The sequence below is a fragment of the Camelus dromedarius genome, chromosome 8 (genome assembly GCF_036321535.1).
Source record: "Camelus dromedarius isolate mCamDro1 chromosome 8, mCamDro1.pat, whole genome shotgun sequence".
NCBI lineage: Eukaryota > Metazoa > Chordata > Mammalia > Artiodactyla > Camelidae > Camelus > Camelus dromedarius.
Genome location: NC_087443.1, coordinates 48893405 through 49037583, shown reverse-complemented (window position 1 = coordinate 49037583; position 144179 = coordinate 48893405). Strand labels below are relative to the sequence as shown.

At 35.0% G+C, this 144179-nt stretch overlaps 1 protein-coding gene and 1 pseudogene across 3 annotated transcripts; both read right to left on the bottom strand.

Moving 5' to 3' along the window:
* Positions 1–31407: 31407 nt before the first annotated feature.
* Positions 31408–31506, bottom strand: LOC116156102 (U6 spliceosomal RNA; annotated as a pseudogene).
* A 9237-nt stretch (positions 31507–40743) lies between these two features.
* On the bottom strand, positions 40744–129398 carry PTEN (phosphatase and tensin homolog). 3 transcript variants are annotated; one of them, XM_010979934.3, is made up of 9 exons: positions 128466–129398; positions 104589–104673; positions 76535–76579; positions 70524–70567; positions 68510–68748; positions 54826–54967; positions 49515–49681; positions 46817–47041; positions 40744–44221 (listed from the first exon to the last, which is right to left on the bottom strand). In XM_010979934.3, exons 1-9 carry the CDS (start codon positions 128542–128544, stop codon positions 44036–44038), a joined length of 1212 nt encoding a protein of 403 aa, XP_010978236.1. In that variant the 5' UTR covers positions 128545–129398; the 3' UTR covers positions 40744–44035. The 3 variants fall into 3 exon arrangements, with proteins under 3 accessions (XP_010978236.1, XP_064344256.1, XP_064344255.1); XM_064488186.1 differs by lacking the exons at positions 40744–44221; positions 46817–47041; positions 49515–49681; positions 54826–54967 and adding an exon at positions 62901–63092 and having other exon boundaries at positions 128466–129133; XM_064488185.1 differs by lacking the exons at positions 40744–44221; positions 46817–47041; positions 49515–49681; positions 54826–54967 and adding an exon at positions 67962–68043 and having other exon boundaries at positions 128466–129139.
* Between the last annotated feature and the right edge of the window lie 14781 nt (positions 129399–144179).

Sequence of the window (144179 nt, the reverse complement as noted above, 5' to 3'; positions counted from 1 at the left end):
CACTCTATCCTCGTGGATGCATTCATTTCACCAACAAAAAATCCTTCTCTGAAATGTAGGTGGATGTAGAAGATGATCTGGAAATAATTGAGCATGATAAAAAAAAAAAAAGGAAAGCCTTCTGCTTAAGAACAACTGATGTTCTTAATGCCTCACAGAAGACGAGGAAATAGATTACTTGTTCTTTACCGTGAGTCTGATTAAGGATTTGGATTCTTCATTGTTGACAGTGGTAAAATAAAATAAAGCCCTCATACCCTGCTGATGGAAGGGCTCACTGCTTCTGGAAAGCAATCTGGCAATTCTTATCATGAGATTTAAAATAAGTCAAGCCCTTTAACTCAGGATTATCCTTCTAAGGATATAAATTTAGGAAAATCACCAGAAAAGTAGACTGAGAGCAGTACAGTGTATTGCCTAATCTCCGGATGTATAGCGTCTGTATTCTAATGCTCACCAGTCATGGAGTTTTGGACAAGCTACTTAGACTGTCTGTGCCCTGGGTTCCTCAAAAATGGAGATGATAATGGTCTCTGCATCATGGAGTTGTTAAAGGGATTAAGTGAGTTATTAAACGTAACACTTTTTATGTACATTTTCTCATTTATTCCTCATCAAACTCCACAAGGAAGGCAAGAAAAATGTTTGCCTAACCTGGTTAGTAATAAGCACTCAACTAAATGTAGTCTTTTTTTTTTTTTATTACCATGGACATTACAAAGGCACAAAGATGATCATCATAATATTATTCACTCTAGGGAAAATTTGTCAAAAATTAAATGTTCAATAATAAGAGAATGGTTAAATAAATATTTCCATGTGATAAAATAGGCAGCTATTTTAAATGTTTTCCAAAACAGCATGGTATTGGCACATAAACGGACACACAGATCAATGGAACAGGATAGAGTCCAGAAATAAACCCACACATTTATGGTCAATTTAATCTACAACAAAGAAGGCAAGAATATACAATGGAGAAAAGACAGTCTCTTCAATAAGTGGTGCTGGGAAAACTGGACAGTTACATGTAAAAGAATCAAATTAGAACATTCTTTAACACCATATATAAAAATAAACTCAAAATGGATTAAAGACCTAAATGTAAGAAAGGATACTATAAAACTCCTAGAGGAAAACATAGGCAGGACACTCTGACATAAATTGCAGCAATATTTTTTGGATCCATCTCTTATAGCGATGGAAACAAAAGCAAAAATAAACAATGGGACCTAATTAGACTTAAAAGCTTTTGCACAGCAAAGGAAACCATAAACAGAACAAAAAGACAACGTACAGAATGAGAGAAAACATTTGCAAACCATGCAACCAAAAAGGGATTAATTTCCAAAATATACAAACAGCTCATACAGCTCAATATCAAAAAAACAAACGATGAAAAAATGGGCAGAAGACCTAAATAGACACTGCTCCAAAGAGGACACACAGATGGCCAACAGGTCCATAAAAAAATGCTCTACATCACTTATTATTAAAGAAATACAACTCAAAATCACAATGAGGTATCACTTCACACCAGTCAGAACGGCTGTCATCAAAAAGTCTACAAAAAGTAAACACTGGAGAGGGTGTGGTGAAAAGGGAGCCCTCCTACACTGTTGGTGGGAATGTAATTGGTAAATTACCATGGAAGACAGTATGGCGATTCCTTTAAAAACTAAAAATAGACTTACCATATGATCCAGCAATCCCACTCCTGGGCATTTACCTGGAGAAAATGTTAAGTTGAAAAAATACACGCATCCCAGTGTTCATAGCAGCACTATTTACAATAGCCAAGACATAGAAGCAACCTAAGTGTCCATGAACAGATGACTGGATAAAGAAAATGTGGTATATATATACAAGGGAATACTACTCAGCCATAAAAAAGAATGAAATAAAGCCATCTGCAGCAACATGGATGGACCTAGAGATTATCATACTAAATGAAGTAAGTCAAAGACAAATATCATATGATGCCACTTATATGTGGTATCTTAAAAAAGTGACACAAATGAGCTTATCTACAAAACATAAAGAGACTCACAGACATAGGAAACAAACCTATGGCTACCTAAGGGGAAAGGGACGGGATGGGGGATAAATTTGGGATTTGGGATTAACAGATAGACGCTACTATATATAAAACAGATAAACAACAAAGACCTACTGTATAGCACAGGGATTTTCAGTATCTTGTAATAATTTATAATGGAAAAGGATCTGAAAATGAATACATTATGTATATATATAGATAGATAACTGAATCAGTTTACTGTACAACTGAAACACTGTAAATTAACTATACCTCAATAAAAAAATGAAAATTAAAAAAAAAATGCTTTCCAAAGAAGTAATTGAAATGGGAAAAATTTCGGCAAATAATGTTAGGTGGAAAAGTAGGCTATGACATTGTATGTACCATATGATCCCAATTTCGACATGACATTGTAGTGAATAAGGCCGTCTTCACCCAAATCCTTTCTTTGGAGCACGTAGCCCTCCCCAGCTGCTGCAGATATCACTGTTGATAGCTCACAGCTGCATCCCTCCCTGGGCATTGTTCTTGGCCCTAGGAAATAGACTCATCCAAAATTAGCCCCCTTCAGGGGGCCAATGACTTGCTGATGCAGGGAGACAAAAGGCCCACCCACTTACCTCAATTTGGAACCGCTCTGAAAGGCCTTCCCAGCTCTGGCTCCCCCATGCAATCAGCGGAGCCTCAGTGGCAATCGCATTTGGAGTCAGAATCTCCCTCTGCAGGGTTCTCCCTCACTTTCTTACAGGGGTGTCTCCTGAGACCACCCACTCAATAAACATTTATGCAACTTTGTCCTCTGTTTCCAGGGAACCCAATCGAAGATATTTTACATCAAAATATCATGAGGGAATACCTCTCTGATGACATTCCTGAATCTTCCAAATTCTCTACAATGAGTCTATATTAGTCACTATAAATGACTAAAATGACATTGTTTTAAAAGAGGCAGGCTCCTCCCTGCAGTGTTGAAATTAATTAAGCCCATGAATTTCAATGCATAGATTTTCTTTTTTCTTCTTCATCTCAGACTTGGCTCATCTTTACAGACAGGTAAATATTTTAACTTAAGTAACAGCACTAGTAAGTGATGAGTCTAGGTTAGACACACAGGCACACACTTTGGAGTATACAGTGCCTCAACCTGGGCAACAACGTGGTTGATCCATACGTCCCAACAATGCTTCCATGGCTTAAAATGTAACTCCTTTGCCTTGTAGAACCACCTTCATACATGGTGCTAATTACTAATCACGTGGGAAAACCAGCCCCCTTGCCGTGTAACAGTACATCGGTGTTTTATTTTTATTAATCTCATCCATCTGTCCACTCACACCACTGTCCACTCAGATTTGGTTCTGAACACCACTGAAAGGCCAAAAAGACACAATTCTTCCTCAAAGGATTAAGTTTTTCTCTTCATTGGAGATATTCAAAAACATGTGCCAGAGACTATGAAGGCAGCTTCAAAAGAAGAGGCCTTAAAAATCTTGAGTGATGATACATCCTTGGAATAAGGGCTCAGCCGAACAGAGTAGCTCCTTGGAGAGGACAAGGAGCTTGCCTGTATCGGCTTTGGGTGTCTGTTTAAAACAAAATCCACTACGTAACTTTTAGAGTCACTTTTATGGTCAACGTAATCGTCTATTTCTAATATCACAAATTGTCTATCAACAGCTTGGGTTAACAAGTAATAATAAAATTTTAGAAGTAACTGTTTGAGTCAGACTTTGTACTTGTAGGTACAGTACATCTCCGCCTATGGATAAATGCCAAATGAGGCCACAAAAGGCCCTCAAGATCCACAGAAGCTGGAGGTGAAGGAAAGCAGCTTGTCGAAAACTTCCAGTCAAACAGTATAAATTATCCTCAGATAAGCGTTAATGTAACAGCTGATAACTGGGGAAAGAAAAGCTTTTAGCTTTACATTTTTTGTATCATCAGTTTTACTATCATGAAAATATACAATGTTCTTCATCAGTAGCAATCAGACATTTGTTTTTCCCACCAGAAACGTCAAATTCAGCCTGATGTAGGTTCTCTAGGCAAAAGACTCTCCATATTTTGAGAGGAGACCCTATGTGGAGTCTAGGAAAACCACTTGTTTTTAAAATGGCAGTCTTCCTAGTGGTCCCAATTCTGGGAGTCTATCTCAAGAATGCAATCAGAAATGTAGGAAAATCTTCAAACACAAAGATGTTATCACAGTGCTATTATTTCTTTATAATAACACTGGAAATAAGCTAAATACTTAATACTAGGGAAATGGTTGAGTCAATTGCTATATTTAATGTTTCTGAAGACTTTAGAAAAATAAGGAAAAAATATAGAAATAAGTCATAGTGTTCAATGAATGAAGCAGAGTATAAAATGTAAACTATATGAAAACAATACACAAGATAAGTAGGAGGGAATAACCGACTTGAAGGAGAAACAACAAAATGCCATCCATGAGTGGATGTCTTAGAATAGTGAGGTTACACATGATTTTTTTCCTTCCTCTCACTAATCTGCATGTTACAGACTCTCTTTAATGGGACACAAATTATAAACTTTATAACAACAGAAAGAAGAAGGGGAGGAAGGAGGGGAGAGAGCAGTTACCCCTTCATTCTGGTTTCTGAGGTGATTAGGGAAACAAAATCTGAGGCATCACTGAAATCGGGCACCAGGCTAGGAAGATAGAAGGCAGAAAAATCAGCAATGGAATAAACCTAAAAGAATACATTAAAATAAAGGTGAAAGGGTAACTACAGTGAGAATTTGCATTAGGATAGCATTTTGAAATGTTAGCCGGTATGATTTTTCTTGCATTGCTTTTCACTAGACCTTTTTTTTTTTTAACACCCCCACCTCTCACTTTTTTTTTAATTTGTTTTTTCACCAGACCTTTCTTTCATTCAGTCAGCTGTGCGTTCTGAGACACTTGTTCAGAAAGGAGGGAAAACCACACATCTGTTCTTGGCTTGGGTTTTAGAGTCCCAAGCCCCTAAGAAGCTGGAAGAATTTGGGGCATGGAGTAAGAGAGGCTTGCTGAGCATCAAGACTAGAAAGCACTGCCCAGACTAGGATGAAAGGGAGAGCTGGAGCAGAAGCCAAGAGAGTTTCAACACTGGTGGGTCCCCAATAGTGGGTCCCAGAACCCAGTTGCACAGGAATGGGTAGGGAGAGGCCACAAACCCTACACAGTCTTGGGGGTGTTTAATGCCCTTTTCCCAGGTAGAGCCAGGGAAGCTGCAAGATGCCAGAACAGAAAAGGTGACATGGCAGAGATGAGCCACCCAAAGTAGCTACGGGATATCCCCATTCCAAAGTGATGCAGAGGAGAAGCTGGATTCCTGCATGTCCAAGAGTAGCTCAGGAGAAGTAAAGTTGACCCAGTACCCAGCCACTCGGCAGGACATGCAGAGGTAGAGGACGCTTCATGCTCCAGAAAGCCCAATGAGTGGCCCAGGACCTTACCAGCCTCAAAGAGTTTCTGTGTCCAGCAAGGTGTAGCTGAAGCCTTCTTGATCCAGCAGAAAGAGCCATCTAGATCTTAAAGGGCACTGAGACGAGAATGAAAAGGACCAGAAATGATCTGCGTGGCCTGATGACCAGGATGAGACAGAATGGCTGCAGGCACAGATAGAAGAGCATGCTCAACAAATGCCCTGCCCCCAGTCAAGATGGTGGCCATACATAAGCCCCCAGAAGATGCAACGTAATCATGGGGTAGGTGGTGCTGGACTGAATGAAATTTAATTTCTAATACCCAAAGGAGTGAGAGCTCAAATGAGATAGTAGCTATTATTTCATTGATACCAAGAAGCCATCGATTGTAAAATGCATCATTAATTTCTGTACCACTAAGAAAGATGCCAATTAATCTCTGAAAGAATGCTCTTTTATCACTTAGAATCTTTATTTTATAACTTGCTGAAAAAGCTCTTCTAGATTTGTTGGGACATAGATTTTTTACTATGTGTCACTCTTTTGTATATATAAAAAAGAAAATTGGTCAAGAAATTCTTGAAATTAGCTTCACATTCAGAGTCTAACTCTTCTGAATCAATGTTTGTATTTTTCTGCACAATACTGTCTTCTGTGTTGATGATGAAACATTTCTTACAATAGCCCCCACTACTGGCTCCAGGTTTTCTCCCACGATGTTGCCACCCATTCTGAAATGTTTAATGTAGGTACATTCTTGCTTGGCGTGTACTAACAGGCAATGCCTTTTTATATAACTCAGGAACAAAATATCTCAGAGTTTCATAAACTTGCAGTAATCTGCCTCTACTACCCTGTAAGAGGTTGTCTGCTTTACAGTGATTCCTTAAAAATATATATTTGCTTTACTGATATCATATTTACTCCCCTGCTCTGCTTCCAAACCTTTCTGTTAACTACAACTTTTCATTTCAATACAGAAACTTAGGGTGATCTTTTTGAAAACATTTCAAAGAGCAGCTAAACTCCACTTGGGTAATACTAACGATGCATATAATTCAACAGACGGGACAGTAATATAAACCCCTACGACCACGTTCAGACATGAACAGGCAACAGCAATCACATCAGCACTGTCAATAGAGATTCAAAGATGCCATCAATTATAAAATCCTGATTTCAGAGATGTCAGTGTATGAAAAGACGTGTATTAGGATTAATAAAGTACGGTAATATGAATTAAAGAAACAGTTTAAAGTACATATCGTGCACACCTGAGCTTGTAAAACCAAGGTCTGCCTATTGCCCAGGTGCAAGGCTCTCCCGTCACAGCAATGGGAAACCACGGTTGCAGTTTAAAGGTGTCCAGCTCAGAGCACACAAGCAGGCTGGCCATAGGATAAGGTCCAAAGTCCTTAAACCAGTGTGGCCTTGTGACATCTGGCAGGAATTGGTTAAGCAGAAATAGCACCCCTGAACTGCTGACATGAACAGGGAGGTTTTATGGTTTCCCAGAGGAAGTGTCACAGCAACCATTTTTCAGTAGCTTCAGATAATCATTTTTCAGCCTGGCCCTTAACCAGGCAGTGAGTCTTCCTGACAAAAGCAGATTATAACCTTCCCTTTACGGTATGGCTGTAGCGCAGTACACAAATGAAACAAAACAAACTGATGAGCAAAAGGGAGTAACAGAGAGCATGGACATGTGGTTAACAGCTTGGCCTTGGAGTTCAAACGACGTGGGTTTGAGTCCCAGAGCTGCTCCTATTTACTGTACTGTAAGTCACTTAACCTCTGCGTAGCAGGGATTATCTGGATAATTCACTAAAGCCATTTCTTCTTCCCCAGCAGATAACAAGAAAATGCAGCCCAGCCCCTTGCACTTAATTGGAGCCATGTAATTGATTTCTGGCCAGTGGAATTTGAGCAAAAGGACTACACCCCTTCTAGGCCTGCAGTCAAAGTCCTTCTGTTTGATCCTTTACACCCTCTCTCCTTTCTCTTATCAATGCCACCAGACTCGGGGACCTAAGAGAGGATTCTGACACACTAAAGGATGTTGGCACCTTCATATGGAAGGAGCCTGAATCCCTGAATAACTGTGTGGACAAGACACCCTTGGCCACCAAACTCCATGGACAGTAATGTGAGCAAAAAAACAGGCTTTGCCTGTTACAATAGTTATCCCACTCTGTTTAATACATGCTGTATTTCTTCAGGGTCCTCCTCTACGGCAAAGATTAAATTGGTCACTTAAGGGACTCAGCGCAATGCCCAGCACACAGCAAGTACTAAGTGGTGACTATGTTATCATTACTATTGATTTTGTCACTGTTATTGCTGGGGCCAGGACTGCAGCTAGAGGATTCTAACAGGCAGGAGGCTTTTTGCAGCATATAATAGAGGGAAGTAAAACTTCTATAAATATCAACTGATGCAGGCTGTATTTAAAGTGAAATTTGAACAATCACCTTTTCAGAGACTGAGGAGAATCTGCAAATAGTAATAAAGACCCTGAAACAAGGAAGTGACGGATTCCGAGCAGGGGGAGCAGGTCAGGGACCAGTGTCAGACTCAGAAGGAGGTCAGCAGGAGCTGGGAGAAGAGGAATCTGGATCAAGCCAGAACAGAAACTGCTCCCTGCGCCACACTGGGCAATGGTTCTCAGCAGTTCCTCAGGAAGGAGGAAGTGGCCATTGTCACCAAAATTCTACCCCCTGAATACATAATAGTTCAGTTACTATAGATTATTAAGTAGCTTTTTCTTAATCACATGATTTCATCATCCTCATCTGGCTCCTTTATGTTTCCACACTTCCTCAGTCAGCAGACCCCTCCGGGCACGGCGACCAGGACACACCTCCACTGCAGTTTGGAGTCAATTCTGGTAAGTAAGCGGCTCCTCCGATTCAAACTCAGCTTTAACAAGCTATATTTCTAGCTGTGTATGCCATGCATTCTGTTAGCATTTGAGACTTTCCCCAGTCTTGTCATTTGTTCATTCACTCATTCATTTAAGAAACATTGACTGAGCACCTACCATGTGGCAGGTACTACGTCAGCTACTAGATACACAGCAATAGCAAAACAAATAAATGTCTAATTGTGTATGTGGAAAAAGTGCTCTGAATGTGAAAAAAAAAAAAAGGAAATTACGATGTTCTGATGGGGAAGAACAAAAAGGACTCCATTTAGAGAGATCCTCCAGGAAAACCTGCCTGAGGACAGGATAATTAAATCATTTCATACATATGCCTTGTTTCTTCAATAGACTGTCAACGCCCTTGAGACAGGGATTCCCACAGCACTTGGCCATGTCCCCACACATAATAGAGGCTCATTAAATTTATAAATGAGCCTTCTCCTCTTCTAGACAGCAGCAGCCCGATTCTGAGTTTTGACCTTGCCTTTACTCCTCTCCTCCGTCCATCTATTGCTCTCCATTCATCAGCAGAGCAAGCTTCAAGGAGATGCCCACATTTTTCTACAGCCTTATTCTTTTGTTAGATGTGCCCCCCTGGCCTCTCAGGCAAGCCTAGTCTTTGTGGTACCCATAAAGCTTGAGGATGTTGAGAATAGTCTTTTTTTGGGGGGAGGGGGGAGGAAATATTTCATATCATGTATTTAATGATGGATTTCTATCCAGAAAAAAAAGAACTCTTACAACTCAAAAATAAAAAGATAGCTAATTCATTTTTAATTGACCAAAGGAAATGAACAGACATTTTCCAAATGGCCGATAAGTATATTAAAAGCTATATATCACTAACCATCAGGGAAATGCAAGTCAAAACCGTAAGACATCACTTCACACCTACCAGGATATCATTTTTAAAATGCACAAATAACAAGTGTAGGCAAAGATGTGGAGAAATCCAACCCCACCACATTGCCGTTGGAAATGTACCACTTCTGAAAGCTTGGCAATTCTCAAAACGTTAAGCATAGTAGTTACCATATATTTCAGCCATTCCACCTGCATGTACCCAAGAGAAATAAAAACTTAAATCCACACAAAAACTTGTACATAAATGTTCACAGCAGCATTATTTATAATAGCCAAAAGGTGGAAACAACCCTAATGTCCATCAACTGATGGACAGATAAAATGTAGTACATCCAAATAATACAATATTAGTCAGCAATAAAAAGGAACTAAGTATAGCTGACCCTTGAACAATGACCCTCCAAGCATTCAAAAATTCACGCACAATTTTACAGTCCGCCCTTCAAACCCGGTTCCCATCTGCAGATTCTACCACCTGCAGGTCACGTGGTACGTGTGTAAGTGGCTGCACACGTCAAACCCCTGCTGTCCAACGTCAGACAGCAGATACTTCCCACAAAAGAAGCATCTGGAGTGTGGACGGCTGCACAATGATGTGAACACACTGAACGCCACTGCGCTATATGGCTCAAATGGGAACTTCTATACCACAGATACTTTACCACAGGAAAACACGTTTTAAAATACTAATTTCAATACATCATTTGGGGGCATTTGAGTCTTACCGGTACGCTGCTGCCCACCCGAACCCCGGGTCACGGGGCACCGACCGGGGGGAGCACGTCTGAAGCAACCCGGCCCCACCACCGCCACTCACGCCGCGGAGGAACAGCCGCGGCCACCCGCCCCGGGCGCCCGCACGCTGCGGACACGCGCACGCGCACGCTGGCGCCCACGCACTCGGGACCAGGCCTGACAGGTGCCATCCCTCGGACATCAGCCTTAGACGCAGGCGCAGGGACGCCAGGGTGGTTTACAGAACCATCGCATCTTTAGGAGGACTGTCTATGGCCTAGTCTCTCTTAATCCACTGTCTTAAAATACAGAAACCCAACAGTCAGTCATGATTAAAGGGAAAAATCAAACAGTAATAATGCTCCGGAGACACCAAGAGTATTATGAAAAGGAAGTGTTTAAGTGGAAAATACTCAGCTTTGGAACTAAAACTACAGGCATCTGAACTCAAGTATGAAACCCAGTTAAGGGATGTGAGAAATGGTAAGAAGCTCTTTTGCCATTGAATCAAGTCTCTGGCAAAATATCCTTGATGAATCCAAATTCGCACTGGGATTTGAAACTTTCCATGCTCTTGTATTTCATCAGCTGCTTTGAGTTACTTTTAAAGAAACACATTTTTAATGAGAAATTTTTGACAGAGAATGCGGTGCAGATGTAATTCTTTGGAACAATTATTTCCTTTGTCGATGCCCTTCTTTTTTCCACAGTACCCACTTGCAAGTAAATGAAACAGCAATTAAAACTCTAAATTCACTCAGAATTACTGTCCCATCGATCACCTTCAGAGATCCTCCAAATGTCATTGTGGAAAGAAATGTCTTAGCAGAAATGCAAAGTGATGTACAGAAGGCCTTAGATTTTTCTAACTGAGAGTCATAAATTGATAATATACAGGAAACATTTAAGTGATTCGACAATTTTCACAATGGAATTAAAATCTAAGGCTATAGACCATAGGATAACTTAATTCTCTTCGGGGAAAAAAAAGACTGGGGTGTTGTTTGGTTTTTGGGTTTGTTGTTGTTGTTTGTTTGTTTGTTTGTTTTTTGACATTTTTATACATATAACAAGTACACTGAAGAATTTAGTGACATATATGTTACTGCCATAGACCAATACACTTCCCCCAGTGCAGACATGAAACAGTCAGTCTAATTTAGCCATGACATAAGTGATCCTTCTCAGTCTTCCCCTGAGACAGGCTGTGTTTAAATATGATGTGAACTCATCAATTGAATCTCTGAAGCTTCTTACAGTGATTCAAGAATGGCCTTCCCTCCCCATCACTTCTTCCTCCTCCTCCTACCACCTCCCCACTTTCCTAAAAGGCACCATCATCCTTCCAGCAACACACACAAGCAACTTCCAAGAGCAACTCAGACTGCTTCTTTTCATGGCCCATTTGAGCCATTTATTTGTCTTTTTTTTTTCCCCTCATCGGCTCCCTTCTTGTTCTCTTTTTATTAAAACTGCATTATTCTCTTATTGTCTTTCACCAGGTCTCTGGACTTCCACTTCCTCCTCACACCAATCCTCACAACACATTGCTTCAAAGTTAATATTCCTAAGGGCAGCTGACGAATGACTCCCCTGTTAATGAAGCTCAGCTGCTCACTTTGCCTGCCTTGGATGCAGCACAGGATTTCATGTCCAGTTACCTTTCTGGTGCAATGTGCATCGTCCCTTGTCGCGTCCTCTTAGCACCCCAGGCGAATGGAATTGTTCTTAGTTTTCTGTAAACACAGCCTACTTGACCCTCTCCACATCTTCAGTCATGCTGTTTTCTCCACAGAAGGGTATTCCTCTTGTGTCCGCATGTCCAAATCCTATCCACCCTTCCAGTCCCAATTTGAGAAAAACTGCTCCATGAATTGGGCCTTGAAAGATAGGCTCCGTAGGAATCCTAGAATGTCCAGAAAATTCCTGGCTCTGACTTCTACCACGTTCAAGCCGTCTCCTCCTCCACTAAGCTGAAATTAGAAATAGCTGCCTAATACGCCCACTCCATACAACTCATTCTCACCTTTTGTTCTTTTGTTCTGTTTACCAAAGAACTGAGTGGCATTGTCACCATGAGCAGTTCTGGAGGTGTAAGTGGTGGAGGTGGGTAAACAGTCCACCCAGCATCATTTGTCAACAGTCCCTCGTGACATGGAAGCATTAGATGAAACCTCCTTGGGAGGACAGAAGATGGCCAGGCCTCATGGGTAGGAGTGTGGAGAGATCTCAACCTGGGCATTAAACTGTAAATCCTCAAGTTCTGGGCATTCACAGCCTGCACCAAGAAATTCATTCTCCCATCCTACAGGTTTCCTGGAAGGTGGACTGATGAGGAGCAACTGTTTAAGGATAAAGATAGTGTTTTAAATTTTCTAATGCCTCCCAAAGGTAGACTTCCCATATTGTCAGTGTTTGGGGTCAGGTCTTTGGATTGCGAGAATTCTCCAACTAATGCATATAAAGGGTGGGCATTATGAGACTACATAAGGATCTCGCTGAAGCCCAAGAACAGGAAACTATATAACACATCCTGGTGCCTCTGAGAAGCACTGCTGGGAACCACCAGGAACCAAGGTCAGTTTGTTTCTTAGGACTTACCTGCTTTTCTCAGGATATCTGTTCTCTTTATGATCCATTGTCCTCTGTTTCTTCCGAGTCTTTCTTCTCTTACAATTTTACATTTTATGTGGCTCCTTAAGACTTCTCTTGTCCAACTTGACCTACAATCTCCATGTTTGTTCCCTAACCAACTCAGTCTCTCAGTTCCCCAATCCCACCTGACTGAGAGGGCAATGTGACCCATCCAAAAACACTTTGAGCAAGGTCACTGGCTAGCCTAAGTCAGATCGCTCCCAGCCTGCTAGTGTTTATGTGATGGGGTGGTGTTAAAGAAATATGCATATGGGAAAGGAAGAGCTAAATAATCATTATTTGCAGATAATATGATTGTCTACATAAAACCCAAGCAAATAAACCAAGGAATTTCCAGGACACATATGAGAGGAGATATGACTAGTACAAGATCAACACACACAATTTAACAGAATCTGTAATCATCTGTAGTAATCAGTTAGAAAGTTAAAAGAAAAAAGACACTATTCATAATAGCCACTGAAAAACCCAGTAAGAAACATTCAAGAACTATATGAATAAGATAAAAGAAAACCTAAATAAATGGAGCTATGCCATTGTTTTAAGTGCAAATACACAATTTTTTAAAGTTACTTAAAATGCCAACAAAAACTTTTCTGGAACTTGAAAAACTGATTCCAGATTTTGCATGAAGGAAAATGAATGAGAGAAGCCAAGACCTTTTAAAAATAACAGCCTCGAGTAACGACAAATCCTAAAAAGCTAAGGTAAGATGTTAGCATTAGCTAATGAATAGAGAGATGGTTTACTGAAGCAAAATATTCAAAAACACTGTATATGTGGGAATTTAAAATGTTATAAAGGTGACATTTCAGATCAGTAGGGAAAAGATAGTCATGACATTGTGACAAATGGATATTCACTAGGTCACTACCCCATGCCACGCTAAAAATAAATTCCAGATAGATTATAAAAAATGAAATACTTAAAAATAAAATTCAAGTTTAAAAAACAGAAAGTATCTTTTTCTAATATTATGACAGAAAACTCAGAAGCCAAAAATAATGGCATTTGATTGTATAAAAAGGTTAAACATGTATATAATAATAGCATAAAAATGTTAAAAGACATTCAGAAGACTGAGGGACCATACAACCAACAATGAATTACTACTTACAATTCAAAAGAAGCGATTACAAATAAGTAGGGGAAAGACAGATCACTCACTTGAAAGTAAGCAAAAGATTAAAACACGCAGTCACGTAAGAAATAAAACGGACGACCAACATGAGATTTGCTCAAACACGCTAGGCATCATGACAATGAACTTAAAACAGCAAAAAGGTATTTATTTTCTCTCAGATAAAAAGAATTTAAAAGATTAATAACATCCAATATCAGCAAAGCCATTTTTTTTAAAAACCTTACTATTGGAAGTAAAATTTAAAAAACATGACAAAACCCTTTTGTGGAACAATTTGGAAACGTATGATTAGGATTTCCACAACTGGTGAAAACACAAAGAAGCTTGAATAAAAATATGAATTGAAGTAATTTTTTTAATTTTAGTACATCAGTTCAATAGACTCAAGCACACTGATTTCAAAGGCACTGTTCTTTTCCATTCCTCACTGCTGAAAATGGCTAGAGTTCATCCCAGAACGGGGGGGGGGGGGGGGGGGGGGGGGATTTTCAGCTTTTGTTGCTTAGAGTCCAGGATCTAAGAGGTAGAGAAAACAGTAAGAGCAGAACTCATTGCCCCATTGCCCAGACTCAGTAGCGGCTTAGATATTCCAAGGTCAGATCGGAGAGCCAGTGCCAACCAGATGGCCTCAGCATAAACACTACTCTAACAATCCTGCTTCCAGTGGATGGAAAGAAATTGTACAATTTAATGAAACTCCTGGCTATGGGTACAACTCAATTTAACAAGCATTTACATAGACACTGCAGGGGGTTAGGCACTGGGGACACAGGGATGAGTCAGAGGCAATGTGTGACCTCTAGGAATTGACATCTTTGTTTTCGTTTTCTACTCCAGATTCTTAGTGATAATTATGATTCCCTGGGCAAAAGCTAATTACTCTAAACCAGTGATTCTCACAGTGAGGTCCTGGGAACAGCAGCATCAGCATCTCCTAAGAAACTTGTTAGAAATGCAGATTCTCAGGCCCCACTCCACACCTACTGAATCAAAATCTCTGGGAGTGGGGTCCAGCCAGCGAGCCTGATATACACTGAAGTTTGAGAACCATTACCCTATATTAAACACTAAACAATGCCTAGAAAGTTTTCTTTATAAAAATTTTGCTTAAGATCCTAGTGAGTACAGAAGCAACCACTGTATAATTTGTATAGACTATTTAATTATAAAATGGTGGGACACATTTTGCACATATGACTTCTGGAAATATCCCATTGTCATAGACCTATCCTGTATGGAATGTTCCTCTGGCAGAAACATGTATTCATTCACTGCTAGATCAATGCATGATTATTTCTTGGGCTCCTATTATTTTTCTGACACTACCAGATAATGTTGCAATGAGCAGCATTATACATACAGCTTTCTTTTTCCTGATTAATTCCATGGGATAAATTTCCAGGCATAGGATAATTATGTTGGGGGTGGGGAGAACAGGAACATCTTTATAGTTCTTAATGCCTGTTGCCATGCTGCCTTCCAAATGGGTTTGTCCTCAGATGATGCCAGCTGTCCTGTGAATGTAAGTTTCATCGCCAACTTCCCCACACAGGGCATAATCATTCCATTTTCATGTGTTTGAAATGTTGCCTCAAGGCTGCTCTATTCTACTTTCTTTGTTTTCTAATGAGGTCGTAGATTTTTCCCATGTGTTTCTTTAATATTCACATTGCCTCTTGTGTGACTCATCTGTGGATGATTTCTTGGTTATCAGAGATGCTGCTTTAAAAAATATTCACTTAAGAAGTTCCTACTGGACCCAGGAGACAGAATCGCGTTCCAGGTATGTTCCAAGTGTGTGAGCATGTGGAATTAAGCATCTAAAAGTAAGGAATCCCTCATCTGAGCCATTGGTAGAGCTTCTATAAAAGCATCTTTTTGAATTTTTTTCAGGGCTGCTGTTTCCCATATGGAGTCTGTGTAACTAGAAAAAAAAAAAAGTTGTCTCTTCTTGGGGTTGCAGTCCAATTCCCTGTCCCCGGGCATGAGACGTGGTGAACAGAGGGTTTCAGTCCTCATTCACTCCCTGACGCAGGCGCCCTTGAGCAGTGAACAATCTGCTTGACCTTATCCTACCGCTCCTGAGCCTGTCACTTCAAGTTCCTATGTGAAACCCCAGATTTTCTGAAAACCAGAACGAGGCAGGAGGGAGCCTGCCATTTCCTCATTTCTATGGCCTAAGCTTCTTCTTGGTGGCTTCAGGCTTGAGAAGTGGCTCCACCACTTCTACTTGTCTTTTCTGTGGTTTAGACGGAAGCTCTGGCTTAAGCAGACAGGCCACATTAGTAAGGACCCAGGAGCTGGAGGGCACCTCCTGCCACGGCTCTTCCAAGTGCTGTGTGTGGCACCGTTTCCATCGGTGAGAAGGGGGGGACAGACTGCCAAGTCAAAGGAGTTCCCTTCCCATCAGCTTTGGTATGTTCAGGGAACTTTCCTTCCCTACCTAACCTGGATTTATGACCCACTGAAACAATGTACAATAATAAAAATATTTATTGTCTTAAAGTTGCTAAATTTGGGGGTAATTTGTTATATAGAAGAGACAACTAGTAGAAATTATTGAAGTGTGGTGTTGGGTGCACAAGGAGTTCATTACAGTCATTGCTCGGTGTCTGTGGAGGATTGGTTCCAAGACCGCCTGTGGATACCAAACTCCATGGATGCTCAAGTCCCTTATATAAAATCGAGCTCAGACAATGTCTTTTTCTGAAGCCGTCCCCCCACACAGAGGTTCGTACCACCTGTTCCACAGGGTTTGCTGTAGAGAGCTACGTCAGCACTGATACCATAATCATTGTTTACGCATCTCTCTCCCAGCGGCCATCAGTGACCTCACTAGCCCCCTGCTCTACTCTGTGCTGCAGAGATCTATTTCTCCAGGCTCCTTTCCCTCTAGTTCTGGATAGGACTAGAATGGAAGTCTTCTAGTGGAAGACGCTGGTGAAAGATTAGAAAGTTGGAAGCTGGGGGAGTTGGGATATTTTTCCCTCCTCCTCCTCCAGTTTCTCTGATGTTCCTAAAAATGTCCCTAGATGCTACCCTCTAAACCCACTTCCACAGTCAGGCCCCACCATGGTTCTAGCCATGGTTCCAGACCCCTCCACACTGCCCTCCTGGGTTCTGGCAACACTGCCTCCCTCCAACATGCCTCACCGCCCACCCCACCCCCATGCTTCTGCCCTAAGGCAGTAGCAGTTTTCTGCTCTTACTATTCCGTCACCATCGCCTTTGCCATCTCAGTTTTTCCCTGATTGTGTAACCATACCCCTGTATTAAATTCCCTCTAAACTATAGAGTGATTCAGTTTTACAGAGCAGATCTGACTCATATATATACCCCCTTCTAAATCAAGATCCTTAAAGTAGGAATCATGTATGTAATCACTGTTTAACAACTGTTCATTTAAAGAATGAATAGCCCTATTAGGTAAGCTATGTCTTAAGCAACAGTCATACACCTATAAATCTATGTATTAGAGGAAAAGAAGGCACCATGTCCCTAGACATTCTAATCAGACAGGCCAAGAAAGAAAGGCCCTATGTAGGGACCCCTACAGGATCAGGGAGAAAATTCATCCAAACAGACCCTGACCCCTGGACCTTCTTCTCTAAGATCAACTAGTATTCCATTAAAAAGTCTCAGCCACAAAATGAGGCATTCTTTCCTTGTGATTCACATTACCCAGAAGCCTCTGTTTTCCTGGAATTAGTGTTAAGTAGTAGCTTTCAAAGATGATAATATTTGCCAACAATCCCTGGGGCACTACTTTACATTTTCCTGAAACAAAAAGGGGATTATGTTGTCCCTATTTCTCATTTCTACAGGCTTTTGCATATATTAGTCCTTCTTCCTCGGGCATTAAATAGCAGTGTGTTCCCATTAAATCATAAGAATTACGTTATTGTCTTTTAAACATCAGTTGTCAATTAAGGTTGACAAACAAGCTCCCTGACATTCTCGTGAACATCTTACTCAGCATGTGGGTACTAATTTCTCACTCATTTTGAGAAACATTGGTCACAGGCAGGCAGACAGGCAGAAATAAATACTGGAGAATTTGATTTTTACTAACGTCCTATAATTACCTACTCAATTCTATATGCCTGCATTGTCATCGCAACAAATAATCTTTAAAGCTATGTAGAAAAAAAAAAAAAGATGCTGTGATTACTGTTGAGCCAGTCAAATCAATTTACTCACCATTGACTTGTCCTTCTCTGGCCTTTTTTCATCCTTTTTTGTATCCTAGGAGTGTGCTTTATCATAATTTCTCCTGTCCATGGATTAGCATGTCCAGATTCTTTCTAGCTTTCCTGGAACATTTCCAAGTGCCAGTATCTTCTCTATGAAGTTTACATGAGTTTATCCTGCCCAACATAATCTTTCTGTCCTCAATGCAGTCCCTTCTCTAACATCTGATATTGCATTTGTAGATATTACTATATATGCCTTAACTCCCCTACTGCATTACAAGGTCCTTAAGAATAAAAGACACATTTTCTGACTATTTTACCTTTACAGGACCTATCAGATTATTGGGTTTTAGAAGGTTTTCATTAAGCATTTTTTGAACAAATATATTTTTCCTGGATATAAATTGCTATCCTAGATAATTGTTGCTTAAAAGTTTTTGTGAATAATTAAGATGGATTTGGAACAAGGTTTTTGTAATTATTTGTAAAGTATTTGACGTATATAATGTAATCCAAGTTCTACTCTTCTTTAGCTCAGAGATTCACCTTCTTTGCTTAGAAAACTCTTTAAGGTTCTTGAGGACAGAGATGGGGATCTCTAATGTTTCCCTGTGTCCCTGTGCCTAGTATGTAGTAAATACTCAATACATGTATACCAAATTAACCCTTCAAGATTCAGCTCAATTTCTTTCAAAACCTTTTCTAACCAACTCTGGATTCATTAACGTCTGATCCTACACATACATATATTCATACATACCTACATACACAGATTTGTATTTATGTATACAGACATGTATACATGCCTTCTTTGGATAAGTCAATATAACAATCATCCAAAGAAAGCATTATTATCCCTTTTAGATGACAAAACTCAAAGTCAGAGACCTTTAAATAATCAGGTTACAAAGTGATTGAGTGGCACACCTTGATTCCAATTCAAGTATGCCTAATTCCACATGGTTCTTTTTACAAACCACAGTGTCTCTTATCATTTTATGAGGCTTGAAATTTTCTTCACATTCCAAAATCAACAGTATAGCAACATAATCCTTCCAGAGTTAGCATTAATTTTAATATCTACATTCCTATGGGATCTCTTTCTCTCTCTGTTCTTTATTTTGTGGTATACTCTGCTTGGGAAAGCGTTCCGCTGTGATCAGAGCTCTCATTCTAGTTTTGTACTGCCTTGGCTTTCTTTTCCATATATGAACCAAATATGTCTCTTTCTTGGATTTCCCTCAATTCTTATAGTTTAATAAAACTTCCCAAAACACTAAAGTCCCCCACCCTTCCCCACTCTGGGCATACTTCCTCCTTCCTACTGATCACTTCTTTCTTATTATGGCCCACCTCTTTTCTAACAGTACATATTTCATTTAGCATAAATTGGGCTAGCTCTCCCCTTCCCTTTTCTGATTAATCAAGCAATACATATTCATTGTAGAGAAGCTGGAAAGTGCATATAAATGAAAGGAAAATATTGACAACTAGACATTTCACCACCCAGAGAAGAACACTATTACCGTTGCAGTCTTCATCTTGCTTTATTTTTATCTATATAAATGTATTTGTATAAATCTGTATACAGATTTTTTTTAATAAATTATATTATACATGTCATTTTTAATTAACAAATTGTCATTTAGTGTTCCATGGACGTTAAAAATAAGAGGTTTTTTGTAAAGAAATTTGTTATATATTTAAATAATATTACTAATTTATATTATTTAATTTTTTATAATCATATCTACTTTAGTTTCTTTGCTTAGGTAAAGGCTCAAAGGAATATGCTAATGTTTCCCTCTGTTATTGTTCTAATCCTTTTCTTCACACCTTACAAATAGATTTAGCATTATGTATTTTGTCATTATGTTGTTTAGTGCACGTAATTTTACTACAAGTAAGTATTTATTGAGGATCCCCAATTATCCACATGTTACAGCTTTATTATTTATCTCCCATGTCGATTCCTTCTAATTCTCTAATCTCTTTGTCCTTTTCCTCTGTGTTCTTAGAGAGCTTCTTACACTCACCCTGCATTTAATTGACTTGACTCTCTGCAGTGTTGATCCTGCTCTTTACTACTTTTAATGCCATCATAATTTCCGTTATGCTCTTACTTGTTCCCTCCCATTTGAGTCTCACATTTCCCTTTTATTCTCATTTTGTTGTCTCATCATAATATCTTTTATCTCTTATTCAAATAATTCACAGTTTCTTTAAGTACTCTGAAAATGCTAGGCAAATATTCCCTAAAATTTAACTGTCCTTCCTAAAGTATGCTCATCCCTTCAGTTTTGAAATGCTATAGTAATCCTCTAGTTTAGTGGCAGAATTTTTTCATATATCTCCCTTTTTTATTTCAGTGCTGTTTAATTCTTTTTGAAACCATTCATTTCATTTAAAAAATGTGTTAATTGAAGATCTCCACAGGGCTGGCACTGGAAGGATAAAGGTGAAAAGGGAAAAAAAAAATCCTAGCACTAGCTTACAGTTTCATTCTCTAGTGTGAAAGATGACTTTAAGCAAATAAGAAAATCAATATCCAATATGAATGGGGGCAAGTTATCAAAGAAAAAGAAGGGACTCCTATGAGAGAAAACCTGGGGGAACCTACCTTACACTGGGTGATTCAACAGACCTCTTGAGAAGTGACATTTAAGGTGAGATTTGGTGGATGAAAATGAGCAATCCACATGAAGAAAATAGGTAAGCGTGAACAAGGTAAAAAAAAAAAAAAAAAGAAAAAAAAAAAGCACGTGCAAAGGCCTTGAGGCCAGAGACACTGTTGCTCCTCTCTACCGTAGTCACTCTGTAGGAGATAAAGTTAAGGAGGTTGGCGAAAACCATGTCATTCCCAGTCTTCTACAAGCTTGGATGTTCTTGGAAATGCCATGAGAAGTTACTAGGATCTTTAAGGAAAAGGACTGCATGATCTGATTGATATTTTGAATTCACTGAGGCTGCTGTCTGAGGCGTGGGGTGGGAAGACTAGAGTAGGAGCTGGAGACCAGTTAGGAGGCTAGGTCAGTAATCCAAATTAGAAATGGTAGTGGTTGGGATCATGGCAGAAGGATTCAAATTCTATTTCAGAATTAGAATCTTGGACTAAATGGACTGAATTAAATGCGGTGAGGAAGGGGCTGTAAAACAAGAGGAAGAAATTATAAGGCTTTAGGCTTGAACAACTGGGTGGACAGTGCTGCTGTTTACCAAGATGTGAAAGACCAGTGGAGGAACAGGTTTAAGGCTGAGGGCTGACTATCGAGAGTTTGGGACATGTTAAGTTTGTGATGCATTTGAAAAACAGACAAGATTGAGACTCTAAGGGAGAGAATTTGGGATAGAAATATAAGTGTGGGAGTTAGGACACAGAGGCATTTAGTATCCCATGAATGGATTAGAGCACCCTGGGTAAAGTGTAGATATGAGTAGGCGGTTATGCACCAGAGCCTGAGGGACTCCAAGATTCAGATGTATTACAGAGAAGAAAGAGGTGAGAGCAGAACCTGAGGACTGTAGAGTCACAGTAGCCAAGAAAGGAAAGAGACTGGTTGGCTTCTATTTAAAATTGCACAGTAGAAATACTTCTACACCCTTTCTTCCCAGAACTTCCCTCCAAACAAGGAGAGTGAGAATGGAGACACAAGTTCAATTTTAATGAATCCCGGAGACATCTGCAAACCATAAAAATATGAAGAATGGAAAAGATAGGGAAGAATGGTAACCACCTATCAGACCACTAGAAAGTGAAACTTGCATGCCTGCAATGAGAAATATGGACAAGAAGAAAGTCAATTTATTCTGCCAACCTGCCAAAAGATGTAGGAAGCAGACTTGTCCAGTGTAGTAGGAAGAGGGGTAATAATGAAAACAGAGCTTTGGGATTTTGGATCTCTTGCTCCTCAATACGAATGGACAACCAAGCAATGTCTGAAAAGATATTTCATTAATAGGAACAAAGATTTCCAAATGAACAAACTGTAAAAAGGAATTTGAACAAGAAAAAAAATGCAAAAGAGGTTAAAACTTAAAATTTCAAAAACTAATTACTCCCCTCGGAATGATGAGAACACGTTTATGTCTATAAATCAACAACAGGAAACTACAAGAAAGAAAAATTCAGAGAACAGGAAAGAGATCTCAGAAATGAGAATAAAACTTAAATTCTTTTTTAAAAATCTATAGGAGGACTGGAAGATAAAGTCAAGAAAATTCCCTAGAAAGTAGAACAAGGAGAGAAAAGATGTTTAAAAATTAAAATATCAATCCAGAAGTTAACATATGGCAAAGAGGAGTTCCAAAAAGGAAGAAAAGAGAAAACCGTGGGAGGGAAATTATCAAACACACACACACACTCACACACACACTTTACAGCATTAAAGGAAATGAAATTGTAAATTAAAAGGGTCTACTATTACACAAGATGAATTTTTTTAAATCCCTTGGGCACATGATTATGAAACTTTAGAACACCAAAAATAAAAAGATTGTTAAAGTTTCCAGAGGGAAAAACTGGGTCCCCTAAAAGAAACAGAAATCCAAATGTGATTAGATTTTACATTAGAGGTGGCAACGTAGAGCAAAAGTTGGGAATGTGGCTGCCTGGGTTTGAATCCTGATTCTGCTTTCTACTAGCAACGTAACTTTGCACAGTTAATTAATATTTCTGTGCCTCAGTCTCCTCATCTGAGAAATGGCATTAATAATCATATATACCTCACAGCATTGTTATCAGGATTAGATGAGTTAACATTTGTAAAGTGCTCAGAATAGTGTCTGGCACTTAATATTTGCAATTTAAGTATTTTCTAAGTAAATTTAAAGACAAAGAATTGAATAGGACTTCAAACTTCTAAGGGTAATGAGTTGCTACCTAGAAGTCAATATCCAACTAAAACTCCTAAACAAGTATGAAAATAGAAAACACATCTTTTCAGACATGCAAAATCTCAAAAAAAATTTATTTTCTCTGAACCTTTTCATGGGAAGTTCAAGAATTATAAGCATCACTAAAACAGGAATTAAACCAAGAAAGAGGAAGATATGGTATTCTGTAAATGATTGGAAGACAAAGGGAAACAGGGAATATAACACAAGAGAAAAGGAAAGTCCCAGGATCACATCAGCATAGCAGGCGAAGAGGGCAACCAGTAAAACTCTGAATTAATTAATTAGAAAATGAATGAAATAGAAATGACTGGGAAGGGACAGCCTGGGAGTTCGAGATTTGTAGATACTGATAGGTATATATAGAATAGATAAACAAGTTTATACTGTATAGCACAGGGATGACTATATACAAGATCTTGTGGTAGCTCATGGTGAAAAAGAATATGAAAATGAATACATGTATGTTCATGTATGACTGAAAAATTGTGCTGTACACCAGAAATTGACACAACATTGTAAACTGACTATAACTCAATAAATTTTTTAAAAATGGAATAGAAATTTCCAGGAAAATAAATGGAATAGATAAGTTACAGCCAGATTTGCCCTTGTGGAACATTACATTAAATGAAAGGGGAAAAAATTAGCAAAGGATACAAGGCACAAGGAAATGCATACATGAAAACAAATCAGGCAATTACTAACTACAGGAAAACCAAAAGTTGTATAAGAAACGATCAAGACAGTGCTTGGCAAAGAGAGTAATATTTATTTACTCCAGTGATGCAAACATGTAATAGTGATTTAACTAAAAATTGTGATATAACTAAACCAGAAGAATTGAACATGGATAAGAGTTGGGGGTTGGGGAACATGAGTGCTAAATGGCATCTACCAAATAGGAAGTCAGCATAATGTCCAAAAAGCAAAGAGACTGAGGACTGGCTTATTACTGAGAAACATAGAGGTAAATACCAGGCAGGATATTTGCCCCAAATAGTGTGCATGGATTCTCCTTGAGTCTCCTCACTGCTCCTGAGCACCCCTTACAACCTCCACTGCCTTGATTTGAAGCTCAAAGTTACTGAGAAGATGAATCAAAGAAAATTCCCAATTTGCTCTCTGTTGCTGTAAGCTGTGTATCATATTATTATAGCCACATCTCCTACTCTCTCTCTTAACTTTGATCATTTCAAATTAAGGAGTGCCAATAGGGTTTCCAGGATTTACTTTCTTCTCCCTCATTTCAGTCTGGTCTCATTGCACCATACCTAATACAAATTCTTTGAATTTTGTGGAATGTGGTTGGCACCATTCCCTGGTTTCAAAACAGATTAGTTGAGAGTATTTTGGTTTTGTTTCTTTAATGTCTCTTAGCCATTTCTAATTCTGAGAAAATCTTCAGAATTTTATACATAAGCTACCATCCTTTCCAGAAGTCTGTGGCAATTGGCAAAACTTCTTGATGCTCCTAAACGTGTTTAACTCTTATCTAAATATTCTTGTAAAATGTATTAAAAATAGACCTTTTCAAATTCACAACCTAAAAAGGACTTATGGTTCAATGTACATCACACCACTTGGTCCTTTACTGATTCAATTATATGTTGTTAACAAGGATGTTTAAAATTCTAATGCAGACAAAAGGTGGTATATCCACACAATGGAGTATTATTTAACCACAAAAGGAATTAAGTTTAACATGGATGAAACTTGAAAAAGTCAGATAGTGCTCGCTTCAGCAGCACGTATACTAAAATGGAAAAACTCAGATACAAGAGGCCATGTATTGTGTGATTTTATTTATATGGAATATCCAAACTAGACAAATCTAGAGAGACATAAAGTAGATTCGTGGTTGCCAGGAGATATGGGGAAGGTAAACAAGGAAGTAAACAAGATATGGATACCAGTGATGAAAATGTTTTGGAATTAAAAAGTGGTGATGTTTGCACAACTTTTTGAATATACTAAAACTACTGAAGTGTATGCTTTAAAAGTGCAAATTTTATGGTATGTGAATTACATCTCAATTAAAAAAAATTCTCTTGCAATCTCCCTGAGGGCTTAAGACCTGTTGAAAAATTTCAAGGCATGGCATGCACAATTGAATACAAAAAATAATCCACAGAACTATTGAGAAAGTGCCAAGCCCTAAAGCTCACCTCGTATAGAGTTTTATGTACCAATAATGGAATCAGAAATATTATTAGGTGTTAAAACAAAATGGAGTTCTGAAGTGTGTACAGGGTGCTACCATTTGTATAAAAAATAGAGGATATATAAATGTTTTATATATGCATAAAATATCTTTAGGCAATACATAAAAACTGGTTACAGTGATTGCCTCCAAAAAGACCCGGCTAAGGAATGTATATAACAAGGTGGTGAGACTTTTCACTATATTCTTTATGCTGTTTATTCCGTATACTTTTTAAACCATGTGAGTGGAGTAACCATTCAAAATAAATTAAAATTAAATTATTTAGCCTAATTATGCTTTACTTCATGTGTACAAATGCCATCTTCAACTATAGCTGTGGACCTTTCTATTTCTCCTTTTAGTTGTATTAGCTTTTCTTTCATATATTTGAAGCTCTGTTATTAGATGCACACATTTAAAAGTGGTTATGGCTTCGTAATGACTTGACCCCTTTTACATTAAGGAATGTCCCTCTCTAACCTTTGTCATATTCCTTGTTCTTAAATTTATATTGTCTGATATTAACACAGCCACTGTAGTTTCTTTTATTAGTATTTGCATTTATTTATTTCCCTATTCTTTCACTTTTAACCTATGTCTTTATATGAAAAATGAGTTATCCAATTTGACAATCTTGTTTTCTTTAACATGATTTCTTTAACATCTTTAACATATTGTAACGTTTATAATAACTATTTTAAGATTATTTTCTACTAATTTCATCTCTATTATTCCTGGGTCTTTTTTATTGGTCAGGTTTTTTGGATAACAGACTTTTTAAAAAAGCAGTTTTAGGTTCACAGCAAAACTGAGTGGAAAGTTCTCATGTACCTCCTCCCCCAGTAAATGCACAGTCTTCCCACTGTCAGCATTCCACACCAGCGTGGAAAATTTGTTACATTCAGTGAACACTGACACATCATTATCACCCAAAGTCCATAGTTTACATCAGGGTTCAGTCTTTATGTTGCACAGTGTATGGATTTTGACAACTATATAATCACGTGTCTGCCATTACAGTTCATACAAAGTAGTTTCACGGCCCTAAAATTCTTTGTTGCACCTGTTCATTCCTCCCTCCCCTCAGCCCCTGGCAACCACTGATCTTTCAACTGCTTCCATCATTTTGCCTTTTCCAGATTGTCATATAATTGGAATCGCACAATACATAGCCTTTTCAGATTGGATTCTTTCACTTAGTAATACGCATTTAAGGTTCTCTCATGTCTTTTCAAGACTTGATAGCTCATTTCTTCCTAGTGCTGAATAATACTCTATTGTCTGGATATACCACGGTTTATCTATTCACCTACTGAAGACATCTTGGTTTCAAATTTTGGCAATTATGAATAAAGCTGCTATAAGCATCTGTATGCAGGTCTTTGTATGAATGTAAGTTTTCAACACCTTTGGGTAAATACCAAGGAACACAATTGTTGGATCGTATTGTTTGGTTATTAATTATTGTATTTTCATATACTTAGTTTTTAAGAAACTGCCAAAATGTCTTCCAGAGTGGCTGTTCCATTTTCCACTTTTTCCCCTGGAGATCTTTTTCCCTGAAGACTCCATGTTTCTGCTTCAGACTGAACTGTTTTCCTCTAGTCCTGCTACACAGCTTTTATTTTTAGGACTTCTCTTTGCTGCTGTCCCTCCCCTTTTCCAGATCCCATGTCTTCCTCTTTCTTGGTTTACTTCTGCATTTTGTTGGAACATATTCCCCCATATGTTCCTAAGAAAAGTTGCATGGGAGATGAAGTTTCTGAATCCCTAAATACCTGAAAATTTGTATATTCTACTTTTATATTTGATTAATAATCTGATGAGGTCTAGAGTATTTCTAAATTCCTATATTATTTTACATAAATGATTTTTGAAATGTGCATTTGTAACTAAACTAATATATTAAATATTACAAATAGAAAAATGAGTGAATGAGACGTGAGGAAGTAAAGACAAGGGCAGATGTTCTTTTTGAGCTTGCTTTTAAAAAGAGAGAGGAGAGTGATAACTAAATAGAAAGCAAGATACAAGAGAGAGAAAGCCTTTTTTCCCCCTTCCCTTCGCTTAAAGAGGAATTTAAGAATATTTGTAGACTCCAAAAGAGACTAGAATGTTGAAAAGAGAAAGAGAAAGAGGTAATTCAATAAACATGATCTTTCTCCCAGGAAAGAGAAGAATAAAAGCACAGTAGGAAAGTTAGCCTTAACAAGAATGAAAATTTTTTTTCCTCTAAAATTAGAGGAAGACAGATTGAGGGAGGTCGTAGGTTGGTTGATGATGGAGTAAGAACAGGAGCATGAGGCAGTCCACGCAGTACGATAGCCTTAATTTACTCTGCTCAGTACGAGGCAAGCACAGGTTCTAAGAGAGAGAGAGGAGAGGAGATGGGAGGAATAGACTGAGCAGGGTAGCAAAGTTCTGGGGATGGGACTAAGCTGGAGAGCGGAGCATACTAGGATTGCCAAGTAGTCCTGGGTTACAAAACTAATTGTTACTCACCATCCTGCCCTAGACTTTAGAATCCTAACAGTCAGATAGAAGGTGTATGAGATAAGCACTTTATTGTTCTCTTTCCATGTTGCCAGGACATTGAGGGTCAGCTTTGAATGGGAAAGGCAGAAGGAGAGAGAGAAGACCTTGGATCTCTTTGCACCTAACTGGTCTTTACTGAACAGGAAGTTCTCACTTCCTCACAAATGGCTCTCCCACCATAAGATCAAGTTGCTAAGGGTGTCCAGGCAGTGTACAAATCTGCTTTAATCAGAAGCACTGTGGAATTGCTTCAAAAGCATGCTGCACAGGTGGTGACCGAGGCAAGGAAGTGAGAACATGCTTCACAACTTGTTTACTGGCTTTTTTGTTGTTATGTGTCGTTTTCTCTTGCAAGACGTGATTTATGCAATAACATTGCCAAATATGTTTAGTAGCACGCCCTGTTTCCAGGGAGACCTACTGCACTCTGTTCAAAATTGTACATGCAAACCCTGCATTTTATACTGAAGAAACTGAGGCACAGGGTGGGTGAGCAAGGTCAGAGAGCTAGTAAGCAGTGGCACTGAGAATCAAACTTGGTGACTTGACCTGGCCCAGAGCCTGAACTTAAACCATCACCACTTAACTGAAATATACACATAAATGTGTACACTCATTCATTTACTCACTTCATACATATTGAACAGTTCTCTTCTTGGATAGAAGAAAGGAGGAAAGTCTCCTGTGCTCACCACTGACAAACCCTGGGAGCAGGGCTGGTAGAGCCCCAGCATCCATCTGAGAACAGACTGTGAACACAGTATAGACCAAATGCACAGTAAATGGAGTCTTTTTTGAGGCTCTCTTGTCAAAACTGTGACCCAGTCTCTGCTTGTGTACCTCAAAAGGTAAAGTCAAAAGTAAAATGAAGGATGAGTGTGGGAGCACTCCCTCCCCTTCAGTCTTTTGGAGGAGCTGGAGAAGGATGGGTATGAGTTCTTCTTTGTATGTTTGGTAGAAGTCCCCAGTGAAGCCATCTGGTCCTGCACTTTTGCTGGTAGGGAGGTTCTTCATTGCAGATTCTATTTCATTTCTAGTGACTGGTCTGTAACATGGATGGACCTAGAGCTTGTCATTCTAAGTGAAGTAAGCCAGAAAGAGAAAGAAAAATACCATATCATATCACTCATATGTGGAATCTAAAAAGAGAAAAAAAGAGGACACGAGAACTCATCTACAAAACAGAAACAGACTCATAGGCATAGTAAACAATCATGGTTACCGGGGAAAGGGGGTGGGAAGGGATAAATTTGGGAGTTTGAGATTTGCAAATGTTAGCCACTATATATAAAAATAGATTTAAAATTTTTTCTTCTGTACAGCACAGGGAACTATATTCAATATCTTGTAATAACCTTTAATTAAAAATAATATGAAAATGAATATATGTATGTATAGGCATGACTGGTAAATTGTGCTGTACACCAGAAATTGACACATTATAACTGACTGTACTTCAATAAAAGAAAAGAAAAGAAAAAAATTAAGTTCTTCTTCAAGTTATTATTCTTTTGTTGGAAACTGTTAGCAAGAATGGCACCATCTGATAGAAATATAATACAAGACATATATGTAATTTTAAGTTCTCCAGTAGCCATGTATTTTAAAAAATATAAATAAATAGTAAAATTAATTTAGTAATAGATTACTATCCAAGTATTATATTTTATATATTATATAATAACAGTATATTATTAATAATATAATGTTATATACTATATTTATACATAGTATAGAATGTTATAATATAGTATAAATTAATATCCAAATATTATATATTTATATATAATAAATAACATCCAAAATTATCATTTCAACATGTAATCAATATAAAAATGATTGATGAGATATTTTACATTCTATATTTCACACTAAGTCTTCAAAATCTGGTGTGTAATTTATGCTTACAGCAAATCTCAATTTGGACTAGTCACATTCCAAATGCTCAGTAGCCACATGTGGTGAGTAGCTACAGGATTTGAACAGCACAGAGCTGAAAGTTACTTATGGTGAGGCAAACCTGGCCTCTTGAATATTCCATTCATAAATTCTGATTGCATGCCATGGAGTAAGAGAATACAACTCACCCTTTTCAGGGATCTTAGCCTTTTCAGTATTACAGATATAGAAAGAATATTGGTCTAGAATTGAACTAACTTGCCCAAGGTCTTCCACTGAGTTGGTGGTAAAGCCAGGATGCGCACTAAGACGTTCTAACTCCCGGGGCTATGCTCTTCCCAAAACACCAAGCTACTTTCTCTCACAGGGCAGACTTCAAATATTTTACAACATTTGAAAATACTCTTGGGCTTCTGTTCTCAAAGAAAATTCTTTTAGTTGTCCTTCATATGTGCTTCTCAGACCTGTCTTTTGCCTAACATGATATTTTGCATGTGGCAGGTGCTCTATAAATTGTTTTTAATCAAATGAGATTTGTGCATTGTACAAGCAGCACCTATACAAATTATTATTCAACTGCCTTTATGTCGTTATTCAAACATTTTCACATGTTCACCACATAAAGCATTGTGTCAGAGATCATAAAGGAAAAATGAAATTTCAGATGAACTATCTAACCCTCATGACATCTGGTTATCACTGTATTATTTTTTAATGTTCTTAAGTTACCTGCTACAGAATATAGTATAATCTTTTTCTGGGAATCAATATTAAACATACTGACCTTCATTACTCTGAATACATCCCTCTGGAAAGTTAAGGCAATCTTTTCTCTTTTCTGTGTATCTGAACTCTCTCCCATTTTCCCTAATTTATCATAGATTACTGCTAGTGATTCTGAAACCTCATTTTCAAGTTCCTTCAGTAGTCTGAAAATTAATTTGTTTGGATCTTTCAGGTAAATATTCTCTTCCTTGCCTCTTCTCATTCAAAGCTCTTGCATCAGTGATCCTCAAAGTGTGGCCTGCAGCCCCTGCGGAATATTGAGACCCTTTGAGAAAACAACTAACAGCATTTGTTGTCAGTAATAAAATTCAAGCTTTGGGGTAAAAAAAAAATTTTTTTTAAATCTATATCTGCCACCAGGAACTTGACAGTTTCCCAATATTTAAAGACTTTTTTGATAAGCCCAGAGTGATATAACAAATGTGATTTTTTTTCTTACATTGTGTAAGGAAATGTGTCAACATTTGGAAGACCTACACAACTCAGTGAACCAATATTTTCCCAATAACCCATGAACGATGTTACAGAATCGTGCATGGGTAAAAGATCCATTCAAAGAACAAGATAAACCAATGTGTTTGCATTAAACAGAGTACAAAAAGTTCACTGAGGGTTTCCAATTCCACATTGCAACTTGATGGGTTTGGTAGTATCAAATAAAAATATCTACACTCATCTGAAAAGGCTGTTAACATACTTCTCCCTTTTCTAACTATATATGTATGTGAGGCCATATTTTCTTCATATATTACAACCAAAACAACATATCACAATGGATTCAATGCAGAAGTATGTATGAAAATCCAACTGTTTTCTATTAAGACAAGTAATAAAGAGATTTGAAAAAAAAAAAAAACGCTTTTTAAAAAAAGCCACCCTTATCACTAAATTTTTGTTTTGGAATGCATAGTCATCTTCATTAAAAATGTTATCTATGTTAACATGTAATGAGTTTATCGTTATTTTTGAAATTAATAAGTATATGTCAGATAATAATGTGTCAGTTTTAATTTCTTTTTTCTAACTATAAAATTTCTTTCTTTTTTTTTTTTTGTATTGACGTATAATTAACCTACAACACTATGTTAGTTTCATGACGTGTTTCAGCTGGAACACGTCATGAATTTGCATGTCACCCTTGTGCAGGGGCCATGCTCTGTGCCATTTCAATTTTAATATTTGTGCTGCCGAAGCTAGTCCTCAGTTTTAGTTTTTAATGTGGTAAATATCAATAGGTTTAATCACACAAACAAAAGCATTTTGAGGTCCTCAATAAATTTTAAGAGTGTAAATGAATCCTGAGATGAAGAAACTTGAAAAGTGCTCCTTATACCACTGTCTGACCCATTCCAGTTTGAAGACTATGCTCTCTTAAAGAAAATTAAAGGTTTTAAGTTTTTATGGAAAGTAACATATACAGCATGGTAGTTAATGGCCCAGGCTTGGCAATCAGATTGACCTGGATTTAAGTCCTAGCCCTACCACTTACTAGTTTTGCTATGTTCAAGTTATTGAATCTTTCTGTACCTCAATTCCTCATCTATCAGATGGATATAATCGTACTTCCTACCTTATGAGAATTAAATAGCAAAGCTTGTTGCACTCTTAAATCCAGAATAACCATCACCATTACAAAAATTAGTACTACATTTTGAGAGTAATATGGTGCTAATGTAGCAATGGGAGGTATTGTAAAGCCTTGAAATTCTCTTCCTTCATCAGGAAGTCATTTTTCCAAATGAACTGCAACACTAGTTCAGTTCCTCTCCAAGCCAACCTAGAAATCCATTACGATTTCTGGGTACTATAAACCTTAATCATCGAATATTTTTCTGTTGTAAAGCTGAAAAGCATGTATTGTGCTTACACGATGGGTCAATTTTCTTACATCTCTGTAATAACATCCATATTTGGGAAAAGGCCCAATTGCAAAGGCTGACTCAAAGAGTTAACATAAGCAGGTGAGCAAAGTGATTACCAAGCACTGACTCAGGATGAGCTTAGCTCTCCCATCACTAGACTGCTTTTACTGCAAGTACACAACTTACTAGACCCACTCAGAGAACTTTTCTTTGTCAATGCCACTTTGGACATTGTAAGTCACAAAGCATTTGAAACCTGTTAATTTTTACATATTAACCCTGTATAAAACACTGTGGTAGAATATTCACATAATCATCATGGTTGGACCTATGATAATGCTAATTCTTTGTTCAATATAATTGACAACAGCAGGAACGTCTTCATATATATCTGAGGGAGCCAAATGAATGTATTTGCATTAATATCTTATTAAGGAACCTATAGCTAATTATAATCAAATACATTTTGTTTTTCAAACACTCATCCACTTTTAAGACTTTGAAGTCGTCATTAAAACTGGACATTTATTAATTTAAGTTTGCTGACTCCTATCATTTCCATTTTTTCTGTTGCCCATTTAGTGGTTTTCATTTTTAATATCAGTGTACTTTTTGCTATAAAATTTCCATGTGGTTATTTTTATAAATTCTGTTTCTCTGCTGAGAACTTTTATGTTTCCATTCAATTCAAGGGTGTTTATGTTTATCTAATGGAGCATAATTATAATAGTGGCTTTTACATCTGACAATTCCAACATCTTGGTTATCTCAAGGTTGGAGCCTTGATTTTTTTTTTCCATAGTAATTGGTCACATTTTCCTGGTTCTTCCTAGCTAAGTAATTTTGGAGACTGAGTTATATTAACTCTGAGTCTTGTTGGACTTTTCCAGAAAATATTTTGTTTGTTAAGCAATCAACCCAGTTAGGCTCACACTGTAAATTCTGTCTCACCTTCTGTGAGTGGTGGTTCTGACCTGAGTTTCATTTTCGAAGACTTTGCTATGGTGCCTTGGGTCCATCCCATGCATGCCAGCTCAGGACTGAGCCCAGGACATGTGGAAGTTTATACATAGAATTAGAGGATCCCCTTTTCCAGCTCTCAGGATTTTCGTCAGCATCTCTTCAAGATTTTCCCACTCTCCCCAACCCCATGCTCTCTGGCCCAAATGAGATTCTTTTTTCTGTTTCTTCTTGCCAGAAAGCTAGACTTGTCTGAGTTTTAGCTACTCATACCTCCAACGCTATGCAGCTCTGCAAGAGGGGCCCACCGTTAAGGCAAAGCTGTAAGAGAAAAGAGGAAAAAGTGGGAAACATCCTCATATACGTTGCTTTTCCAAGCTTCGACTCTCCTTTACAATCTGCCTGCCTCTGTTTACTTTTCAGAGTTCTTAGGTATGTGTTTTTTTTACATTTGCTCCAGAGGTTTTTAGTTTGACGTCATTAATAGGAAAGATGGACTTGAGTGGGTTGAGTCCACCTTGGCTGGAGCCAGACGTTCCCCTGACTACTTCTCTCAAATGTCACCTTCCACCACTCTACCCTGTCACTTAGTCCAATCCGCCGTCCTTCTTACAGTTTCCTAAATGGCCAAGTTCGTTTCTACAACAAGCCATTGCACTTGCTCTTCCCTCTATGGGAAGTCTGTTTCCTCACTCCAAAACAGCCCGTTCTGACGTCTACACTACTGTAATTCCAAATGGACACAGAAGGCCTGCAACACATATTTGCTGGATGGCCAGTTGGCCTGCTTAACTGACAACCATTTACTTTGAACTGTCTGGGTATTCCAGTCCAAGCAAAAATAAGGTGCGAGTTTATTTAGTCGATTTAATACTAAACTAGCAAATACAAGGGCTCTCATTCTGAGTCTTGATTTAAAAAAAAAATGCATGCCAACATCTTACCATCTTACCTGTAAAGAACTTTGCAAGAGAGTTGTTTTCTCTTCTATGGCTCAAACAATTGTGAAAGACTTCTCTTAGCTATTCATTCTGCAGGACTTAGAGCTTGTACTGAAGCCTGCTTTTCTTCCGTCAGTAATAAAGAGTATCCGCTCGACTCCATTACCCACTGGTTGTTTAGGCTTTTGGGTTTTCATTCGCTTTGTAAATTTGACTGTTTAACAGGTAGCAGACTGCCATGTTCAAACCCAGTTCCACTTAACAGTTGTCAGACTTAGGAAATTTAAATACTCTGACCTTCAGTTTTTGTGCATAGAATGAGATAAGATTACCTACCTTGAAGAGTGGGGAAAGCATGTGAAACACCTCCCACAGCATCTGGCACATACTTCAGGCTCAAGAGAATGATGCTTCTTATTTTCCTGTCCCTCTACCAGCCCTCCAGTGCTAAGAATTAGTTTGCGCTCCCCCTTGCTTCTTTTCTTTCTGCTTCCCTTCTTCTCTTTCTTCAGCTTCCTCTCTCTCTCTGTGCTCTTTTATTTTGGTCTCTAGTTAGCTGACTTATCACAGAATTTCCATTAATTTTAAATATATGTCTTCAGGTTTTCTGAGGTAGAACTGTGTTTAACTTCCTTGAGAAATACTCGAGTTGGTTCAGGCTTTCAAGTACCTCCTCGCCAAGAATTTACTCCAGTAAATCATGTTCAGAGTGATATTTTTGTTTTAACACCATTGGATCTTTTATAGAAACAATGGCTTTGGTCTTCTCCAAGAACAGCTAAATACATTAAATGATGTCTGCTGAGTCTGGCAAAGGGAAATTTTACCTTATACGTACTCTTTTACCAAAGACTAAAACTTATTTTCCCTTTTGAACATTCATTTAATACATGGTACCAATAATCATAACAAGCCCATGCGTTAAGCATGTGAATTGTAATGGCTGTATACAGTAAACGCAGTATTAGCTAATCAATTACTTAAAGAACACGTATAGTTCCCTTGTTGAGGATAACCATGTAAAGTGCTGGGCTTTCCTGCCAAAGATATCTTCATGGAAGTATCAAATAAAACTAAGAAGTTGCTGATTTTCACATCCTCTTGTGAAATTTAAATACATTTCTCTTCCTTATAGATAATAAGGATTAGAAAACTAGGAAATCTCTAATTTCAAAAACATGGTTATAACGGAAAAGGGAAGCATAAACATAGATGCTTAGAGAATATTTTTACAGATTATATTTTTGGTGAGTTTCACAATATCTAAAGGTCACATTTACCTGTGAATATGTTAAATAGAAAAATGCAACTACATTTACCCCAGGTCTCAGGTATTCCAAGAAGAGTAAATACTACAGTAAAAACATGGCTTCTTTCCTTGAAAATTAGGAGGCTTATTTATCAATGTTTGAAGGAGCAATTCACAACACTATTGGAATACATGGAACTTCCACATTCCAATGAAGTAGGCTCAGGAGATGTTCCCACTAAGTGAAGTTTAACCCTTAGGCCAAGACCGAAGGATATATGCAATATATTTTTTAATTTATGTGACAGTTAATCTCACTTTGGGGAAACCCATTCAGCTACCTTAAATTCTTTCTAAAGCAAAGTAAAATGCATCCCCCCCAAAAAGCTTTAGATGTAGAATAAAAACAAAATGCAAAATTGCCAAGGAAGTGTCTTTAAAAACACTTAAAATCCTATTTTAAAATGAAGCATTAAAAGAAAAAAGGCTAATAGTTAATGTTTTCTTTCAAAATTTCATGTGCAATTACACATACCTGCCCTGATGGGAGGAAGAAGCTGGTAACTAGCAAATACCAGTTAAAAATGTGCTGATAAATAGTTGCAAATTTCTACTGTATCAATTTTTTCCCTTGATCACAAAGTTAAACTACTTGGATCTTGAAATGGGGTAGGAGGAGAGGTGGGGGTTCCCTTTTTGTGAAAAAATATTTCTTTCACTATTTAGATATTTATATGTTTCCAGAGGTTTTTGCTTATAACTTAATATACAGCACTAGGCCATAAATTTCACCTTTTGTTTCTCAAGTAACTCAAAATTTACAACTTGTTTCCCATCAATAAATCATAAGTGACATTTCCTTTCAGCTTTCCAGAAATGTTTAAAGCCATAACAGAACTTTAACTTCTACTGAAAAGTGGTATCAAGTATTTCCAAAACACACATATTAAGAGCTTAAGAAAAATTTTAAAATGAGCTCAACTCTGAGAATAAAGAGAAACAGATTGTTTACACAGATTTTGCCAAACCAATTTAGAAAACAAAGTAACTTGGAGCATTATGACTATTTGGGATGGTATTGTTAAAAATATTCTCCATAGACACACCAATAATCATCTTAAAAACTCAGGAATTAATAAGAGTTGTAAAAGGTGAGAAACTTTATAGAGGATAATCATCCTTTATGGAGGATTTCATCTTGCTAATTGAAAGGATGAAAAAATTCTAACTACTGTTTCAAGGGTCTGTTCATCAATTCTTACATTCCCAGTGAGGCCTATTCTAGACTTAACCTATTTGACACTGCAGTCTCTTTACTCTGCATACCTGGTCTTCCTTACCGTGTTCCATTTTCCCCCCATAGCACTTATGACCTTATCTGTGGTATGTTTATTGTTCATCATCTATTACCCCTTGCTAAAATGTAAGATCCATGAAGACAGGAATGTGCTGTTCATCCATTTGTATCCCAAGCATCTAGAACAGTGCCTGACATAAATCAGGGGCTCAGTAACTACTGAGTGATCTGCAATTTAGTTTCTTTACTGCACCATGTTGTTTAGAGATGCCACTTTTCATTCTGCTTCATTCTTAGCTCTCTTTTTCTTGCTCAAGAAAGCTTTCCCTGATCCTTCCAAAGCATTAGTCAGATAATTATGCTATGGTAACAAATTGCCCCCAAATCTCAGTGTAAATGAATGTTTCTTGCTCATGCTAATTTCTAATACACTCAATGTGGGGGAAGGAAGAATATGAGGAAGTTCTGCTCCATATGGTCACTCAAGCCCCTGGGTGGACAGAGCTGCGCCTTCTAGAACATGTCATGTTCTTGGTCACTGTTCAAAGAGAAACTAAAAGATTGTACAAGGGATTTTATTTTCAGTGCCTTTCCTCTGAAGTGTCACATAACTTTCACTGCTATTTTGTTGGAATAAACTAGTTACAATGGTCCCATCTAACCTTAAGGGGGTAGAAATTTAGAGGAGCATATGGAATGTTTGGCAATCATTACAGTATCACATATTATAATTATTTTAATAAAGTCTATTTCCTCTAGAATTGAAACACCTCAAAGGCAAGAAAGGGTGTCTGTTTTGATCTCTAATGTATTCCAAACATCTGTTATACATAGCAGGGGCTTGATAAACATTCATTGAATAAAAAGTTTAAAACCAAATACTGAAAATAATTAATCTTTTTAATTTTTTAAAGAAAAAATACTCTCCATAGGAAAGCATTTCTTTTTTACGTCCATCAGTAGCCAAATGGAATTTGATATAAACATTTCAAATATACCAACTTTGGTTAAATGCACAACTTAGAAAATAACTCATTAATGCGCACATCAAGATGCTACCAATAAATTCATTAATATCCAAGATTCATTACTATATGTCAAAAGTCATCCAGGGTTAACCTTATTTTCATTACAGTGAACTGTAAAATTCCAGTGAGCACTGTTTGCCTGAATCAAACTATTTAATCTCTAAAATTGGAGTCTGGCACTCTCAAGACACCTAATTTACCCACCCACCTACCCACACCCCACTACACACACACACACATGCACACACACACACATATAAATTGCCCATGAGGGCATTTGAGCAATTTAATGGAAAAACAAAATAGAAATTGAAAAAGCATCTGTAAACGTGAGATATCATTTAGACCACTGTATAGAGTAGGCAGAAAATCCTAAAAGTATACATAAATAAAAGTCTGTAAATGATAACCTGCAAAAAGCACATCTAAACATTTTAAGAATTTCACTACAGTAAACAGATTGGACTCACTGAAACACTAGAGCCACGACTACAAGCCTTGCTCCAAGACAAACAAAATCTCTAACCATTTTAAGGACAGATGACAATCCACATGCAACAAAGGAGATATAAATTACTTTTAATTTAAAAATGAAAAATATAAATCCTTGTTAAACATTTCATTTAAAAATATGCAGCTTTATTTTAAAATGTGGTAATGCTCAAAGATGGCAGTTGACTTCACTTATATACGTAAAAGTGTTCTTAAAGTATCAATATATCAGTTTATGTTATGCACTGCCCTCCAACTAAATTTTTTTTCCATCAAAATTCTCAAACAACTGTCAAAAAGAGTTGCATATTCTAAGCCCATCGTTATACTAAACAAGGTTAAGTTCCAGAGCTGAAGGTGAACCACTCATGAAATACCGTTTTTGACGTGATAAAAGTCTCATGGGCACACAGATTTAGAAACAACTAAATGATAAACCAGCAGGACCTTTTTTTCTTTTTGCAGGTGTTAAACTAATTCACTCTAAATTGAGCGACTGTTTGGGAACTGTAAAAAGTGAAAAGCTCATTCTTCTTTTCCAATCTATAAGGGAAATAGAAAGGTGATGACCATAACTACTAACATAGTGTTTCACACACTGTTTAACTATTTAACACAATTCTAAGATGCAAATGTTTGAAACGGTTTTTGAAGAGAAATATCTACAATGTTAAGCTTGGCTATACTAAATAAATGTAACTGTTTTATTTACTTAGACACGTATTATTCTGATGCCAGTAATATTTAAACATCCATGATTGACCCACTGAATTGGAAAGGGCTCCCAATAACTGCACATGATCTGCATCTGCAGCATTAGAAATAACCCAATCACTGTCCGTTTTCTGAAGTAATTCAATATTCTACAAGTCCATGATAGAAATACTAAGCTTAAAGACTTAGAGAGTATAAACAGTACAAATTTCATTTTTCAAAGAAAATATATACATGAATATACAGAAAAAAACGATTGTATAATCACTAAAGTATTAACAATGGCTATGTTTCCAGGTGGTGGGATTATACGTGATAATTTTGTTGCTGTTATGAGAAAGTATTCTCAAAATAGCTAACTTAAGAACCAAAGGGCATTACCACCAATGAAATTATTTTGTCCTTTCTGACTTCACATTATAAACTTTTAAAGCTACCAACAAATATGAATTTGTCAGAGTGACTACATATATTCTGATATACTTGTAAGAAGGAAGATCTCTTATAATATGAAAAAATAGAAAGATCATAGTCATAAAATAATAGATATGCTCTAAAATTAAAAACTGATAAGCAGCCTAATCTTTAGGCTCCCTATAGATACATAATTCTACAGGAAAATCAGTCTCCAACACCTCATCTTTCAAAGTTTTAAAATATTTTTCTCTATTATCTTTTTTGCTAGCTTTTTAGGTACTGTCCTTATACCAGTCTGGACTGAGTATTATTGTTTCCATTCACAAACATTTCTCTCTGCACTAGCAACAGTACTGCTAATCAAAACTTATACTCAAGCCATTTAATACTTAGTTTTATATGTGTGGCTAATTATCTGGCAAGAAGAAGGGAACAAAAAGAGTTTCAAATTAGCAGCAAATTAACTAGATTTAAGGGTCTTGATTTTTTGGAAGCCTTTGGAAGCCTGCATGTTAAACACTGGTGATTTTTAAATTCTCAATGGAAATGGTGATGGCATTCATTTAACCAAGTCAGCTCAAATTACAAGGTATGAGAACATGCAATAAAAACAAAATTGCCAGTAAATTCCTATTTTTCAGACATCACCAAGATCATCTTATAAATCAGAATAATTTTAGACTCCAGTATAGTTTTCAACCATACTTAAGATACCTAAGAAGAAAAAATAAAATGTGTGTACACACACTTTTCATACTTCTTTACATTATATTCACATTTACTATTCAAAAGTCACATAGAGAAAATTGAAATAACATTAAACTTGAAGTAACATTAAATTCTGTTACATAAATGGTCTGTTTTATTTTCAAAACATTTGTGCAAGCTACACTTTCACTTATTTCCTTACTATGCTTTGTTGAAAGGATATGCCTCACTTAGTCTTTAAGCTTTTAATATTAGGTATAACAAGATTAAGTTCAAGTACACAAAATCCTTTAGACTATTCTGGAATATCAATTTTTAATGGCACAAGTCACAATGAGCAGATGAAACTTCCCATACACTGATCTACAGAATCGTAAAAGATGGGAAAGCCACAAAATTGGTGTCTGAGATATCAAATCCATCCTGGGGAATTATGTTCAGGTATCTTAGTAAAAAAAATATATATGCACAATTTTTCAAGAATTGTGAACTTTTAAAGGATTAGCATATTATTTAATGTGCTTGAAACAATTCAAGTGTTAACTAAGGCCCTTAAAAATTAAGTGCCTTTCTCAAGACATGAGTAGACTGATAGTCTACTCCCAAACTGACAAAGGCCCATATTTTTATAATTGTAGGCTCTGAAGGACAGCAGGAAAAAAAAAAAAAACTTACAGAAAACTTATCACACTTGGCTGCCCATTATTTAAAATGTCAATGAATTTATGCAATGTAAATTATACTCTCATTTAATAAAACGCCCACACAATGACAAGAATGAGACTTTAATCAGTTTTAAGTGGAGTTTATAACACTAAGAGATAAAGGGTTGTTAACAAACACAATAACAAATGGACATCTGATTGGTATGAGGCATTATCCTGTACACATCGTATTTTTTTGTGTATCCTCAGTGCATAGCATTTACACACAGAGCCACTGCTGCACAGCACAAGAGTATCTGAAGAGGCTGAATCAGAGTAAGGCTGTTTAACAGACTGAATTTTTTTAGTATATATATTCTATATGAAAACAGGTTGAACTTTTGAACTGGCAGGGTAGAAGGCAACTCCGCCAAACACTGCAGTTAAAGCCCCACTTTAGTGCACACTTCCACCCCTTCCATCTGCATGCATGACACATTAACAGTATTTAAAGGTAAACGAGGCACTTTGTGGCAACCACAGCCATCGTTATGAACATATTGCACAAATTTTCTAGAACTAAACAGTAACTTGTACCCTACTTTTATTTTTTAAAGCTGAAACATTTGATGCTGCCGGTAAACTCCACTTAAGTTTATAACCTGTGCCACAGCAAAGAATGGTGATGCTATTTATTCAACTACCCTTTTATAATTATGGCAAAAAATGTTCAAGAGGAGCTACAGAGGACTTGGGATGGTACAGGGCCCAATTGTAAGCTTTCTTAAAAGTGATGCCTTCAAGTAACTTCAGACATGTAAGCGGCTGCACATCCAAAAAGTCTAAGAAAACATTCCAGAAACTCAAAGAGATTACCTACAGAATGCATTTCAGGCTAATTATGAATACTGTCATAAATAAAGGTTTAATTAGGACTTGAAAACCTTTCAGTCATAGCAATTCTTGTCAAATTCTATGGGGATGGTAACTGAAATAAAGGAGAGTAGTATGTATAATATATATTTATATATATATAATATATATAATGCCATTTTTCCATTTCCAATGACTACACCATAAAATGTAAGCAAGGCTTCTCAAAAACATTGAAACATTCAAAATCAAAACCCTCATTCAGACCTTCACATTCCAAAGGAAAAATAATAACAGTGCAAAAGCCCATTATAATGTCATTACTTATGACCTGGCCCTCCATGTTACATATTGGAACAATACAAGTTATGTTTTAATATACTGTGCCCAAAACTGTAACAAATAACAGTATTAAACATGAATAGTTGATTTTCATCTTAGTCAATAGTTTTCAGCTTTTATGAAAGACAAGGTGGCATATAAATTTCAATGATGAGATCTTAAGAATAGGTGTCTCTAACTTTACCAATTTAACTTATGAGCAGTCAATCCTCTATATATCAATGTTTAAATATAAATGTGTAAATCCTAACAGCTTTGTTAAAAATTTTAAAATTTTATTTGTTGAATGAAACTGATGAGGTATGGAAAACATGTCAACATTATTTACTAAGAATATTTTAGATGAAGTTCTGCCTAATCTATTTACCATCAAACTCTATAAATGCTGCTCTAGTAGGTCCTATGCAATCTGTATTTGTAAATTATCTAGGTCAGACCACAGCGAGTGAACAATTTCAGCACCAATAAGTTATTGAAAATGAGATTTTTATACCATTAAGAAATAAATTGGCTGGATATTCAAATGTTTCAAGATCAAGGTATAATTTGAAAGATACCAAATTCCTGGGAAAAAAAATTCTTTTTAATAATATCTTCACATTAGCTTACAATAGTAGTTGTACTCTGCTTAAAATCATATGCAGTCTGGGCATATCAAATATATGATATTTAAGAAGTGAAATTGAAGCCCTAGTCCTAACTACCACTATGAAGAAATGACTCAACACTGCACATTAAAAAAAAAAAAAAATCCATTCTTTCAATAGCAAATTGATAAAAGCATTATGTGGGACAATTTCTACTGAGAAAAGTAAATGACTTATTATGTGTGCAGTGTTGAAAATTTACTGCAGCTCTAATTTCCTTTTTAACACAAATAACGTCCTTTTAAATATAAACATTATATGTACTCAGTATTCAAGTAAAATTCCCTAACAGTTAATGACATTTAAAAAATGTGCAAAACTGCAAAACTCATTGTAATAGAATGTGTAAGGTCAAAAGGGTGGAACAGCTGACATCTATTGGACTGAATAAGTGCATCATAAATCTCTAAAGAAAAAAAAACCGCTTACTGTAGAATCTCAAATTGAAATTTCCTGTGCAGCATTACAAAATATTTTATATTTAATGAGAAAAAAGAAGCTTGCAGGCAGCACATGAAGCATCCACAGCAGGTATATGATTGAAAACTAATAAAATAAGTGTAAGTTGTTGACTGATGTAGGTACTAATAGCATCTGACTTTTAGCACTGGCCTTGATTACACAGGAGATGGAGCAGTCATTACAATTGAGAAAACATATTTAATAAATCATTGTCAATTTTTTTAACGTTTCAAGCCCATTCTTTGTTGATAGCCTCCACATTTATATGGTTAAGTCATTGTTGCTGTGTTTCTTATCTATGACCACATTATTTTTATACCCCTTCATTTGTGGATTCTTAAGATGTTGTGGAAGGTTCGTTCCTGTACCCCAATACAGATTCACTCCCTCTAGCTGCCTTTTCTAGCACCAATATGCTTTAAAAAAAATAATAAAATGCACAAATAACAAGCAGTGACAGCGGCCAATTCCTCAAATGTCCAGATTAATAACTGTAGCATGCTAAAGAAAGGTGCTTGTAAATAGCTGGAGATGGTATATGGTCCAGAGTCCAGCATAAAACATATTCCTTTCTGAGCATTCCCTCTATTCCCCTAACCCGAATACATGCATTAGAATGTAGCAAAACCCTTTTGAAACTCCTCTTAGCCAACTGCAAACTTATCTGTTGCCACAAGTGCAAAGGGGCAGGATGTGAACCTGTGTACCACAAAGCTCTTTAGCCACTTCAGTTGGTGACAGAACACAAAATGAGAAATTCCTACGTATACACATCAGTCTGTCTCCACTTTTTATAAAACTGGAATAAAATGGGAAAGTGCCATCTTTATTTATCCTAATTGAATTTTAAATGTCCTTTTGACACAAAAAGGTATATACATAACACAGCTACAAGACCTTTTTTCAACTGGACAACAAGTGTCAAAACCCTGTGGATGTATAGGGTAAAACAAGATTGGTCAGGAAAAGAGAATTGTTCCTATAACTGGTAATCTGACACAATGTTCTATTGCCATTAAAAAAAAAAAAAGGTCCATTTTCAGTTTATTCAAGTTTGTTTTCATGGTGTTTTATCCCTCTTGATAAAAAAAAATCAGACTTTTGTAATTTGTGTATGCTGATCTTCATCAAAAGGTTCATTCTCTGGATCAGAGTCAGTGGTGTCAGAATATCTATAATGATCAGGTTCATTGTCACTAACATCTGGTGTTACAGAAGTTGAACTGCTAGCCTCAGGATTTGATGGCTCCTCTACTGTTTTTGTGAAGTACAGCTTCACCTAGAGAAAGAAGAGAAAGTTTAAGTGGAAAAACCATAAATCTGACTAATCTTAAATTACTTAAAGATATATATTTTTGCAGATTCATTTTTAAGTACTGTGACACATACGATCTTTAAAAGGCAGCTGCTTTTTAATGACCCTCTTCTTAAGACTTCCTACATTTTCTTTCTTGTTATATATTGAAGAGAAACTGGAATGTTAATATACTGTATTTTTTAATAAGCATAAGCTACAAGCATTAACTGAATAATTCTACAAAAGAAATGTACCGAGTTCTTTAAGTTCATCCTTAGTCCACATAGTTCCAATCACAAAATTCAATTCACAAAAGGTTGCATTCCAAAAGAATGTTTACTTAGTACCTGTCTGAAACTCAATGTATTTTCTGATACAAACAATACTAAACAAATACAAATACTATATAAAATACTGATCAACAGTGATGTTTAGGATCCCATTTCGCCTAAGAACCTCACTGAAAGGGAGGGAGAAGAAAGCTGACATTATACAGTGGTCTAAACAGTGAAACAAGGGCCTTTACAGGCAGAACTGAAATAATTGTCCAAACATCTCTACAAGGCAGGTATATCCATTTTAAAGGAGAGAAAGCTACAGCTCAGAAAAGTTTGAAAACTTGCTAAAGGCCACATTACCTAGTGGGTAGTGGATGTGGGATTTAAATTAGATCTGACTCAAATCCTTCCTAATTCTATGATATCTACAGTCCCTCCCCCATGATCCTTCTCTTTCTTTTACATCCAACATTCCACTCCATCAGTGAATTCTTCTAGTTCTACCTTCAGCTAATCTCCTAGCTTCCACCCCTGCTACCTCTCCCTACTTACCTCTCCAGTCTAGTGGACAGAGTAGACTTTTAAAGACAAAATTCAGATTACATCTTTCTTGTGTGGAAAACACTCTAATGTCCTCACACTCAGACTGATGTGCTTTAGTCAAAATGACTTCTTGTCTACTGCTCCTCAAATACACCAAGCTCACACCTGTCTCAGGACTTTTGCACCTGCTCTTTGCTCTTTTCCCAGATATCTGTATAGCTCACTCATTTCATTTAGGCCTCTAATTAATAATGTCACCTGCTTAGAGAGGCCTCTTCTAACCATTCAGCTAAAAAACACACCAAGGCATTCTCTATTTTATCTCTGCTTTATTTTTTCATAGCAATTAACATTATATGGTATTATATTTGCTTACTAATAAATGAAATATTTTTATTTATAATCACAAATATAAAACTTCTTGTAATACTAAAATAAAAAACAAAATTAGAGGAAGTCACATTTTAAAAGCTAACAATTGAGGAAACTTTATTTTAACAGAATTATAGTCTTTATTCAAGTTATTTTTTCAAATTTATGTCTCCTAATATTAAAAGTTGCTTCTTATTTTCTTTTTAGAGAAATAAAAGCAAATGGAAACATGAATTCTAAAGGACACTTATAAATACTTAAACATAAGATCTAAAGGCACTTAATTCTGGATCTATTTTCACTTAAAACAGGTAGCCTCTCCTTTATTTTTCTTATTACTAGCAATATTCTTATACTTATAAGCTATGATTAAGTTTGTTATATGTTATAAAAATGGAATGAAGAAAGAATTTTAAAAGAGAGAAAAGAGGAGGGTATGGTGAAAGGAAGAGGGGAAAATCAAGTAGAATAAGAGAGAAAAGGGGAAAAAAACGGCAAACCACCATTTGGGAAAGTTTTACAAGTCAGATTTTCACCTGGAAAATTCTTGTCTATAACTATAAATATACACTTACATATCTCACATCTAAGTACAAGTAAAATGAGCCAAATAATTCTGTAATAAGAGGAAGTAGACAGTTTTTAAAAGCGAAGAAGGAGAGAGGGTGATTAGAGAAGGCCTTTGGGAGCTCATGGGACTGAAGCTAAGGTTAGAGTGTGAGGAGGACGGCCGGTGAAAGGCAGGGCAAGGCTGAGGGTGCAGGGGCACAGGGAGAAGGAAAAGAACCAGAAAGACCTGAGGCAGAGAAGCTTAGCATTGTGAAAAACGGAAGAGAGACCAGTCTGGATGAATTGCAGGGAGAGAACATGGCTAGAGTTGATGCAGGTAGAAGGCAGTCAGTCTTGTGCTAAATTACGCAGGCCCCTGCAGGTCATATCAAAAAACCACAAGATTTTTAAAAAAGTCTAAGCAGGAGTGACACAATAAAAGTCATTTTTAAGATCACTCTGAAGAGCTGAGAATAAACTGGAGGGGGACAAAAGTAGAAGCAGTGAGAACATTCTATACAAATCATTCCCAAGGGGCTGAGTGCCTTTCCACTTCCTTCTTGCCCTATTCCTACTTCATATTCCACTTACTCCTCTCCCCAACCCCTGCCCCAGATTTCACCAAGTAACAAAGAACTGGGTAAGGAAAATGCAGCCTTTTGACTCTCTGTGCATCCTGGATTTCATTAGAAACTTTCAGGTTACTGCTAGATAAAAATTGATTCTGAATATACTTAATTTAAAAATTAGTCAAGCAAGTCTTTCATCAACAAAACATCTAGAATAAAACAAACACGCAGACACTCACCAACTCCTCAAAATGTTTTTAACTGACCTTAAAATTTGGAGAAAAGTATCTGTTGGCCTTGTCTTTATTTGCTTTGTCAAGATCATTTTTTGTTAACGTGAGTACTAGATATTCCTTGTCATTATCTGCACGCTCTATACTGCAAATACTATCGATTTCTTGATCACATAGACTTCCATTTTCTACTTTTTCTGAGGTTTCCTCTGGTCCTGGTATGAAGAATGTATTTACCCAAAAGTGAAACATTTTGTCCTTAAAAAAAAAAAAAAAAAAAAGACATATTTAAAAAAAATTTTTTTAAGATGTTTACCTACATCCATCATTTGCCCTAAAAAGTTAATAAAATATGCCATATGTCATTTGATATTTTGAATAAAGGTAAAGACAAAGACTAATGCTTGGCAATCTGTGGGTTATCTGTTGCATCTAATTCACATGATTTTTCTTTCATTCAAATTCTAGACCAAAAAATATAATTCTACAAATTCTAAAATAACTTACTTTAATACCTTAAGTAAAATATCTCCTTTTCTAGTCTAATACTAGCTTTTTAAAAGTTGAGTTTATATGTATATATTTTAAAAACTCAGAAATGGACTTAATCTTCTCCATCTTGCAACAAGCTATTACAAAATTTACTTTAACAAAAAAGCTCTTGAAATGTCAGTAAAACTTCCCAATGAAGCAAGGCGGACACATTTTTACATCTCCAGCAAAACAAACATTAATTGGCTCCAGTTTCTTGCATGGCAATGTATGTCTGAAAAGTTTCAATAATAAAATATGGGGGTAGGGAGTAAGTAGTTCAATTTTTTAGTTGTTATAAAACGTCTATTTTTAAAAAATCACTTCTTACAAATAATACGAGGTCTTATAAATCAAAAACCACACCAGAAGTTTATCACTTCAAACCTTTCTTGATCAACAGAAAATGCTCTCTCTTCTCTTACTTAGCAGAATTTGGCCTGTATGCTCATTTGACAATTAACAATGCACAATCCTGTGACATCTTATTCTGGTGCCTTAAACTGCCATTTAAAACTTTTATTCTAATTTATCTTCTAGTTCATTTTCCCAGGAAGATGGTAAGATCCTTAAGTATCTTATATCTTAAATGTCTTTGTATCTTTTAACAGTACCTAATTTGATACATGGTATAAGTCTTTTAAAAATATTTTATTAATTTCAATTATTTTCACAAAGTTGGAAAGTTAGTAACTATATGCACATTTTAGAGTCAGAAGAAAATAAGCTAGTAAAATTTAAATTTTCAAAAATGTGGATTCTGTTAATGTACTATTTATAGTAAAACTATTTTTGTTTAAATAAGAGCAAAACAAACATTTATAACAGGCAGGGAAAATCACATAAAATGGAAAGAAACGTAAAGTAATTCAAGATATGCAAATATAAATATTTAACCTAATCTTCAATTTTACATGTGTTAATGTAAGGTATATAAGTGACAAAAACTGGAAGAAGATAAGAATTAGTGTAACTCCTAAAAGTATGGGGGAAAAAGTGTGATACAGGTGCCTATATTTTAAAGCAAAATATAAAATCTTATGTGCAAAAGTCTTACAGTGAATAAAGAAAAAAACTACTTACCTTTATTTTAAAAATTTGTTAACACTTCTTGGATTATTGAAAAATAAACTTTCAAAGTTACTGAGACATAATTAACTTTTATTTATACAGAACACACAGTAAAAGGTTTCTGGTGAAAGAAAATCAGTTTTACATTTTGTGATTTTCCAGCTACTTGGATTCTGGATAAAGGAAATTATATTTCTTTTGATAAATCAAAATAGATAAATTCTGATAAATTAAAATTTTTGTGAATGAAGTAAATGAAGAAGCTTTCTTCTATTTTCTCTCAAAAAAGAAAAAGCTAAAACTCAGGAAAACAAAATCAATCCTGTCACAGAGACTGTCTACAGATTAGCAATGTGCTATCTGATATGTTTAATAAGGCAGTAACAATATACAAAGCTAATATTTTTGCTCATTACTACCTAAAAATTTTGCACCTTTAGCTGACCTTAAATGTTCACACTTAATATTTTAAACCAAGTTAGTTTGTTTTAAAATGTGCTTTTGCATTCTCTAAACAATAGTAAGATGCAAACCTCACTAACTTTCTAAACTTGCATATTTAAATACATTTTTTTCATTCCTAGCTAAAAATCAAAATACTCAGTAACTTTGAGGAAGCTAAATATAAAATGACCCAGTCTCAAGAAACATAAACCAAAATGGGGGAAAGGTGATTTGTGTCATTACAGAAGACTACAAAACAGGTTTTATATATACATAAAGATCAATTTTTTTTTTCAAATTCATGGTTCCATTCTAACGTCTTATCAGTTAATTTATCACTCTTCCTAAGAGGATTATAACTGACTGAATGGGGTATGTATGTGATCTTTAATATTTTTACAAAATTTCTTTGCATAGTCCAAGTTAAGGAAAATTCACCTCAAATGACAATGCCACATGGCCTTTTCCTATGGCTCACCAGTGCCATTGTAAGCAAAGCATGTGCAGATCTGATAGAAGGTCATTTATGATTTATTAGATGTCAGTCATAAAATAAAATACATCTTTTAATCTCTCCTTACAGAATGATTTCTGTCTAACCAAATGGTTTAAGCAAAAGATCTGAGGTTACTATTTAAGGTATGGCTATTTCGGATACTTTTCCCAATAAAAGTAAAGTGCAAACCTTTTTCAGCATCTTGTTCTGTTTGTGGAAGAATTCAACTTTGATGTCACCACACACAGGCAACGGCTGAGGGAACTCAAAGTACATGAACTTGTCTTCCCGTCGTGTGGGTCCTGAATTGGAGGAATATATCTTCACCTTTAGCTGGCAGACTACAAACTGAGGATCTGTGTGGTCAAATACATACTAGTATCATTTCACAGCAAATGACAGTTTAACTGTCAAACTGTCAAAAGCTATTCTGATGATTAATATTAGCAATATATATAAAATAGTAATTCTGCATCTGTAACCCCTTAAAACAAAGCAATGGATAGAAATAATTAGTAAATTAAATATGTAAGTAAATAAATGAAACAAAGAAAATAAATTAGGTCACAAATATAATCAATATAAGATTTTTCTTAATTTGAACCTTCAACATAAGGTTCTATTACTGGTATAAGTCAATTCTATTTCATAAATAGTTAAGTCCCAAGATTGGACTTCTAGTACTATACAGAAACATCAAAACTTCAACATTAACAAACAAACAAAAAAACAAAGCGTAAATACAGGACAGAAATAGACTCATAGACATAGAATACAGACTTGTGGCTGCCAGGGGGGCGGAGGGTGGGAAGGGATAGACTGGGATTTCAAAATTGTAGAATAGATAAACAAGATTATACTGTATAGCACAGGGAATCACAGAGGAAAAAAATGTGATAATGAGTGTGTATATGTCCATGTATGACTGAAAAATTGTGCTGAACACTACAATTTGACACATTGTAAAATGATTATAAATTAATAAAAAATGTTTAAAAAAACTTCAACATTAAAATGATGTTAAAAATCTAATATAAATTATTTTAAGAACTAAAATGAATTGTATAAAAGATAATTTTTAAAACAGGTATTTGCTGCAGTATTCTAAAGTCTCTATCATGGAATAAAAACCACAAAATACCAATCATTACACCTTCATAAGAAGAAAGAGAATATAATCTGTAACAAAGTTAATAATACATTCCATAAACACAAGTCCCAGTATTTATAAAAAATATGAACAATAATTAATGTTACCTAGCTCATATTTTATTTTTAAAGCTATGTAAAGCTACCACCATGAGAAACAGGAGGAAAGAGATCTGAAATGTCTGCAAAGAAATGCAACAGACATCAAGTATAAATTATAGCATAATCCTCTCCCTCCAAAACACACTCCACTTTCATTAATAAGCATTTTGGCTTTGGCACATGCCTATTTTAAAATAACTGGTAAAATACAACCTCTCAAAATGTATCATTGCTTGTATCAGCAATTCAACTAATAGGTCATTAAGTGTGGAAAGAGAAGGATTATGGGTTTTATTTTTTAAATCTGTTCATAAATGTATCTATACCTAGTGACATTAATGATAGAATTTAAAATCATGAATGTTAAGATCCTAGAACTTTAAAAACTTTGTTATCTAAACAATCTGACAATGTATAATTCATTTATAGTATACTAAGTTCAAAAATAAGAGTTCATTAGAAAGAAAGTAATTAACCTGAGGAAGTAAGAAGTGGGTCTTGAAGTTTTGAAACATGCCAAGACAATCAAGAAATATAAACATAAGCCTGCACAAAGTGCATGAGGAATAAATAAAAAAAAATATGTATATACACACACACACACATACATACATATATATGGGTGGGGAGGCATAAAGTTCTCAGTACCAAAAGATAATCGTCTTTAAAAATGAAAAAAAAAAAAAATCACATTCTTTATCAATGTGACCAACAACTGAGAACAAGGCAGAAAATTTATGTAAGCTAAATACATTTTCCAGTGTAATAAATACCTACTGGCTCATCTATACAATATCTAAAGAAATATCATCAATCATATAATAAAGAGTAGGTTTGATAAAAGTCATGTGGGATTATTCCAATATGGATTTGTGAGACATTTATCATGAGAAAAAGGAACTCTAAAAAAAGGAAAACATTACACTAACAATCTGTCGATAATTTTCACTTACTTGACTAAAGATTAAAAGTACAATGAGCCATGTTACAAGACTTTATGTGATACTAAAAGTTTTCCTGGGAAGTCTAGCTTGAAGAAGCAAACAACAAGGTATAATTTCAAAGCCGTGATAAAAATCAACCAGGAAGAAAATGCCTTGTAATCTTATTAATTCAAACTCCACTATTTCAGAATCTGATAATCCTGATCTTAGGACTTTAAAAAGCAAATTAACTGTGTAAGCCAGATTTCATTAAACTACATCTAAAATGTGTACCTTCAAGAATTTTAGAATTATATAAACAATTGATAATCTAATTAGAAACCAGATCTCCTCAAAAAACTAAGCTAAAAGTTTTAATAAAAATAAGTGAAAAAGATTTCCTCAAATCACTAAGAAAAAATTTTCTTTACAATATGAATTTTATATTTTAGGTAGATAAGACCAAACTTAACAAAATTCCAACATTAGTATGGTTCTGTTAACTTCTAAGACACAATTCTAATATATATCTTTGGATATGATCGACTGTGTTCTTAAAAAAAAGACTGATACTGAGAGTAAACAAATATCAGAACTAAAAGAATTGAACTTTCTTGGATATATGCATATTAATATATATAGTATGAGAGAAAAATCACACTGACCATCTTTTATTAACTTTTTAAAATCCTTTTAGATATATAGAATATAATAACTTCCATTATTTAGAAATATTAAGACAATAATCAAATAAGAAAAAGGCTGTTAGCCCCTGACAACTTTGCAGAAGATATTTTATTTTCAAATGTTGTTTCCTTCACTGATTCCTCTTCCTCCTCCTGAACCCAAATTGTTGCAATTTCTGTTTGTCTCAGTCCTCACTCTGTTTCCCTCTGAGAATTCATATTTTCAAGTACTCACTAAATATCTTCATGTAACAGCTCACCTTTACCTGATTTAAAACATGTTTAAAACCAAAATATCAACATTGATGTCTCCAAGTCTCAGATTCACTTTTATTTCTTCCCTGTACTGTGAATTATTCACTTGACCAGGGTGAAAATTCTGACAAAATCTTTAGATATAAATGGCAAAAGAAAAACTAATCACATCTCATTTGATTACCTAGCAAAGCACATCTGGCTTAAAAAGCAAGTCATGTTTAACTGCTTTCCTTTCCACTACTTTTTTCCTCTTGCAATAACCACTTTCTATACAACTGAACCTAAAATACAGCTTAAGCCTCTAGTATTATCATTGACACCATGGTATTTATCAAATCAAGTCTGATATGCCTATTCAGAGTCCTCTAACAGTCAGCCACATGTTCCATTCCTATTCTGTTCTACATCTCTACATTTCTTGTCCAGCTCATTTCCTTCTGCTGTGCTTCAATTCAACCTACTTCCTATTGCCGGTAATAGTTTCTTTGGTTTTAAGGCCAACCTTAACTGTATCTTTCTTCAACGTTCAATAAAGAGCTGGACTTCCTTCATGAAACTATTTGACAACTCCCACCCTCCAAACTTTCTATTTCTGAATATACCATTTATAATTTATACAACCTCTCATTTAGTTATTACTTATAACACAGCTTTACTACATAGTATTAAATCACAGTGCATAACAGAGAACTAGAAAATCAGTGAAGATTAGAAAGATTTCAGTAGTCAGTAAATTTAGAAGTTTAAATGTAATACTGAGGTCAAAAAAAAAAAAAAACCCACATAAACACACACACATTTAAATGTAAGCAGGCAGAGCTGAATTGACAGATGTTTGCTAGAGAGACCAACATGAAAAAATAGTAAGTAAGGTGACTGAGCTGAATGTTCTCTCTCCCTTATTATTTCTCTAATATTTTATACCTTTCATTTGGCTTTTACACTGATATCTACACTATAGGAAGAACATGAACTTTTTCCTTCTTTTTTCCTTCTCCCCTATAAATCTAAGTTCCTGTGTCAATCACCTCTGACATCCTTGTGCCTTACACTCAGCAGTTTTTTTACACTGTACTCAGATGACAAAAGCATCAATGAGGCCTTTTAGAAGCCTTTAACATGCCATATTACTAGATCTGTGGTCTTTAATAAAGAAGCTTGCTCTCAGAGCACAGGAAAGATCTAATGAAAGTGATTACACCCATGTGACAAAGATAAACAACATCAATAAATTAATTTCCTAGGTATAAATTAATTTAGAGATAGAGAAATTTTTAATTACTTAAATATTTTCAAGAAGCAAACTTAAAGCTGAGAGCTAAAACCACAACAAATTGCAAAATATCACTGAAATATTATTAGAAGTATTAAAAATATATATATAGTGGTATTTTACTTAGAAACCATAAAATTGCACTCTAAATAAATAAAACAAGTTTCTTAAACATGAAAACATAGCTGATCACTTCCAAGGTAGAAACTAATAAAAACAACTCTGCTACAGAAAAAAGCAGCAACAGTCTGGTCTTTTACAGGGTTGGATAATTCTTCCTTCCAAGAGCTCTCCCTTGACTACTTGGTTTGGGTCAAGGTATTAAGGTTCCTATTAGTCTAGCTAAGAACTCTGGCCTAGAATGGCAGAGCAGCAGAGCAGGACCAGGATGACTGAGGTAGGCTTACAGAGATTAGGGTAAGAGAGAAATAGAGGCAGACATCAGTTGCATGATCTTTAGTACTTCCCTAGGAAGTTTCAGATTTTAAAATATCTTCATTTTACTGATGAACAAAGACAAGGAGAGGTAGATGATGTGCCCTGGGTTACACAGCACACTAATAGCAAATCGAGCACTGGAACTCACCTAAATCCAGGTTTTCTCTAATACTCCACACCCCCTGAATCAACCCTACTCATTCAGTATAGTTCAGGTTGTTGCCATGTCTCACCATTTTTCCCTCTTCTTTTTATTGTCCCTATCACCATTATCCCTATCAGCATGTCTTCCCAAGATATGAGGAACTAGTCCCTGCCCCAACACCAGTAATGTGATGAGTCCCATTGCTGCTCTCATGCTGAATCTCTGATGGGTCAGGTTTTTTCAGTCATCTAGTCAGAATATAAGCTGCATTTGGTAGCTGCAGCACAGAATATTCCTCTCATAAATATAATTTGGCTTCAAAGACATTAAACCCACTGGTCTTGGCTTCCTTGGCCCCATGTGCTAAACAACTGAGCTAATTAATTAGTTTGGATACTTCAGAAAATATACACTCCTGCATAAATTTTAAGTATGGTAAATTTCTTTCTAGGTTTTTATATAAACTTCTAGATATGTTAAGAAAAGTGTTCTAGTACATGGAAGGATGAGGATTTAGAGCACTTACTGCAAGTTCCGCCACTGAACATTGGAATAGTTTCAAACATCATCTTGTGAAACAACAGTGCCACTGGTCTATAATCCAGATGATTCTTTAACAGGTAGCTATAATAATACACATAGCGCCTCTGACTGGGAATAGTTACTCCCTGGTGGACAGAAAAAAAAAAAAAAAAAAGAAAAGCCAAATTCAAAAGAAAAGTTCCATTACAGTTACACACTAAATGGTTATGGTAACTGGGTTGTACCCATTGAAAACATATATACATTAGAATTTTGACCTTAAATGATTAATATTTAAATCCAGTTTAATAATAGAATAAATCAAACATCAATACAAAGGAAAATACCAGAATAATTTTTCTCCCTTAAAATACAATTATAACACCCCGACTTATTCAATGGTCACAACAATCTCTAACCCATACCCAATAAGCAAAGGCCACTGGATAACCAAAATAACTGTCAAAGGCCTCTGCACTACAGCCGTGCTCTTTACATGGAGGGCTCCACACAGGATTTACGGATTCTTATTAAACGTACAATACCTCACAAACCTGGATACCTATTTTCCTGACAAAAGCATATCAGAATCAGCAAACTACATAAAAGCATACTGCCTTTAGGAGGCAGAAATAGTAGCAGCAAACAGTGATGCTGGCGTTAGAATCCAACAAAAACATGAGTATGTAGCTGACGTAAATGTATGCAATAGTCTGATTAACAAAGGTGCTTAGAGATGCTCCTAAGCTACATACATCTCTTTGTTGAAGAAACCAGGGAAATACATAATGTTTTAGAAAAGTTATGTATTACAAATGCCACAAATATATATCTATATACACACACACACATATATGGTTCATGTGGTATTTAAAAGGGGACCCTGACTCACCTCAAGAAAAAAAAATCTCACATATGCAGCAATGCATTCTCTAATGATGCTGAATAAATGAAGTATTACAGCACTTTTCTAAGGATTCTTTTCCTATTGCATGATATGACTTCAAACAAAATTCAAGCATTTAACTTAGAATTTACAGTATTTCTCTCTAAGTTATTATTTGCATCTAAATCTCCCAAGGTGTTAAAAACTTTGGACATAAAAATTTTTCTTCCCTCTAATGAAAAGTAGAAAGTATATTTACGTGAGTTTAAAGACAGGCATGTTGAATGTAGATATTAACTGTAGTATTCTTGGTTTTTTAAAGGGTAGTGTGATTTTATTACAATTTTAAAAAATACACAAAGTGTCAAATAATGGATAAAAGCCATTTTAAATCAGGACAAATGATTTAAGATTCTGGCTACAGTGCAAAAATCATACAATCAAAAGACTTAGATTTGAATGCTGACAGTCAAAATACAAACTGGTTTGTTTCTTCAGGAAAATGAAGACAGTAACATCTTCACAGGATTCTCATGAAGATTAAACACTAAAGGCAGTTACACAAAAGCATGATAAAACTACAAATGTTACAGAAATCCTAATTAGCAGTTTTAGAAATTCTACCTGTATTTAAGGTATAATTTTGTAAGTGATGGAGTTTTAGTTCTATATATTTTCTTAAAGAAATAGTACTAAAGTAGTAGTACTTTGAAAAGCTGCTACAGAAATTAATGTTAAAAGCTGTCATTAAAATTTTTAAAGTGTTTAAACTTAAAATTATTTCTCTACCACATTATGTAATGCCATTTGAGAGAGAGAAAAAAAAACTTGTCATTCATATTTACCAAGATAAAATACAGAACCACAAAGCAGGTTGAAAATAGTAGATAGACGATGGATGGGATGAAGGGAAAATTTTTTGAACCATGTAAATTTATTACCTACTCTAAAAATTAAATAAAATTTAATAAGGTTTTTTAAAAATTAAATCAATGGCAGTTTGTAAGTTGTCAAGTTATTTTTCTGAGGTTTAGTGGAATGAGAGATGATGTATTTTTTCTTTATCTCCATTCTGGTATAAGTTCGCATGCAATAATTAAAAGGCTTTCAAAGTTTATTTTTTCTCAAGTATCAAGTTATTGGGAATGTATCTGTAATGCAGGTGTTTATATACCCAGTTAAATTCTTATCACAAAGGCAACTGTGTAGAGAAAGAATGTTAGGAATCTACTAGTTGTCACCAGTGGATTAATAATTAATGTGTAAATACAAGTAAGATGAACCAAAATTATTAATATAGTTCAAAGAAAAAGGCTGAAAAACAATTGTAAACTTATTATTTTACTATCAAATTATGTATAATTAGTCTTCTGTATCATAACTTTGCGATTCTTACCTACCTGTTAGATTACCAGCATCTCAAATTCTGTGTCCAAATTAACAAACATTAAAAAGCTGGAAGACCCAGATGTGTATGGACCACAGGCATTAATGTGTCCGCTGCACTATTCTCTCTCTTATGGTCATAATGCACTTTCTAAAATTTAATTAACAATGCAATGAATCATACTGTACTTTAGAATTTGAAACAAAATGAGTAAAACTTCTGCATTAAATTGACAGTGCAATTTATGACACTTCAAATATCCTGTTTCCTGAATGCATACTGAAAACAATGATTCATGTGCATGTTTTACCTATAGTATCTTGAATACTAAGATTAAATTTAAGTATGTATTTATCTTTTTAGAAACCTAAGAAATGTACTTTTTACTGATCTTCAAAAATTTTACACATATGAAGAGCACTGACCTTTATAAATTCTTGAAGATTAAAAGTTATGTTTTAAAATTTTCCATTTAAATTAAGACTAATAAAAATCAGTTTATTCCTGAATCAAGAATTTTTAAGCTAAATTGGTCTATAACTATATTCAAAAAGTATAGTGCTATTCTCTACCACTAATTTCTCTCCTTTCCCACTCTGTGAAGAAAATTACTTACATTCTTAACCTTTTCTCTTCCAGTAAAACTTTCAAAACATTCTAATTTTAGTTAAACTTAGCATTCTTCAGGTTGACTTAGCATCATTCCTGGTCATCATCTCAAAAGGCATCCACTGTTTCTTCAATTCCCTTATGTTCACAGACCAGGAGGACAGTTGGAGTTCCTCTCACTATTCCTTCCAGCCCACTTTTCTTTTCCACAGCCTTTACTCAGTCTCAGCTATTCTAAATCTCTATTATTCAATAACTCTTTCTTTTGGTACGCACTACTACCTCCGGACTACAATGATTTCAGCATTTTGTTCATCCCACTTCTCTTTCTATCCTGCCCCAATCATCCTCCTCAGTGAACTAAGCTTCCATTTTCCTGGGAGCCGTAAGGTGACCCAATGTGAGCACCCCCAAAATTCCTTTCTCCCATCTTAAAACCTTTTTACTCCCAATATCTTATAAAAGTGTCTTCATGTTCACCTCAGTTCTATTTTTGCAAATGTTCTATTAATTACCTCCTCTATGATATTTGCCTTTATTCTCTCTACTTGTCTCCTTAAAAAGTTCGGATAACACTTATCCTTTACCCAAAACAACCATACAATTCAAAGACAAAAAACACCCATACTCTCTCAAGATTCTGTATGTATCTCTCTCAAACTTTCGTCTTCCCTCCCTATATAAACTCTTGAGGAGAAGTCTCTACTCCTTAAATCCTGGAAATCTGTTATTTTGAGGCTGATTTCTTAGAGGTCATTAGCCATGGCTCAGTTTTGGGCTGCCATTTTATACACCTTACATTAACACATGTAAAACTGAAGATTAGGTTAAATATTTATATTTGTATATCTTGAATTATTTTACATTTCTTTCCATTTTATGTGATTTTCCCCACCATTTTCAAAATTCCCTACTTCTTGTCATAGGATACACTCTCAAAGGTTTTCTCCTGTCTTTACTGACTGTCTCTTGTCTGCTTGTCCCTAAATGTAGGCATATCTCAAAAATTTGATCTCAGCTCTTTCCTCTACAATGTCAATTCTATCTACTTCAGTAGTTTAATTATCACTCTTATACACTAACTCTAAAACCTGTGTCTCTCAATATGACTTTATTCCCAACTCCCAGTCCAGAACTTCTTACACTTAGCTGGAAATTTCTAGCTTGAAATCTCAGATGCACTTAGAACACATCATATCCCAAAACTGAACTTTCATATTCTTGCGTAGACCAACCTCTGATATTTCTGTCGTTATACTCAACTCACTATTTTCTCCAGCACCTGAGCCCAAAACCTCTTCCAATACCATCCCCATTGTACATGAAGGAAATAAACTGAGGGACAGCAGTAATGTACACAGGGTTATTTTAGTAAAGAGAAGTGAGGAATCCCAGCACTAAGCTAAAGGTCCAGGCAGAGAATGCTTAATCAGTCAGCATGTCAACTCCCTGGCATATATACACAGATATAAACACATATGCCTGTGCATGTGTGCACACGTGTGTGCACACACACACACACACACACACACAAAACCCACACAAAATGGAAAGCAAACCAGAGGTCAATAAGCTCATTTAGAATACTAATATTTGACTCCTACACAAAATACAGATTTTGACTTTAAAATGCCTCTCAAAATATCAGTCCTGGTTTTCTGTGGCCATTCTAGTTCAGTCACCTCCTGAAATTTTTGAATAGCCAACTGATTATCAGCCTTTATCTAGTTTCCAATCTGTTTTTTATGCCATTTTTGAATTAATTTTATAAAAATATAAGATTAATCACATTACTGATTAATTCAAATTGTTAAATGGTTTCCCACTGTCTACCCAAATAAGAACAAATTTGTCATGCACTATATATAATTCCTTAACAACATACAGTCCAACCTCTTTTTCCACTCTTATCTTTCACAACTCCCTTCTATGTACTCTTACTTTGGCCAAACTATTTAATTTCCCCTGTATTATACTTTTCGGTTTTTAAATGTGTTATCTTTATTAGATTGAAGTAGAAGGGGTATGCAAGCAGTCATCTGGGAAGTTTTACATATTCTCTAACATCTGGTCCAATTTAGAAAACATAATTATTTGATGCTTCAAGGTTTGACAGCAGCCACCCAAAATGCAATTCAGATCAGATACTTCTTGAGGGCTCCTACACATTTCATTCTGGTCTATTCAGACTTTGTATTTCATCCGGAAGCATTTATGATAACCTGTTCACTGAAAATTGCCCATTTCCCAATGAAATTTTCTAATTCATTAGCATAGACCAGAATATAATTTTTATTATCACTTCCATAATGTAGTTTTATTTCCTTCCTCAAACTTCACATCTGAATTTTGTTTTCCTTTCTTTCCTTTTTCCTTTGATTGGCTTTAAAAGAGATGTATTGGTTTTATTGTTATTTTCATACAATCAGTGTTTGGATTTAGTAGTTCAAATATCTTATTGTTTGCTAATTCATAAACTTATATTTTCTTATTAATTCATCTATTTGTTATCATCTTAATACCTCACATGGATTTGTATTTCCTAAATGACCCAGAATTATTTAAGTGGTTTTAAATTTCCAAATGGTTGAATTGGCCTGATTAAACTTTTTCTTAAAAAAAAGAAATCTCTAATTCTATTGAACTGTAACCAAGGAGTGGGGTTTATATATTTCTACATGGAGATGAGATTTTTATGGTTGGTGTAATAAGTTATTAATACTGGTAAGTGTTTTGTGGGTGACAAAAATATGTTTTATGGGCTATTGTTATTATGTTAATCAAGCCATTGATGTATCTTCTTATTTTATACCTTCTTGATCTTAAAGTATATTTAAAGAAGAATCTTACTATCATTGCCTTCTATCAATTTTTCTTCAGTTCCTGCAGTTTTCACTTAATGTATCGTGATGTTATGTTTAGCACTTAAGAGTCTGTAACTGCTAAGTCTCCGTTATGGAGTGTACCCTGTGTTAATATGACATTCTTGATCCACTTTTACACATTTTGTTGCAGATGTACTCTGATACTGATATCCTCTCATCTGCTTCTGAAATTTACATTTGCCTGGTATATCTTAATAAACCATTCATTTTTTAACCTGAGTTGTTTTATGTAAATCTCCTGTATAATTAACCTCTTAAAAAACAGAGATTTTAAAGTATAAGCTACACACACCTCTCAAATCTAGAATATTGCCATAACACTACCAGACCAGAATACCACCTGGATACCATAACACAAAATATGTGGTATTCTGTTCATATTCTGTGCATTAATACTCTCAAATCATCTTCTTTAAGACGGAACCACAATCTTAGTTAAGAGAGTAATTTTCTACCTCAGTAAACTTTTCACTAGCATTTCTAAACTCAGAAATCATTTATTTGTTTTAACATAGTGTTGCTTGAAGCTTGGAAATCTGTTTCAGAATGATCACAATAAGATCATTACAGGAAAGTAAATTTGACAAAGGAAGAAATAAGGCTCTTAGAAATGGTGAGTACTACAATGACAACATATAACAGTAGTTATTGTATATTAAGCAACATGCCATTTGTTTTACATATATCACTAACACTACACCACTTTATAAGACAGATACTATTTCCTCTATTTTAAGGATAAGAAAACTGTTCCAGCGCATGTAATCATCTTGTTCAAAACCAAGATCTGAACCTAAAAATTATGAGTCTGATTTAAAATTTTTTTTACTCCTGTGTCCTGGATTTTACTAATAGCACACATACTATGTTATGAAAACACAGAAGTCACAACTTCTTTGAAAACAAAGAAGTCACAATCTCTTTGGGCTCTTATTTTTCCCATCTACGAAGAATCTCTAAAGTTTAGAGTGCTACAGTTCTATGAAACTAATTCTAAATATTAAATAGTGGTACATGAACCACAGAATCCTTGAGAGTAATATGAAGCAAAAACTGATATTTTTCTCTCTGTGTAGCATCCTTTCCCCTTTGGGAGCCTATCTCTTCCCCTGCGGTTTGGGGCGGGGCGGGGGGAGGGTTGGAAAGGAGGGGGTTGGGCCCTATTCTTCAACTTCAGATATATGACCCAAGTCTCTGGCCAGCAGGTTTGGTTCAGGGATGGGTACATGCCCTAATCCAGGTAAGTCAGAACCTAATCTAGGAATTTTTGCTCAAATTGTAGGTCTCTTCCCATTGCAGCTGCTGAAGTAGACAGTGTGTAAACCTGGGGCTACTGTTTTGCCATTACTTGCAGAAAGTCTGCCTAAAAATAAAGTGCATAAAGACGAAAGAAGAGAACTGAGAGAGAGGGATTTCAGACATCTGTTAAGCATCTAGATCCAGGCCAGAGCTTTTAGGGTTATATAAGCCAATAAACGTCTCCTTATGTTTAAGCTATTTTGAATTGGGTTTCTGTGACTCAAAACTGAAAGAGTTCTAATCCATTATAATACAGCCGCTTCTTTTTTAAGTTTCTATTTCTACTCCGAGAATCAAAATAATAAAGAAAACTAATTTGGACAAGAGAACACAGTACAGTAAAGAGAATACTGGATTTGAGGTTAAGAGAGACAGTTTTGAGTTATTACACAGAGAGATTAAATGACCTAGGATAGACTGATCTGTTTTATCATTTATATTAAAATGAGTCTGAGTTAAGTAATTGCTAAGGTCCTTCAAGGTATAAAAATCTTACAATTTTATGAATATACAGAGAATGGATAATAGGCTTAAATACCATGTATTAGAAGAACACAGTTTAGCCCAAGATAATTAATGTGTTAGAAAAAAATTTAAATGTTATATTAGGAGGTTTTTTTTTTTTTAAGCCAAAAGAGGATAATTACAGCTTATTTTGTTTTAAATGAAGAGAAAAATGAGAAAATTTCATTAGATTACTACATGGGGAAATTCAGTAAATAGACTAGAAAAAAACAACCTGATTGTATTGGGACATAAATTCATTCCTCAGAGAAACTGGAAAATTTCCTCTTCTTTGGATCACTTAGAGTGAAAATATTTATTATTTCTAGAAGATTTAAGTCTTCATTAAAGATAAGCTAATGAACTCATGTACAGAGATCATAACATACAGGAACTTTAATAATTACTTTGAAATCAAACAAAAAAAATCAAAACCTCAAATGTTTTTTCTTAGAAGTTTAATCAAACAAAGTAACTATTAATGCTTACTTTACCTGCCACCATTCTAGAAGGGGGAAGGGAAGGGAAAGAGACAGGAGTAGCAGAGATTCCAGGTAAGCCTGTCATATAATAGAAGTTTGTCTCTTTAAATTCAGATATTTTGGAAATCTTTCCGAAATATATACTTACCAGCATTGGTAGGATGTTTTAATTCTTTATTCATGGTTTATAGTAAATATTGTGAGCTATCTACTATACTTCTGAAATATAAGCACAAATGCAGATAGTGTGAGGCTTAGGACTAGATGGAAGTAACCCTAGGAGCTTCCTTTGGGGGTGTAAGGGGAGGGAACCACGACAGCTTGCTTTAGAATTTGCCACATGCTTATAAAGCAAAAGGATCAACTATGCAAAGCAACGATCCCTAGGGAAGTGTAACATAATTGCCTTCTTGTAAATTACTGAATAAAAGATAGAGGAGTCTTCCTGCCCTCAAGCAGTTATCCCACTCTCAGAACTAACTCTTTATAGGAGGTATCAGTTGTACTGACTTCTCTGCAACATTCAAACCCTGAAGTACTATTTGGGTATCACTAACACAACTGCACATTTTATGGTCAGCTGGCAACCACCACTCTGCCATCCAATTTGCACCAAGTCTGCTGAGAAAAATGTCAAGATGCTGCACCAGATTAATTTGAGGAGAGTCTCTGCAAAGTCTATAAATTCTTCACCAAAAACATGACAACTGGCTCCTCTTTCTCCAAACCAAGGGGGAAAAGAGGGGAGAGAGGCAGAGGGAGAGGGAGAAAGAAAAGGAGGGAGGGGGAGGGGAAGAGGCAGGAGGAGAAAAAGAAGAAACATTCTGCTCCTATATAAATGTCATCAGAACACAATTTTCTTCAGCTTCTTAATTTTTCTCTATAATTAAAAACAAGGATACAAGCAAAACAACATTAAAGACAGTTCAAATAAAATTAATCCTAAACAAATTGAAAAACTGATAAAAGATATGTATCTCCTGAAATAGTGGTTCACAATTACAAAAATGCAAATCTACAGATGCAACCTAAAAAAAAAAAAAAAATACTGACCAGAGGATAAATCTCTTAGCAGAGGTTCCAAGAATAAAACTACTTTGGATAATCAATTACATTTATTATAAGATACTTATTTCTCTGGAAGAATTCCACAGTTGGGTAACAGCAGCTTTACCATGGTCAGCTAAGTTTTCTTATGATGAAATTAGTTATACTCTTCAAAGGTTAAAAATACTTTATTTCACTAGCATTCTGCTCGGTAAACATCTGATATATTTGAAAGTTTTAAGACAAATTCAAAAGATTTAAAGGGAGCCTGCAGCATTATATTTATAAGAACAACAACTTCAGGCAGTCCTTATTCTACTTAAATCAGGCGTCTTTTATGCTCCAGCATCTATTAAAAAAAAAAAAAAGTATAAACCGAGAAGCCTTGTCAAAATAAGCCAACTTCATCATTTTGTGACTTTTAAGGAGAGCCTGACGCTGCACAGAGATTAATACTGAACATTTTCAAACTTCTTTTACAATTCCAGGATTTATGGACTTGCTAATATAGAAAGAAGTTCACCAGTATGTCAGAGGATTCAAATTTTACTCTAAATGCTGTCATTAATTGTTTGAATAATCTTGTTCAAAGCAGTGTAAAATAAGAAATATTCCTGTAAAAAAAAAAAAAGCTCATAATCATATGACATGTATCTACTATGTCCAGCTTTCTAATGCTGTTTCAACCTAAAATGCAAACAATACCATTTTGAAAATACAGCTTTGTCAACAGCATCTGCTCATAAATGTCTTTTTGCCTTTTGAAATATACAGAGATAAAGGTAGGAGCACTTTAGGATACTCCTTTAGAGCCTGTGAATAATTCATACAAAAAGTGGTCTAGGTATATTAATTAATCATGAGCTAGTAAAATAAGCCTAGCAGATCTCAATGATTTGACTTGAAGATGCTAAAGTGATCAATTTTGGCCTAATTACTTAACTTCAAGCCTTGATATCATGCAACAGCTAAACATAATCTTACTGAGTACATCCTTAATAGCATGTACAGAACCTCATTTTCTACTAGCCCATCACCTTTCACTTGGGTGGAATTTCAACATATAAGAGGAGGAAGAATATGCTGTGCCTAGAGCAGTTCTGTTGCTGATGTAGCTACCATTATATTCTACCACATGACACTGAAGGCTTTACATCTTATTTTCATAAATACTTATCATGCTATCTTTTCACTCTGGCCCCTGTATCACAACAATATCCCATTGGGCTTGTCATTTCATCAAATCTCCTCTCCTTACCTCTATAGAGAAACAGAACTGACACTATTACCAGATTGCAATAACTAGAATATCTTTCCACTGACAAACTAAAATATGTCCTCACTTTTTGATTATGGAGACTTCTCTTAGATCTAACTTAAACTGGAAGCAGAGGAAAAAAATACATATAATAAAGTTTAAGTAACCTTGGGTTTTCCTTTAATCCCTGAATATGATGGGATGAAACATCCCAAGTGCTTTTTATATGACTAGTTCTCACTATCAGAAGCATTCAGCCAACTACCCTGATGGAGCACCTACATCAGGGTATGTATTCTTATGTGTAAGGGTGGATGTGCATAAGAGGGTAAGAGGTAGGGAAGGAGGGAGTATAATAAAAACATGTGACACAGTAGTTTAGCCAGAAAGACGAGATCATTACAAAAACCTTACTTGCCCCCTGACTCAAAATCCTTGATTAAAGTACCCTACAAGGCTTTTGGCTATAATGCCAAAGAAATCACACAGGGAACAAGGTGAGGGCAAATGCCTTGGAAATAAATGGTCACCTTTCTGGTGCAAACTACAAATATAAGACTGTTGTAGTAACTCTATCTAACAATTTTATCCATTCCAAAAAAACACAGTTTTTTCTAAAACTTTGCAGCAGGTCATGAATGACTTGGAGAGACCACATCTCTTCAGCAAATGACTTCTCAGTTTGGCTAGCTACTAGTTTTCATCAAATACACGCATGGTGGCACAAAGAATAATTCCTATTTTGGCATCCTTTTTGGACACTTCAGGGGATATTAACATTTTTAAAATGGTTACGTTTCTTTGCCCCCCAAAAAAACTTCTCCTGAAGAAATCTCAGTATTCTGTAGACAGATAGTATACCTTAATGCCTAGCAAAACACCTGGTTTTGCTGCTTCGGTGAAGACAGAAGCTCTACCTGTCACTGTGACTCCATCTTTGTTCATTAGTATGCACTGGTGTCTAAGACTCTACCATCAATCCTGAGAGAAATCTTATCTCTTGTAAAAGTATGCTACTGCTTCACAAATGCCAAGTCTTGAATCATAGACTGTGCAAGAGGATTTGTCAAGAAAAATCTGCTGTTGCTCAAGTTGCCAAATTCATGAAAGCCAAGACTTTCAATCAAGGACTTCTCAAGAGGTTTTGTCAAGAAGTGGGAGCAACTATGAAATTCTCTGCTACGCATAAGTTCATTGGCTTGCAGAAGACAAATCCTACAGCTAGAATTTTAACTGCATAAAATACAAACTCGTTAACAGTTTAACCCATCAACATTAAAACTAAAATGTGGAGTCATAATCCTTTCCTTCCTAACACAGCATCATGCCAGAATCTTGCCAAAAATGATCTCAACAACTAGAAGGCAAAGAAAATGATGCAACGTGAATTTATCTGAAGAGCCTTAGAGAATTATTTCTTGACACAAGCCTACTTTCATCTCATAAAAGAATCTTGGTTCCATTTGCTCTTTCATTCGTTCACGAGACAGGGTTTTGAGCACTTGTTTTCATCAAAAACAAAGTTAAAATGGATTGGTTATCAAAAATGACATAAAAGTTGCCAAGTCAAAGATAATGGTATATTTTTAACATGTTATTTAAAAGCTAAATAACAGCAGCCCTTTCATTAAAATTTATTACTGAGCAAAACTAAAGCTTAATTTTGGTTAATTTGTACCACTTTTATTCATCAATCTCAAGTAGTGGCCACTGATTTCAGCATAAAAAAGAAAATGAAACATAATTCTTATGAAGGTTTCTCTTGTATTCTTTGTTTAAAAAATAAGTTTCAGTGCAATTAAAAACTATAAGCAAAATTTTATATTCATGTACACCATGCACATTTTTCTGTGGGAGGATATTTATAGCCTTCAGCATATTTTTAAAGTATATAACATAAACAGTTTAAGAGCCCCTAACTTAAATCTAATTCTGGCTTCACGCTACACAACTTTTCTATTTTAATTTTAAACTCTTTTTACCTGTTTTCTTTCCCACTATTGAAATGTCTGCCAATCATCTACCCTGTTTTAAATTTCTACCACTGCTTCTGCGACTGTATTTTAATTTGATCCATTTCTCTATGGTTTTCTTCCCACTCAGTCTTTTTCCCCTGTGCTGCCCTGTATTTATTCACTTAAGTGTAGAAAAATTTGCCTTCTATATTTTTAATAGGTAAAAGCAATTGTTTCTAAGTAAAGAAAGGATGAACCAAAGTAAACATCTCAGGTTCTCTGCTCTGGAATTCATTCTAGTACTACCACCCCAGCGTGCACACAGTATACAGAAATGTGACGGCAAGCTATCCATAATCAACATTCAATAAAATCATGCATTAGTATTAAGGTTCAATTTTGTAAACTATCATAAATAAAAATAGCACTTTGGCATCCTTAGATATAATTCAAAAAAGTCACAAAGACAAATAAAACAAGAAATGAGGAAGAAGTAAAGAAACCAGGAATCAATGCAACTATCCTGCTCAAAGTGATGGATTATGATCACTTATATTTATTCTGAAACTGAATTAAAATGAAATTAGTCTAAACTGGAAGAGAGCCTTCCTGATTGTAAAAATTATTAAAACTAGGATAAATTTTTCACAAAAGTTATGATGTCTCCCTCAATAGAGCTCGCTGAGTTCTTCTATCTGTCTGGAGAAGTTTGGATTTTTTCTTCTTAGAGACAGAGAAATATACAAATTCTCTTTGTAAGAAATGTAAACATGTTTTGCCATACTTACCATCCAAAGAAATAAATCTCTTGAAAATCACTGTAACAATTCTCCCAAGAGTTCACTTTTTGCTTTCAAACGTGTTACACAAATTAAATTTGTCACTGATTTTCAACAGTCTTTATTTTAGTCTTCCAAATAAGAGAAAAATCATTAACTAATCTTAGTTATAACTATGTTTATGAGTATTCATATCAAAGAATAATCTTTAAGTATTATAAAAGTAAAGATCACACTTTACTAGGTAATGGCATCCAAGATAGTATCCAAAGACATTTTATTCTCAAGCAAGCTTCATGAATATCAAGCTTACTGTTGATTAATGTGCTGCTTTTTTAAATGCTTTGTAAAGAGTTCATGGGACCAAATATGCAACACAGATATTGGGTAAGATTTGCTAGCATGAAATGAAAATGCTACATGAACAGAAAAACTGAATGAATTAATCATTTGCTCATATGAAACTTAAGGTAGTACAATGATTTAAATGTTCAGAAGAAAGAAATAAGGGTTACCAACTATCTTTTAAAAAATCTGTTTTCCAATAAGTTCTCAGATTTAGGAAGAAGAAAGAAAAAAATATCAAATATAACTTACCTTTTTGTCCCTGGTCCTTACTTCTCCATAGAAATCTAGGGCCTCTTGTGCCTTTAAAAATTTGCCCCGATGTAACAAATATGCACAAATCATTACACCAGTTCGTCCCTTTCCAGCTTTACAGTGAATTGCTGCAACATGATTGTCATCTTCACTTAGCCATTGGTCAAGATCTTCACAAAAGGGTTTGATAAGTTCTAGCTGTGGTGGATTATGGTCTTCAAAAGGATACTGTGCAACTGTGGTTAAAAAAAAAGAAAAGAAAAAAAGAACCTCAGAATAAGAAAAAAAATCTCCCCTGAACTGCTTATTAAAAGCAAGTTAACTTTGGAAATGTTGCATATAACCTTAACAGACGTTTTAAAAGAAAACCTGAACTCCAGAGAAAAATAATTTATTGTCTGATAATTTTCTAATTTTTGAATAGCAAACAGTCTCATTAAGTCAAACTTATCCATTAGACAGGGATACCAAGTATTGTTTTCCCCACTTTATGAAGGAGGAAACTTTGTAATGGAGTAACAACATTAACAACATATCCTAGGTGATAACACATCAGAAGTAGAGGTAAATCCAAAACGAAATGTCACATGAGCCTCTTGTCAGGACTCTCAATGCATTTTCTAACACAAGGGGGTGTAATACTTAAATATTGCAGTATCACAAAACGTATATTCCAAAGAAAGTACGGATTACTAATAAATTAAGTGGAAAAGATTGCATTTTACATTTCATATAATAAAAATGCCAAGCATGTTATTTTAAAGATGGTCTTGCAAATGTTAATGTTGTAGACACACTTCAAAGTCATTTACAAAAGAAACTGAAAAAAAAAAACAACTACTTATAAAATATACACAGTTATAGTAAAGTTTATCAAATGAAGTTTAAGGTCTTTTCACATGAATTACAAGAACCCAAAACTTCTCGGTTCCCTATAGTTAAGAGTTGAGTTTTTTAAAATTTTCTAGAAATAAGACTTTAAATATATCACTATTAAATTTTATCTTACTGGTCTCTGCCTCAGTTCCACTCTATTAAGATCCTTAAAATTCCTGACTGACATTCAATGTACTTAATTATCTTCTGTGTCATCTAAATACGTGAAAAGTCTTGCACATTTTCAACTTCATAATGTGGTACAAGATACAATCAATTAAGCCCTTGGGGTGACAGGACAGCTCTTCAAACAGACAATGACTACCATTACAGGGAGTCGTCAGGACAGCTTTCACTTAGCCAGCTGTCTAGCTGTACCATCATTCCATCTTCATTGCCCCAAGGGCATACAAAACACCCAGGAAACCTGTGAAACGTCTACTTAAAGTTAGATAAACCTTGATTAAAATACTCTTTGCCTAGTCAACAGTGGCCTAAATTCACTAAAAATGAAACATTCCTAGTGAACCTATTCTGGCTGTCAGCCATTAGCACTTCTGAATTCTCAAACCAACTGTGTGAAAAGTCCATTCTAGATTTTTCAGGAGAGAGCAATGGAAAATATATCGATCTGTAGCGGATGGCAGCATCTCCTTTTGACTTTCATGGCAGCATCTTGCCAAGCTTCTCAACCCTCCAGGTCTCTTATGGTTCAAAGGGCTCCACAAAAACAAGTGAAAGTTTTTGTGTGCTCCAAGACAGAATTTACTACACCTGGAGAAGACTCATTTCGACAGAGTTAAGTTGTACTGCTTTCTCCCTGTAATTTCTTATTGTTACACTAAATGCCTTAATAGTAGATATAACCCTCTCTTTATTCTACTGTTAGTCTAGGAATTTCTCCTAATTCTTAGTCTATTCTACAATTTAGTCTTCCTAGTTCTACTGACAGGTTTATTTGATACTTGCTTCCAAAAGCACAATAGCAAAATTAAATTTATTTTTCAAATGTTCTAAGACCATCTTTAAGATAATATCTCACTTGATAATTGAGATTACCCATTACTGTCATGACAGTAAAATTTAGTCTTTTGGTTTCAAGTTATCTAACATAATTCAGTGTATTTATACCTACCTCTGCAGTTAAATTTGGCGGTATCATAATGTCTTTCAGCACATCTAAAAGAAAAGTTTAAATGTTATATATATAAAGTTATCTTTTGCACTTGAGAAAAAAGTATAATAGTAACATTTCCTGAACTTTATAATGTACCAGGCGTAGTGTTAAATGTTTTATATTAACTATTTCTTTTAATCCTAAAAGTCCTATGAAATAGGTACTGTTATTGTACCTTAATTGTAAAGTGTATATCCACACTTCACAGTTAAGGAAATTGAAGCTTAAAATGTTAAATGTATACAATTAGAGCTGATACATTTGCTTACAAAACTTGTGATGCCACAAATATACAACACTGCAAATTCAGCTGCATCTATACCTTCAAATTTCCTTTATGAAAATTGTGTCTGCTAATGGATTTATTTTTGATTTCACAAGTATGTGTAAGCTAGTTTCAATTTTATCTTTGCCTCAGAAGTCAGCATCCATAGCTTTCTCAAACTACTATTTTTTAAAGATATATATTAAAAATAGTAAAATTATAAGGACTAAAGAAACTGATGCTTATCTACTCAGACACAACACTTATAAAATTTTTTTAAACCAGACCTTTCTCTCCTTAGATAAACCATAGGTCATCTTTTTTCAATACTCCCTCAGGTTTTAAGTTTTAATTAAAGTCTGAGAGTAATGAAAAAGTAATAAGTAAAATCAATACAGAATAGTAAAATGATGACTTAGCATTATTTATAGCATGCTAAAATTCATCTCTGTAATAGTAGTGACACATTTGTTATCATGCATTGGTTGACTCATGATTAATAGGCCATGTTTATAAACATTAACAGGCTCAGAAAGGGAGTCCATACATTAGTTTCTGGTCAGCATCATCCTGGAAACTCCAACTACTATTCAAACCAGATATTTTTTTAAAGTATTTAAAATAAAAACTTAGCATATTAAAACAAATAAAGGTTCATAGCCTCTTAATCCACAATTTCAAAATTCCAAAATTATGAAACATCTAAAATTTTCTCTTACATTTATGGCAAACTCAATTGTGGCAGAAATTTATGTTCTCATAAACACAAATGTAGTCCTTAATTAACAGGAATACACTTAAGAGTGAAGAGTCAGATATTTTATTCTAGGTATTGTTCCAAACCCCACTGGGATGTTATGTAAAACAAAATACATGCTTTCATGTTACCTTTCTGAAAACTGAAAAATTCTGAATATTGAAACACAACTAGTCCAAAGAGTTTCAGATAAGCCATTGTGGACCTGTATTTTACATTCAGAAATCCTGAAAATACCTGTAAAGTTCCTCTATTTTAAATAGTTTTTAAACTCAAATCCATATGAAGGTTGAACTAATTATAAACAAATTGCAATCTACTGATTTCTAACTAGTCAGATCTGAAACAAATCAACTTTCATATTACTAAAAACAAATCTTTTCTGTTTTAGTATACTATAACTTAGCATACTGAGTTTTGCTAGAAAGAAAATTTATTTAATAATGACAAATGGACATATGCGCATCCTTGATAAATAATTTTACACTCACTCATATTGAAAAAAAAATGACAGGTAGGAAAAAGAGGATTGATCAAGAAAATAGTGACATTTTATACTTTCTTTGGTACAGATTAAAGAGGAGACCTGGTAAACAGTGAAGAATCCATAATAGAATATTTCATAAGGAATCACGTAAAGATGGGGCTTAGGAGGTGAGGGGGGAAGTGTAGAACAGGAAACAATTCTAAGAAACTGGTCTCATGACAGTACAACAAAAAATAAACATTTTGAGTTTCATGCAGCTGTAGTTCTCTAAAATTCCCATACTTTTTTAGCAGCTCAAAAGGTTTGGCTTGACAAACACTGCTTAAGAACTACCTTCATACACTGATTCTCAAATATTATTGTTAGGAGGAAAAGTGAAAATAATGAGCTCCTTAATGTCTACCAGATGTGCACACACCTCACAAAGGAGTTTCCATGTTTTTAAATTCATCCTTACAATCATATAATAGTTAATATTATCTCTGTTTCATCTATGAGAAAGATATAGAAGAAGATTTAAGATTTAGAAAAGCATTACAAAACTCACCCCTAACCACAATATATAAATGGAAGAGCCAGGACTCAAGCCCTGCACCTCTGATCACAAAAGTCAAACTTTTTCCACTATTATTCCATACATACACATGTAATAAAAAAGAGAAAATGGTTTTAAAAACAAAACAATAGGGTGGAGGGTATAGCTCAGTGATAAAGCATGTGCTTGGCACGCATGAGGTCCTAGGTTCAATCCCCAGTGCCTCTGTTAAGGGGAAAGAGAATAAAATAAATTTTAAAAAAAACCCAACAAAACGATAACAAGTTATAGTCAAAGTCAGCCTTCCTACAAGAGCACCATTTGGCATAAAAGATAGAACCAACATGTTGATAATAACAACATGAAAAAGTTGTGAAAGTCTCTCCAGGTATGAATAGGGAGTATGTGAGAATATACACTGGGCCTAGTAGTGATGAAAGTGATCTGGGGAGGGGTTGTTTGGGTAAGAATGAAGACTCTCTTCATTAAAACCCTCTCTGATAACCATGTGCACACACACACAGTTTCTTATAAATTTTTTGTGGTATGTTAGTGATAAGACAAGTCTCTCAACAAACTGAAACTAAAGATACATGAATGACAAATGGGATTAGACTAAGGCAAGTGTTAGGAAGATCTAGCCATTTATACTTCATTATAACTAAAACTCAAAGATACCTTTTTTTTTTTATCATCACCTCATATTGGCTTATATGAGACAAGAGAAGTGAAGATGCACTGAGAGTTTTTAATGAAGCAGTAGATAGAAGGTGAAGAAAGGGATAAGATTAATAGGAAAAGCTTCCAGAAAAGTAAGACTTCCATAGAATCAGCTAAGTGTGTACGTCTCTTCTTTCCTCTTCAATGGAGCTACCCCTATCTTACAAGAGAAACCTTAATAGATAAAAATTAACAACAGCTAAAGGTTTATCACAAAATGATAGAGAATTGTATGTCAAACAGAATATACAATGAAATTCGGTAAACCTTTTAAATTAGTATCCAGTGAACATTTAAGTTTCTCAAAGGCAAGAACTATATAATGTGTCTTTATCCCCTAATTTTCCCCTCTTCCCCTTACCTCCACCAGTATACAGATTATACAGAGGAACATACAAAAATGAAATATACACATCTGCACAAAACAGATTTATGTACTAAGCAGTTTACCAAGTATACTCGAATTTGATTAATAATATGAGGCTAATTTTGTCCTTTCTTAAAATAACTTACTGGATGCCTGATAACACAGAGATAAAAACAGATACAGCCAGTTATTAGAAAGCCCACATTAAGAACTCTTCTTCATCTACATGTCATAATTGCCATAAACAGTTTAATAACCTATTAATTACAGGTATGTCTAGTGCAAATATTTTAAGATCTTTCCTTCAATTTACATGTTTTTAAAGACATACACACATGTGATTAATACTCTAAAATTAAAAGAAATAAAATACAAAAATCTATTACTTGTCAGACTCACTTACCCAGAGCCAGAAATATAAACAGGGGTAGAAAGGGAAAAAAAGAAAAAAAAAAAAAAACTGAAAAGTGACATCAGAACTAAACACGCTACAACTTGGTAGTTGTAAAAACTCCTGAAGTAAGTAAAATTTGGAGGGGGTTAAAACAAAGAAACAAATAAACAAAAACTAGGAAGGGAATACTGACATCAACAGTGGATGGTCTGCTACTGTATGTACCTGTGTGACCTTGTTCAACTCACTTAACTCCTCTAGGCCTCAGACTCCCCATCTGTAAAATGAGAAGGTTGGACTAAATGATCTCTTTCAGGTACTTTCCAGTTCTGAAAGTCTATGATTCCATTAAATTGATGCGGGGGGGGGGGGGGGGGTAAAGGAGTTAAAATATATGTACCAAAAGCTACTCTCAACTAATAATGAGACTGTTCATTAACTTGGGAGTCCAATGTCTGGATATATAAAAACAAACAGGCAGTCAAGTTTCCAGGCTAGATCCCAATGCCAACTTTAACCATAATAACACAAATGACCCACAATACTGACAGTATAAACCTAAGTCCTAAATTCTAGAAGCAGGAAGCCACTGCAAACAGGAATGAAAAGAATTTCCTTTCCTTTCTTTGCTTATAATGTTAAACCTGAATAAAGTTTTGAAAAAGGCAGAATCTGTCTTTAGCATCTTTCTACCTTCCTTCTGGGACCCTCTAAATGCCCAATCATGAGAGTCTAAGCCTGAAGTGACTCATGTAATGGACTCTAGTTGTTGACAGTTCAAGTCCTGTTTTGTTTTGTTTTTTAACTTAACTTCTGAATCCAGTTGTTCAAAAACTACAAAGCTTTGGGGATTTTATTTTCCTCCACAGAAACACTCTGGCACCTGCAATGTTGTAGAAAATGTTAATCCAGAAAAGAGGAAGATACATCTACAGATCATGTGTAAACTGAGGCCCACCTAAATTTAAGTTTCTACAGCACCAGCACCTTTTACCTTCTTTCATCTTGTTACATATTAGCATTACACTCTCCACATACACACACTCCATAATCTGACTGTAATGGATTATCTGCCATATTCTGAACACTAATATGCCAACAACCTTCTTACATGCCATGCTCTCTGCTTGCAATGCCATTTCCCCTCCCCCTAAGCCTGCACATCAACCTCTATATTCTTTTTACCGCAACTCAAACATGGCTTTCTTGATGTAATCTTCCCTGTGAGGTACAATTACTGTTTCCACTGTTCTCCATATAGCCCTCTTCTATAAAAGAGTTACCTCTTCTATAATACTTTCGCTACCTTTCACATTAGATGATAATTACCTGAAGGCTGGAACTACATCTTATTCATGTTCGTACTAACAAAATGTTTTAAAATGTCTAACATATAGCAAGCACTCAATAAATGTTTGCTTTTTTGTGAATCTTAGGCAATCAGTGAAAACTCACTAGGAAAAACAGTAATAGTGTCTACTTCACTCTCATGTCTTCTGAAGTCTTATCAGAGCAGAAAGACCACTAAATTAAAGTTAAAAAAGCAACATCCCACAAGCCAATAAGGCAGAGATATTATTTCATCCTTTTTGGTGAAGATTTGAAAGCCCACTGAGGGCAGAAAAGAATCTTGTTCTTACATTTGATAAATAGACTCTACAGAAATTATAACAGTAAATTAGTATACATAACTTTAGATTAAAAAATCTCCCCTTGCATAATTTATACATATCACATCAGAAAAATAAAAGTCAGGTAGAAATATAACACATTTTATATACCATTTTTTAAAATTAGAAAACGGTCAATACTTTGGGAAGGGAAAATAGTCAAGAGCAAAAAATGGTAAAGTATTTTCTTCACATTTTTCTTTCCTTCTTTTTTCTTTTTCACATCTCTACTCACAAAGTCAAAAGAAAAAAGGAAAGGTTAAAGATAAGGTCAGCTACCTGTACCAAGTGGCAATCTTTACATCAGACAAGAGAAACCACCCCATTCAACAATTTTAGGTAACTTACTTATTTATGTTATATACAGTTAGAGAATACCCTAATAGACGTTTCAATCAATTGACCTAAAGACACGGAATAAACAAAATTACATCCATTCTGGAAGCATCCCTTCATAGAAGATGGTATTAATGCATTAACAGAAGCTCTGCTGTAAATTACACTTTAAGTTATCACATGGTTATGGGCTCAAAGATGGGCTAGATGCCAAGTCATTTAAGGCAGATCAAGTAACATGAATCTGTGCCAACACTGTGTACCTCATCACTACACTTTCTAAATGACCTAACAATGCTCTCAATCAAACTTCTTGAACTAATTGTTTCAGGAATACAGTTCTGTTAAAATATATCTTTACTTCATTCTAACATGGAAATAAATTTCACTTAATAGTTATAAGATATTTGCAAGCAACAAACAAGAAAACATACTTACAGATTGTATATCTTGTAATGGTTTTTATGCTTTGAATCCAAAAACCTTAAAACAAAACAAACAAACAAAAAGCCACCATTAACAAAAATGAGCTAACATTTTAAATTACATTAATACCATTGAGGAAAACCAAAAGACAGATTCTCTTTTTCCTAATCTCAAACACCATTTAAGAAAAATAATTAAATTCTATTAAATATTCCCTCCATGGGTTTGAACGAGTAATCATGTCTTTCTCAAACAATTATTACATTACATAGATTTATACAATCTGAAGTAAAGCCATAGTTTTTCACAGGATGAATATTTTCATAATCTCTCTTCAGCCTAACATAATGAGCTTGAATATTAAGAAATAACTTCTTTAAAAAGCAGCATTAGTATTTAGCTCAAGTTCACCTAGCTTATACAGTTTTGTGAGAAACAGTCACATGCAAGTCTTAAAAATAATCTTGAAAATTCAGCCAATATTTTCTTTCAAACTAAAAATTTGATACTAGAAAGATGCCAAGTAATAACTATTAGCTGTATACAACGGTTATTAAGAATTTTCACATATATATTCTCATTTGACTCTCACAAACATCTGGTAGTTAGAGCTTATTCACATTTTACAGATGAGGGAAGCAGGTGTCAAAGAAATTACAGGACTTGCCCAAGGTCATACAGCTAAATTAAAGAATCAAGGCCAAAGACCTCTCCCTCAACAATTAATTAAGAAACTAAACAACCACAACATTACAGCCAACACAAACACTTACTATATGCCAGGCACTTTTTAAAAGTATTTTATACTCTATACATATAAATTTGTTTAATCCTGTGAGGTAGGCAACCGAGAGGTTAGAAAAATATAAGGCTGAGGAAATAGAAGAATAAATAGAAAACAGAAGAGAAGATTTTAAAAGATTTAAAGTCCAGGAGATTTAACATATCAATAGGCATTCCACAGAAAAGAATAGAAAAACAGGAGAGGAAATTCACGATATAATTCAAGAAAAATACTCAAAATTGAAGGCTATGAATTTCTAAACTGAAAGGACACAATGAGCATTCTGCAAAAATTATTAACATAGGCCTCAATAAAGGCATACATATCTTAGTGAAATTTCTTAATGTTAAAGAGATAAACATAAAACCCTAGAAGCTGCCTGAGAGAAAACAGGTTTCAAAAAAGCAATCTGGAAACAGAATGACATCAACCTTTTCAATGGCAACACTAGGAGTAAGAAAACAACTGGGTAAAACCTTCTGGCTTAGAAGAAAAATTACTCCCAGCCTAGAATTCCATATCAAGAGAGACTATAAAACAAGTGTGAATATGTAACAAAAGCCTTATTAAGTATTAGCAAAGTCTCAAATAATTTTGCTTTCCATACATTCTCTCTCTTAGGAGGTTACTAGAAGATGTGTTCCACCAAAACAAGGGTGGGAAACCATGAAAGACAATGACAAGTTCCAGAAACTGATGAATCCAACTCACAAGAAGGAAAAAAAAATCCCTGTAATGAATGGTGAAGGTACATCTCAAGTAGACAGCCACACAGCAAGACTAGAGAACTAATCCAGATTAGGGCAGATGGAGAAGGTTCCTGAGGAAGATGAAATTGATATAATACCGAATGTGTTCAAACGTGCCCAGAGATTTATACAACTAGGGGCAAGTTTAGAGATGACTTAATTAAGAATGTACAAACTAAACAAGTTAGAAAGAGAGAGAGAGAGAGAGAAAGGGAGGCGGGAAGGAGGGAGAATTGTAAATCCACAGAAAACAAACTGTGCAGGAAAAACCAGTTATAATACACTACATCACTTAACTTTGAATGGCATTTATCTAGTCATGACACAAAAGTCCAATATTGATATAATCAAAACTGTAATTTAACTATTTGAAGAAGGGAAGAATGAAAATATGTGTGTGCTGAGGGGGTGGGGAGGACAGTCCATAAGCTTGAATGTGAAAAATTATGTGACACAGTGATACAAGCAGTACTTGTAACTTTGTCACTAACTGAAATGTCACACTACAGTTGTTGAAGATATCAAAGTACTACTTACAATCCCAACACTTCAAAATTAACATAGTCATTATACCTGCCAATAGATTTAATGTGTTAATAACTATTATTATATAGATATTTTAAAATATTTTATAACACTTATAACCAAAACTAATAGGCATATTATAATCCTATGAATTCTATCTTGTGGGCTTAAAATCATTCTAAGACAGGGTTCATAAGCTTCACTAGACTGTCAAAAAGGTACAAGGCATAAGATTAAGAATTCTTGCCACAGGGCAAAGGGATATAAAGGAAAATAACTATTTTGTTGCTATTGTGGTAGATGTTGTTAATAAGCCCTATGGAACTATTTGATTCTAATATTTTATGTCTACAACTTTTTAAAGTAAATATTTAAGGTATGTGTAACTTTCTATGATTCCTTGTTTTAACCCACTACTTCAACCAACCCAGGAAGCACTGATTCTGCTTAGAAAACTTCTACTGAACTATAAATATTCTATAGGAAAACATGGTATGTTACACACCCTTTCACTCCAGTCTATTTTGCCCCCTATCTTCTACATTCCTTTATCTTTCTCAATTTGTACTTTTGGATTTTTCTTTAAATTGAGGTAAAATTTACATAAAGTAAAATACACAGATTTGGGGGGTACAATTCTGAGTTTTGTAACAACCACCTCAATCAAGATATAGAATACTTCCACCACCTCAGAAAATTCCCTCATGCCCATTTGCAGTCAAGCCCCACCAAGCTCTTAGGTAGCTACTATGATTACCATAATATTAGTTTGGCCTTGTTCTTTAATTTCATATAAATGCAATAATATAATATACAGTCTTTTTTAACTGGCTTCTTTCCCTTAATATAATGTTTTCCAGACTTATCCATGTATCCAGATTTATCCACCGTTAACATGTATCAATAGTTCATTCTTTTTATTCTGAGTATTATGGTATTATATTACCATAATACCATTTGTTTGTCCGTTCTCCTTTGATGGGCATTTGGGATGTTTATAGTTTGGGGTTATTATGAATGAAGTGTATAAACATCTTGTGCAAGTCTCTTTGGGGACATATGCCTCATTTCTGACACCGAGTAGAAGTGCTCGGTCATAAGTAGATAGGTGGGTGTATATTAAGCTTTATAAGAAACTACTGAACAGCTTTCCAAAGCAGTTGTACCATTTTATAGTCTTATCAACATTTTAAAAGAGTTCCAGTTGCTCCATAGTCTCATCAACATTTGGTATTGTCAGTTTTTTAAAATTCTAGTCCTTCTAATGGGTGTGAAATATCTTGTGTTTTTTTCTTTTCTTTGATGACTAATGATGTTCAGCATATTTTCATTTGTTTATTAGCCATTTTTATACTTTCTTCTGTTCAAGTCACTGACTCATTCCCCACCCCCAATTGGATTACTTGTCTTTTTTCTTACTGATTTATAGGAGTCTTTCTGGGTATTCTGGGTACAAGTCCTTTGTCAGATATTTGCTCCTTGTGTATGACCTGCCTTTTCATTTCCTTAATAATGTGCTTTGATAGATAATCAACAACTTCAATTTTTTGTAAAATCCAATATATCAAAATTTTTTGTTTTTTAGAACTTTGTACCCTCTGAGAAATCTTTCCCTATCCTTAGAGTTCATAAAGATATTCTCTATGCTTTCTTCTAGAAGATTTATACATACTTTTAGACTTTTCTACTTTTCTCAATTTCTATTTTAATTTGGCTGGAAATTTAGAATTGCTTAGAGTAATCAGAATAACTGAAACATGGACCAATGATTTGAAGGACAGTGATTACAAAATTTAGAAAACAATTCATTGCTACCTGCCATATCTTTTACCATAGTTTTTTTTTTTCTTTTGAGGGAAAATAAATAAGCAAAAAATAATCTGCAAAATACAATTTCTCACAGAAAGCCTGCAATATAAATGTGAGCAGGGGAAAAAGTGTTTTGAAGGATCAATAGTGCATTTTTAGTTTATTTTGACTCTAGTAATTTTCTGTTTTGAATCTAAATACATAAACCAATACTAAATTAATAGGAATATACACATCCCACTGCCCATCTCCAATGAATGAACACTCTACACATGTGGCAGCCCTGAATACACTTAAACTGGAGTCCAAAAGAGTGATAGAATACATAGCAAAATGGTCGCAGTGGTTATCCTAGGTTTTCAGGGAGAGATCGAGGTTTTCATAATTTATTTTAAACATTTCTACAATTTTGTTGTTAAAACATAAGCATATCCTACTTAAAAAAAAGTTCTGTCCTAGTCTATCTTCCCAAAAAAGTAACAGTTGATGAAGTTATATCACATTATTTTTCATTTCCAAAAAGTGGGCTTAATGAAAATCCATGTTTTTTTGAACAATATGCTTTAGAGTTTACATGAAATTAATATTTTCATGTACTTTTTGAAGTAGAAAAAAAGAATCAAATTTTTTACGTGACAATAATCCTCCTTGAGAAATAATTAAGTTTTAATGAGATTCACACAATTTGTTCATAAATACTCCTGAAGTTTTTCTTAATTATATCTTCATTCATAATGAGCCTGTTGAGGATATTAAAAAAAAAAAATTAATGACACACACTGTGTGAGAAATGATAACTGAACAACAAAACACAAACAATTCATTAAAATGTTAGTAACATGTTATGTCTTTAAATTCTTCCTAGACTCTAGTGAGGGAAAGCCCATTCTTTAATTTCATCAAGACATCTCTTATGTAACTTTAGCTAGGTGTCTGTAACGTATGTTCAAAGCTGATTTTTATTCTCTTTAAATTTCAAGTATTATTTATAAAGGGCACAACTGCTAAGAATTTCTGCTTTCCAATCTTTCACTTTCTATGTTCCATTCAGGTAGTACTAAAGGCTTATTAAATGAACAGTCTCATTGACTCCTCATAATATACATTTAAAAATAAAATGACTTCAGTTATAGAAAAGAAAATTATCTGTTAGGGCAAACTTTCATTAAAGTAACTATCCCACAAAAGAATACTGACTGAGCTAGTAAAATGAAAATACATTAGGGACAGACGTCAAATAGATGGTGGTCTGTTGAGGTGCAATATTAAGGCTATTAAAACAATGTCCAGGTTGGAGATGGGGAAAGAATATCTTAATTGATTACCAATGTCTGCCATTAGTGAGGGAGAGAGCAATATAAAAATCTTCATTCTATTTGCCATTTCTAGAGAACATCAATGTACATTATGGGTAAAATTCAATTATAAGTAAAATTTGAACATTACAAATGATTATATAATAGCAAAGTTATTGCAACCAGTAGATTAAAGTTCTACTATGACTAGGCCTTAAATAACTTTGTCCTAAAAATCTTTTTTTATATTGGTATTTGATATAAAGGGGCCATCTCTTAAAAGTTTTCTGACAGTAGCATTTATATATTTTTAACCATTATAAAGTATCTGGTACTGGAGTTTTCCTCTTGTAAACAACTGTAAAACTGGGCAAAATGTATGAGGCAACCATTTTTGGGTACTGAACAAAAGGCAGTACAGGAGCTCCTTAAGGAAAAAGAAACATGAGGTAACCCCCATGGTTGCCTTGCTTTCAGCTGGGAGGCTTTTTTCTGACACAGCAGAAGGAAATGGAGCAAATGGAACAAAGGTTTCGGTGAAGCAAACACGCAGAGATTGGTTCTGGGTGGTAAGGCAGCTACAGTTTGTGGAATAGGGTAGCAGAGAAGGAAGGATGAACAGAAGGAGGGACTTCAAAGTCTTTATGGAAATTCACTTCAAGTCATTGGCCAAGGGTTGGGCGGCACATGTGCAGAATCTGAAAACATAATGGAGATGACATCAGAGAGAGAATAGCACTGGGAGAAGTTCCAGAGTGTTGAAACCTCATTGACGACCCCAGGTATTATTCAGCTGAGAACTCAGAAAGGCCATGCTTTAGGAGTAAGGACCATGTCCTGAGACAAAAGACAAAACTGAAATAGGCTTGCCTTAATAAAGAAAACCAAGCCTGACAATACCAGAAGAGTAACCATTAATTTAAATGCCTGCCAAAATGAAACTAGGCACGTTTACAGAAAGTAACAATCCAGACACCCTACAACATATCACCTGCAACATTCATCATTCAATTAAAACTTACTAAGCATGCAAAGCAGGAAAACATGACCTATGACCAAGAAAAGAAAAGCAGTCAATAGAAACCAGCTATAAGACAAACCAGATGCTGGAATTAGCAGATATCAACTTTAAAGCAGCTATTATAAATACATTCAAGAATGTATAGCAAAATGATTACAATAAGTGAAAAGATAAAAAATCTGAGCAAAGACACAGAAACTATAAAAGACAGAAATCCTAGGTCTGAAAAGTACAATGTCTGAAAGTAAAAATCTACTTGCATGATCTTAACATAAGACTGGAGACTGCAAAAGAAAGATGTGACAGATTGTATTTTCCAAGAATGACTGCATCTCCCATCACACGTGTTCTTTATACAACATAACCTTAACACTTCTCCCAGCAAGTGGTGGAGTCTATGTACGGTCCCTCCCTCTTGAACCTGGCCGTATCTTTGTGACTGCCTCAACATTAAGTAGAATGTATATTCCACATTATTTATGTTTCGGAGTGGTTTGTTATGCATAAATATTAACTGAAACATAAAGATAATGAACTTGACAACAGATTAGTAGTAATTATCTAACCTGACAAACAGAAGAAAGAAATTGAAAAAACCCTTACACCACCCATGGTGTAAATATCAACTTAGAGATACTAGAAGCACAATAAATTTGAAGGAAGACAAATACAAAAAGAAACACAATCTGTATATCATAATCAAAACCACTAAAAACCAAAAATAAAGTGGGAAAAAACAAAAGGAGTCAAAGAAAACAAGACATTAAAAATAGGAGAATACCAGCAGGCATAATGGCTGACTTCGCATCAGATCTAATGAAATGACATCTTTAAAGAGCTGAAAAGGAAAAAAAAAAAAAAAAAGTCATCCCACAAGTCTATATCCACCAAAAATGCCCTTCAAAAACAATTAACAAAAGCTGAGAGAATTTGTCACTAACAGACTTGCCCTCAGGCTGAAGGGAACTCACTCCAGATGAAAACTTTTGAGTATATAGAAAGAAACAAAAAGCATCAGAAATAGTAAATATAGGAGTAAATAAAAAAGGACATCTTTTTCTTCTCTTGATTTCTCTGAAAGACAAGTGACTGTTCAAGGCAAATAAAAAATATTCTGGGGTTTATACATATATAGATATCAAATATATGACAAAAATCATACAAAAGAAACAGAGGAAAATAGAATTTTAGTGCTGTAGGGTTCTTACATTTTAACGCTCACAATATTAACTTTAAGAGAACTATAAAATAAGCTAAGAATCCATTCTATAATCCCTAGAGCAAACTTTATACATGTATACATGTATGTATAAAATCAAATATATTTATACACATACATACACATATATATATGAAGAGATACGGCTAAAAAGTCAGTAGAAGAATTAAAATGGTACACCTACAAATATTCTTTTAATCCCCAAAGGGACAGGAAAAAAGGAATGAGAGAGAATGAAATTTAAATAGGAGTGAATGAGTATCAGACAACTAAACCTGGTAGACTTAAATGGTGAACTTAAATAAAACATATTAATCATTATATTAAATATAAAGACTAAACACTCCCAATAAGTCAGTGACTATAAAGCAAGTTCAAAATTGACCGTCATAATATTTCTTTATGAAATATAGTACATATAAATAAATTTTTACCTATACTTGCTATACAGGCTGGCACACTCTACCAGCAAATTAATATACTATGCAATGTCCAACTTGAAAGAAGCAAGACAAGACTACATAAATCAAATGCAAAACTCAATCTAGATGCTTTATACATTAACATTATGCTACTGAACTCTTTCCAACAGAGGAAAAAGAATCTAGGTTGCAAGATAAGCTTTATATTGACTCTCAGAAGGCATCATAAATTCAGTTATTGCTTTGGTAAAGTTACTAGTGGTCCTTCCACCTGTAAGGGTTGGACTTGATACTGTCAGTACACTGAGTGGTGATTTTATTTTCAGGGACAAATCCAAATCCATATCATATGACTGATATACAAGTATCATAATGACAATAATGGCAATATACTAATTTACTTGGAAAAATCCAACTGCCATAAGAACTAAATAATTCATTTATTTATGACCATATCTCATCATAAGCAGACCTAAAAAGTGAAATCAGAATCAGTAAAGGTGGAATCAAACAAGAGGAGCTAGTAAAACGAAGCAATTTTTAATAGACTAAGATATTCTAATGTTTCTATCTCCACAAAAGGAACAGTCTTGCCAAAAATATCTTAAGTTCGTCAGCTAAGGATTCCTTTCCCTTGGCAGTGTTTTCTTCATGTTTCAATAGCTAACCAATCCTTCTTTTCACTGAAAGGCTTTATATAAACCAACTAAATATATTCTACTGAATTAAATCAAGGCCCAAGAGTAATTCTGCTTCTTAAAAGTGAACTGGTGTATCTCTGCTTGGCGCCAATACTTAAGTCTATATTATTAGAGCATTTTAATCATTTTCAAATGCTTGGGAAACTAATAAAAATTCATCTAACAAATATTTACTGAACTCTTGCAATGTGACAAGCACTACCGTTGATACAATGGTTTAAAAAACAAAACTCTACGGACTAACAACCACAGTCATAATAACAATTGCTCCTAGTGGCTTGAAAGAAATCCAGTAGCAAATCCCCTTTCAAGGTATACCATACAGAAAACAGCCTAAGAACACTGGACAGTTCCTACTAATCCAAAAATAGGTTAAAAAAAATAAGAAAGAAAAGAAAAAGAATTAACATCTGAAAAGAAAAAATTACTTATTTGCTACATTTTTCTGTAGGTAAGCCACTATTTGGTAACTATTTATTTCCTCTGCTGTATTTCCATTGAATCAACATTTGCTCTTAAAACTCTAATATATATCTACAGTTGTTACTGCTACTTACTGCTAAAACGTGAAACTGGGTTGTTTGGGTTTCTTTTTTTTTGGACATAAATCATCTCTGCCTTAATCCTCTTAAAACAGGTAAGCTCCAAACATTCCAGTCCTTAACTATTTTCTCCTAGTCATCTCCAGGTTGTCAGAATTAAAATCAGTTATTTATCCAATACAAGAAAAGAATCTTATCTTCCAGACAGAAAATAAATAAGGAACAGAGAAATTAAATGATACAACAGAAAAATTAGAGTTGGTGGATATTTTCAGAGCATTACACCTCCCCCCCAAAACAGGATATACATTCTTTTCAAGTGCACACGAAACATTTTCTAGGATTGATCATATACTTGGGCACAAAAGAAGCCTCAACAATTTTAAGACAGAAATTATCTCAAGCATCTTTACTGACCACAATGCCATGAAACTAGAAATCAACTTCAGAGAAACAAAGGAGAAAAAAAGAAAAGCATGGAGATTAAACAACATGCTATTAAAAAAAAACCAATGGGTCAATGATGAAACCAAAGTTGAAATTAAAAAATACCTTGAGACAAACGAAAATGAAAACACAACCACACAATATTCATGAGATGCAGTAAAGGCAGTGCTAAAAGTGAAGTTTATAGCAATACAGGCCTTCCTCAAAAAAGAACAATCTCAAATAAACAATCTAACCCAACAGCTGAAAGAATTAGAAAAAGAAGAGCAAAAACAAAGTCAGCAGAAGGAAGGAAATAATAAAGATCAGAGAGGAAATAAATAAAATAGAGATCAAAAAAATAGAAAAAAATCAATCAAACCAAAAAATCTGGTTTTTTGAAAGAGTAAGTAAAATCAACAAACCTCTGGCCAAACTCATAAAGAAAAAAGAGCACAAATATGCAAAATAAGAAAGGAAAATGGAGAAATTACAACAAATAAAATAGAAATACAGAATATCATACAAGAATATTATGAAAAACTATATGGAACCAAAATGGATAACCTAGAGATGGACAAGTTTCTGGAAACATACAGTCCACCAAGACTGAATCAAGAAGAAACTGACCACTTGAACAAACCAATCACTAGAAATGAAATCAAATTAGCAATAAAAAACCTCCCTACAAATAAAAGTCCAGGACTAGACGGCTTCACTGGGGAATTCTACCAAACATACAAAGAACTCATACCAGTCCTTCTCAAACTCTTCCAGAAGATTGAAAAAGAGGGAATACTCCCAAACTCATTCTATGAAGCCACCATCACCCCGATACCAAAACCAGGCAAAGACACCACCAAAAAAGAGAATTACAGATCAATATCACTGATGAACATAGATGCAAAAATCCATACCAAAATACTAGCAAATAGAAGCCAACAGCACATAAAAAAGATTATATGTCATGATCAAGTGGGGTTCATCCCAGGGACACAAGGATGGTTCAACATACGCAAATCAATCAATGTAATACATCACATCAACAAGAGAAAGGACAAAAACCAGATGATCATCTCAATAGATGCAGAAAACTTTTGATAAAATTCAACACCCATTTATGATAAAAACTCTCACCAAAGTGGGTATAAAGGGAACATATCTCAACATCATAAAAGCTATATATGACAAACCTACAGCCAGCATAGTACTCAACAGTGAAAAACTCAAAAGCTTCCCACTAAAATCTGGGACAAGACAAGGCTGCCCACTATCACCACTCCTACTCAACATAGGCTTGGAAGTCCTAGCCACAGCAATCAGGCAAGAGAGAGAAATAAAAGGAATCCAAATTGGAAAACAAGAGGTAAAAGTGTCACTATATGCAGATGACATGATACTATATATAGAAAACCCTAAAAGGTCACACAAAAACTACTAGAAATAATCTAAGAATTCAGCAAGGTAGCAGGTTACAAGATTAACATTCAAAAATCAGTTGCATTTCTTTACACTAATGATCAATCAACAGAAAAAGAAAGTAAAGAAACAAAACCCTTTAAAATAGCACCCAAAGTAATAAAATACCTAGGAGTAAATCTAACGAAGGAGGTGAAAGAATTATACACGGAAAACTATAAAACACTGATGAAGGAAATAAAGAACACTTAAAAAAATGGAAAGATATCCCATGCTCTGGATTGGAAGAATCAATATTGTTAAAATGGCCATACTGCCCAAGGCAATCTACGGATATAATGCAATCCCTATCAAATTACCCAAGACATATTTCACAGAACTAGAACAAATCATAATAAAATTTATATGGAACCACAAAAGACCTAGAATTGCCAAGCATTACTGAAGAAAAAGAAAGGGGCTGGAGGAATAACTCTCCCAGACTTCAGACAATACTACAGAGCTACAGTAATCAAAACAGCATGGTATTGGTACAAAAACAGACATATGGACCAATGGAACAGAATAGAGAGCCCAGAAATGAACCCACAAACTTTTGGTCAACTAATCTTCAACAAAGGAGGCAAGAATATACAATGGAACAAAGACAGTCTCTTCAGCAAATGGTGTTGGGAAAACTGGACAGCAGCACGTAAATCAATGAATCTAGAACACTCCCTTACACCATACACAAAAATAAACTCAAAATGGATCAAAGACTTAAACATAAGACGAGATACAATAAACCTCCTAGAAGAAAATATAGGCAAAACAGTATCTGACATAAATCTCAAAAATGCTCTCCTAGGGCAGTCTACCCAAGAAATAGAAATAAAAGCAAGAATAAATAAATGGGACCTAATGAAACTTACAAGCTTCTGCCCAGCAAAGGAAACCATAAGTAAAACAAAAAGACAATCTGCAGAATGGGAGAAAATTTTTGCAAATGAAACCGACAAAGGTTTGATCTCCAGAATATATAAGCAGCTCATAAGACTTAATAAGAAAAACACAAACAACCCAATCTATAAATGGGCAGAAGACTTAAACAAGCAATTCTCCAAGAAGAAATGCAAATGATCAATAGGCACATGAAAAAATGCTCAATGTCACTAATTATCAGAGAAATGCAAACCAAAACTACAACGAGGTATCACCTCACACCAGTAAGAATGGCCATCATTCAAAAGGCCACAAATGACAAATGCTGGAGAGGCTGTGGAGAAAACGGAACCCTCCTACACTGCTGGTGGGAATGCAGTTTGGTGCAGCCACTGTGGAAAACAGTATAGAGATTCCTCAAAAGACTAAGAATAGACTTACCATATGACCCAGGAATCCCGCTCCTGGACATATATTCAGAAGGAATCCTACTTCAAAATGACACCTGCACCCCAGTGTTCATAGCAGCACTATTTACAATAGCCAAGACATGGAAACTGCCTAAATGTCCATCAACAGATGACTGGATAAAGAAGGTGTGGTATATTTATACAATGGAATACTATTCAGCCATAAAAACTGACAATATAACACCATTTGCAGCAACATGGATGTTCCTGGAGAATGTCATTCTAAGTGAAGTAAGGCAGAAAGAGAAGGAAAAATATGAGATCGCTCATATGTGGAATAAAAAAAAACATAAATGCAAAACAGAAAAACACTCATAGACATAGAATACAAACCTGTGGTTGCCAGGAGGAAAACAGGGTGGGAACGGACAGACTGGGATTTCAAAATGTAGAACAAATAAACAAGATTGTACAGTGTAGCACAGGGAAATATATACAGGATATTGTGGTGGCTCACAGCGAAAAAAAATGTGACAATGAATATATGTATGTTCATGTATAACTGAAAAATTGTGCTCTACAGTGGAATTTGACATAACATTGTAAAATGACTATAACTCAATAAAAAAAGTCTTAAAGAAAAAAAAAGTATCTTGTTGAAACTGCATAGTACTGCTTTCTCCTACATATTTCAAGTTAAATACAAAAGCAAAATTAAGAGCTTTATATTAAATTCGCTCAAAGACAGTAATCCCCAGAATTAAAGAAAATCTATCCTGTCTAAAGAGGTATTTAACTAGAGGAAAAAGAAGTAAGCAGTGTAGGAAGTGACCTATATAACTCGCTGAAAAAAATTCAAAAGGCTATTAAAAATAATAAGAAATTGCCAAACATTGCTCCCAAGAAGTTACATCGTTTTGCATTTTCACCAACATGGATGAGAATTCCAGTTGATCTACATCCTTGACAACCCATTAGCTCTTTAAGTTTTAGCTATCCCAGTAAATATGAAACAGCATCTCACTGTGTTTTAATTTTCATTTTCCTGATGATTGATTTTGAATTTTTTCTATATGCTTTTTGATGATTTATGTCTTGTTTTGTAAAGTTTCTGTTCACATCTTTTGCCCTTAGTAGGGCTGTCCTCTTACGAATTTGTAACACCAACATTATAAGGTGTTGAATTCACATCCTTTGTCAGATATATGCATTCCAAATATTTCTCCCAGACTGTGGTTGCCTTCTTATTTTATTAATGGTGTCTTTCAAAGAACAGAAGTTTTTAATGTTGATGAAGTCCAATTTGTCAGTTTTTTCTTATATGGTCAATTTCGTATGAACTCTCTAAGAACTCTTTGGCTAAACTAAAGGTCACAAAGATTTTCTTCAGTGATTTATAAGTTTTATAGTTTTATATTTCACTTTTATGTTTCCATCTTTAATCCATTTTAAGTTAATTTTTGTGTATAGGCATACCTCAGAGATATTGTGGGTTTGGTTCCAGACCACTGCAATAAAGCGACTATAGAACTAAGCAAGTCACATGAAATTTTTGGCTTCTCAGTGCATATAAAAGTTGTACACTATATCATAGCCTATTAAGTGTGCAGTAGCATTATGTCTAAAAACCAATACACATACCTTATTTTAAAAATACCTTATCACTAAAAAATGCTAAACATCACCTGACACACAGGGTTGCTATAAACCTTCAATTTGTAAAAACAACAACAACAACAATAAAAAAAACAAAGTATATGTGAAGAGCAATAAAGCGAAACACAATAAAATGAGGTATGCCTGTATTATGAGAAGTATAAGTCAAGGTTCATTTTATTTTTCATACTGACATCCAGTTGTTCCATCATCATTTGTTAACAAGAGTATCCTTTTTCCAGTGAATTATCTTGGTATCTTTGTCAAAAAATGTTTATGTGAGTTTTTCTGGAATCTCTACTCTGTTTCATTGATTTATATATTATATGACCTAGCAAGTCTACTCATAGGTATTCAATCAACAGAAATGAAAATATGTGTCCAAAATAGTTTTGTCCACAAATGCTTAGAGCAGCTTTGTTCAGAGCAGACCCAAACTGAAAACAACTCAAAAACTCAACACAGGTGAATGGATAAATAAATTATATCCATAAAGTGTAAAGCTACTCAGCAATAAAAAGAAGCAAATTACTGATATAAGCAACAACAGGAGATGAATTTCAGAAATATTGTGCTAAAAGAAGGAAGTAAGACAGAAAACAGTACATAATATATGATTGCATTTATATACAATTCTATTACAGGGAAAACATCTATACTGAGAGAAAGCAAATTTAGAGATTGTCTGGACTGCAAAAGGGGATTAGGTAACTTTTTATGGTAACAGAAATGTTCTAAATCTTGACTGTGGTCATGTTTACACAAAGGTATATACGTCAAAACTCACTCAACTATACATTTAAAATAGGTACATGTTGTTGCATATAAGTTATACCTTAAAGTTGATTTTTAAGAGTAATATAACTATCAATTTGTAAAACTGATAGCCAATTTGCAAGCCACCTCAAAAAATCTCATATTTATTTTGATTGATATCAGAGATAGCAATCAGAACGAATACATCATCTTCAGGAATTAGAACTTTTAGAATGAAAAATAAAACAGCCCTGTCTAGAGTAGCACTGTTTAACAGAACTTTCCACAAAGATAAAAATGTTCTATATCCATACTGTCCAACACAGTAGTCACTAGCCACATGTAGCTATTGAGCCCTTGAAATATGACTAGTGCAAATGAAAATCAATGAGTAAATTTATTTTAATTAATGTAAATTTAAACATTAATAGCTACATGTGGCTAGTGGCTAACATACTGGATACCACAAATCTAAAAGATATGTACCTATGAAAAAATCCACTGGCACACAATACGAGAGGGTATATTCTTGGAATAGAGCATAAAATTAAAACAGGAAAGATACAGCAATAACTGGGGACTTTATAATTATCAAAATATCTACCGAAAAGTATGTTCAAGTATATGCAATTTTCTAACAAATTCTTGATATTTTTCTTTTATGAGTATACTAATAAAATACAGAAGGGAACTACAACTTTGGACTATTTCTAACCAAGAATGAGGAACAAGTCTGAGTGGAAATGCCAGGAAACAGGGAGAAAGTGTTCATATAATTTTAGAGTTCACGTCAGACAAGGAAGGAAATACTGGCATAGTTAGATATGATAGAGATCAGTAAAACGGATTTCAAAAGCTTCATTTAAATAACAGGCTATGAATTCGTAACTCAAAATCTAAAAGAAAAGACCATAGAGAGGCTTTAAAAACTAAAGTTCTGTATAAACAATCACAAATTACTCTAGTTTGTTAAAAAAAAAAAAAAAGACAAAGAAGGAAAAACAGAAATTATCTAAGAAGGCCACTCAGTATAGCTGCAAAGAATTTACCCACAAAGTTCAGATTTAAAATGTTTGTGTGTGTATCCAGAAAAAAAGGGAAATAATCAAAGATAAATACAAAACAGTAGCGTATATAAAGGAACACAAAAATAGTAAAGACAAAAGAAAAGGCTTGGAGTGGGGGAAAATGTTTAGACCAAAAATAACAATAAATAAGGTAGATTTCCACAAGTTAGACAGTAGTATAATGCTAGAGACAGAAGAAAAGCAAGAATTCCTAAATTCCCTTTTCACGTTTGTCTTCTCCCTCCAAGAGACTATTGCTGATTCAATAACTCAAGAATGGTGAGCACATCACACTTCTCTGGACATTTTAAGCAAGGTTATTTCTTAAAGACTATTTCTTAACAAACTACCAACAAAAATCTTTGATATTCCATCATTATACATAGCAGTAAAGCAGACAGTCAGCAATCAATAATTCAAATTGAGATAATCCACCAGGCTCTTTATCACTGCTTCATCTGAATCCTGTAGTTATATAACTCAAACAACAAGAGGAACCCAGCAATTATAAAAGCTATCTGACCAGAAACTAATACAACATTGTATATCAACTACACTTCAATAATAAAATAAAAATTAAAAAATAAAAATTGTCTGAAGAATACCACTGACATTCTTACTTTTCAGAGTTCGTAAAAAACATTAAGAAAAAAACTACTACTACTACTACTACTACTACTACCACCACCACCACTAATAATAATAATAATAATAATAGTAAGTACACATATACAAACCAAGGAAAAATATATAAGAACAATAAAGATCACAAAGTTGCTTCACCTTGCAATTGAAGAAAAGAAATTAAAAATCAAATTATAACAAACTGTAACTAGTTTAACTTTGATAATACTCAGTTTGCCAAGACTGTGAGAGGGGTGAGAATATAAAATGATACCATTTTTGAGGGTATAAGTTTAAATCATGGACCTACTGATCCCAGCCATTCCACTGCTAAGAGTTTATCCTAAGGACATACATACTTTCAAAAGGACACTAAGGTAAATGTGTAAAAATTTTCATTAGAGCACTGTTTACAATAGCAGTAACTTGAAATATCCTAAATGTGTTTCAGAACACTGTTTATTGTGGTATGATCATAAAATGGAATGAAAGACAGCCAATAAAAGAATCAATTATATCTCCACGCCAATATGGAAAATTCCTAAGTACGTTAAATGAAAAAAAAGCATGATATACAAGAGTATGCAGAATGTTTCCATTTTATTTTTTAAAAAGTATGTATCAGATGAAAACAATTTTTTAAATAGATGAAACTTTTAATTGTAGACAACTGTGAGAAGAGGGTCTGAGGATAAGAGGTATAAAATAAGAGGAGTTTGTAAGGGATATTTGCCATCTCTAAGCTGCTTAGCATCCAAAAACATTCCAATTTGGAGAGAATTTCAAAAGATTAGAAGCAAATATTCCCTTCCCCATCTTTTTCTCAATCACATGTGCAAGGCCTAAGACCAATTAGGTCCTTGTGCTCTGGACACTGAATCGTAGATGGTGAAAGTTAAGGTACAGAGGAGTCAGAGATTATTCAGAGAAATCTCCAGAGGAACTGAAAGTTTATGAATGCAGTGACCAATTCAGTCATGGAAGCACCTGGGACAGCAATGTCCAAGCAGCAATGTCCTCAGCAATGTCCTCAGCAATGTCCTTACTTCTTGACCATTCCTTACTTCTCTTAGCTTCTGCAAATCTTCCAAGCCAGATTCTCTAGGTATGAGCTATCAAATATCTTTCAAAAAATTCTCTTCTAATTAAGTTGAGTTACTTTTTGTCATGTGCAACCAAGAATCCTGACTTCCTTCTTTTAGAGTATTTTCCTATAAATTTTTTTTTGAGTGGGAGTTGGTAAAATTATCCTTTTTTGTGTGCTTTTTAATATTTGAACTTTATTGTAATTTCTTATCTAGCACTCTGGCAACAGTGAAACTGGCTGAAGAATAAACAATCTATTTAAAAGAAAATATCACAGCATTTTTTTAAAGGAGGGAGGGTAAGTTCTCTCAAAGAACTTGAATATTATTTGGGGAAATATTCACCATGACGGCCCCTCCCACATCCTCCGCTCTCCTCCCAAGGATTTCATGCCTACAATTGGCTCGTTGCCTTATAAGTTTGATACAATGGAAAAGCGGAAAACAGCAAGAAAACAGCACTTTCCAAAGGGAAATGGGAAAATTTAACTGTGGATAATTGGAAAGTTGAGACTAAAAACTTAGATAGACAAGAGCAGAGAGGTAGTATCCTCAAAACTTAAAAAATCTAAAATACAAATCTAATTTTTATACCTTACTTCAAATATCAATATATAAAAATCAGAATTCATTAAAGACAGCTGTAAGAATAACACCGCATTTAAGCCTCTACTTTCCTCAAAGAATTCCTATGAAATAGTTCCAAATAAGCTTCTAAAGTGCATTTTTGTCAAAATAGCATATAAACATATGTATTTCAAAAGATACAAAAAGTTTGTAATAAAAAATTACTTCAGGGAAGACAGCAGAGTAGGAAGCACTGGGAACCCATCTCCCTATCTAGACAAAAACTGTACTTGCATAATCTTTCTGATGTAACTATTTTGGAACTCTGGAGTCTAGTCAAAAGCTTGCAGCTTCCAGGGGAAGGCCTGGACAGTAAATCACAATTAATTTCAATTCTTAGTGTGGTGTAGCTGTCCATCCCTTTTCCCGTCTCAGCAGGCAGCCATGCATGTATTTCTAGAGCAGCCTGATCCATCCAGCTTGTGGGATTTTGTCCACCAAATGTCGGAGATCTGTGTTCTGATCCTTGACTGCTGCTTCTGATTACAGATGTGCAGACACAGAAGCAGGCTGCCATTCTTGCAATCCCCACCAACTGAAATGGCTTCCAGAGGATTTAAAGATTCAGTCTTTCCTACCCCCACTTCATTTTTTTCCCCCTTTTCCTCTTTTGGGAGCCAGACATTTAAGAAGTATGACATCCATGTACAGGTGTTTGTGTAAAGCTAAGTCTTCAACTTCTCTGGATAAATATCCAAAGGGGTGCATTGCTTGTATGGAGTATGTTCAGTTTTGAAAGAAACCACCAACTGTCTTCCCACAGTGGCTGTACCATACGGAATGCTGTGGATTTTTCATATACTGCCGTGTTGTATAGGAGCAGAGTTTTTGTATGCTACATACTGAATAATTCCACCTATACAACATTCTGGAAAAGTCAGAACTATGAAGACTGTAAAAACATCAGTGGTTGACTGGGGAGAGAAAGGGGTGAATAGGTAGAACACGGAACATTTGTAGGGTAGTGAAACTACTCTGTATGATACCATAATGATGGAGATATGTTATTATAAATGTGTCCAAACCCACAGAATGTACACCACCAAGAGTGAGTCCTAATGTAAATGTATGGAATTTGCATGATAAAGATATGTCAATGTAGGTTCATCAATTTTAGCAAACATACCACTCAGGTGGGGGACACTGATAATAAGGAAGCTAGGCATGGAAGGGAGCAGAAGATATATGGGAAATCTCTGTACTTTCTGCTCAATATTGCTGTGATGTAATATGGCCCTAAAAAATAAAACACTCTATAGCTACTATGATATGCAGTGGTAAAAGACAAAGTTTTTCCTCTAAGGTAAATAACAAGACAGGAGGCCTGCTTTCACCACTTCTATTCAAACACAGTGTTGAATGTTCAAGCAAGAGTAATTAGGTAAGAAGGAAAAAAGGCAGCCAAATTGGAAAAAAAGAAGTAAAGTTATCTGTTTACAGATGACATGATCATATACATATAAAAACTTTGAAGAAAAGCCACAAAAAAATTGTTAGAATAAACAAATTCAGCAAAGTAACAAGATACAAAATTAACATGCAAAAAATCAGTTGCACTTCTATACACTAACAATGACCAATCCAAAAAGAAAAATTAAGAAATTTACAATAGCATCAAAAAGAATAAAACACTTAGGTATTAATTCAACCAAAGAGATGAAATATTTGTACACAGAAAACTACCAAACACTGCTGAAAGAAATTAAAGAAGACATAAATAAATAGACATCCCACATTCATGGATTGGAAGACTTGATACTGTTAAGATTTCAATATCATTGAATGCAATCTACAGATTAATGTAATCCCTATCAAAATCCCAAAAACTTTTTTTTCGCAGAAAATTTTTTGCATTCTAAAATTCATATGAACTCTCACAGGATCCTGAACGGTCAAAAACAACCTTGAAACAGAAGTACCATGTTGTAGGACTCACAAATTCTGATTTCCAATTTACTCTGTACAAAGCTACAATGTGTGGTACTGGCATAGAGAGACATATACCAATAGAAGAGAATAGATAACCGAGAAATAAACCCTTGTATATATGGTCAAATGATTTTTGATTAGTGTGCCAAGACCATTCAATAGGGAAAGGACAGTCTTTTTAACAGATGGTGCTAGGAAAAGTGGATATCTACACACAAAATCATTAAGTTGGACTCTTACTTTACATTATATACAAAAATTAACTCAAAATGGATCAAAGACCTAAACCAAAGACCTAAAACTACAAAACTCTTAAAAGGAATGAGAAGGGAAAAGCTCATGACATTGGATTCAGCAATGACTTCTTGGATATGACACCAAAGGCACAGGCAACAAAAAATAGATAAATTAAATTGAATCAAAATTTAAAACTTTTATGCATCAAAAGACACTATCAACATAGTAAAAAGGTACCCATAGGATGGAAGAAAATATTTGCAAATCACATATCTAATAAAGGATTAATATCAAGCATATAGGAAGAACACCTAGAACTCAACAACAACAAAAAACAAAGCACCCAATTCATAACAGGCACAGGACTTGAACAGACATATCTCCAAAGAAGATATACAGATGGTCAATAAGCACATGAAAAGAGCTCAACATCACTTACCATTAGCAAAATGCAAATCAAAATCACAAGATACCATTTCACACCCATTAGAATGGCTATTAGCCCCCCCCAAAAAAAGGAAAAATCAAGTGTTGGTGAAGATGTGGAGAAATCCGAACACTTACGCATTGCTGGTGGGAAAGTAAAATGATACAGCCACTACGGAAAACGTGGTAATTCTTCATGGTAATTCTTCAAAACATTTAGCATAGAATGACCATTTGATCCACCAATTCTGCTTCCAGATGTATACCTAAAGGAACTGAAAGCAGGAGCCTGAACAGATACTGGTACACCTATGTTCATACCAGCATTTTTTACAATAGTCAAAAGGTGGAAGCAACCCAAGTGTCCATCAACAGATGAACCAATAAAGAAAATGTGGTATATACAAACAATGGAAAGAAAATCTGACACATGCCACAACAGGGGTGAACTCTGAAGACATTACGCTAAATGAAATCAGTCAGTCACAAAAAAACAAATATTATATGATTCCACTTACATAAGGTACCTAGAATGGTCAAATACATAGAGAAAGAAAATAAAACAGTGGTTTCCAAGCACTGGAAGTAGAGGGAAAGGGGAATTACTGTTTAATGGGTACAATAGTTCAGTATGGAATGATAAAATTTTAGAGATGGATAGTGGTGACAGTTGTACAACAATGTGAATATGCTTAATGCTACTAAACTGTACACTTAAAAATTATCAAAAAGGTACATTTTACCTTCTATATATTTTACCACAATAAAAGAAATTACTCATCTCCATCTTCTCTTTATCCTCAAACTTTCACCTTTTCCTCAGAAGCAACTACCCTCAAGTACTGATTCTGTTTCCTGGTATTTAATTCAGTGTTCTATATAATGTACGTAATACTTCTTATAGATCTATCAATCACCTCCATATTTTCTGCCATGGTAGAGGAGGTTTACAAAACCAGTAGTGCCCCTACACATTTATTTCACTTCTCTTAGTCCCCTTCAAATGGCAGTAAAATGATTTTGGGTTAAATCAATCAACACTTGTTAAAATTGCTTCCTGTTTCTAAGTCACCAAATTTTCTAAGATTTTTTTCTACATTTTTCCCCAAATATTCAACATCCACCTATCAGTTCAATTTTTTTTCCCTCGTGAAGCCCTTTGTCCTACTGCTCTAATCAGAACTGGCTGCTCTTCAGCTTTGTGGCACTGCTGCCAGCCTGTCACCGTGGGACTTTCCTTTGTTGCTTCTGAATTGAATCCTCTGTTTATTGAAGCCCTTTTCTTTCATGATCTATTCTCTTGTTTTGCTGGGGCACATCTTCTAGTAATCTCCTAAGAAATATTATATGGACACCTTTTTTTCAGGCCTTGAGTGTCTTTTTCTACTTTCTGATAGGTGGTTTGGCTGGATACAGAATTCTAGGCTGACTACAGAACTTCTGAAAGGCTGTTCCTTCCTCATCTATCTTTAATTCTACTGCTAAGAACTTAGATGCCATTGATATCCCTAATCTTTTCTAAATGGTCCTTAAAGATTTTGAGAAGTTCTCATTATTCCTGGTATTCTTAAAGAAATCTCATAATTTCCCGGTATTGGCCTGTTTTCATTTATTGTGCTTGGTACCATATAGAGCTTTTCAACCTGGACACTCAAATCCTAAAGAAATGTTCTGGTATAGTAATAATACCAGAAAAGACCTTCTTTGATGATTTCCCACAGCATGTGGACCAACACTGTGAGGCCAAACAAAGGACGTCAATGGGCTAGATAAGCCCAAGAGTTTCCAGTTTTTGTCCTCTGATACACAGGATTTTATGGTTATTAAGGAAATCAGCTTTGATATCTAACAGACCTGGGCTCAATCCTCAGCTTCAGTACTTACCAGCTGTAGCACTAGGGAAGTTAGCTCCTTTTAAACCATCTATGAAATGGGGATAAAGTTTACTATAGCGATTTAATGACACATGTAAACTGCTTATACAGCAGTAACACATGTATAGAAATAAATGCACAGTAGTGTTACCTATTACTAAAATACCAAAAATTAGATTGGTGCAGATAATATAAACATTGTCCAATCCATCCAGGGCTCTGCTACAGAACAAGACTAACAAAATAAGTGGGTGGGAGCCAGCTGGGACAGGGTTTTCTTTTGGGGTGATAAAAATGTTTTGGAATTTGATAGAGGCTGCAGCTGTAAAACACTGTGAAGGTCTTAAATATCACTGAATTGTACACTTTAAAGTAGCTAATTTTATCTTATGTGATTTACTTCTCAATAAAGAAAAAAAGGAAGCAGGAAACAGGCAATATGAGGGAAGAAGTCAAAAGCTGCTGGAAAAAAGGGAATTGATATCCTTTCCTCTAAGTTATTTTGAAGCTTTCCTCTAAATAATCTGTTTTCAACTCTTTTTAACTGAATAACCAATAATGGTAATATTGAGATGACAAACACTTCCTTTTTCACTGAAAATCAGCATACAATTAAGGTTGATTGACAGCTCATATAATTCAAAAACCAAAAAAAAAAAAAAAAAAAAAAAAACTCAACCAAAACACCAAATAACCCAATCAAATAAAGGGCAGAAGATCTAAACAAACATTTCTCCAAAGACATGCAGATGGCCAATAGGCACATAAAAAATGCTCAATATCGCTCATTATCAGAGAAATTCAAATCAAAACTACAATGAAGTACCACCTCACACCAGTCAGAATGGCCATTATTAAAAATTCCAAAAAATGATAAATGCTGGAGAGGGTGTGGTGAAAAGGGAACCCTCCTACACTGTTGGTGGGAATGTAGTTTGGTGCAGCCACTATGGAAAACAGTTTGGAAATTCCTTAAAAAACTAAAAACAGACTTACCATATGATTCAAAAATCCCATTCCTGGACAAGTATCTGTAGAAAACCAATTTGAAAAGATGCATGCAGCCCAATGTTCACAGCAGTACTATTTACAATAGCCAAGACATGGAAGCAATCTAAACGTCCATTGAAAGATGACATGGAGAAAGATGATGTGATATCTATACAACCAAATACTACTCAATCTTAAAAATAATAAAATAATGCCATTTGTAGCAGCATGGATGGACCTAGATATTATCATACTAAATGAAATAAGCCAGGAAGAGAAAGACAAATACGGTATAACACTTAAATGTGGAATCTAAAAAAAAAAAGACACAAATGAACTTATTTACAAAACAGAAACAGACTCATAGACATAGAAAACAAACTTATAATTACCAGGGGGGAAAAGGGATAGGGAGGGATAAATTGGGTGTTCAGAATTTACAGATACTAACTACTCTATATAAAATAGATAAACAAGTAGCACAGGGAACTATATTCAGTATCTTGTAATAACCTATATGAAAAAGAATACGAAAAGGAATATATATATATATATATATATATATATCACTGAATCACTATGCTGTACACCAGAAACTAACACAACATTGTAAATCAACAGCACTTCAATTAAATTTTTTTTAAAAAATCAACATACGATTAAGGCTGACTGAGAGATCAACATATAATTAAGAGAAGAATATCTGAAAGGTTTCTTCAGGAAGAAAATGTATAAAACAAGAAAGGAGAAGATAGACTCTTGAATCTGTAATAAAGCTGCTTATATATGGGTAAAAAAGCTGATAGTACACAAGACAATGAATAAAGTCTTTTTTCAAAAATCACTATACATCAGAAGACTGAGCACTAAGCATTTCCTTATAATAATTATGGAAATCTTCCCACATCTAAAATCTTTCCAATAAAAGAGGAATAAGTAAATTATTTCCTACTGACAGACTAGAGGAAAATATTGTTATATGCATATTTTCCATTTTCAAATTGTGCTCCAAGGAACACTGTTTAGAGAGATGTTACTTAATAAACTACAGAAAAAAAGAGAGAAGGGAGAGATAGTAAGAGAAAGGGAAAGAAAAGAAAAAAGGGAAAAGGAAAGCAACATAGAATTTCATTCTTGGGAGATTTATAATATATAATAGCACATTAAAGATTCTGCAAGAAAGTTCACTCATCTCTATTAAACCTATACTTTACTGATTTATTAGGTACAGAACAGTTCTCAAGCTATGTCTGTTAAACATACGAAGCATCAATTTGTTAAAGACTGCTTAGATTTATACCATGTGACATATAAATTAGATAAATTCAATATTTGCCTGAAGGATAAGATTAATATACCTATCAAAGAATAGTCAATTATCTAAATAAAACACTTTCATATTACCAGCTGGTTAGAGCTAGAGTTTAGTGGCAAGAAAGAAGGGGGAGAGGAGGTAGAAATAACAGGAAAGAAGAAAAAACAACCTGGCAAGAGCTGGCTCTTCAACTTCCCTTCTATGACATGACCCTGTCCTACTTTGTCAATTCTGATTGCTTATTAAACAAAACATTGGCAGTTAAGATAGTAAAAAATTTTAACTTGGTTCACTTTTCTTCCTCTCCGTTTTTATTTTTCAATTAATTCTTGATTCCAGGAGGTAACCTCGAAAGGAGAAATGAAATATGTCACAGAAATACTTTGAGTACCTCAAGTGTAAAATTTCACACTGCTATAACAAACCATATCTCAAAACAGTTAAATAATACTGGACAATTTAAGCATGAAGGTATTTGCAATTTTAGTTTATTTTACTCAAAGCAACGATGTATAACAAAAGTCTTAACTCTGCACAGTATTTCCTGCTTCAGGGTAAAAATCATAGGAAAAATACAGAATTCGAAAATACAAGGTAATTTTAAATATTCTTCAGACATCCCAATACAGAAGGTTAAGGAAAATCCAATTGAAAATAGTTTTTGTTAGCAGAAAGGATGTAAGAAAATGAATAAATTTTCCACCAAAATGTTACCATTTTTGTACCAAAAAGGAATCACTACTGATTATTCCTAGTGTCTCCAATATAGCATAAGTCATTCAAGGAAATTAATTATTTAGGTACTGGAGACAGTCATTTCCACGGAGAGGTTAATCCTAACAGGCAAACTACTTAGGAATTACTTGTTTTCATTTTCGTTCATAGGAAAAACTACATCTTCCTTCCTGGTCACTGTTCATCCTTTTTCATAAAAGAAGAGGGGTTGGGTGACTAACCCAAGCCAACAAAGCCTTACTGGCCATTCATCCTCCAATCTAAAAAAAGGAAAAAACAAAGAAACAAAAAACAAGACAAAACAAGCACAGTATTGCTATTACATTCAGTTAATAATTCTTCACTTTTATATGCTATTACCATTACCACTGGGGTGACAAGATCAGTTGGCTAAAGCAACCACTGGCTAAATAACAATCCATTCACATAAACCTTTTTTCAAGAGTAACAGATTTGAAAAAGTCAAAGGCTAGATAAAATAAACTAGATACATTAAAGGAAATAGAAAAAAACATCAACTTTTATTACTGATTATAAACTACATGTGTGAATCTTAATTCAGAGGCATAAAGGGAGGGGTTATGAAGTCAGAAGATGACAGACCAATATATTTCCCAGCATAGTAATTTTTCTTGGTGAAGTTATTATAATTTAACATCTGATAATCATATGTATAGATCTAGAAACTGGACTTTATCAGTAACCTAAAAGTTGATCAATCACCCTTAGTGACTAATTCAGTCAGAAGAGATGAATTCACCTTCACAAGAGAACAATGTAAAAATTAGCATGCCAGATTAATCTACCACAAGGATATCCTTAAAGTGATCAGAAAACTTCCCCTCTACTCAGAGTACTCATACTTTTTTTCAGTATGAGCATTAATCTGACTTGACTAAATACAGAATTACAATAATATGAAGTATTTCAACTTCTGAGATGTTTCATCTAGGCCATAAAGAGGCCTGATAAACACTTCTGCACAATAGCAGAGAAAACATATCTGATGACTACACTGCTCATTTTCCAGATTCTCCATCTCTTCTGATTCAAAATTTACTTCTCTCCTTCTTTTTTCTATCACCCATTGCATTTTCTATAGATGTGTATTATCACTGACTAAGCCATATTAAGCTGTCGATCCCACAAATCTGTGATATTAAGCATCTTTCCACTGTGTCCTGCCTAACTATGAGAAAGCAAATTCATTTCCTATTTTCAAGTTCTTAAATCGTACCTCTGACAGCCTCATGTAACATCTATAATCGTAATAGAAACTATAAAGTAGTTTTGGGTTTTCTTGAAGATACTGAAATTTAATTCTGAACACAGTATAAACACTCTAAAAATCTACTGGACACAACTCAATACTCTAAAAATGTAAATATACTTAGGTTCAAAGCAAATTGCTAAAAATTAACCACTTAGAAAAACAACTATGACTAGCTTATATAACAGTACAGATATGCGCATATACTTAGACAATTATTTAAAAAGGATTCTACATCTACATAATATTTTACAAAGTGCTTTCCTGCCCATAATAATATTTAATTCTCATAACCATCAAATATTTAAATTGAAAGTCTCCAAGAAAGGTATTTCTAAAACAGAGTACAGGGAATAACCCAAAATTTTAACTTTTAAAAGCCAATTATGAAATACTGTGCTGTACACCAGAAATTGACACATTATAAATTGACTACACTTCAATAAAATAAAAAAAAAAAATGAAAGCTAAAACAAACAAAAAATTAAAGTTCCTACTGGTATTTTATTACAGTTCATTTATTTATATGTATATATTGTTTGCTTTGAAATCAGAAAAGATACTAAGACTATTTACATAGCAGACACAAACTCCTTCTCTCATAAAATATATCATATACTCATGTCATAAATGTATTTAAAAGTATTTAAATGGGCCTTGAGAGCTAGTGCTCTGAACTGAATGATAATTACATTTAGAAAATCATGCAGAATTATAAAGCAGACAGTTAGGCTTTGGTATGCCCAGCAATGCCTTTCTAGATCCCTTGTACCAAATACTTCTTCAGGCACTTGGTACACTTATGCCCCACTATAAACTGCTCTATGTAAAATTACATGGTATCAGTTGTCTAGACTTTAGGATACATTAAGTGAATAAATTCACTCAAGGATTTTAAGGCCAATACCCAATTGTGAAACAAAAGACAAAAATTATAGTGTAAAGGAATCCAGACATTAACCTGGTGAGGGGCATTTTATGGAGTCCATGAAATCATATCACATATACCTGATTATATAAAAGGTCAGTTCTTATCACATAAGTTGTATCCCACTGAGGTCCAGTAGGTACATGAAGCAAAAAAAGGCAATTTTGTGGATCACCAACATAATAAAAATAAAGTTTACATCACAAAGTACATCTTTTTCTGTAGTTTAGAAATCTTTTCTAAATGAAAATACAACATGAATATAGTACATCAATATTTGAAACAGAAAATCAAGAGTTCTTACCTTACTACATCATCAATATTGTTCCTGTATACGCCTTCAAGTCTTTCTGCAGGAAACCCCATAGCAATAATATTTGGATAAATATCTGAGCACTTTAGTCAAGGAAATATCTGAAATGTGCAACAATGCCAATTACATGTACACATTTTAAAACATTTTAAACATTAGCTGATTATAAAAAGAAAGCCTTCTCCACTATAGCTATGCTAACAAAAGATTGTCAAATATATTTATTTATAAACCATCATGTGTAACTAAGAAATACAAGTAAATATATGAACCCCCAAAAAATCCTCAAAACAATTATATGACAAAATAATTTTCAAATCCTTTCACTCAGTACATTTAAAATGCACCTAAGGTAAAAGATAACTTCCATATTTACAATACTAAAGTATCAGGACAAAAATCAAAAATTAAAATCAAAACAACATGCTACACAGCTTCTCATTTTTCATGGCTGTAAAAGGTACCATGGTATAAAGAAAAGTAGATACAATTAAAAGTTAGGAAATCAGATTTAGGAACTGGCCACGCCTCTAACCAGTTGTATAAATTGGACAAGTTAACCTTTTCGGACTTCAATTTTCTATTCTTCATGATGGTTACATTGAGAAAACCACTTGCCCTTGGCATTTTTGATTTGATACTACTGAAGTAATATAGAAACTTATTCTCATTTCCAAACAAGGTTATCAATATTTAGCTTGCCCATTCTATTCACTTATTCACTACAGCTGCATAAAAACAAACTTCTACACTCAAGAAGAATCAAACTATTAAAAAGCACCAATAATCTACATTTCTATGCATTCTGTCCATCATACCAGCTCTTATTTCTTTAACTCCATCAATCCTCTCTAATCTCACAATTTTCTGACATGGACCTTTCAAACCAGCCAAGTTAATCTGCCTTAAGCCACTCTTCAAGACCATCCCTAACGTTCCCTACCCACCTACTTCTGGACCCATTCATCTTCCAAATACAATTCAAAATTCACCAAATCCAGTGCCCTTTTATAGATCTTTTTCTTTATTTCTGCTGCATTTACATTACTGAATTGATTTCAATATTATTTTCAATTCAAAAATAATTATTACATTACTGAAAGCTTTCATTTTTATATATTTTAAGAAAATATTGTATGTGTACTATATTTCTATCTTTAAGAACACTATGTACTGCAGTATACTACATTTTGTATAAAAGAAATAGTATTTTATAAAAGAAATAATATTTACACATATATTTGCTTGAATTTGAACCCTCCAACACACATACACATATACAACTGACAACTGAGAAATAAAAATCGTTGCTAGAGAAGGGGAAGAGAAAGGGAGATGCATACATTGAAAACTGAGATACAAATAAACCTGATTAAATTATCAAATTGGTAACCAAAGAAAGGATTTATTTCAAGAGTTATTTGGACAATGTAATTTTACTGTATTCCTTGGCAGAGAGTATTCGAAGAATTTTAAACTTCTGATTGTTTTTAGTAATGCCAGTATTGATATCGTTAAACTTTTTTTCCTTATATTACAGGAAAAAGCAATGAAGTTATGTTAATGATTTGAAGATTCATGATTATTACTGTAAGAGAAAAGAGACATCATTATAAAATCAAGAAATCATGTAATAACTAAAAATATTAATATGAACTCATGTTTGTAAAAGTATCTATTTTCTAAGTCTTTTCAAAGAAATGGCCTAAAAGCAGGTCACTTTAGCAGTAGTAAACACTCCAAGAACCCTGACTTCATCTCTAATATCATAATGCACTAAAATGTATCAACTTTTTGGAAAAACAGTTGATGTCAGGTCTGCAGCAGGGATGGTACAAAGTAAGCCTGGGACAACCTTCTGTGCCAGAGAGCAAGGAAGGAATACAGAGATTAGCGGTCTATATCAAAAAGGCATAGGAGCTAGTATGAAGGACATCCCAATGACAAGTTGTGACTATCTTGAGCATCAAAGAAAAAAATGTAAATGGTAGTAAATTAAAGCAGCCATAATAAAATGAAGTCTATAAAGTCCCTAAGTCTATAAAGATATTCAGAAGAGAACAAAAACAAGTTAGAAGAAAACAAAAAATGCTTCTCATTTTATCACCTTTAATAAAAGTGGCTATTAGAATAGTTCCTTACTTTGAAGATTGGTAAAGAGGGAGATTAAGTATCCCACTTTTCTTGCAGGAACTGTATTTCAGGGCAACAAAATAGCCCAATTTTATATGGTAAATTCAACAGAAAGCATCAGTTAATAAACATAAAGAGATAGCATTAGAAAAAAATCAAACTTTGCAAGCCCTAATAAAATCATTGATTCAGGCAAAGATCAACAAATGGTGCTAAACTAATAGATGAGTGGATAATAAGGAACTAACTGAACTTTTTTACAGAGCCAAAGTAACACCACACAATATAGTTTCTAATGTAAGGAGACAAATATAATTGAATAATGGGCAGAAAAGACTGCCATCACCCAATTTCAGGGGTCAATCTTAGTATCATCAAGAAAATTAAGAGATCATATAACTTTCGATATGATGCAACACAAAGGACATAGCATCATCTATGATAGTCAAATTATCTACAACCTGAGAATCCACCAAGTATTTATTTATAAATTTTAATTTACAGACACTATATGATAGAACAAGCTAAATGACATTATGAGCATAAACTGGACAAATTCAAAAGGTCTATAGGATATGATCCAGTCTCTTTCAAATTATCTTTTTAAAAAGTCAAATATCATTTTAAAAGGTGAGGAGGGGGAGGGATGGGTAGCTATCTTTGATTTGAAAGACTTAAGGGTTCTAACAGCCAAGTTCATAGATACACTCCTGCTCCGGATACTGTTTCAGACAAACTACCCATATAGGACATTTCTGAGCCAACTAGAGAAATTTTAGTATGATCTGAGGATTGGATGAAATGAAAATTTACTGAAAAAGTAGGCATTACTGACTTTAAAAAAGGCTTCAAAAGAGAAGGTACAGTGTGATACCATTTTGGTAAAAGAAAATACACAAAGTATATCTCTATACTTAAGTAAATCAAAATATGTAGACAAAAAGACTACAAACCAAAGTACTAAAATAGTATCTAGTTGTTAGAAATATACATATATATTTCTCATTTTTGCTTGTTTTGTGGTTTCTTTTTCTGGTACAATGCACCTGGTACTGTTTCTATAACAGGCTTTAAAAGTTATGTTTTTTTTATAATTATCTCCAAGTCTATTTACTGTCTTGAGAAAATAGTCTTGCTCTATATAACTTACAATCAGCTCTGTATGTAGTTTTTTTAAATGCTGAATTTCTACCCTCCCCAAAAAATATAATAATAAAAATACCAAAGACTTAAATAGCATTTACTATGAGCCAGGAACAATTTTTGTCACTTTAAGAATATACGTTCACCCTCAACCTCAAAGGTGAATTTTCTACTTCTATTATATAACCTTCTACTATAAAGACTCCAAAAGAAAACCATTAGGATTTAATACCACAAATATTAGCTGTTATCTATTATTCTCATACAAGAAAGGAGCCCCACCTAAAACCATAGCTCTTACTCAGTCATCAAAATATTTTAGGGTATTGTATCCATTCATTAAAAAAAAAAAAAGCAGAAGCGAATGGAGGCTCAAATCAAGCCTATAGTAGTATAGTTCCTGAAAGTGAACAATCTTTACTTTTTAATTCTGTCTTGTGGAGTACAAACATTAGAAAATGGGAAATAACCGTCAGAAAAAAATGAGGCAGCAGTAAGGAACCCAAAGCAGTAGAAGCTACCACCAATCCAGAATTCCTACCTAAAAAGCTATAAATACACATTAGTCAAAAATATAAAATGAAATAATGCCAAATTTTTCTAAGCAATGCAATAGAGAAATATTTTTATTAAAAAATATTTATTATTACTAACAAACTTACCTAACCTAACCATTACTTTCAATGAGAATGCTAGTAAGATTCTAGCCTTACAGAAAAGAAGTATAAAGCCCCTTGAAATGCAATCATTTTAACAAGGACTAAACTCAAATCTACCCTTGTACCATGAATGCTAATAAAGATTGCAAAGGACTTGGCTAACTTACTTAAGAAAATTACTTGTCAATAACTGTACATAAATGAGAAGCTTATATACTCATTAAAGTAAACTAAGAGGAACCCCTTCTTTATTAATTATCCAAACACATATTGAACATTCAAACACATACTGAACATTGTGCAAGGGGCTTTGAGAATATAAGGCTAAGTAAGCAAAGACTACCACACTCTAGGAGTTCCCATTTATCAGGGAAGATAGACAAAAGACCTACATTGTGCCAAAGGCCCCATTATACATAAAATCAAGATAGTTTAAGAGCTAGAGAAAGAGGGATTAATTCTGTAGGGGCAGAGATACAGCTTCACAAAGTAGGTAATATGTTAGATAATTCTTAAGAAGTCAGTAAGACATCAGTAGATGGAAGAAACAAGAGCAAAATACACATTTCAAACAGAAAGTAGAGCAGAGACATGGAAAAACACAAAATATTCGAAAAAGTGAGCAGTCCAGGACAGGTCGCATACACAACTTAATGAAGAAGGCGGCGGGACTGACAGATTAAGACTAGTTTTAAGGATGCTGTGGCAAGGGAGTTCAACTCAATCAGACAGATAAGGAGTCAAAGGCCAGGAACAACATGGGAGTTTCTTGCAGCACAATCCATGGCCCTGCAATCTCTTACAGAGCAACAATCCAATTCTTCCTTTAAATAGAATTTAGGAATTCAGCCTTCTTAAGGTTTCATTTTCCTCGGACTCTCATCTTCCTTATTCACACAGTTTGGGATTTTACCCAAGACACTGGCATCCATCGTAAGACAGAAAAATAGGGAACATGTGCAAGACAGTATACCAAATACATTCTTCTCATTTAATCCTAACAATTCTACAAAGTAATATTACCACTACATAGATGACAAGACTGACAGTCAAAAATATTTGGTAATTTGCCCAAGGTCCCAATGCCAATATGTAGTTAGTTATGATTCAAATCTACTATATACATAACTCCAACACCCAAGCTTTTTATACCTTTCTGCTTCACAAGAGATTAAGATTTTCTGTATTTACAAATTAACAATAAAAATATAAAATTTTCAAAGGAAGCAGATTCAAATGAAAGTAATTTACTAACCAAATGTTAAAACCAAAAACTTCTAAAAGACAATACAAAATCTACTGGCATTTCCAAAACTGATGTTAGCAACTAATGAGTGCTCAATTTTGAGGCAAATATTTCCTTGTCAAGAATTATGTCAATAAACAAAATCTTTCTAATATATGACTTTATTGCTTCCCAATATGTTAAAAAGTTTATGACATACTTTTTTAGACAATTTAAACCAAACAGGAATAAATGAGGGAGAACAGACTTAACCTGCACTTACTGGATATTACTTTTGAGTAAGAAGTAGAGTGGCCTAATTAAAGTACCTATCATACTGGGTTGTTTTAAGGATTAAATGATTTAATATACGAACAACACCTAGAACATAGTGATGCTTGTCTATCAACTGAACAAATAGTACAGCCCTAGATTCTAAGAGCCCACCATAACTATCTGGTTCTTTTTCAATGACAATGACTTATTGAATAACCTGACCCTTCTAAAGAACAACAAAGCCCAACAGAAATTTTAACTCTTTAAAATCTTTACTGTATCAATTTGCCCTTTACAGATTTACCTTAAGAACATACATAAAATATAACTCCAAAAGGAAAAAAAAAGCCTTCTCTCCCCAATATCAGTTGCTACTGCACATGAATAAAAGAGAGGTAAGAAATGCATACATAGTACTTTCTATCTTGCCTAGGTTGGATGGCTACCATAGTTACAGAAGAGCTGAGATATACTGGACAGCTTTCCTTCATTCCCCAATCTTTAGGCAAACATGTTCAATTTGTTTTGTTTTAACTGAAGTATAATCTACACACAATTAAATACATAAATCTTAGTGACTGGTTTATGAGTTTTGATAATTACAGCATATCCCATCTGAACAGTTTTGACTGAAGTGCTATAACAATCCCTCCTCACACCACAGGATACTGTCCCAAAGTTAAAAAATTAACAAATTATAATTAAGTTCTAAGTCTGTCCACACAGAATATATAAATAGCTCATACAACTTAATAACAAAAAAAACAAACAACCCAACCCAAAAATGGGCAGAAGACCTAAACAATCAATTCTCCAATGAAGACATATGAACAGCTAACAGGCACATGAAAAAATGTTCAATATCACTAGTTATCAGAGAAATGCAATTCAAAACTACAATGAGTTATCATCTCACTCCAGTCAGAATGGCCATCATTCAAAAGTCCACAAACGATAATGCTGGAGAGAGTGTAGGAAAAGGGAACCCTCCTACACTGTTGGTGGGAATGTAGTTTGGTGCACACATTATGGGAAACAGTATGGACATTCCTCAAAAAACTAAAAATAGACTTACCATATGATCCAGCAATCCCACTCCTGGGCATATATCCAGAGGGAACTCTAATTCAAAAAGATACGTGCACCCCAATGTTCACAGCAACACTATATACAATAGCAAGACATGGAAGCAGCCTAAATGTCCATCAACAGATGACTGGATAAATAAGCTGTGATATATTTATACAATGGAATACTACTCAGCCATTAAAAAGAACAAAATAATGCCATCTGCAGCAACATGGATGGGCCTGGAGATCATTATTTTAAGTCAAGTAAGCCAGAAAGAGAAAGAAAAATATCATATGATTATCACTCGTATGTGGAATCCTAAAAAAAAAGAAAGAAAGAAAAAGAGTATGCTAATGGCCTCCTCTACAAAACAGAAACAGACTCACAGACATAGTAAACAATCATATGGTTACTGGGGGAAAGAGGGTGGGAAGAGACAAATCTGGAAGTTCGAGATTTGCAAATGTTAATCACTATATATAAAAACAGATAAAAAACAAATTTCTTCAGTATAGCAGAGGGAACCACATTCAGTATCTCGTAATAACCTTTAATGAAAAAGAATACAAAAATGAATATGTGTGTGTGTGTGTGTATATGTATATATATATATATATATATATATGCATGACCAGGACATTATGCTGTACACCAGAAATGGACACATTGTGACTGTACTTCAATTTAAAATTTTTTAATTTAAAAAATGAAGTCTGTCCATAGAAGTTGATTCAATCCATAGTATAACTGACCTACTATAAAATAATATGGCTACTATATGAGCTAAATACATTTCTATTGGCTGTTCTAAGAACCCAATCATAACTTAAAACACTAAAAATGTTCCACGTTACCTCTAATTAACAAAACATCTTTTAGAAAACACATTTTGAGTTGAGATCTCATGAGTCTATTTTATCTCAGAATTTTATTTGAGCCTAAATTAATGGGGTTTGCACTATAAATTTACCTAGAATATTCAAATAGATGGTAATAACCAAAAATTGCTCCCTAAGCCCTATTTTTAACAATGTGTTCCTGACATGTAGACCGAATCTTATTTCAAGTATGATTACTAAAAGTAAAGAAGTTCTGAAAAGTTCCTTTGTAGTACCTAGTATAGTATATAGATATGCTTATCCCTTAACAACTTATAAAGTACAGTGCTAGTACACAAACCAACAACCACTTCTTTTCCTGCCATAATTATTTTAAGGAAAATTATTTCCACAGATCACATATAAGCTATTTTTAGAATTCTACTTAACTGAAAGCTCTGGTAACAATATGAAGCTACAACATATGGAACATGACAGGTCAAATAAAAAGCGACACAAATTAAGAAAGGTAGTGCTCAAAAAGTATCAAAAGCAAATCTGAAGTTGCCTGACTCACAAGAGGAACACCTAGCTAAACCAGCAGCAGGAGTAAAGGAATAAAGTCAGACTAACAAGAGGAAGACAACAAGAATCAAAAGCAGGTTAGCAAAAAACCAGGACTTCACCATTTAATTTTATTTTCCAGGAATTTCTGGAGCTTTTCCCCTGCTTTGTGTCAGTGCTTTCAACCAACAGACACTTAAGGCTCAGGTAAGAAAAGAAATTCAGTCATTGATTTATAAGCTACATCAGCTTTACATTTCTTTCAACAAATTTTAAGACGGTTAGATTTAACAAATACTTTCCAAGACTGTCACAGTTACATCCATATTATCAACTTTTCTAATCAAATTATACTTTATACCAGCCATGCTAACAGACTTCTTTGACATTCCCATTTAATAAAGATTCCCTATTTCTTACTAGATTTTATTTTTCTCTATTAAGTGTGTTAAATGTTTGAATCTCATTTCTAAACTGAAGATTCATACTGGGAGTAAGATTCAAATTCCTTGAATTTTCCAATTGATAATTGTTCATTACTTAAGAACATTTGCCCTAATATATGTCATATAATCATCCCTGGACAGATCAAATTAATGTAGCTTAAAATTTTATTTCCTGAAGTGAAAAGAGTGCACAGGTACAAAAGCGTGAACTACAGAAATATTCAGAGGAAGAATCCTCAAAAAGATGGAAGTTTTAAGAATAAAGAAGAAACGTCCAGGAACAACACAGGACACTGGAACATTTAAATATTCACTAGGTACCAGACCCTGCGCTAAGCACTTAATGTATATTGTCTTTTAAGACAGAAGACCAGAATTTCATTCTCAGCTTTGCAACTTAAAAGCCTATGACTTCAGGTTAAGTTACTCAATCTCTGGGTCTCAAATATTTTTGTTTCATTTTTCTGTAAAATAATGATAACACCTGCTGTAACTTCTTCACTGGTTGTTTCAAAGATCAAATGGGGTATCTGGAAATATCTTTAAATCTATAAAACTGCAAAGGGGTCTGTAACATGAATTAGAAATGTCCTGTTATTTACTTTCAGTTTAAATTAAAATGTCATTACAAGGCAACTCAATAGTGTTTTCATAAACAAATTATAAAAGAAAAAATTCTAATATATTAACTTAAAATCACTTCAGCATAAATTTTACATTCCTTTTTAACAATTTTTGATTATCTGCTAGCAGTACCAAACCTGAAAGGAAAACTGACTGCAAAATAACTTAAGAACGCTACTGAAGTTTTCTACTTCTCCAATCTGAACCTCACAACTTTATGTTTTAAATTATTCCAACTTGAACTGACTAAAAAGTTTACACATATTTTTACTTTGAAATACAAGTTTAGATCTCACTTTCTACGTGAAAACAACACATTCTTCAAAGGTGATGTCAAGAATTGCTAGTAATTCTACTTAGAAGCAATACTATAAATTGGTTCATCTGGCAAGAAATCTGCAATCTGTAATACAGAGCTATGAAACTGTTGTAGCTTTTATTCCAGCAATACCACTCTAACAATATACTATAACAAGCCACTGGGGGGAAAAAAACTCGAAGTAAACTACACAAAGATATTTACACCAAACAGTACTGTTTAGCAAACCATGATGAAATATTACCTACAAACCTTTTTAAATAAGTAACTATTGACAGATAAAAATCAATTTGAGAATAGTATGAAAACACTGATTACAAGTATCTAATTATGTGCATATATATGTACATTAACAAACAGGAAAGATAATTTCCAGTGACAAATATTTGAAATAGAAGTAACTTTTTTTCTACTGAATTGTTTAAATTTAAGAATCATCCTGAAAACATTTCAAGGCAGATCTATTGAGATTAAATTCAGTTAAAAAATAATTTTAAAAGAATAATCAAGGCACTCTGAGCTTTATATATTTAAATTTAAGCAAATGAGAATCACAGGAAAACACCTTATCAAGTCACTGATGATGCTAGCAATACTCTAAAATCCAAAGCACAATTTTTAGTGTGTTAGCTGAGGATTAGCACCCCCAACTAAATCAGTTTTTCTCCAGAATAGTTGTCAATTATGAAATAATATATCCACAACAGTTCAAGCCTACATCTGTGAACCTCTAAAAATTTAAGTTGCCCAACTAACTGGTTTTAACGAGTATACCAAACAATTACCTTCTTCCTAGGACTCTGGATGAATACGATAAGACTGATTTCCTGTTTCAGAACTCTGCTGCTGTTAAAATATATACACAAACACATCCCTCTCTACAGTTTGGCTCCCAGTTAAGATTGACTCCCAATGACAAATGAAACAAAATATGGCTGTAACTTACATAACAACTTTCAAAAAGATTATCAGTTCAACAAAATACATTGGACATACTTGTCAACATTATATTCTTGAACTAAGTTAAATGCTAACTTTAATTAATTTTCTACTCACAAAATCTTAATAAAGCATATGAAGGATTATAAAAGTTACAATTATATTGATCCATCATTACTCTAAAGTATGTAGGAGAAAAAAAAAGCACATAAGGGAATGTCTTTTATGTTCTAATCTTTATATTCAATGTTAGATCTGTAAATGATTTCTGTAATATCATTCTATTATAAAAGCCATGCTTTTTGCATTTATTTTACTAGAAGTGACTACCCAAAACACTAGTTTCAGCTATTCTACATTTATGCAAAAAGATAAAACTATTAACATTTACAGAAAGAAGACATTCAAAGAGTTAGGTACAGAAAATGCCAAGGGATTTGTCAGTATTTTGACAACAAAGGCCTAGTAATATTTAGTGGCAATTCACTCAGTATCAACAAACTGCATTCTGGGGGAAAAAAAGATTCCAAGATTTCTAACTGTATTGATCCTTTTGATGCAATCATGAACAAATTTCCTAACATTCAAAAACTACCACACACACAAGGTACTAAGGAAACAAAGTTCTAATACAAATAGGTCTCCAGCAAGGGTTTTTTTTCCTGTTAATTCAAGCAAAATAGCAAAAAATTTTAAATTTACTTCTAACAATCAAATTCACCTTTCAAAGAAAGTCCTGTCAATTTGAACCATTTTAAATGAGAAAAGCTCCAAACAAGTGTGTGCTAACTGCTTCATTTTATATTTGGCTTTAATATTATAAAATTAAGTCTCTTTATCCCATATCTTAGCCAAAAAATTATTTGTAAATTACTTACTTTTTTTTTCCAATTGGCAAAAAATAGTCTTGCCTAAGTGCAGTATTTTAATCTGGATTAGAACAAAATGAACTAGTCTCTGTCATGGAAAAACAAACCCAATATGAACTAGAAATACATGTAATTTTAAATATGAAGGCACACATATTGGCATTCATTACTCTATTGGTAAAAACCGTATTACTAATTTTATGTTAACTACTTTGTTCTAATATTGTAAAGTATGATTCATATTCCCATTGATGGTATTTTAATCATTATATCAATTTATAATTGTTGAATAAGTGTAGTACCCAAAAGATCTGAAATTATATATACTAAAATACTAGTCAAAATTCTTAAGATTTAATGATATGCAACTTTAAAATATACTAAAAGATATGAAAGTAAGTCTACATTGCCTGGTTTGAACAGATAACACTTCATTTTTGACAGCATGTTCTTGAAGGGATACCATCTTAGAATGAATCCAATTATTGCAACTGGGAGTTAAAAAGCACAATTACTGATCATGTTCAAAGAAGAACATAACCAAAAATCTTGGAAAATAAACTGAAATGTAAATGAAAAAAACTAATTTAGAGGTCAACTTTTTCAACCAGAAAATAAACTTTTAAAAACATAAAGTTTAACATACAGAAAGACAAAAATACCAATAGCTGGATGGGAAGGACAGAAATGAAAAGGGAAAGAAGCTCTTAACACCTCACACCCTTTAAATATTATTAAGTAAACGAAACAGGTAAAGAGTTTTAGTATTTAGATAAAAATCTCACCCACATATGCACTTCACTGTGTGTCTATCCAAAAAGGTCCCAAAAGGCATGATTCTTTTCATGGCCTACAACTTAGGCCTGAACAAATTCTATAAACTGATGCTAGTAAAACAATCTACTTTCATCAGACATTAATTTGAAATTGGCAAGATGTTTCTTACATAAAAAATAGAAACCCCAGACACAAAGTTGGATTTGAGAACATAAATGCAAAATCACATCTAAACTGAAATATTATATCTGATCATATTAATTACTTAGCATGGTAACAAACTTCTCAATAAAAAACAAGGTCAATGTAATAAATAAAACAAAGATTAAAATTAGTCAGATCCTATTAAGTCCAATATGCAGTTTTAAGACTTCAATGGAACTTGGCAAGACCAAGTTCTTGGGGGTGAAGAGAAATTAAGTTATAGAAACAACTTCTGTGGTGATTTAAAATACAACAGCAAAATTTTAAGGGAAACTCATTTACTAGCATACAGATAAACTAAGTTATAGGAGGAGAAAATGGAGAACTTGAACAATATTTAAAGCAAATATTTAAGGAATATTTATTAAATCAGATCCCTGATTAAGTTCTGTAATAATGAATTCCTATATATCAACTGTTAGGAAACTTACAGTTTAAAAATACCAAAATCTTGTATAACTTAAAATGTCAAGTTAAAACATGATGTTTCAACTTAAATATCCAAACAATCTTGTAAAAGTAAATGACTAAAAGCCAGACTTTCATTACATAATCTTTAGTTCTCAACCAGTATCTTAGTATTTTAGCAGAAAAGTAACACTGGTATTATCATTAAGTTTTATTCTTGCAAAAGCTTAAAATTTGATATTAGCCTTTAAAACTTACAATTAATAGATGACTCCAAAAACAGAAGTGTCAAAACCACTTATATCATCAGATCATCTTAACTTTTTCCTATATTTGTGTAACAGATGGCAAGCCTTACTTCTTGGACACTACACAATAATTACAATCTGTGTGACCTTTTCAGTATTAAAAATAACCTAAACAGCCTTAATAACCAGCACCTTAGCATATTTTACACTATTACATATAACCTTGATCACACTGGACAGAACCTAGATATGTAAAGTTGTTTACTTCCAGTGTACTAAGTTATTTATTTTATATAGTCTTCCTACAACTAGTCTATGAAAACTATTGATATTAGATTGCCTCTTGAGTTTAAAAAAAAATACACACACTTACAAACAAAACATTTTGGCCTTCACTATGTTTTCATTGACATCCAAGAAGGTATATACCACACCTAGATCAAAATTTCCGTGTTTAAGAATTTAAACAATTTTATCTCATTTGGGAAAATGTTACTGTAACAAATAATTTTGTTTAAAAGAGAGTTTGTTTCTTCCTCAGTATTTTTGTTCTAACTACATGAATTAATAAATTCATTGAGAATTATCATTTAGCTAATAAGGTTAAAATTATTTCCATGTTTGAGTAACTGATACTTAAAAATAAAATCTGACATCAACAAATGCAATTTTTTACCACAAAAATTAATATTGATTATAAATGCAAATGCAGAGCAAACTTTCATCCATTACTATCACCAATTACTATCACCAAGGCAACTATGCAAATATAAGCTGTATCATTCAAAATATGCTCCAGGGAACAGTAACATCATGACAAGTCATATCCCTTCTGATTAAAGACAGGAAAGCAACAAGGTTATAACAACCTCAGAATAAAATGATGTGAGAGTTTATCCAAATTATTTCTATATCCACTTTAATTTCAACACAATACAATTAATATTCCTACAACAGAAAGAGGAATTTTGACAGATCGAAAGTGCTTAGATGAATTTTATTTTGCCTTACTTTTAAATAATTAAAATATGCTTAAAATTTTAAATATGCAATAGCTGTTCGGTAAGTAAATAAGGGAGGGGGAAAAGCTTTAAGACTCCAATACTTCAGCTATTCTTCAATGTAACAGATTATAACTTTGGGAATCAAGATCATGAAAACCTTTCCTAATATTTATTATTTTTTTGTAGGTTATTTTGGGGGGGAGGGGAGGTAATGAGGTTTATTTATATATTTACTTTTTTAGAGGCAGTACTGGGGATTGAACCCAGGATCCTAGGCATGCTAAAGTGCTCTACCACTTGGGCTATACCCTCCCTTCAAAACCTTTCCTAATATTCAGATCATCTTAAACCCACTCTAAAAAAAAAAAAAAAAATCAGAAAATAGCAGAAAAAATATTAGCCAAATATTGGAAACATGTTTAATGTATAACTACAGAGAAATAATTAAATATTTCTGACGACTTCACCATTTAAAATAATTAAGGCAATTACGAGGTGCTTTGGAAACTGTTAAAACACACCTTCAAACTCACTAGGATGAATTATATTTTAAAATAGATGCATAGAAACAAAAAACTAGAAGCTAATATGGAAACGTGAAATTTCAGAGAAGACAATGAGTAACTTTATAAAATTTCTTTAATTAATCATGTTTTTATAAAAGAAATTGTTTAAGCACAGTAAAGCAAATGGACTTTTTATTCATATACTGAAATAAGCATTGTTTATTCAGTTAAATTACAGCAATAAATGCTGTTTCTTTTTCTTAATGTGAAGCTACCATATGATTAGCAATCCTGGTTTTAAAGTATTTATCAGCATTTCTGACTGTCTCCTGTAATTCCACAAAGAAACATTAACAGTCAAAACTTAAATTTCATAAGAATTTTTAAAATAGGCCTTGACATTTTATTCTGCCTGTGCAAAGTGAGAGGCAAATTGTAAAATCAAGCCAACAGAAAAAAATAATAGAAAACAATCTATTCCTAGAACACTTTCATAATTATGTTTGTCTCCAAAACAAAACAAATTTCAGAATTCACTAAGCTACTCCATTGGCATCTTCTCATCTTTGGACCAATCTAAAGCCCCATCCCAAGTTCTTCTAAAAGCTTCATACATTAATGCAAGTTTTAATGTAGATAAATAAAGCACTGTAATTCAACAGGTTGACACAGCAAATTTAGGGTCTAGAAAAGAATGCATCAACCTTAGAATAGGCCGTGTTTTCTTCATCTGGAAAGATATGAGAAGTTTATAATAACTTGTCAGAAATTTGCCCTTTTATATCAGCAGATTTAACTTCACCACATCTGATTATAACAAAAACACCTTTAGAATAAAAAAGGAAGATTACAGAACTCATTAAACAGCACAAATATTCTGTGAGCAAAGTATCTGCTAACTACGTAATTAAAGGCAGCAAGCTAAAGGTTACTTTAAAAACTACTGGCAATATAAAAATGAAAAAACAAGTTTTCTTTTAATATAGCACATCCAACCTGTTAAAGAAGTTCTATGTAACACCCTTCTGAATGCCTCATACAGTGCACTACACTTACACATTTTTTGAAAACATCATCAGCCTTTTCTGACAGATGCTCAAAGCAACACATTCACAAGCAGCCAAGTAACACGTGAGCCTTCTTCAAATAAACCTTTTTTTGTTACTAGGGATATCTTTTGTGGACAAAGTTCTTATTATTAAAAGTACTGGCCTAACAGTAGTCAAAAAACATAGATGTTCATAGCCTAACTCTATCATTTATTAGCAATTTTACCTTCTTAAATACCACAATCTAAGAATACAAGTACTGACTTTTATCAAACATTATACCTATTTTGTACCAGATACTTTATACCTCTAAACCAGAGTTTCTCAACCTCAGCAGTATCAGCAATTTAGGTCAATTATTTTGGTGGGTGAGGCTGTCCTGTGCACTGTAGGATGTTTAGCAGCATCCCTGGCCTCTATCCACTGCATGTCAACAGCATCCCTCCCCTTTTGACCCCCTAGGATGTGACCACCAAAAATGTCTCCAGATAATGCCAAATACCCAGACAAGGCAGAAGGGGATCACCCCTAGTTGGTAACCAATATTCTGAAAATATCTAACTCATACTTCTAACAAACCTAAAAAGTCACCCGACAAGGGTTTTTACCACTGTGTTAGAGATGTGGAAACTAGGGTTCACTAAGGTTAAGTAGTTTATCTTTTATTACATAACTGGTAAGTAGCTGAGCAAGGATTTAAACTAGACTTTAAATCTAGCTGACTCCCAAATCTATGCTCCTTCTCCTCCACTCTGCTGCCTTTCTAAACTCATCGCCTTGTCCACAGAAAAACAGGATAACATTTGCCATGCTGAGCTATTCAAGGTTTACAGGTCAAATGACATAATGCATGTGTAAATTCTATTAAAGTAAGGAGATAACAGTGGTTTACAAAGTGTGATCCCCAGACTACCATCCTCAGCACCACCTGGGAACTTGTTAGAAATACACATTCTCAGGCCCCAATCCAGATCTAATGAATCAGAAACTGTGGGGGTGGGGCAAGTAATCTGATTTAAGAAGCCTTGCAGGTTATTTGGATGTCATCTAAAGTTTGAGAGCCACTAATAGAACATAATGGGAAAAATACTGCAAGAGGTGCCTAAAAACCCTGCATCTTTCTTTGGACTCAATCTTCTGGTAGCTTTTAACAAGTTACTACTTCTATTGGAGCTACAATTCCTATACTACAAAAAAATGAGGAAAGTAACACTTGATCCATCTCTCAGGTTGCTTCTAGTTTTCTTAGCAAAATCTAACGAGCTAATGATTAAGAAAAGGCTTTGTTAACATATATATATGTATATATATATAAAAATATGTATAAATATATACTAAACAAATATTCAACACTCTTAGGGTATACACCAGCTAATTCTATTACAATAAAAAACCTGACTTAAGTCCTCATTTTTTCATATTTTTTATTTCATAAATGAATAAGTAAAAATGTTAAATAAATTTTACAACATGGCTAAGTTATGCCTGGCAAAGTAGTTTTCACATTACGAAAGAAAAAAGAGCCCAGGCATTCCATTCTAACTCTAACAGACTCTGAGTAAAGTAATTCATAAAGACACACTTAAAAAATAAAACCTAAAAATTAAGCTTAGGAACATTCCCCAAACTTCATTTTAAACGTATAAAAAAGATTTCAATTCTATTAATCTCCAGTAAGTTTAGACTAATTAGAACACTCAAAAAGAAGAGTCTCACTAAATTCATGAGAGCAAAAGAATTTTAAATGGAAAAAAAAAACTGCATACATTTTAAAGCAAGAAGTTGTTTGCAACTCTGAACATGTATGCTATATTTATAAATCACTTTAAGAATATATCTGACTTAAAGAATACCTGATTCAAATTACAACACATTTCATAATACCTTAAATAATTATATCCTCTTTAAAAGATCAAAAATATTAAACATATAAAATTAGCAGAATGCATGCCTGCAATTACTACCAAATAAAATTACTACTAATTTTATTTTAGCCTGAAAATCTACAAAAATCAAGGGAAATAAAACTGAAAACTATTCTGAACGGCTTTAATAACACTAAATCAACTCTAAACTTTGGGTAGTGATATAAAGCAAAATAAAGGTGTATGTAGCATTAGAGAGAAAGAGCAAAAGAAAGTAACAGAATTTCAGACAACTCAATTTTCCTAGAAGATGTCAAAATGCACAGTTCAATTCTACAACTTAGACTTGGACCAAAAACACAGCTAGCTTCTACAAAACATAGAAAAATACATAAAAATAAATCATCAGAGAGTCACATATATAATTACAGCACGATTCATTCTGCAGTGTAAAACAAATAAGCAAAAAAAACTCACTAGAGATCAAGTGCTTCACAACTGAGTGTACTATGACACAGCTGGGAGACCAGCACAGGCAAGAAAAAAAAGATTAATCCCTATGCACAAGCAATGGCCTTTACAAGGCAGGTCTCAAGCTTATTCCATCCTTCCCCATAGTTGGTAAGAAATAAATGAAGAAAGCAATCCTCTGGCTCTTTCTTCCCATTACTAGGGCCTAAAATTATATTGAGAATCTTCATCAAATGTGAAAATGGGACACAATAATACAAAGGTTTAACCTAAATCGAAATTCCTGTATTAATTTGTAGCCAGATTATATTAAGTGTAAATTATATTGTAATAAATGTAATCTGGCATTCAAAATTGTATGACTCTTCCAAGAATCTGACCTTAAAAGGAAACGCAGAGATACTTTTATTGATAGATGGTTTAAATAACTGTTGTATCATATATCAAGCGTTCTTTCATTTGAGATAGAAATTACTCTTTGTGAATAAAAACAATGTTTTAGTTGACATATATTTAACACTGAAGAAAATTTATTACAATAAATTTTTATTTTAAAACTTCTACTTCATTATGCATGAACAGAGAAAGCTTTCATCCTTCCTTAGTATTCCAAAGCAAATATTAGCATGATTAACTTTTCTTTGGTCAATAGTATGAGCGGGCAGAGTTTTAAATTATTTGCAATGAAACGGCAAAATCACAGACATGTTAAACTCAGGGCTCCTACAGGAATACCCCTATTTTAAAAAATACTCATAGCTTGAATTAATTAAAATCACGAACATATCCAAAACTGAGGAAATTCAGGTGCAATAACTGCTCCTCCCATAAATGAAAACATAATTTCTCATACATGGGTAATCTGAAATTATAATTTTTAAGAGCAGCAGTTACAATTTAAGTATTTACCATGTGGCAGGTGCTATGCTAAGTGAATTATTTATATTATTTCATTTATTCTTCAAAATAAACTTCATGTGGGTGGGTACCATTATCCTCATTTCACTGATAAAATAGACTGAGAAAAGTTAAGTACCCAAAGTCATCCAGCCACTACCTGACAGAGCCAGGATACCAACACAGGGAAGCTGGTTCCAGAGCCTACACTGCCACCCTAAAATCTAAAATGAAACAATGTACACACAATGTGTGGATAAAACTAATACCCAATATTTTAATGTAATTTAAACAGATTAAGCTGTATTTGAAAATTATAAAACAACAGCCACAAAGTGATCTCTTCTTCAAAGAAAACAGGAAGAAAGTTCATTTTTTAGAACTATTACTATAGTTTGCTAATTTTGTATTTATTTACTTACATATCCATAGAGTATTCAAACACTTATAAGTTAGATTCACTGTCCATACTTGAAGTGATGACTATTGATAATTGAATGTATAACCATTTAAAATATAATACATAACCAGTCTTCTTCTCTACAATATGTACAGGTTAAGAATATTCTTTTGTTGGAAGGTGTAGCCACAGTATTCAAATCTGTCAATATTCTCAACACTACCAGTAAGTGTGTATCTAATACTCTGAAGATTTCTCCCTATTTCTTAGTACAAACTATTGCAAAAAAAGGACAATCTGCCTTAAGCTATATTGAACTAAATTAAAAATTCCCATCCAAAATTAACTCACCCCTAAATTATGTCTATTCTTACATTAATATTTTTCTAACAACCTTTTTTCATTCCAATGCAAATTATTTTAAAAGAACCAAGTTGCTAATACCTTTTCCATAACCAGTAAAAAAAAGTTCAAAATATTAGAGGATAGGTGAAAAGTCAAATCCAATATACTAATTTCCCTTTCCTGACAAACAAAAGTATTTTACATTAGTAAGTGCATATACATATTTAATATTTAGAAAGAGAAGCACAGACCAACTGGCAAAGACCACATGTGGCAGTAATATGGCCTACTTAAAACAATTAAGGACATCAGTTTGCTCAGCAAATCCTTACCAACTAAGAGTTGTTCAGTCTAACATTACTGGTATTTCTGATAGCAACTGTGTTAATTTTAAAACTAGACAGAAAGCAATTGTGAAACAGAATATTTAATATTGTAAAACTGAGTATTTAACTGAAATCAGTTCTGACCCCAGTCTCACAAGGTGATACAAATGCCTGAAGTCATTATCCTTAGAATAAATCCTAACACCTTTTCTTAATGAAATCGAGCCACAAAAGAATTCTCCAATACTGGCTTGACTTAAAATCAAGTTTATCTAATACAAAAAGAGAGAGGAGCATAGGTAAGAGTGAGGGTTTTATGAAATAGAAATAAAACTTAAGAACTAACGGCCTCTACAGAAGAAAAATATACCAAAGAAATTTCTTATACTATCATTAATAACATATTTTCTGGAAGCTAAATCCTTAGAGTACAGGCAAGTTCTAACATCTCACTCAAGTAAGTGAAAAACTGTCATATGCATGCAAACTTCTAAATTTCTCTTTACAAACTCCAATTTCACATACAATATTAATATACAAACATTTCCTATACTGCTGTCTCACTAATAATACTGAGGTAAAAATTTTAAATTAGAATGCTTACTAAGGGTGAATTAATGATAAAACTTTGTGAATTGATTTTCCCATAATAAATACTCTTACATTAAAAGTCACTGTAGTGATTACTTCTTAAGTGGCTTAAAAGTTGTTAAAAAGTATTAAGCTATTGCCAAATGAACAAACAGCAAATAGACCAAATCTCAAATGAGAACATTTGAAAATCAGTACTGAAGACTTCCAAAATGTAAGGAATTTTTTAACATTAAGAGGTTTGCATATTTTTTGTGGTTAATAAGAAAAAGCAGATACTATACTGTTCTACACAAAAATTAAAATATCACCAGCTACCTTTCTCATCTTGTTAAAATAAAATTCTAAAAGGTAATATACATAAATGTATCTTTCTCTACTATCATTCTTTCTAAAACTAAATTTAAGGTGTTTATATCTCCCCATATTTCACTGTTTATTCATCTAGTCTTTATTATATTATAAACAATGTAAATCTACACTGATAACTGTACTAATGTGTAAACTTATAATGAACAGCAATAAAATTTCCTTTTCCTATATTAAGAGTCATATAAACTGTAAATTCCTCTCAGATGCGCTTTATTCTTGAATAAGCTTTATGAAAATGAAGTTTGTAAATTATCATATAGCAATTAGGTGGCTCAGAAACGTTCAGTAAAGAAATAAAACTTAGCAGATATAATACAGTGTAAAATAAAAATTGTGACTAGAATCTTTGATTTAAAAAAAAACTCACAATATGGTCATTTCAGTAATCACTAATCTTAAAAGATAATACAGCCAAACTACAAGTCACTGTACTCTCTACAAATTAAAAACATTCCCTATGAAGGTTAATATTTGAAAAGACGCAAACTTATCAAACAAGAAAAATACAACAGAAGCCTAAAGTTTCCATGAAATCTAAAGACAATGAATTTTTTTAGTCCCATGTTCAGTACTACTTTTCAGACTAACATTAAGGATAAAACCCAACCAACAAATTTTTGTTGGAATAATTCAGTTTTACAAAAAAATAAGTTGAATATGGTCCTCAATCTTCCTCTGAGAAATCACTTCATTATTAATCTTTATCAGATAAAAACACTCCCAATCACTACTTTCATAAAGGAATTTAACTTCAAAAAAGCTAGCTGCTGAAACAGATATTGCAACCTGCTGAAGACAAATCCTTCAATAGCCATTTTAATTTTCCCCCCATAATAAAAACAAAACACTAAAGTGAAACCAAGCAAACCAAACTGTTTTGGTATATCAAAATTATTGGAAGTGCAACTATCAAAAAAACAAGCTCTTTACTGACTTTCCTTAGTGATTTTTTTCATATCAACATTTGGCTCAATAAAACCACAACTCTAGAAATTAAGTGTTATTAGTCATTTGATGCAATATATGATACTGCTTTCTATGCATACCATAGCTAAAAGTACAATTGTACAGAAAGTTTGAAGTCTCATAAATTTCATACACAGAGGTACACATATTCTGAAATCAAAGGAGAAATGGCCAATCAGCTCATGGCTCACATATAAGAATCTGACAGAATGTTAATCTTACAACTCTGAAAATTTTAAATCAAATGGGTAAAGCAAAAATAGGATAAACATACTTTGAATATTAAAAGCAGTATGTCTACCAAACTGCATTCTAGAGATTTTTTTGAATGGGGGCTTATTTTAAAAAGTTAAATAAACAGTTAATTAATTTGTTCCTATATATCTAGATGACAGTCAATTCACACCAATAGTAAACTACTTTTGAAATAAGTTACAAATCAGAAGAGTTTTTCTGTAATTAATTATCTTCTGGGCAAGCGAGTCAAGTTCAGCCTCAATACGGTTTTACAATTAATGCAGACTCCAAAATTTCCAAATAGTCTTTTAAAATATTATTTTTTAACTTAATAGAAAACTGTTACGCTTTGTGTGTTGTAAAGCTACTTCATCAGTAATTTTTATCTTCATTTCAAAACAAAAACTTGGGCAAAATTAGCTGTGCACTTATGTGCAGCCACATAATCCAAAGGAATAAAACTTCTTAAGATATAAAACATTTTCTTCAAAAAAAAATCTTTCCCACAGTTTTACCTGGACATATAGACACTTTAGTGTCACTCTATCTTTAGGCAAAATATTCATTGACACTTGCTAAGAAACCATTTTTATTAAGAATACTCTATTAGTATTCATACAATTACATAGTTTTAACTAAGTATTGGCTACCCCTACAATTCACATCATCGAATTTTTGGTCTTAATAGAAGCCTCAATAAAATGCTTCAGTCACCTCAGACCAGTAAACTTAATCCTGCTTTTCATGCTTTATACACTGGCCTACCAGTAATACTCAATTCCTATACTTTCCATTCTGCAAAAAAAGGAGGGCTCTATTCCCATCCTTGATCAAAACCAGTTTATTACATCTGAAACTGCAAAGATTAATGCCTTTTGATAACCACTATCTTTTGAAGTACAAAGGCCTAACTTTTATACAACCAAAACTATACACTGCTGAAATTCTTGGTTTTCTGTCTTATTCAACAAGCTGACTCAGTAAATTTAACACACCATATGAAAAAAGCAAATACACCTACAATCTGAAGCTGGAGTAATCCATTCTTGCCAGCATTTCTGGTTATTAACTGGTAAATTACACTTGGCATTCTAAATAAGTCAGGGTAAAATTAACGGATACCCAAAGGTTTCAGAAGACCTGAAACCTAAATAAGGTGAGTAGCAATTCTAGTATAATACTTAAATTTCAAGTGAAACTGAAGTTAAATCTCTGCGATCACCATTGGCTACACACAATACCCTTGAACCTACAAAACATTATCTGGGATCAAAACCTACTCAAACTCCATTCTGTTACGTGTGACAAGAGCACTGAATATAAAACGCTACTAAACTGTAAATTTCATGCCCTATCCCACATCACCTCAACACGAGCGAGAAAAAAGGCAAATTTAACAAAGATCTAATAAGAGTACTTTATAAGCTATATCATGGCACTACTGATTTCAAACTACAAAACTTCTTAATGCAGTTCAAAGTTGTAATTAACTTAGTTTAAACACACAAACCTACTTTTGCCTTCAAATGAGCACCATATATGCTGAAATGATTCTGCCTCTAAAGTTATGCAAATCAGTTCGCAACTCACATTTTTAAAAAATCCATCAATGCAACCCAGGAAACTAAAAACAATCACTGCAAGATTCTGATGCAATATGCGTACGTGCAACACTAATTTTCATTTTAATCTGATCTATACCCTTGATCTAAGGCCTAAAGCCAAGATTTAATCTAAATATGCTCAACCTCAAAGCATCTACTTTTCTGTTCATTTAGTAGACCGGATTACCGAGCTCACTAATCCACTGACAGTGTACTGTATTCTGCATTAACGGACAATAGCCCTTAGGAAGAGACCCCATAGACAGACTAAGAAACCAAACCCATCGGTGCCTTGACACTTGGAATCAGGCACGAGTTTCGTCTAGCCGAACACACCCTAGGTTCAATGCACCCAAAAGAGGCACCAAATATGCATGATCTAGAAATTCGACCAGGATTAAATTAACATTTAGTCACCCAAACTATGGAAATTTTTCGCCACCGTCTACTCCCACGTTAGAAGAGAGAGTGACAGAAAGGCAAAGAGGAGCAGCAGCCACAGAAATGGATACAGGTCAAGTCTAAGTCGAATCCATCCTCTTGATATCTCCTTTTGTTTCTGCTAACGATCTCTTTGATGATGGCTGTCATGTCTGGGAGCCTGTGGCTGAAGAAAAAGGAGGAGAGAGATGGCAGAAGCTGCTGGTGGCGGGGCTTCTTCTGCAGGATGGAAATGGCTCTGGACTTGGCGGTAGCTGATGCCCCTCGCTCTGTTGCCGCTTGGCTCTGGACCGCAGCCGGGTAATGGCTGCTGCGGCGGCTGCTGGATGGTTGCAGCGACTGGGCCTGCTTCTCCTCAGCAGCCAGAGGTCTGGCAGCGGCGGCAGAGGAATGGGGAGAAGACGAATAATCCTCGGAACGGCTGCCTCCTCCGGCGGCCTCCGGAGCCCGGGCCAGGGGGGGTGCGGCGGCGGCGGAGGGGAGGTTTAACACCGGCCCGGGTCCCTGGATGTGCCGCCGCCGCCGCCGCCGTGTTGGAGGCAGTAGAAGGGGAGAGACCAACTCTCCGGCGTTCCCAGCCCTGGAAATGGTGACAGGCGGCTCCGACCCCCTCCCCGGAGCTGCAGCCGCCGCGGCCGCCGCCGCCGCTTCTCCCCCCCGCTCCAGGAGCGGGAGGTGCCGCCGCCGCGCCTCAGCCGGCTCCCGCCCGAGCCCACGGCTTCCACCTTCCCTTTCAGGAGAAGCCGAGGAAGAGGCTGCACGGTTAGAAAAGAAGACGAAGAGGAGGCGAGAAACGCCGCCGCTGCCGCCGCCGCCGGCCGGCCGGCTCCCCGAGGGCACTGCCCCCGCGGCTGCTCACAGGCGCTGAGAGGGGCTCTGGGCCGCGGCCGCCGCCGTCTCTCATCTCCCTCGCCTGAGCCCGGCCTCGCCTCACAGCGGCTCAACTCTCAAACTTCCATCATGGCTGCAGCTTCCGAGAGGAGAGAACTGAGCGCAGCCGCGTCCCGGCGTCCGAACGCGTATCCTGCCGCAGTGCACAAAGAGTCCCGCCACATCACCGCCCGCCGGCCTGCCCGCCCCCTCCGCCGCCGCGCCGGGAGCCCGGGCGCCTGGGGAGCCCGAGGGAAGGCGGGAGGCGGATCGGACCGCGCCGGGGGAGGGCAGGGCAGGGAGGGGGCAGAACCGGGTGCGAGACCCGAGTCCCCAACCTGCAGGCGCCACTGAGCATGCCCAGTGTGACTGCCCAGGGCTCGCTCGGGCTTGTTTCGAGGCGCCCGCCTGTAGCTGCACTTGCCGCGGCTGCTTCTGCAGCAACGGATGGTGAGGGGGACAAGCTGAGCCACGGCCTGTGCCCAGAAACCCACCCAGAAGCTGGGTAGGCTGCTGCGAGCGGGGCAGGGGGAGTGAAGGTGAAGGTTGAGGAGGGTTCATTAAACAGTGTCACGGACACTGAGTCTGAGATTACCTGTGCAGAGGTGGAAAAGACCAGGTGATTGCGCTGGTCAGTGTACAGGGAAACGCAGGGACGGTACCTGCAGCGAGGACACCCCTCCCCCTACCTCCGCCCCCAGATTTCTCCGGCACGGCCTGCAGCCTCCATCTCCTTTTGCACCGCTGTTTGATCACAGTCGTTCGCAGGGATTTGACTGCAGCAGCCTTTGCCGAGAAATCCCTCCTCTAACCCGTGTCCTCAAGGTGTCAGTCTCAGTACAAAGAACAACCCCCTATTGTGTCTCCAGTGCGTATCACCTCATCCGGCTCCCTTTCACCGCCCCACCTCCCGCTTCCCCGGCAACTCGGTTCATTGGCCCTAAAAATGAAAGCTTAGAGCGCGGTGAGTGTGAGCACATCGCCCCTGGATTTCTAGCTCCCAAGCGACAACTGTCTAGGTGGACTGAAAGCGGACTCCTGAGAATGGGATGCACCCTGAAGCCCCCTGCATTGCTCCTTGGAGAGTCGAGCATCTCTCCCCTTAGGGTTCCAGTTAGGTTCACCGCGTCGAACTCAAGCACGATCCTTAGAAGCTCCTCGCCCCGCCCCTTTTGGATCGCTGTGAAAACCTGGCTGGGTGGATCGCCCTGGGGCCAGAATCCGCGCTCCCCCAGCCAGGCGATGCACGCTCGCGTCCGGGGTTGCTGGCCCGGAGTGTGAGAGGTACGGGACCGTAGGAAGCTGCAGCCCCTGCGAGTGGGCGGAGCCGAGGAGCCCTAGGAGGGTTCAAAAAAGAGGTGGAGGGATACACGGGCCACAGTCGGAACTACTTTCAGGAGGAGGTCACGTGTGTTCCTAGTTGGGGAACTTTCCAAATTCCCACTCCCATTTGAGAGCTTAAGAGGCAAGTGCTTCGCTTCCTTTGCCCGGGGTGCTCCTGCCTTGTACGGGCAGCGAGACCCCAGAGCCTCGCGGGTCTCAGCAGAAAAACAGGCTCAGACGAGCCTCCGGCCGGAGCGCTGTCGGGGCTGGCGTCTAAGGAGCTGGTTACACAAGCACTCACATCCAGGCACATGCCCCCTCCTCCCCTCACCTTGGCTACCGCCGCCGCTGATTCTTGCAGATCTCAGAGCGAGAGTTCCCAAGCTGGTCGCACCCTTCGCCTGCTACCCACAGAGCAAGCTAAAGGGCCGAGACCTGAGAATCCGAGTTCTGGATCGGCTAGCACTGTGCCTTCCCAAACGTGGGAGAAGGGACTGGGCCCTGGAGCTCTGGCGCATCTTCCCCGCTAGTGCCCTTCCCCTTAGGGCGAATCCTTCTGGGGCTGTACTCGCGGGGCAAAAGGGTATCTCCTGCAGCAGCCCGCTGCTTGAATACAACGATGTTGCAACAAACTCAGTCACTACCTCCGAGCTGGTGAGCGCGCCCCACCTACTGTAGACTCAGCCAAGTGACTTATCTGGTCAGAGAACCTAGTCAATGGCCTTCAGCCCAGAACAAACCTGTCAAGTCTGCTTACCGTTCGGATTGGTTGACTTATCCCGTGAGAGAGCTGATTCAGAAATGCTGAGAACTAGAGCATATTTACCGCGACGCGGATCAGCTGCAAAGTTAGCTGTCCACCATCTGTTTGGAGAGAGTGGGCATCAACATCAGCTTAGGAATTCCTTCCTTATTTCCCCTGGGAAGTAGAACTCAAGGAGAATTTTAGTCCAGAATTATTTAAGTTGAGACCTAGGCTGAGGCACTGGGTGGTTTTTTGGAAGAAAGAATGGGATCTCTTTGCATGTGTACTGCAGTAACTGTGAGTAGATGCCTCCAAAGGTCTAAAGAGGATTTATTCAGTGATGAGAAAGTAGATGGTATATGAGCACATCATAGTTGCAGGCAGCCCCTGAAGACTAGAAACCCCAAGAGAGCTAGCTGAGAAGCCACAGAACATTACTAACTCCAGGACTTCTAATTAAACCAGGGATATTTATACTGTTCTTAGAGATCTCTGAGGCTCCATAAACCTTTGAATTTATATACAACATCCTTTTAAGATAACTCTGCAGGAGTTAGCCACTTGCTGAATCTTCAGCGTTAGTATTTATTGGAGACTGGTTTTGTGCATGGTCCTGGTCAGCCTGGAGGAAGGAGAGGCCACAAATGGAAAAAGAAATGGAGAGCAACCTAGAAAGAGTAGGAGAACGGTCTCCATTTGGTTTCCAAAGATGAAAATCCTGTCCACACAGCTTAGTGTAAGCTAGAGATTTCTTTATTTTACAAATAACCAAGGATAAGAGGTCCCTGTTCTAAGTGTTCCCCTAGATTGCGTGGCAAGAACCTGAAAGCTATGCTCCTTGAGTATCAACAGCTGCTTGGTGAGGAAAGGGAAAATGAAGATAAAGTTAAATGAACGCAAGTGATTGGGGAGCGGTAAGATGTCCCACGTTTGTTTCTAGGGTTGCTGGTCTTGTCCCTAGAGGTCCTGTTATTAGCACTGCCCTACTCAGCCCTCCCCTGGAGCCTACCCTATCTGAAGATTAATCTCACAGCATTTAAAAAGTTCTGAAATCCACTTCCTGGGGGAAAAAAATGGATTCATTCCTGTCCTATTGGTGTTAGGCATGAGGAGAGAGGATTCTTTTCAATTTCTGTTGCACAAAGTAATTCTGGAGCAGAGAGGGTGTGCATCACCAGCACTAAAATGCTAGAGTATGAGACTGGCCCACAAACACCTTTTAGTAACCTTTTTCAATTTTTGTTTTTCTTCACTTTTACCCAAGAGATCTCCTTACCCAGGTAGTAGAGCTGAAACCTCTAAATAACTGACCCTCTCTAATGTACAGAAAGTTTAAAGAATTTTTTTTCAAGTTCAATTGCAAATATCTGCGTGGCTGTACAGATATTACAATACACTGGTTTCTAAACACTGCAGTTCTTTACCTGTCTGGATTCAGAATGCCCTGGGGAGAAACAGAAGCTTCTAACAAAGGGAGAATTATATAAAGCTTCAGGGAGACTAACCATATAGAATAATTAGTGAACATGATAAACCGGCTTTAATTATAGTTTCTAACAGCTGATTCCAAAACTGTATTGTTACTGCACCCAAAGAATATCCAAAGAAAATTCCTTTCTTATTTTCGTTGATAAGTGAACTGATCAGCAACTTGATGTGGGTGATGTAAATAGTTGATGTGTTCTTTGTAGGTCCTGCTGCTAAAATGTCTTTTGTTGGACACTGATTGCTATCATGCCTTTCTCATCTCCCACACACTGACCTTTCAAATAGAGGTCTACATCAATGGCTTTAATTTTTAAGCAATCTTCTCTCTTTTTATCTCTTTAACCACTGTTTCCTAAATAATACAGGATAAAAAATATCTAATAATTATAGGTTTTAATTTAAACCATCCTATTCTTCCAGTGGTCTGAACGCTTTTCCCTTATTTCATTTATCCTAATTACAAATATTGCTGTTCAAATAAAGATGTTTTGCTTACAAAATTTCTTTTCTTTCTTTCATTTCTCCATAAGGCACCACTATCATCACACAAGCAACCGTATCCTAAAAGAGAATTTTCCACTATTGTCTTTAAGCTCTTCATGCACCACATCTCTCCTGGAGCTCTTTCAGATGGCACTAGTGTCTCCTTTCACATCTCAGTAGAGAGGTGTGCCATATGAAATTACTACTCTCAGAGAAATAAGGGTTGGGCTCGGTGCTTCCAGGAGAACCACAGAGTAGGCCAGGCACTCACTATGCCCAAGTGGCATTCAGGAATTGTGACTTGGACTAGAGACTGCTAGAAAGGAAAAGACCTAACAGGAGAAGACAGCTTTACTATCTTAGTCGCCAATCTAACACTGGCTATTGAATATTGGTCCCCTTAATATTAACTCCAGCCCTATGGAACACATTTTTTTTTTTTGCCCTTTAGCTCTTCAATAACAGAAACAAATAATAATTTTTATGTTACCAGCAGATATGGGGCATTTACCAGGTCCTTCACAGCGTAGACCCCATTTGTCTAGATATAGGAGGGACACTGAGGAGTCAAGGTTAACCATTGCCACACTCCTACAAATCTTTCCCTTCAGAACATCCTTCTGCTTTCTGAGGTATCACGTTTTCTGTCAACAAAAAGCAACAAAAAACCTTTCGGAAAGATAAAATGCATGATAAAAACTGTTTACGGTAGCTTTTTTCTCTGCATTGATGGTATAGTCACTTAATGATTCAATCAACAAATATTTGGGAGTGTATTACATGCCAGTACAGTGCTAAGCCCTGTGGACAGAGCAATGACTATGGCATATAGGGTCCAGCCTTTATGGAATTTAATCTCCTTGAAAACTTGGCTTCTTTGTCTGACACTGTTGCAACCTCTTCATAGCCCACTGAGTTAAGCTAAAGTTGTAGAAAATATCCTACCAGTTGATAACTGTTTCAATTATTTATCGCTGCATAACAAACCACCATAAACGTGGTGGCTTAAAAGAACAACCACCATTTCTTTTCTTACAATTCTGCAATTTGGGAAGGTCACAGCTGGAGAGTTCTTCAGCTCCCCCAAGATGTCAGCTGGGTCAGACATGTGGTTGCGTTCAGCTATGAGTTCAGATAGGACTGGAATGTCCAAGATGACATTTCCCACATGTCTGGCACCTTAGATAGAGTACCTGAAATGTCTGGGGGCCTCCCTCCTTCTTGTGATCGCTCATCATTCAGCGGTTCGGCCCAGGCATCTCTGCACGGTGACTGGATCCCAAGAAGAAGAAAACAGAAGCTTCAAGGCCTCTTAAAGCCAAGGTTCAGAAGTCCTAGAATATCATTTTAATTGTATTCTCTTGGCCAAAGCAAGTCACAAGGCCAGCCAGACCCAAGGGAAGAGGAAAGAGCCTCTATTTCTTACTGGAAGGGGTGACTGGCATGGGAGGAATTATCGACAGTCATATTTAGAAACATTCTATCATAATCCACCCTCTGGCCACAACAGTTCACACGTACACCCTCACACACAGACATGCAAAATACGCTTACTTCCTCCCCTCAAATTATCATTCTGTACAGCATTGGCTCTAAGGTCCAATATCTAGTAATATATACTAGACCCAGATATGGATGGGGCATTTCAGATGCTGCTCCTCTTCACCTGGAGGTTTGTGGACTAGAGAGACAAATAACACACAGGACACATAATGCTGAAGCAGAGGTAGGGTAACTGCGATAGATACTTCTGCTCAAAAAGAGGGGAAATGGAAGGCACACAGTCATTGGTCTGTAGCGATTCTGAAAGCCAGCCAAGCAGTGTCATCCTGACTCTGATGATCCAGTTCTCCGCTAGAGTCTGGTTCTTCTCCCTGGGAGTAGTTTCCTAGACCATTGTTCCTGGCTCCCTGCTCTGGGGTCCAGTTGACCTCTCTGGTCCAGTCTTCCTTTGCCATCAGAAACTGCTTGCCCTGTATAGTTGAATAGATCTCTCAGCTTCTTCCTGCCCACAGAAAGTTGGGGGCCCAGAGGCTTTTTTTCATTTTGAACTGTCCTTCCTTAGTCCAAGCTCATGGTGCTTTTATCAATAAAACTATCTTTAAAGTTGTGTGGGTTTTCTATGACTCTGATTGAAGTTCACTCCTTGACCATAAAGCAACATCTATAATTCTTTCAAAACAAACCTCTATCTACTTTGGGCATTGTCAAGGTGGCTGCTGTTGGACCACCCTCAAGATTCTTAGAAGTACTTTTTGTCTAGATGAGAGGGTCTGTGAAGCAATGTCTTAAATTTTTCAGAGGTCTTAGCAGAGTTTTGATTAAATTGTTTCCTTGAGGCCACATTCTACAGGAAGGCCTTGAGGCCGTTTCTTAATTTCAGACCCCTTTGCTGACTATAAAGACCCTAGATCCTGTATATTTCTTCTACATTCTGTTTAAACACTGAGTAGTTCTTTTTTAAAACCAAGATGTGGAAACAACCTAAATGTTCATAGATGGATGAATGAATGGATAAAGAAGATGCAATATACATATATGTATACATACACACATACACACACACACACATACATAATGGAAAACTCAGCCATAAAAAAAAAAGAATGAAATTTTGCTATTGGCCGCAACAGGAATGGACTTTGAGGGCATTATGCTAAGTGAAATAAGTCAGACAGAGAAATACAAATACTGTATGATCTCACTTTATATGTGAAATTCAAAAAAACAAAACAAACAAATAATTTTTAAGAAACAAACAATCTCAGATACAGAGAATAGATTGGTGGTTGTAGGGCGGTGAAATGGGGGAAAGGGGTAAAAAGTACAAATTTCAGCTATAAAGTAAATAAATCTGGGCATGTAAAGTACAGCATGGTGACTCTCGTTAATAATACTGGATGGTATATCTGAAAGTTGCTAAGACAGTAGATCTTAAAAGTCTTCATCACAAAAAAAAAGAAAGAAAAATTTGTAACTATTTGCGGTGACAGATGTTAACTAGATTTATTGTACTTACCATTTTGCAATGCATACAAATATTGAATCATTATGTTGTATATCTGAAACTAATATAACGTTATATGTTGATTACATCTCAATTAAAAAAAAAAAAAAGAATCCCTTCCCAGACTATAGAGTCATATCAATTAAATGTAAATGTGGGATTCTGGAACAGAAAAAGAACATCACTGGAAAAAGTGGTAAAGTTCATATAAGATCTGTACCTTATGTTAATATCTTGGTTTTGATAATTATTCTATGGCTATGTAATTTATTTTTGTTTATACTAGGGGAGCTGGGTGAAGAAAATACATGAACTCTGTACCATATTGCAACTTTTCTGTAAGCTTAAATTGTTTTAAAATATTTTTTTAAACACTAAACTAAAAAAATTTTTAAGAGTTAGAGTTATCTCATTACCTTTCCAAACTCCACCCAATGCCAGGTCCCAAAGTCAATGCCACACATTTTAGATTTTTGTTATGCCAGCACTCAGCTTTCATACATCAACTTCTATTATCTATTGTATATACCACACTATCTCGAATTTCATTTCTAAATAAACGAGTATTTTAAAATAAATGTAGCAGCTCAAAACAACAACAACCATTTTCTTGCTCACCATTCTGCAGTGTGGACAGGATGGTGGTGACAGCTTGTCCCTCCTTCATGTAATGTTGGTTGAGGTAGCTTGACTTGGGCTGGAGGATCCAAGATGGCTTCAGTCACATGTCTAATGCCTTAGCTGGAGGGGCTGGAATCTCTAGGGGCTGGCTGTACCTATTTGCCTCCTTACTCTTTTATCTTCTGAAGGAGAGGCACACTGCCTCTATGAGGCCTTTCTCTTCAGCAAAGTAGTCAGACTTCTTCACATGGTGATTATTTTCCAAGAAAGCAAAAACTGAAGTTGTCAGGATCCAGGCCCAGAACTGGAGTAGCATCATTCTCACCTCATTCCATTGACCAAAGCAAGTAACAGACCCACCAAGATTCAAAAGAGGAGAAAAAGACTCCACCTCTTGGCAGCAGCTAGTTTGTAGAGAGATGGAGGAACTGTTAGTGGTCATCAACCACAAGGACCCTAGCTGTCTTCCTTATAAATGACTCTTCAAAAGAGCCAGTTTTCCATGGTCAGTTCTGCCTAGACTCTATCACTTAAGAATCACCACTATCAGCTGACAATTTGATTAGCAACTGAATGTTTTCAGTTGATTATCCATTTTGTTCCTTAATCCTATAATCTTTTCATTTGCTCACTTATCTATTTCATATGCATAATTCTACTCTAGGATTAATGTATTTCACAAAATGGTTCATTAAAATTCAGTGAAATAAAATAAGAGTGATAATACACATATATATATGTGTGTGTTTGCATAAATACACGGAAAATATCTGGAAGAATAAACCAGAGAGAAGATAACACTGGTTATCTCTGAGGTTAGGATGGGGAGGGAGGGCCTCAGAGGGAGAGGAACTTCTTCCATTTATTGCTTTCTATGTGGTTTGAAGATTCTTTACAATGATCATTTATCATTTTCATAAATCAAAAAAGTTATTTCAATCGAAGAGAATTAAGACTAAAAATAAACGAATACCTATTATTGAAGTATCAAATAAACCAGGGAGAGAGCTCAACTCTACTTTCATTTTTAAATTAATGAGATCAATAAGGAATTTCCAGCATTTAAGCCTAAAGGTCTGTTTGGTGTCTGCAGCACAAGAGAAATACATGAGAATATCTGCCACAAGTGCTGTCTAGCAGAGGTGCTGTGTAGTAGACAGGTTGTATCTTACCCTGAGCATCCTCTCTCCTAGATCAACTATCTCTACTAGATCTACTCTTCACTCTTTGTACTATTGAATGACTTTTGCTGCTTAAAGAAAATATGCTCCAGAAATAATCACACCACCATTCAGAGCAGTGGCAGACTACCTTATGATCCAAGAAATCTCAAAGATCCCTTAGTTCACCAATTCCACTTTACAAGTGAAGAAACTGCAGTCTAAGGTGTTTATATGCCCAGATTATGTAGCTACTCATTGAGAATCCTGGACTGGGGTTTGGAAAATTCCCTGATATCCTTCAGTGAATAAAGATGGGAAGAAAACCTCGCTTTTATAGAGACCTAAATGAGTTACTTAGAGAGAAATTTCACTGGAGAAGGCTTTTCATGGTATTTTCAAGCCCTGGACAAAGGAGAATAAAGGCAACAGGAAGACTACCTAAGAAGAGATAGTAAATAGGGTTTGGAATAGGGAAAGACGGCGAGTAAACAGTATTACTGATGCTCACCATAACAGTCCTGAAATCAGACCATGAGGACTAGGGCCTTAAAAGATCAAACATGAAAATATGAGTTGCTGCATGTTACAAATTTGCTTCTCCACTTCAGTTCCTAAGATCATTGGGAGACTATCTAACGAGAAAGGATGGAAAGGAGGCAACTATTATACCTGGACTGAAAAAAGAAAAGGGACCATGCTCTTTTGAAAGGAAGGAAACGCCAAAAGCTTCTGGGAATAGAGGGGAACACTGCCACCTGCTGAAGAGTTGGAGTCAATGAAAATGCTGCCAGGCATGGGTAGAGGTAACATCTTCAGGGCTCAAAAATCAGTTAACAAATCTATTTGCTGTCTGAGCAGGTCAGTGCAGACAGCAAGATTAATCCTGTAATTCATCAGGCCAGTGTGCAGTGGAGAAAGGTCAGTTTGTCTCTAGTGTGAGGATGGTAGAGGCCTACATCCCTGCTTCCCTTTCTTCCATGAATACTTACACCTATTAGCTCTGAATTTTTTCCTGAAACCTAAACATCAGAATAATAAAATATACTTGGTTGACACGAGATGAAAGTGATATAAAAGAAAAAAGCAATACAAAGAATCCTATTCGTGCAACACAGGCACTGGGTGAAAAATTCCCATTGGCTCACCACTACCCTTCCCCAGAATGTCTTTTTTCCCCCTCCTTTTTACTCTTCCCATTTCTTCCTTGTCTATTCATATACAAATATACACACACAAAGGACAATTGCAAGAGAGGGCTGGGAGAAAGTTGCTGATCCTTTGTATAAAGCCTTAGTATTTCCCCTCTGCTAAGGTCTGAATGTGTCCCACCCCAAATTTTTACACTGAAACCTAACTCCAAGGTGAGGGTATTAGGAGGGGACTTTGAGAGGTGATTAGGTCATATGGGCAGAGCCCTTGCAAATGGGATTTAGTGCCCTTACCGAAGAGGCCCCCACAGAGCTCCCTTCCCTCTCTGCCATGCCAGGTGAGGTTACATCTAGAAGATAGCTGTTTATGAATTGGGAAGGAGGCCCTTGCCAGACACAGAACCTGATCACGTGGGTGTGCTGATCTTCGACATTCAGCCTCGAAAACTGAGAAATAAATTTCTGCGTTTATAAGCCACCCAGTTTGTGGCATTTTGTCAGAGCACCCTGAACAGACTAAGATGCCGTCTTCCTCCCACCCTTCCAGTCTCCTTTCTCCTGCCCTCTTTCTTGCCGTTCTCTTTCTTCCTATCCCATTTTCCTCCTCCTCACCTCTATGTGCCAAGATTCTCCTTATTAATGTATAAGAAACTGATATGGCTAGAAGACCAGGTGGGAAGGTGACATTTACAGGACTGCCAAGTGACACGGCTCCAAGGACCACAATCCACATTGCATGTGATGCTGTTGTTTTATGCATTTTGATTTTTTCAACCACATGAATGTATTATCTTTAGTTATATTTAATTTTTTTAAACCTGAACCTTAGTGGCCCAATGGTATGCCACTATTTAATCCCATGGTCCCACTGAATAATAAAATAAAGCAGTTATAGACCCTACCCAATTATATGTTTCTTATTTACAACATCTTAGGATTAATAAAATAAATTCTAAAGGCACTCTCATTATGATTTAGGTTTTTCTAACTCGTAGGAACTTCAGAAAGAATACCATAGAAAAATCTAATGTCAGACCTAACTTTGAAGGGGAATTTTATCTATTCTAAATACAATAGATGAACAGTTCTCTTTTGTGAATTTCTGCTAGTTAATTGTACTTGAATGTGTTGCATTTTTAAAAAGATGTACAGGTTTTATATTTCAGGAAATATAAAGGAAAGGGAGGTCTGTAAGCAAAGCTCATGGTACTTAAACATTAATTTGGGAATACTCCAAATTCTTAACATAAATTTCATGAAATTGAGGATCTGAGAGAAAGCTAACAGATAGAAACTGTTTATTTTCTGAGAAAAACAAAACAAAACTCTCATTTACTAGCTCTGAGCCAGAAATCTTATCTGAAAATTTCCAGGGACATAATACCTTTGTCTTGGCTGCCTCCCACAGTACAGCCTCAGGCCATTGGCTGTCAGAGCTTAGGAGACCACTCTCCTCCTATATCACCTGTTGAAGCAAGTACAAAAGAATCCTTAGTTAAGATGTGCCATATTATTAATGTGCTATTGTGGACTTGCTAACTGTAAAATATTATGTCTTTATAATGATTTTTAAAATAACTTATAACTGTACAATAGGACTGTCTACATTTCATATTCTGTTTTTTTTTATAATATTGAGGCATTTGTCCTATTAATGGTCAACTTTTCCTTATGAATTGAATTTGGCACATTAAGTTTTCTCAGTCTTTAAAGTAGAATTCAACTGGTCCCTGACTGAGAATGGCCATTATTCTATTTTTGAAATGTACTATCATTTTCAGCTATATCCAGAAATTTGCAAACCAGAATGTTGACTAAGACCAACCTATCTTGGTAGTATACTTACGCTGGTAGTTTCCTTGACCTGGGTTTGCTATTAGAAGCTAGGTCAAGCAATTCCAACTTCTTATTCTCCCAAACTGCACAAAATATTTCTAATAACCTTCTCTGCTAGACGTCTGTTTATTTTGCAATTAACAGAGGGTAAAGGAAGCCTTAAAGGCATTTCTGCTTCAGGGCACAGAATGCAAACCAATTACAGTGCTGTCTTTGTACCCTCTTTGTTAATGTAGACTAAGGATGCCCTTTAAAGAAAGAAAATCATGAATAAAAATTCTTCCAGAGGTTGTCACAAAGCAAATTATAGAAAAATTAAATGTCTCATAGAATCCTACTGGGTTACTACTCATTGGTCACCAGTTATTTAAATAAAGTGACCATGGATTTTCCCCAAATTAGAAAACTGCTATGACTCACATGTAGGACCTTCGGAGGGACTTCTCCCAAGTCCCTGAGAGGCAAAGCAACATTCTTGACAATGTGGGTTCAGTGAAACAGTCATACAGTTTAGGAGACTCCAACAGTAGCAATTCTATTCCCGGGTATAATCCTCAGAGTAGTGGTTTTAAACTAGAGAACTGAGATGCTCAGATATTTTTAAGGGGATCAATTCCAGATCTTTAACTCCTACATATGCTCCCTCCTAAATCTGATCTACCTGAGATGGAAATAAGTAAAATTCATTTATGATAGGCAAACTAATTTTTTAAGCCTCATTGATTTCTTTTTTACGTTTAGTAATTATAACATTTAAAAGTATCTAATTGATCAATTATCAACTAAACATAATTAATGATAATTCAGAATAATTTTTAATACTTAGGAGTATTATGGTCAAAGGAATTTAGCATAATATAATTTAAATTTATGTATACAATTTGTCACAGAGAAATATGATACAGTGATCATTAAAGATATTCATACATAGTATATATTACATTCAGATAAAAATCTAGGGCAGGAGTGGAAAGAAAATTCAAGTGCAAAGAGAAAAGGAAGTGACGTAAAATTTCCAACTGTAAGAGAAAAGCTTGTTCATGTTGTTAATGTTTTGGTGGATAATGGTGAATATATCAGATCACTACAGTATGTATATCCCACTGGATACATTTAAGAATTCTACTTTTAAATGTTAAAGTTTACCTTACAAGGAAATGACTCCATTTGCAACTACTTACACTCATGATGAAAAGTTCAATTCCAGCTCTAAAATGTTTAAGGAAGAAAAGTTTTTCCAAATTGTCCATGGAATAAGCAAACAAAAAAGTTTAAAGACCCCCTACTCTAGAAAAACTTTCATACATGTGCCTAAGAAAACATACATGGGTATTTTCTTGGCAATATTATTTGAAATAGCAAAAAATGAGGAAGAACCTAAATATCCATTAATATGGATAAATACAATGTGATGTTTTCAGATGATAGAATATTATACACCAAGTTAAAAGGAATAAATTAGATAAATTTATCAATACAGAATTATCTCAAGATTTACCAGACCCTAGTTAAATCTGATCCTCAGAATTACAGTGGGCTCATCTTTCTCTCATTTCCTATCCTCCGGACAAAGAAAACCGTCCAGGAGGCAGAAAGTCCATAGGCTATTTGACATCACCCAAACCTTGGCCTTGAAGCAGAGAACTTTGAATGGGTGTGTAACATGATCATATCATAGTTATGGTCATGAAGGCTCCACACTTGTCTCAGGCATTTTAATGACTACTCCTTGCTGGGAGTGGAGGGGAGAATAAAAGAGCCAAAAACCAATCAGAAGGAAAATAATTTCTTCATCATCTTTTTGAAATTTCTACTTGCCTGGAAAGAGGAAGTAAGGTATTTATTTATTCATATAGGAAAGATGAATGGAGGAAACATTAGTGACTGAGCAAATAAATCTCCAAAGGTGAGATAAGCAATTGAGCAAGAAATTAATTCTGTGATAATAAAATCATAGTTCAGTTCATTTCTGTAGGAAAGCAAAATCCATAAGGCCCAGGAATGACAATTAAATTCCTTGTCTATATATAAGAATTTCATCCCTCTCTTTCTGTTTAGAGAAATCTACTAAAATGTTTGAATATTTTGTTATATATATATATGTATTCTTTTTCATTATAGGCTACTATAAGAATGTTATAATAATTTCTGGTGTACAACATAGTGATTTGGTTATACATATTATTTTTCATATTTTATTTCATTACAGAATATTTGAATATTTTGAAAATTAAATCCTATTTTCTCACTAACCTCAAAATAAAATTAGTGTAACATAAAATGAGGACATAAAAGTAATAATGATAATAACTACCAATATTTTATTATTACTAATGTTTGTTGATAATATTTAGAAATGTATAGGGTCGTTAAAGGGCATACGTAAGGTGTTAAGAAGACCCTTGGCAAAAAAAAAAAGAAAAAAAGGCATGTTTACATTTTCTCTCCCAGGTCTCTGTAAATATGTTTCTACAAGGACAGCCTGGGGTGAGCACTGTGATGTAAATAATAATGAATATTTATTGATTACATACTACTACAAAATAGTCTACAAGCATGATCAACAGAAATACACCTGATGTTTTTCTTACAGTTTGACTCTACACTGCTTCTGTATCACAAGTACTGAAATCATCCCTCTTCTCAAGTAGCTGTGGCTTTATTATCATCTCTAATTTTCCACCCCCAGGAACTTTCTCCCTAAGGTTTCCAGTAGTCTGTAAGTACTCTCCCAGCAGACCCCTCCCATCAGTTCACCAGACATGCCCATACAGAACCAAACCTCCATAGAGAAGAAGGCTTTATATAAGTAACTCCACCAGAGGAGAAAGAAAAGGAGAAGAGAAATGTTATCAGATTTATTGTAATTGTTAATTCTCATAACGTATATGTGAAAGGAAGATGCAGGGTTGTAGCCCTGGATATAAAATTAAACTGGATTGCTATCCATTGGTAAATATATTCAACATTTTGCTACACATAAAACTTTCTTGTTACTCCATTCTTTTCTTTGGAGCACAAACTGACGCATTTCTTGAGGCAGACACCCTTGGTGTTAGTTTACAGGAAACAATCTGAATCACTTTTTGCTTCCCTGTACA

Coding starts and splice junctions, on each gene's coding strand:
- PTEN (XM_010979934.3), bottom strand. CDS start 128,544: ATGACAGCCATCATCAAAGAGATCGTTAGCAGAAACAAAAGGAGATAT. Junction 76,580..104,588: donor AATATTGATGATGTAGTAAG/GTAAGAACTCTT, acceptor TTTTGTTTTAAG/GTTTTTGGATTCAAAGCATA. Junction 44,222..46,816: donor ACTTTTCTCCAAATTTTAAG/GTCAGTTAAAAA, acceptor TTCTTTCTCTAG/GTGAAGCTGTACTTCACAAA.